At 38.4% G+C, this 144,179-nt stretch overlaps 2 long non-coding RNA genes and 1 other non-coding gene across 9 annotated transcripts; 1 reads left to right on the top strand and 2 right to left on the bottom strand.

The window, feature by feature from the left end:
- Positions 1-18,590: 18,590 nt before the first annotated feature.
- On the bottom strand, positions 18,591-36,048 carry LOC129644844 (uncharacterized). Its single transcript, XR_008711013.1, has 3 exons — positions 35,927-36,048; positions 19,958-20,085; positions 18,591-18,764 (listed from the first exon to the last, which is right to left on the bottom strand). It is a non-coding gene; the product is annotated as an uncharacterized LOC129644844 (long non-coding RNA).
- A 15,343-nt stretch (positions 36,049-51,391) lies between these two features.
- LOC129643556 (uncharacterized) lies at positions 51,392-131,110 on the top strand. 7 transcript variants are annotated; one of them, XR_008710374.1, is made up of 7 exons: positions 51,392-51,851; positions 78,066-78,165; positions 90,733-90,886; positions 99,077-99,206; positions 120,525-120,607; positions 123,481-123,605; positions 129,142-131,110. It is a non-coding gene; the product is annotated as an uncharacterized LOC129643556 (long non-coding RNA). The 7 variants fall into 7 exon arrangements; XR_008710373.1 differs by having other exon boundaries at positions 51,393-51,851; positions 123,489-123,595; XR_008710368.1 differs by having other exon boundaries at positions 51,393-51,851; positions 123,481-123,595.
- On the bottom strand, positions 76,665-76,736 carry TRNAW-CCA (transfer RNA tryptophan (anticodon CCA)). The gene has a single exon. It is a non-coding gene; the product is annotated as a tRNA-Trp (tRNA).
- Positions 131,111-144,179: the final 13,069 nt, after the last annotated feature.

The following is a 144,179-nucleotide window of genomic DNA, read 5'->3' as shown; positions in this document are numbered from 1 at the left end:
GGGAGCCCTGTAATCATAAAGCAACTGTTTGGAAGACTTCTTAACTGTCTTTCAGGCATTGAAGAGTGGCAAAAAGACCCATAAACTCTAGGATACACACGTTATAAAAATTGCTGACACTTTTAGAAGCCCTAATACAGGCCATACACTGGCTTATATTATTTTACTTAACTCTGAGGTAGCATCCTTATCATTCTCATTTTACAGATGAGGAAACTGAGGCTCTGAGATGTTACATAACCTGCTTAAAGGATTAGGGCTAGGAAGGGGCAGAGGTAGGATGGGAGCATAGACTTCTGAGTCTTTTGTATCTGGAGTGTGATTCTACAGATTGATTGTTACTTATATAATCCTGAGTTGGCCAAAAATTACATTTGGATTTTTTGTAAGATGGAATGACCCGAATGAGCTTTTTGGCCAACCCAATATATTTTATATATATATATAAATATATATATATATATATGTGTGTGTGTGTGTGTGTGTTTTATAATTACTAGAAAAGAGATATTTCTAATGTAGGTAGCAGTATAAATTACATAAATCTGAGACAATGCATAGCTCGAGTCATTCCTCCTTCCAAAGAAGATCTTGTTATTTGGGTAGTCCCATTCCTTTTAGTTGTGTGCCTAACCTGGAGGTCGGGCTCCCATTTCATCTGATTTTTAAGATGGCTGGGCAAAGAAAGTTAGAAGTCAGAGTGCAGGGAACTTCTCAATGCTGTTTGGTCCTGTTTCAGAGTTTTGTAGTAGGGAGGGCAAGGCTGGGAGGGATGTTTTTCCATACCTTTGGCAGGTTGAGGGAGGAAGGCTTGTGCACCTGTAACCCCATGAGGGAGAGGAGGGAAAGGAAGGAATCTGCAAACAATGACTCTAGTTAAGAGACCAGAGATAAGAAAATAGGGGAAAAGAAAAGTGGTTTAGTGCCCACAGTCTCAGTGTAGGGCCAAGTAATGTTCATCTGTAGGTAAGTGCTGCACTTTAAGATCGGAAAGAAAGTCACTCATAGGCAAAAGGGCTTCCCTGTTGGTTCAGGTGGTAAAGAATCTGCCTGCAAACAGACCAGGGTTCCATCCCTGAGTCAGGAAGATCCCCTGGAGGAGGGCATGGCAACCCACTCCAGTATTCTTGCCTGGAGAATCCCATGGAAGGACAAGCCTGACAGGCTACAGCCTGTGGGGTCACAAAGAGTTGGACCAGACAGAGCGACTACCACACACAGTGGGCAAGAGGACGAGAGCAGGTCTGCAGGGTGAGGCAGCACTGGAGCAACCCAGGCCTGAGGGCTCCAAGGACTGCTCAGGCCATTTTGATGTGAGAGCCTATCTCTAGAAGAGAAGCAGTGAACGGATAGTAGGTAAGCCTCCCATAACCATGGAGCTTTATCATGCTCCATGTCTGGTCGATCTCACTTGCAGTCACTATGCCATTCAATAACTAGGAATAAAAAGGAAAAAACCCAGTCAGAGCAGTATAGCATCCTCTGTGATACTTGACATATGCTCTAAGAATTGTGAGAGGTAAGCAAAATAAAATGAGGCATTGAAACTGGGAGGAGTGTTGATTATAGACAGCTCTCTGGAATTGAAGTCAGAAAGGGCATTTAACGGGACTGGGGGAAAGAACTCTTGTTAAAAGGGAAATCTAAAGAGGCAGTGGCTATAGAAGGAGGAGGGACCAGGTTGCTATCTTAGGGACAGCATCACTCCAAGTAGAAGTCATAATGAATGAGATTGTCAAGGAAAGAGACTCTAGCCCACCTTTCTTGTAAGCTCTAGGAGGGTCAAAAACTTAGCACTGCAGTTCCATACATAGTCATGAAGCAGCAATAGAGTCCTGGGTTTTGGAGTAAAATAAAAAATAAGGATGTTAGAGTTAAGCAGTTGGGGGAGGGTGAGATTTGAGTGTCCAAATGACCGTGTAGGCTCAGTGACTAAGTTACTAGGCTTGAAGATTCTCTTGAAGATTTACACTTGGGGATTTCTACATTTCCCATTGCCTTTTTGTGATAAATGGAAGATTTTGTGCTTAAAGAAAAAAACATCAAGACATGATAAAATTGAACTTAATACATCAGGCCTTCAAAATTCTATCACTAAAGAAAAATATTTTTAAAATTAAAATAATAAGCATAAGGCAAATATATTCTCCTGGTGTCAGTGACAATATTTCGTTAGATACAGTCTAGGATACAGTCTAGGATAGTGGTTAGAAGTGTGAATTCTAAAATTACAAAACCTGGGCTCACTTCAGATTTGCCATCTAATTAGCCAATGATTAGCAAGTTATTTTAAACCTACATATCTCATCTGTAACATGACGATAATAGTTGTGTACTTCCTTGTGTTATTGTGATGATTGTATAATTCATTTAAAAGAGTCTACCAGCACCACTTTGGCCCATAGTAAGAGCTCTAAAAGTAGAGATAAAAAGGACTTTTGTCATTAAGATTCTGATTTGGTACTGGCTTACCATACAGCTCTCATTAATTATTCCCTTGACTCTACATTTAGAAATTTAGTGGAAATACCTGGGGGAACATTTTATAAAATTTATCTTATAATAATACATGTAAATTTGTGTCCAGACTCACAACTTCTCAAACAGAAATTTTTCCCAAAACACATTTATAAATAATAAAAAATATATGTAAACACATGTACATTTTGTAATTCAAAGAGCAACCATAGGGAAATGCACAAAACATGTGTATTTTGTAATTCAGAGATCAACCATAGGGAAATCTGAACCCACTAGAAATTGAATATTAATGAAGACCAAACCCTCTACCCAACTTTTAAAGCCATGTTACCTAGTTAAAAAACTATATGCCTGAAATAACCTTATATACTTTTCAGAATAACCTTGAAAACATGAAATCTTGAACTGAATCTTTTTTTAATAACTGGACTCAAAGTTAGCTGTTGGCATTTTTCCACTCTGCTTTATGGATCAACACACCAGCCGATCGATTGATCCCTTACTTTCTCTTATTTCTGATCCTTCTGCCATTATTTAAATCTGGCCAGAGTTCCTCTCCAGTTCTAAATCCTTACTCTCAGCAGCAAATTGCCCTTTCAGTACTTGGTCAATTGTATTATTTGTGACTGCTTTGGGAATTTTAGGGATAAAGTTTTAATCCTAGTAGCATCACATGTTTGTTCTTTCAGAGAGATTTATTTTCTGCTAGAGTTTGTGGGTTTCCTGCTGATGTCAGGCTGAGCTTTCATACATATTCAGCATTTTTGCTCTATTCAAGTTGGTGGTGAGAGTCCTCCTTCATATTTGTACTTTTCATCATGATGGCCATTGTGATTGGGATCACTGACATCAGCACATCATCCACTGAGTTTCATGGTCATTGGTCATTCATTCAGAATCAGGCTTGTGCTTAATACAGTGTGGGAGATCCAAACACAGAGGCAATGGTTCTTGCCTTAAAAGACTCTATAGTATTTAGGAGATAACTCAAGATAGTTCAAGTTTATTCTGGGGCTGAGTAGGGAAGGCCTGTGTTATAAGGTAAGACTCTTCTTAGGCTCTAGGCTTCTTATTAGCGTGACTGACATGAGAAGGATAATAGTGTTTGCTATGTAAGCCAGATGACTGAGGTCAAATTAAGGGATTATGCTTTCTTGCCTTCTGGCTGAGAAACATGCATCTAGTCCTTTAGTTTTGTGCATAATATATTTCTGAGAATATGTTTGAAGGTCTAATGAGCTGGAGTTGAACAACAAACTTTTGTATTTCATGGTTGAGTTTGGTTCTCTGAGTTACAAAATATAAAATTGGTAATTTCATCTTGTCTTCCAGGCATGGTTTTCATGGAAATATTTTCAGTGTTTTATACATTGAAAAGTAAAAAGAAGCATATCTCATAATTTCTGTATTTGTGTCAGTATTATTAAGTTTATGAGAATAAAGTCTTGTCACCAATATTTACATTTTTATATTTCCGCTCATTTTTGTAAAGTGCCTGTCAAATTTTTGAAATCCCTTTTCAAGTTGCCTCTTATTAGGAAGCATGCTATATAGGATAGATCCAAAGTGGAGCTGCTGTGGCAGATGGGAGAGTGATGGAGCCAGGCTGGAACTCTGAAACTAGGATGCTTTTTCTGTTCTTCACCTCATCGTCCTCTGTGGTGGTTCTAAGGAGTTCCTTGGCCTATGTGAAATGCAATACGATTACTAGAATAAATCACTGCAGTTTTTTTTTCAAACTCTGATGTGTAGATATAGGTGCGACATTGCCAGAACAGGATTTTTGGTGGAAATCTTTTCCATTTTGATTCTTTAAAATGCTCATTCCTTATCTGATTAAAGTGAAGTCGCTCAGTTGTGTCCGACTCTTTACGACCCCATGAACTGCAGCACACCAGGCTCCTCTATTCATGGGATTCTTCAGGCAAGAATACTGGAGTGGGTTGCCATTTCCTTCTCCAGGGGATCTTCCCGACCCAGGGATCAAACCCAAGCCTCCCACATTGTAGGCAGACACTTTACCGTCTGAGCCACCAGGGAAGTCCAATCTTATTAAAGGAAATCCAAATAAACATGTGAAGAACTGACTCCTTAGAAGAGACCTTAATTCTGGGAAAGATTGAAGCCAGGAGGAAAAGTGGATGATAGAGGATGAGATGGTTGGATGGCATCACCTACTAGATGGATATGAGTTTGAGCAAGCTCCGGGAATTGGGGAAGGACAGGGAAGCCTGGCATGCTGCAGTCAATAGGGTCACAAAGAGTGCAACATGACTGAGCGACCGAACTGAACTAGACTTAAATAAAAAAAAATAATAAAAAAATTAAAAAATTAAAAAAAAGTGGATTAAAGGTGTCAACATAAATAAAAAGAAGTATCTCTAGCCAATACATGTCAGTAGGCACAGATCACCTGTATCTGCATATTATTTTTATAAAATAGGCTATGAGAATAACAGAAATGCCACTCTTAGGCACAACTAGTTGTCTTTACTCCAATTTCAGTTGCTCTTTATTTCTATTTTTGCTCTTTTCTTGAGTCTATTTTTTTAAACACAGCTGTGGATCTCTTCTTCTTGCGTGTTCTTGGACTTTGCTCATACTGCATCATATTAAGACAGGAAGTGTAAAATGTTACTATTTAGATCTATTGCAATGTAGGCTCGAATGACTCAAAGAATTTCTCTCACCATTCATCTTGGAGAAGGAAGGGATGAGTGAACACTTCATCTTCGTGTTCCTTTCATCAATATGACTCTGCTTCTTTTCAGGCTTGATTAGAAACAGTAACACCAGAAAACAAGCAGTGTAAGAATTGTGAAGAACTTCTTCACTGTTTTCTGCCTCGATGGATATTTCTTTTTTGGGTTTTATCTTTATTTTTCATTTGTTTTTAAATTGAGATGGAATTCAGATAACATAAAGTGAAAGTGAAAGTGAAGTCGCTCAGTCGTGTCTGACTCTTTGCGACCCCATGGACTGTAGCCTACCAGGCTCCTCTGTCCATGGTATTTTCCAGGCAATAGTACTGGAGTGGATTGCCATTTCCTTCTCCAAGGGATCTTCCTGACCTAGGGGTCGAACCCGGGTCTCCCGCATTGTAGACAGGTGCTTTACCGTCTGAGCCACCAGGGAAGATAACATAAAATTAACCATTAAATGGGCTTCCCTGGTGGCTCAGTGGTAAAGAATCCGCTTTCAATGCAGGGGATGTTGGAGTTTCAATCCCTCAGTCAGGAAGATCTCCTGGAGAAGGAAATGGCAACCAAATCCAGTATTCTTGCCTGGAAAATCCCATGGACAGAGGAGCCTCTTGTAGCTTAGTTAGTAAAGAATCTGCCTGTAATGCAGGAGACCCGGGTTCGAATCCTGGGTTGGGAAGACCCCCTGGAGAAGGAAATGACAACCTACTCCAGTGTTCTTTCCTGGAGAATCCCATGGGCAAAGGAGCCTGGCAGGCTACAGTCCACAGGGTTGCAAGAGTTGGATACAACTCAGCAACTAAACCACCACCAAGACATCTATTGGTGATACATCCTTTCTCAAATTCAGAGAACTTCTGTTACATTTAGGGCTTCCCTGATAGTTCAGTTGGTAAAGAATCCACCTGCAATGCAGGAGACCCTAGTTCAATTACTGGATCAGAAAGATCCACTGGAGAAGGGATAGGCTACCCACTCCAGTATTCTTGGGCTTCCCTTGTGGCTCAGCTGGTAAAGAATCTGCCTGTAAGGTGGGAGGCCTGGGTTTGAACCCTGGGTTGGGAAGATCCCCTGGAGAAGGGAAAGGCTACTCACTCCAGTATTCTGGCCTAGAGAATTCCATGGACTGTATAGTTCATGGGGTCGCAAAGAGTTGGACACGACTGAACAACTTTCACTTTCACACTTCAGAGGAGCCTGGCAGGCTACAGTCCATGGAGTCTCAATGAGTCAGACATGACTGGGCCCGTACACAAAGATAACCATTTTGAAATGGATGATTCAGTGGTGTTTAGTACATTCACAATGTTGTGGAACCACTACTTCCATCTAGTTCTGAAATATTTTTATCACTCAAAAGGGAATTCCTGTATCCATTAAGCAGTTGCTCTCTAGCCCCTGGCAACCAACAATCTGTGCTTTCTGTTTGTATGGATTTCCCATTTTTGGATATTTCATATAGATGAAATAATACAATATAATATTTGGTCTTTGGTGACTGGCTTCTTTCTTTAGCATGTTTTTGACATTCATGCACGTTGTAGCATTTATCAGTTATTTGTTCTTTGTTATGGCTAAATAGTATCCTGTTGCATGTGATACTGCTGTTTGTTATCCATTCATCTGTTGATGGACATTTGAGGTGTTTCTTTTTGCTTGTGTGAATAGTGCTGCTTTACATGGGTATACATGTATTTGCCTGAGTATCAACTTTCCATTCTTTTGAGTATATACCTATGGATAGAATGCTGAGTCATGGTAAATCTATATTCAAAATCTATATTTTTGAGGACCTCTACTCCCAAGCTGTTTTCCACAGTGGCTAAACCATTTTACCTTCCCACTAGCAATGTCCAAGTGTTCTAATTTCTCCACATTCTCACCAACACTTATTATTATTTTCTTTCTTTTAAAATTATAGCCATCCTAGTGTGGCAGAGAAGGCAATGGCACCCCACTCCAGTACTCTTTCCTGGAAAATCCCATGGATGGAGGAGCCTGGTGGGCTTCAGTCCATGGGGTCGCTAGAGTCGGACACGACTGAGCGACTTCCCTTTCACTTTTTCACTTTCATGCATTGGAGAAGGAAACGGCAACCCACTCCAGTGTTCTTGCCTGGAGAATCCCAGGGGCAGGAGAGCCTGGTGGGCTGACGTCTATGGGGTCACACAGAGTCGGACACGACTGAAGTGACTTAGCAGCAGTAGCAGCAGCAGCAGTGAGTGTGGAGTGGTATTCATTTTTGTATATCATCTCATTTTCTTTTGTCTTTCCTCAAAACGTTTTATATTGTTTTTAAACACAAATTTGTGTCCTCAAAATATGTGTCAATTAATGTTACACTCATGCCTGTGAGTGATCAGGCTACAGAACAGAGCTGATTAGAAAAAGCCCACACAAAGGAGTCCAGCAAAACATGAGTGGTGTGAACGACCCGGTAAGTTTAGGCAGGTAAGGACCCAAAGCAAACAATGTAGTAGAGAGCATGGTTGGCAGAACTCTGAGATGTCCTCTAAGATTCCCCCTCAGTCTTGCATGTGCCTTTTATGTTCCTCTCTCCTTTAGCATAGGTCTCTGAATGTGATAGAATAGTCAATCCTGTGATTATGTTACCTTGTATAAGACTGTATAGAAATTTTCTATATAGTTTTTCTCATAGAGGTAGAGCTAGAAATATATTTCTACTAGAGATCCTCCTGCTGTCTTTAAGGAAGTAAGCTCTGTGTTATGAGAGGGTCATGAGGTTGGGATCTGGAGGTGATCTCTGGGAGCTAGGAACATCCCCTGTCAGACAGCCAGTAAGAAAATGCAAACCACAGTCCTGTACTCCAAGAAGCTGAATTTTGCCAATAACCCAAATGAGGTTGGAAGACAATTCATAGCTTCAGATGAGAGCTGAGCCTGACTGAAACTTTTGATTTAAAACTTGTGAGACTCTGAGCAGAGAACTCATTTGAGCCCACCTTCTCATCTATAGAACCAGGACAGTTAACAAATGGCTATTGTTTTAAGATGTTAAGTTTGTGGTAATTTGTTACATAGCAATAGAAAAATTAATACAAGGGAATATTCAAAATGTGTAATAATTGCTTAAAAATCAGGGTATCTCAGACACTAGATAGTCATAGCAAATTCTGGCCATAGCACTGATGAAGCTCCCTGGACTGGGTGTCACCAGAGTGGAGGGCGTTGGCCAGGCTTTCATTTCACACGCTATGTCCACTTTGCTCGTGACGTCTGGCCTGGCTGTAGCCCTCTTTGTATGAGCATGTTCTGTCTCTTTTCTAGCAAAGTGAGGCAGGACACCTGGAGGTTTGGGGGGGATCATAAAGTCCCTCAGGGCTGGTGACTGAAATGAAAACAGCTCTCATGTCTGTCTATGGAAGGCCAGGAAGGCAGGGGGACAGCTGTATTTTCACAAAATTTTGCAACATCTACAAACAGAGTGGAAAAATGATTAGGCTATTTTGCATTTTTAAACCATGTCCTAGTTTTAGGGTCATGCAACACAAATGTAGGAAAACTGCCTCGTGGTAAAGAATAACAGAAACATATTTTGTACATGTAGCTAACTTCACCACTTATTCTTTGAGTCATGCTGTCTTCCACATTGGGTTCTTTATCTTTCTTTTTTCTATCCATTTCTTTCACTTTTATTATTATGGTGTATTTGGATAGTTTCCATCCAAATACATCATAATATTTCATTTTTCATAAAAATATTTTCATCTTGCTCATACTTAACATGGGAAGCTCTGTTTATAATTTGCATTTGTTCTAACACAATGTCCATCAATTCTAATAGATCATCTTTGGTGATAAAGAAATTGTCTTTAGACCTCAAGATCTGAAAAAAATGCAAGTTGTCTATGAGGAAAAAAAGGAAGAAAGGAATAAAGAGGAAAAAAAGAAGAATATCAGATTGTGGGGGTGGGGAGTGTGGTTTGTACATTTTAAACCATTCAAGGTTTTGTTTGAGTATAAAAGGATTAGGTAGACAAACTAAATATGCAAGAACTCAGGAATTGTATCATTTTTTAAAAAGTACTTGATGAAATATAGCCAACTAAAATTTTTTAAAAAGCTCAGAATAGAAATGTTGTGGTAAAGATACTGGTGTAAATACAGAGTTTGCATTAACAGAATGAAGAGGAAGCTGGTAATATATTTCAGAACAGAAGGCAAATGATATGTAACTTGATATATTAAAATAACATAATAAAAATCTGGAGAAGGGGCAGTGGAGGTGGGTGGGAATGCTAATTTTCTCATTTTTCAAAACAAGCAATCAATCAATATTGACTAAATTTGACACATCTAGTTCAGACAAACCATAATGACTCCAACTTCTTAATGTTTCTCCTGTTATTTCTTTCTGAAATTTGGTTTTACTTTTTGGAAAAATATATCTTATCTTAAATATTAGATATTTATGCAAATTTCTCATTCCTTCAGTTCTATCTTCTTATTTATTTTCATTTTTAAAATAAAAACTAAAAATAGCATATTTTAGTATGAATTATTTCTGCCTTTATTGACCTAACTCTCCATCTCTCACCCATCTTTCCATCTACTCATTTATCTGTATCAGGAATGATGCTTACCTAGTATTAAAGATGATTAGGCTGCTCTAGATATGACAAGATGCAAGAATTTGGGCTCATAAAATCTTCTCCTGGAAATATCTACTTGAAGGACAATTCTGCCAGTTCTTCCCAGAGCACTGAGTGCCTCCACCCTGGAACTCCTTGCAGGGGATGTTGAAGGCCAATGGCTGCAGTGGCTAATGACTAACAACTTTATCCTCTTACGGGCAGATGGCAGGCACCAATTTTTAGTTGGCAAAACCAAATTGAGTCCCTCATTCTTTTACCCAAATTCAAAAAATTCTATTAACTTTCCTGCTCCATATCACAGTTCAGTTCAGTTCACTTGCTCAGTCATGTCCAACTCTTTGCAACCCCATGGACTGCAGCATGCCAGGCCATGCTGTCCATCACCAACTCCCAGAGTTTACCCAAACTCATGTCCATTGAGTTGGTGATGCCATCAAACCATCTCATCCTCTGTCATCCCCTTCTCCTCCTGCCTTCAATCTTTCCCAGAATCGGGGTCTTTTCCAATGACTCAGCTCTTCACATCAGGTGGCCAAAATTTTGGAGTTTCAGGTTCAAAATCAGTCCTTCCAATGAATATTCATGGCTGATTTCCTTTAGGATTGACTGGTTCAATCTCCATGCAGTCCAAAGGACTCTCAAGAGTCTTCTCCAACACCATGGTTCAAAAGCATCAATTCTTCGGCGCTCAGCTTTCTTTATAGTCCAACTCTCACATCCATACATGACTACTGGAAAAACCATAGCCTTGACTAGATGGACCTTTGTTGGCAAACTAATGTCTCTGCTTTTTAATATGCTATGTAGTTTGGTCATAACTTTCCTTCCAAGGAGTAACTGTCTTTTAATTTCATGGCTGCAATCACCATTCAGTGATTTTGGAACTCCCCCAAAATAAAATCTGCCACTGTTTCTACTGTTTCCCCATCTATTTGCCATGAAGTGATAGGATGGGATGCCATGATCTTCGTTTTCTGAATGTTGAACTTTAAGCCAACTTTTTCACTCCCTCTTTCACTTTCATAAAGAGGCTCTTTAGTTCTTCTTCACTTTCTGTTATAAGGGTGGTGTCATCTTCATATCTGAGGTTATTGATATTTCTCCTGGCAATCTTGATTCCAGCTTGTGCTTCATCCAGCCCAGCATTTCTCATGATGTACTCTGCATATAAGTTAAATAAGCATGGTGACAATATACAGCCTTGACGTACTCCTTTTCCCATTTGGAACCAGTCTGTTGTTCCATGTCCAGTTCTAACTGTTGCTTCCTGACCTGCATACAAATTTCTCAAGAGGCAGGTCAGGTTGTCTGGTATTCCCATCTCCTTCAGAATTTTCCACAGTTTATTGTAATCTACACAGTCAAAGATGTTGGCATAGTCAATAAAGCAGAAATAGATGTTTTTCTGGAACTCTCTTGCTTTTTCCATGATCCAGCGGATGTTGGCAATTTGATCTCTGCTTCCTCTGCCTTTTCTAAAACCAGCTTGAACATCTGGAAGTTCATGGTTCATGAATTATTGAAGCCTGGCTTGGAGAATTTTGAGCATTACTTTACTAGGGTGTGAGATGATTGCAATTGTGCAGTAGTTTGAGCATTCTTTGGCATTGCCTTTCTTTGGGATTGGAATGAAAACGGACCTTTTCCAGTCCTGTGGCCACTGCTGAGTTTTCCAAATTTGCTGGCATATTGAGTGCAGCACTTTCACAGCATCATCTTTCAGGATTTGAAATAGCTCCACTGGAATTCCATCACCTCCACTAGCTTTTTTCATCTTGATGCTTTCTAAGGCTAGATAGTATATTCAAAAGCAGAGACATTACTTTGCCAACAAAGATCTGTCTAGTCAAGGCTATGGTTTTCCAGTTGTCATGTATGAATGTGAGAGTTGGCCTGAAGAAAGCTGAGTGCCGAAGATTTGATGCTTTTGTACTGTGGTGTTGGAGAAGACTCTTGAGAGTCCCTTGGACTGCAAGGAGATCCAACCAGTCCATCCTAAAGGAGATCAGTCCTGGGTGTTCATTGGAAGGACTGATGCTAAAGCTGAAACTCCAATACTTTGGCCACCTCATATGAAGAGTTGACTCATTGGAAAAGACCCTGATGCTGGGAAGGATTGGGGGCAGGAGGAGAAGGGGACAACAGAGGATGAGATGGCTGGATGGCATCACCGACTCGATGGACATGAGTTTGAGTAAACTCTGGGAGTTGGTGATGGACAGGGAGGCCTGGTGTGCTGCAATAATGGGGTCACAAAGAGTCGGACATGACTGAGCGACTGAACTGAACTGAACTGAAGGCCCACTTGAGTTCACATTCCAGGCTATTTGGCTCTAGGTGAGTGATCACACCATCGTGATTATGTGGGTCATGAACATCTTTTTTGTATCCATATCACAACTGAGATAATACCTTCAAAGTTTTTTTCCCCCTCTTTTTTCATATTAATAATGTCTTTTCATAAAATGATACTTGTATCCTTTAAAGAAATTAAGGAAAGAAAATTTAAGTATTCCCCATATCTTATTATCTAATAATAAAAAGTGAAAGTGTTAATCACTCAGTTGTGTCTGACTCTTTGCGACCCGTAGACTCTTTACCACCAGGCTCCTCTGTCCATGGAATTCTCCAGGCAAGAATAATGGAGTAGGTTGCCATTCCCTTCTCCAGGGGATCTTCCAGGTCTGCAGCATTGCAGGCAGTTTCTTTATCGTCTGAGCTGTGAGGGAAGCGCAAACTCTATATTTTATTTTTAAATTTTGCTTCTATTTACTCCCTTACTGGAATATAATCTTCTTTATTGACTGCTGTATCTTCAATGCTGGCTGCGACCGGGGCACTAAGCGCAGGCGGCTGCGACCGCGCTAGCGCGGCTGAGAGGAGCCACCCCACGTCCAAGGTCAGGGGCAGAAGCCGGGAGGACCCCATGCCCGAAGGGCAGCGGCCAAGAGGAGTTATCCCACGTCCGAGGTCGGGGGCGGCGGCCGAGAATACCAGACTGACTGCGCAGGAACGGCCGAGAGGAGCTACCCCTCGTCTGAGGTAAGGGGGGATGGGGGGTGCGGCCCAGAGGAGATACCCAGCGTCCGAGGTCAGGGGCAGCCATGAGAGGAGTTACCCCGCGTCTGAGGTCAGGGGCGGCGGGCGGGAGGAGCAACCCCACGCCCGAGGCCAGGGGCGGTGGCTGGGGGGACCAACCCCACGTCCAAAGAGCCGTGGCTGCGCGGGTGCAGAAGGGCCCAGAGGCGCTATCCCACATTCAGGGTCAGGAAGGGCAGCGGTGAGGAGATACCCCTCGTCCAAGGTAAGGAGCAATGGCTGCGCTTTGCTGGAGCAGCCTTGAAGAGATACCCCACGCCCAAGGTAAGAGAAACCCAAGTAAGATGGTAGGTGTTGCAAGAGGGCATCAGAGGGCAAACACACTGAAACCATACTCACAGAACAGTGTCTAGCATATGGTAAATACTCAATAAATATCTGTTGGATTAATTAATTAATTAATGTTACAGACATAGTAAGAGCTGCTTTTCAGTTGGTGGTGTTAGTAGCACCAAACTCCTTCCCATCTATTTGCACTAGGGCTTTTATGGGACAGGGTGGGAAAGGTATTGGTTTGGAAGGGGAAGGCTTCCACTTCCAGGAAGGAGTTACGCCTCCTCACATACATGTGTTGGATAAACAATAGAAGAGAGTAATGAAAAGATGAAAAAGGAGAGTAAGAGTAGCAGAAAATCAGGAAGAGAAACCACAGCTGGGTGCTTCCAAGAAAGAGTATATAGAATAAGGAGGGTGTGCAAAGTGATTTCTATTTCTATTCAGGCAGCACTCTCTCCTTGCTCATTGACAGATGCTAAACTGTCCAGATCACCTCAATTAAACTGGAGGTTCCATGATCTCCCTTGGAAGTGGCTACCCATAAATTACATTAAACCCCAATTCTCTAGAGCATAATGGAGCCTGAGCCTTGATGAAAATGCATTGCCTGACTGTATCCTGCCTGAGACAAGGGAGAAGTGAGCCAGCACTGGCAGGGCTTGATTTCCTCATAACAGAAGGGGAAAAATGGTGGAGGAAAGACCCTAAATCTCTCCTGTTTGTTGCATACTTATGAGAGTGATAAGCAGGCTTTCAGAAGTTTTACTTTGAGGATGACTCATGGCTCTGATTGAGACCAGGGAGAAGAATATCCAGGGAAGAAACAAATATGTAAATATATAGGCATGATTTTAAGGGAACTAGCCATTGAAAAATATCTGCTGGAAGTGTTAGAATCTATTTTCATTTCATTTTTTCCTTCCATGTGTCACAAAACCTCTATATTTCGATAATAAGAGATTCTTTCAAGTTAAGACTTTAGGAAAGTAATAGATCATCCAAAGTCTGAATTCTTATATATTTATTAAAAGCTATGTAAAAGTTTCCAAAATTATCATCAAACTTGACTACAAGTTAATATGAGTAAGAAACGAACTATTGTGTTTTAGTCAAAATATCTGTCTGTTCACGTATTTCTGGTCTGTCGCTGTCAGTCTGCTTCCTTGTAGCAAATCTAACCCACGCTCATCTCCTACATGATGCACGGTCCCTCCTCATCCCTTCCTCCTCAACACCCTTATCACAGGTCGGAGTTGGACCAGTCCACTAGCGTTTAATCATGTGCAGGTATAGAGGAAAATCATGTTTTCTGGAGAGAGACAGATCTCTACAGTGCACAGCTGTGTGGCTTTTGAGCAAGTCTGCCCCTTTCAATATTCCATCTACAAAATTTGGATAATAATATTGCTTACCTTACAGTAATTTTGGGGAGGTAGTAGTAGTATGGGATGATGAGGTTTAAATGGTAAAATGTGCTTAGCATCATAATTTATGGAATCACTACTGTTTCTGAATGTCTAAGATAAAACAGCATCAACACAATAACTGAGTAGGGTGCTTAGGCCAGAGTAAGTATTTAATATTTTTTATCACGAGGAAAGGTATCATCACCAGTCCAATTTTACAGACCATGAGGCTGGTCTTTGATGTTTCCTTTTCTTTCTCCCTCTCCCTTTTAGCTAGGCCATCACCAAGCTCAGCTGACTTTGCCTTCTCAGTGTCTGCAACCTGTTGTTACCCTCCTTCCCCCCAGCACATCCATCCTTCTTATCCCATGGCTACCATCTTACCTGCACTCCATAGCACATATTCTCAGGACTCTGACATCCAATCTGGCTCTCCTTTTGTCCTGTCTCCATGCTGAAGCAGCATACATCTTTTAATGCTCAATCTGAACACATTGTTTTGATGAAAACTATCCAGTTACCTCACCTCTTCCATTGCTCTTAGAATAACAGGCATGTTCCTTCACACAGTCTAGTAGGCCCTGTGTGAATTTATGACTAGCCCCATCTACTTCCTGCTGCACGCTGGGTACCAGTCTCTTTGTCTTTCTAAACCTAACTTGCTTCCCCTGCCTTAGGGTGTCTGCATAGTGGTCCACTGCTTAGAACATCCATCCTTTCCATTACCCCAAGTAATTCCTACTCTTGGCACAAATAATTTTTCCCCCAGAAGGACTTCTCTGCCCTGCCAGACTAAGTCCTGGCCCCCTTTTTACAGGATCACACTGTTCTTTCATTGTATCTTAGTTTGTAATCATACATTTGAATGTGTGGTTATTGATTGATGTCTTATTCTTCCAGTCATCTGTAAGCTCCATGAGGGTAATATATCTCCTTCTCAGTTCAGTTCAGTTCAGTCACTCAGTCGTGTCTGAATCTTTGCCACCCCATGAACCTCAGCATGCCAGGCCTTCCTATCCATCACCATCTGCTAGAATCTACCCAAACCCATGTCCATTGAGTCGGTGATGCCATCCAACCATCTCATCCTCTGTTGTCCCCTTCTCTTCTTGCCCTCAATCTTTCCCAGAATCGGGGTCTTTTCCAATGACTCAGCTCTTCACATCAGGTGGCCAAAGTATTGGAGTTTCAGCTTCAACATCAGTCCTTCCAATGGACACCCAGGTTGATCTCCTTTAGGATGGATTGGTTGGATCTCCTTGCAGTCCAAGGGACTCTCAAGAGTCTTCTCCAATACCACAGTTCAAAAGCATCATTCTTTGGCGCTCAGCTTTCTTTATAGTCCAACTCTTACATCCATACATGACTACTGGAAAAACCATAGCCTTGACTAGACAGACCCTTGTTGACAAAGTAATGTCTCTGCTTTTTAATAATCCAAGTAGTAAGCATCCTTTAATTTCATGGCTGCAGTCACCATCTGCAGTGATTTTGGAGCCCCCAAAATAAATTCAGCCACTGTTTCCATTGTTTCCCCATCTATTTGCCACTTAGTGATGGGACCAGATGCCATGATCTTAGTTTTCTGAATGTTAAGCTTTAAGTCAACTTTTTCATGCTCCTCTTTCATGTTCATCAAGGGCCTCTTGAGTTCTTCTTTGCTTTCTGCCATAAGGGTGGCGTCATCTGCTTATCTGAGTTTATTGATATTTCTCCCAGCAATCTTGATTCCAGCTTGTGCTTCCTCCAGCCCAGCGTTTCTCATGATGTACTCTGCATATAAGTTAAATAAGCAGGGTGACAATATAAGACTTGACTTACTCCTTTCCCAGTTTGGAACCAGTCTGTTGTTCCATATCCAGTTCTAACTGTTGCTTCCTGACCTGCCAACAGGTTTCTCAAGAGGCAGGTCAGGTGGTCTGGTATTCCCATCTCCTTCAGAATTTTCCACAGTTTATTGTGATCCACACAGTCAAAGATGTTGGCATAGTCAATAAAGCAGAAATAGATGTTTTTCTGAAACTCTCTTGCTTTTTTGATGATCCAGAGGATGTTGGGAATTTGATCTCTGGTTCCTTTGCCTTTCCTAAAACCAGCTTGAACATCTGGAAGTTCATGGTTTATGTATTATTTTAGCCTGGCTTGGAGAATTTTGAGCATTACTTTAATAGCCTGTGAGATGAGGGCAATTGTGCAGTAGTTTGAGCATTCTTTAGCATTACCTTTCTTTGGGATTGGAATGAAAACTGACCTTTTCCAGTCCTGTGGCCACTGCTGAGTTTTCCAAATTTGCTGACGTTTTGAGTGCAGTGCTTTCACAGCATCATCTTTTAGGATTTGAAATAGCTCAACTGGAATTTCATCACCTCCACTAGCTTTGTTGACAGTAATGCTTCCTAAGGCCCACTTGACTTCACATTCTAGGATGTCTGGCTCTAGGTGAGTGTGAGTGATCACACTGTCATGATTATCTTGGTCATGAAGATCTTTTTTGTACAGTTCTTCTGTGTATTCTTGGCACCTCTTCTTAATTATCTTCTGCTTCTGTTACGTCCATACCATTTTTGTCCTTTTTTGAGCCCACCTTTGCATGAAATGTTCCTTTTGTATCTCTAATTTTCTTGAAGAGGTATCTAGTCTTTCCCATTGTATTGTTTTCCTCTATTTTTTTGCATTGATTGCTGAGGAAGGCTTTCTTTTTTCTCCTTGCTATTGTTTGGAACTCTGCATTTAAATGGGTATATCTTTCCTTTTCTCCTTTGCTTTTTGCTTCTCTTATTTTCACAGCTATTTGTAAGGCCTCCTCAGACAGCCATTTTGCTTTTTTGCATTTCTTTTTCTTGGGGATTGTCTTGATTCCTATCTCCTGTACAATGTCATGAACCTCCATCCATAGTTCATCAGGCACTCTGTCTATCAGATCTAGTCCCTTAAATCTATTTCTCACTTCCACTGTATGGCCATAAGGGATTTGATTTAGGTCATACCTGAATGGTCTAGTGGTTTTCCCTGCTTTCTTCAATTTAAGTCTGAATTTAGCAATAAGGAGTTCATGATCTGAGCCACAGTCAGCTCCTGGTCTTGTTTTTGCTGACTGTATAGAGCTTCTCCATCTTTGGCTGCAAAGAATATAATCAGTCTGAGTTTGGTGTTGACCATCTGGTGATGTCCATGTGTAGAGTCTTCACTTGGGTTGTTGGAAGAGGGTGTTTGCTAAGACCAGTGTGTTCTCTTGGCACTGGTCATATATCTCTTTATAGTTGCTGTTAAAATCTCAACTCTTGGAAGTGGGTCTGGTCAATGATAAATGCTTAATAAATAGTTGCTCAATAAAAGAATGTATGAATGAGCTGGTATCTTCAGAGTCTATTCTGTTTTTATTTTTGTATGTCATGTGTAATCATATAAATATATATAAACATAATCATATTTATTTTTATTTTTCTATGATAGAGTTAATACCGACTGTCATTGTTAGTATCAGTGCAATTGAAAAGACTTTATTTTTAAACCTCCTCTGTGTTTCATTTATTTGTAGCTGTTTAGGGATTATTTGGCAGCTCTTCTTTCTCTTGTGCTCATAAATGCTGCTTGAGATCTCAGTACTACTCTTTTATCTTCCTAAGAGACTTTGTTTCCTCTCTTCTGGTCTAAATGATTGCATGATATGAATGACATTATATAACATGGTGATTAAAAACTCAGGGTGTGGAACTAAGAATCTTGGGTTTGGATACTGCTTTTTTCAGTCATTATCTGTATAGACTATTACAAATTATTTTAACTCATCAAGACTCAGTGTCCTTTTCTAAAGTGTAGGTAGTAAAAGCTACCTTCTAGTATCATTGGGAAGATGTCACTAGTTACAACATGTAAAATAACACTTAATCTGTAACATAATAATATCACTCAAAATGATAGCCATAGGATAATACTAGGGGATATTTTTATACTATAACTATTATTATTTTATTTTCTTATTCTTAATTTCATGCCTCCGTCCACTCCTACCAGTGCTTGCTAACCTTCTTCGGGCAGTTCAGTGTGGAATTACATGTAAATTCTCACAGCCTAATAAATCGGAAAAGTTCTTCATGGAGCCTTCCCTGATGGCCCAGTGGTTAAGACTCTACACTATAATTGCAGGGGACATTGGTTTGATCTCTGGACAGGGAGCTGAGATCCTGCATGCCACGTTGTATGGTAAAAAAAAAGAAAAAAAAAAATTCTTGATTTTGTCCCCGTTAAGCTTTTACCTTTTCCCAGTTTTCTTCTTCATTGTTATTTAACACTTGGGAGCAAATTTTAAATTTTATCTCTTCCATGTTCCATGTGTTTAGGAAACTGGTTGTATTGGACAGAATTTCTTGAATTTGTGTTTGAGAAGTTGTTTTGCACTGACATTTCATACTCCAGAAACCCAAAGAAGAATGTCCTGTGTTTAAGGGTTGGGGGGACATAATATGCTGTCCAGACATCTTCATAAATACTTTCATAATGGTCAGATGAATATCTCATTTATGGATAAGCAGTGTATTTTTCTTTTTTTTATTATTTTATTTTTTAACTTTACAATATTGTATTGGTTTTGCTATATATCAACATGAATCCACCACAGGTATACACGTGTTCTCCATCCTGAACCCTCCTCCCTCCTCCCTCGCCGTACCATCCCTTTGGGTCATAGAACCATGTCTAAATGGAAGCATTTCAAAAAAGCAGGAGTCTTTGACCTGTTTCTTTTTACTTATTTCTTTGGCCAGGACTTGACTAGCCTCCTGAAAAGTCCTCCTGCCTGGATCTCTAAGCCTTTTCATGAATTCCTCCCAGAGTAATTTAAAACTGCACAATGTTAGTTCTTACACATCTTGCTCAAAATTTTAAAGTGGCACACCATTTATCACCATTCATAGATGCCACTCCTGGCCACATTCATAACCATGCATGCAATGCTTCATCTCTGTGCGTCTAGGGAAGTGGGTATGCCAGGTTCTCGGCTCAGAGTGCCATCCCCATCCTCTTAACTCAGCCACGTCAAATCGTGGACTTTTTTCTTCCCACTCATGCCTGCTCCTTTATTAAAGAATGCCCTCAAACCATCCTCGAAAAAATTATCAAGACACTTCTCCCTAAATAAATGTGGCCATTTTAAAAACAAGCAAATACAAAATAGACATGCTATGGCAACCCTAATTAATAATGATAACAAAAATAAAATATAAACTATACATAAAAAAGGACATTTAAGAAAGACCAAAAAATATTAACTTTAGCAAATATTACTGTAGGTAATACAGTGTGTTTTGGTTCACTCAGGCTATGGTGACAGAATGTCATAGACTGGGTGGCTTATAAAAAACAGAAATTTATTTCTTACAGTTCTGGAGGCTGGAAGTCCAAGATCAGACTGCCAACATGGGTGGGTTCTGCTGAAAACCACTTTCTGGGTTGCAGACTGCCAGCTTCTCATTGTGGCCTCACATGGTGGAAGGGTGAGGGATTCCTCTGGAGTCAATTTTATAAAGATATTAATTCAATGCATGAGTGCCTTACTCTCATGACCTCATCACATCCCAAAGGCCCCATCTCCTAATACTATCGCCTTGGGCATTATAGTTTCAACATGTGAATTTGGGAGGTACATATTCAGCCCATAGCAAAATGCTAATAAACACAAAAATATAAATGAAATAAAAAGTTTTCCCCCAAAATATTACCACAATTGCCTAGGAGAAAGCCTGGACCCATTAAAATTTAGGAAATTTGAGAAATTTTCATGAAAATGTATTTTTTAAATTATAGCTTTCAATGTTTATATACATAGTATTTTTTAATAGAATTTTCAAAAAAGATATAAAATTACTCATTTCACGTAATAAAACAATCAAATTTGAATAGCAAACCCTGGCAGTAATAGGATAAAACAAAGAAAAACAAAAACCACCTAAGCCACATATTTACCTGTATTTTTACTGTAAAATAAAATCTCATTTATATAGGGAAAGAAAGTGTTAGTCACTCAGTCGTGTCTGACTGTTTTTGACCCAATGGACTGTAGTCCATTGGACTCCATGTCTATGGAAATAACCTATGAAAAAATTGAATCTAACTATATCTTAAATACAATCCATACATACAATTTAAGATTTGTATTTAGAATGTAGTGGTAACTTAATAGGAAGAGATCAGTCAATTAGATCAAGATCTGAACAAAGAGGAAAAATGATTGTCTCAGGAGCTATTGAGTAGGCTTCTGATTACATTCAACACCCATTCCATCACAGCTCAACATTTAAACAAGATCCAACTTTATACTTGAATGCAAAACAGTAGAAATAATCCCATTTTAATCAAGGACAAGATAAAGTTGCGTGCTCTAAAAGTTCTTTCCAGTAAAACAAGATGGAAAACCAGGAACAAGAGGCCAAACTATTGAAACAGGAATGATAATTAGTATTTTTTCATAGTATTTTATTTTACTTTAAGGAAAAATGTCAACTTTAAATTATGATGGTTAAAAAGAGTTTTATAAAGTGACCAGACACAAGATAACTTTATGAAATCCAGTAGCTCCTCTGTAAACCAGGAATAGTTCATTAGAAAATATTAGAGAAAAATAATTCTGTTTACTATATCAATTAAGAGAAATACAATGTCTGGGGATGAGCATAATAAAATGAGTAGGGGCTTAAGAAAGAAATTATGAGGTATATCACTTTTTAAAGAAGTGAATCCTTCTCAGTACATTGATTTAGAGCAAGCTGTAAAGATATAGTTGATTGCCATTATTCATGGTAGTTAGGTACTCCAGAGTTTCTCTGAACACTGAATTAGAGAATTCTGAATTTGCTGCTCCCCTTTTGTCTGCAAATAATCATAAATTTTCCTGAAAATTGATTTGGGATTACAAATAAGTTTTAGTGAGTAGTTGAATTTGCAAATATGGAATCTGTGGGTAATGAGGATTAACTCTACATATTAATGTTTCTTTTTCATAGCTAGTCTTTAAAAATAATTTTAAAATTCATCTGGAACACCAACTGATAGGAATACAGCTGAGAAAAATTGAAAAGTGAAAAGGTGATTTGTCTTACTGGACCTTAAAATTGATTATACAGCTAAAGGAATTTTAAATTATTTGATGTAAATATCTACAGACTGATCAAGAATTTGTAATCCTGGAATAAACTCTAATATATTTAAATACTTGATATGTGACAAATAATACATCATAAAATAAGGAAGAAGCTATGTATGATTCAGGAATTATTTAACTTTAATTTATGTTTATGTGGAAAACAGATATAATTTTTGTTCTCTCATTTACATCAAATACATTTCAGAAGAGTTTAAAACATTAAATATAGCACATCTAATAACTATAAAAACATAGAGGACTGTTTAACAAATATTCAGGCAAAAACCTTTTTCTCAACATAAAGCCATGGAAGAAAAACACAAGAAGATCAGTAGATAAATTAAGGTTTGTTTAAAAGATAGACTATCCAGTCATTCAAAAGGTTTTCAAAGAATATTTGGTGACATAAGAGCATGCCCAGAACTTTGATAGTTAAGTGAATGAGGCTGAATGCAAAATCACAAGTATAATATCCTGAATTCTCAGACTTTCTCAAGTTATTTCTCTATTGTGCTCTGACACCTGTTGCTTCCTCCAAGACAACACAAACTGAAGGCAATTGATTTGTTTATTGTCTGTTTCTGCCAGTAAAAGATAAACTGAGGCATATAAAAAATGTGAAGGGTTTATTTGAGCAAAAATCAATTTGAATTGAGGAGCATCCAATCTAGTAGATAGAAAGGGGCTCTTAAGGCACAGGGAGGGAGAACAGGCAGAAAAGTGAGTTGGTGATTGCAAAGAGAGTTTTCTTTAGGAGAAGGCAAGGATCTTTCTGATAGAAAGCTTAACTAGTACTGATCAGGTGATTCCTGACTGGTTTTAAGTTTCTGTTTCTGGGAGAGCTAAAACTGTAATTAGGTCTCAGTTCAGTAACACAGGGCTTAGTGACTCCATTTTGGGCCTGTTGTCTTGTGTCTAACACGGCCAATAGGATGTAAATTCCAGGAGGGTATTCACCAGATATATTTTGTTCCCTATATGTCTTCATATTGAGCAAACCGGTCCTCATTGCATAATAATTATTTAGTGAATGAATGAATGAATGAATGAATGATTTTGTCAAAACAGAATCATAAAAAAGGTTGAAATAATTGAAATAATGAGTAAAGTGCTTTCTTACATTTACATGAAATTGTACAATTTTCTCTAGCAAGTTCAAATTATATCTGTTAATACAAGGAGAAAAAGATCATTAAACACACATACATAATTATCTCTCTTTAACACGTCTCTTCCCCAGCCCCAGGTGGTTTAAAATTCTCTGTATTTTCTGTGCATGTTGCTGTCTTTCGCATTGCTCTTTCTGTTTTAGGCTACACTGGAGAAAAGTTAGACTGACCATATATACTATTTATTTTAGTTACTGAACCTTCCTTCTTTGGTTAAATAAGGGGCACTTCTGACTGACTACATTTGTTTTAACTGAACAAAGTTAAGAACTGTTGGAAGCACCAGCCCACCAATGCCATCTACATCCTCATCTTTCTGTTTCATTGTTCTCCACACCTGCAAACTACCAATTGGCAAAAGCATAGATCATCAGCAGGCAGTGACTGCTCATTTTTGCCACTTCCTCTTTTTAAAGGAACTAATTAGACCAAGAAAAAATATCTATGGATGCTTTTCCCACTATTTGAGAAAAGAAAAAGGGGGAAATTAGCATTAGCTATATTCCATTGTTAGTGATGAACAGAGTCCTGGTTTGGAAGCGTCTGTTTGTGTTGCAGGGGGGAGCCACTTTTCCACTCACAATTGGAAACATCCATAACAAGGCCATTTAGTCAATACATATTTTCCTCTTTAGTACATAAGGGTAACCTGAATAAAAGGTTTGAATTACAAAGCAGCCTAATCCTGCACATTCTGTGAGCAGTGACTGCTATTTGTGTCAAGAAAATAAAGAGCCTGAGAAAATGAACGAGAAAGACTGGGAGGGAGAGAGAATACAGAGAAGAGTTATCCTCTCACATGAAATGGGGAAACTCACTAGAAATTAGATTTTTTTTTATTATTGAAAAGTTAGTGTTTTATATCTCTAGTGTGACCATTATTCACAGAAAAAAAAAAAAACCCACTCATTTCTAAGGTTTTAATAGGACTTATTGCCTCTTCTTAAATGCAGAGAACAGGCTCCAGTAACCATCATACCTGTAACCCCTTCCTCCCTCTGGCCTCCTCCTCACTCTGGCCACGTGGTGTTGCTAATGGGTAGTAATGGTGCAGCTGGAAATGCATTTATGTTCCATTTTCCCCCAGTATTATTAAAACTGCTCCATCACCGCCTGTAATGGGGGTGTCCGTATTTTCTCTCGCCTGTATCTCTGACATGACATAACGCTTGCCCTCACCAGCATGCTATAAAACAGTGGTAATTGAAACATAACTCACCCTAAATTACAGTCTCTGTGCATGCAGGGCCCCACTGAGCTTCCCAAGGCTCATTACAAGTATAAGCTAAATATTTCCTTAAAGGGGTCTGGGGGGGACCCAGAAAGGAGGGAAGGGTGTTGTGGGGGTTGGGGTGGGGGGAATGGAGGAGTCTCCTAAAAGCAAATGAGGTGAGGCAGGTTGCTAAAAAGGGAGATTTACCCCCAACAGTTTTAGGTGAGCCCCCTGTTTGGCAGGATCAGTAGTAACCTGTCATCATTATTAGCTGAACGGCTATTTCCTGGACTACTTGAAATTACAGGTTTCCATTCATTTCCTAGGAGACACAAGTCCATCTAATTGTATTTCCTGGCCCAGAGACTCCTGGGCTAGCAGTATTTACTCTTGGAAGAGGCCATGAAAAATGGTGTAATGGCTGACTTCCGAAGACTGAAAGGCCCCTTGTGAAAGACAGTGTATTCTCTGTAACTCTTTAGTTATCAAGGCCTGACCTCTCGGCCATTGTCCTGAGATTGTTTGGAGTGAGGAAGTCAAAGTTGAAACACTCCTCACTTGAGTGGGCCACCTTATTATAAGTGCAGACCTCCCTAATATCATTAGAAAACCAGGAATAATTGTTTTAAATGCAAAATTCATGGCTTTATGGTTGGATGGCTGTCATATGACTGAGTTCATTTTCCCTTTCTCATTTGGGTCAGCCTCTGTAAATCATACCTTCTCCTCTGTTCTCCTTGAATTTGCCTCTCCATCACTACTTTTAGGAGGCTATTTGATTCCACTCATTTGAGTTGTCCTACCAACGAAGGCCTAAACGCTCACATGGAATACCACGCTCTTTTCCAACCCCTGGGAAATGGCTTCTCCCTGTGGGTCTGAGCCCCAGGGCACCCCCGTGAAGGAATGAGCAAAGCAGACAGGTGAGGAGCAGAGAACAGGGAGAGTTGCCCATCAAGATCTGTGCTTCTGGAGATTGGTCAACAGATTCTACTTTCTGCACTTTCATACTGGTTTATAAACACATCCTGGGTGAATTGTCTTAAGGAACAAAGCCAGGGTATTCCTCTTCCCTCCTCCCACTACTATCCAGACACCAAACACTGCAGGCAGAGCAGCTGAAAGTTGTGTCTGACTCTTTGAGACCCCATGGACCTGCAGCACACCTGGATTCCCTGTCCTTTACCATCTCCCGGAGTTTGCTCAAACTCATGTCCATTGAGTCAGTGATGCCATCCAACCATCTCATCCTCTGTCTCCCCTTTCTTCTCCTGCCCTCAATCTTTCCCACCATCAGAGTCTTTTCCATTGAGTTGACTCTTCACATAGGTGGCCAAAGTATTGGAGCTTCAGCTTCAGCATCAGTCCTTCCAATGAATATTCAGGGTTGATTTCCTTTAGGATTAACTGGTTTGATCTTGCAGTCCAAGGGACTCTCAAGAGTCTTCTCTAGCACCACAGTTCAAAAGCATCAGTTCTTGGGCACTCAGTCTTTTTTATGGTCCAGCTCTCACATCCATACATGATTACTGGAAAAATGATAGCAGAGCAGACAGAAATAATGTAATAACCCCTGCTCTCACCTAAGGGCTCAAAGTCAAAGTGTTAGTCACTCAGTTGTGTCCCTCTCTTTGTGACCCCATGGACTGCCTGTCAGGCTCCTCTGTCCATGGAATTCTCCAGACAAGAATACTGGGGTAGGTTTCCATGCCCTGTTCCAGGAGATCTTCCCAACCCAGGGATGGAACCCAGGTCTCCTGAACTGTAGGCAGTTTCCTTACCTTTTGAGCTATCTGGGAAGACAGCTCAAACTGTCTTCCAGGGTTAAGGACTCAAACTGGCCCTTAAAAAACCTGGTCTCAGTGTTTTTATTGGCCTCCTGTTACCATCCTTAGTTTTCATGTCTCTCTCTTGCTCAAAGGGACAGGAAACTACAGCCTTCATTCAGAACTCAGGATTCCCTTTCAGCCTCCCAACTTTAGGAACTAAGAAGAGTCATAGAATCCTCATGACACTTCAGTTCAGTTCAGTTAGGGACTGTCTGTTGCATTCCTCACATTTTACTGATGGACAGTCTGTGATCTAAAGAACCTATTTGAAGATACAGTTAATTAATGTTATAGATGTGAGTAGAAAGCAGATTCCTGTTTCTCAGTTCTGTGTCCTTTCCATATATAGCAAAATGCCTTTAATTCTACACCCTGTTCTTACAAGGTCAATTTTTTAGATAACTATCAAATTGAAAATGGTCTATTGTCATATCCATAGTGAAATGTTAATGACTGATAATAACTTAATTGGCTGCCATATTTTAAGAATTTACCACTCTACCAGCACCTAAACATAATATAGAAGATTGAATTTCCTAAGATTGTACGTAAAATATACTTAAAGTGAAAGAGCTTCGGGGCAGCCATAATTGAAATTATATCATGTTATTCAATCACCTACTTCCCTTTAGGTTTCAGTACTGGTTTTATTTGTGTACATTGGCCAATAGGTATGCATCTGTGTCATAGGATTTACAGAATTTTTGTGGGAAGGGACCTGAGGGCTCATCTAGTCCAGAACCTTTTTTTTTTCATAGTTGCATTATCCAAGGATACTTAGCTCATTATTTGCAGTGCCAGAACTTGTACCCATGAGGGCTGACTCTTCACACAATGCTTGAGTTATCTGAGTCTAGGAATAAAGTGATTTGTAAACAAGAACATGTATCAAAATCACCTGGATAACATGGGAAACTTTTCAAAAGTATATACACTTACATACTTTCTCTCCCTCAGTCCTACTTCTGATACTATAGGCCTTAGAGGAAAGATCCAGGAAATATAATTATTTTTTAAAGATGGCGATACAGTTTACAAATGAATTAAGTGTCTAAATCTTGTATTAAAGCAGTAATTCTTTATATACACATGTGTGTGTGTGTGTTCAGGTGAGTCCCACTCTTTGCGACCCCATGGACTATAGCCTATCAGGCTCCTCTGTCCATGGAACTTTCTAGGCAAGAATATTGGAGTGGGTTGCCATTTTCTACTTCAGGGGATCCTCCTGAACTAAGTATCAAACCCATGTATCCTACATGGCAGGTGGATTCTTTACCGCTACACCACTTGGGAAGCCGCATATACACATGCAAGTATATATAAGTATACACATACACACCCCTATATAACCACTGCTAAAATTAAGATAAAATCTAGATTTCCAGATCCCTGAGAACTCATTTTTGATTCTTCTCAGTCAGTAAGCCACCCACCTTCAAGGAATGAACCTTTTTCATCATAGTTTATTTTACATGTGTTCGAACTTCATATAAATGTACTCATAATGAGTACTCTTTTGTGTCTGGATTCCTTTACTCAACAACATATATGTGAGATTCATTTGCATATAATATATCAATAGTCTGTTCTTTTACATTTCTGTGTAGTATTCCATTAAATGAATATATCATATCCACTCTACTATTATGTACACTTGGGTTATTTATGGCTTCCCTGGTGGCTCAGAGGGTAACGTGTCTGCCTGCAATGCAGGAGACCCGGGTTTGATTCCTGGGTCAAGAAGATCCTCTGGAGAAGGAAATGGCAATGGGTTATTTATGGTTTTTAGTTATTATGAGTAAAGGTTCTGTGAGCATTCTTGTATGTGTTTTTGGTGAACAAAACTTATATCTGATGGCTATATCTCCAAAAGGGTCATTGTAAGTGCTACATCATGTTTAACCTTAAAAAATAATGAAAAAGAGTCTTTCAAAGTTATTCCAGCACTTAATACTCCCACAAGCAATGTAAAAGAGTCCTTGCTTTTTATAGTATCACCAACCCCCTTGGTACTTGTTAGATTTTTCATTTTAGATATTCGAATAGGTGTGTGGTGGCTTTATTTTTCTTTTCTGTGATGATTAAAGATGAGCACCTTTCAAATGCTTATTGTCTGTTTCTAGCTTTTTTTTTTTCTGGGTATATGTATTAGAGATATCTTTTTCCAGTTTGCAGCTTACCTTTTCACTCTCTTCATAGTGCCTTTGATGAGCAGAAGATCTTAATTTTAATGAAGTTTAACTTGTTAATCTTTTCCTCTTGGTCAGTAAATTTTGAATTTTATTTATGAAATCTGCCTATACAATGGTCATGATTATTTCTTCTGTATTTTCTTTTAGAAACTCAATTATTTTTAACTTTCATGATCCATCTCAAAATATTGTTGTGTGTTATGATAGCACCTGTAACTGTTAAAAGTTTTCTATTTCATTTTCATGACCAGTACTGATTGAGAATCACTGGAAGTAAAATGATTTAGAATTAAGTTTGGGTTTAGATCCCATTTGTATCACATATATTTCAGGAATATTTTCTGAATCCCTTTTCTCATATTAAAAACATGAACAGAAATATCCATGTTTCAGGGTTTTTAGAGATATTAAATGTGATAATTATTTAGAGAGTGATATGGAGGAAAAGCTCATCAAATTATTACTGTTTTTATTTAAATCCGTTGCAAGCATGGAACATGTTAGTTTCATTTGCCATGAAATGCAACTATTTCAGTTATTTAGATTTTGGTTTGTTTGCTTTGTCTCCATTAACCAATATGCACCCACAGGTCATTCATAGTAAGATTTAGGTAAGGTTTCCAGAAGTAAGGTGGCTATTAGTTTGTAGAATTCAAATCAAGAAAATAGACATTTATGACAACACAAAGGGTGATGAAAAAAATCCATAGCATTTTGCCTGAAAACATATCTATCATTTTAAAATTCAAATAAGAAGAACTCAAGGTAAAGAGAAATATATTCTGGACCCAACAGATTATAAGTCCTACTTATTTTCTTTTGGGAGACTTCACATAAATTGCCCGTATTGGATCTGTGCTCAGTAATTGTAGGCACTTTACTCTGCCTCCAGAGGAGCATCACAGCCCTGTGCTGTGAGATACACACACACTCTTCTCTTGCTAAGGCATTTACATGTCTCCACATTCTGCATCAAACTTAATTTTGCTCACAGGGTTGAGACAGAACAGTGGATTTGTGTGTGTACTTTTGCCTTATCTAGTTGTCTGTATTTCTCATCTTTGGGTCAAATTTGATTTGAAAGAATACACTCCACTGATGATATACTGTGTGTAGAGGAAGTCTATGTATTTTTCAAACAAGAGCTGTCTATGTCCAACCTTTCACAAGCCTCCCCCAGTAACTGCTAATTCTGGCTGGTCAGAGTTTTAGGCAGTTGATTGGGTTCCTCTGATCTTGAGACAAAGATGAGCTTTCTTAGTTTATTTGGGGGGTGATGCATGGAAGAAATATGGGAGGGGAAAAGAGAGACAGGGAAAAGGGAAATGCTGAGAAAGCATATACTTAGTTACTGGGGTGTTATGGGCTGCATTGTGCCCCCCACCCTCAAACTGCTATGTTGAAGTCCTAACTTTCAGTACCTCAGGAATGATACTGTAATTGAAGACAGCACGTTTGAAAAGGTAATTAAGATAAAATGAGATCCTATGCGTGGACTCTAATCTGATGTCTACTGTCCTAATACGCAGAGAATACTGGGAGGCTGATGTGTACACGTGTTGTGCATGTGTGATCCACAGAGGAAAGACCCAAGAGGACACAGTGAGAAGGTGGTCATCTCCAAGCCAAGGAGAGAGGCCTCAGAGGAAACCAAGCTTGCAGACACCTTGATCTTGGACTTCTCAGCCTCTAGAATGGCGAGCAAGAAAATTTCTGTTGTTTAGGCCTCCCAGGCTTTGGTACTGTTGTGGCAGTCCTGGCACTCTAAATATGTGGGTACAACAGCTCAGTCCTGATCTATTACTGGGAGAGTGTAGAACTTGCCTCGGAATTGTCCAACCAAAGGTTGGAGAGGCTAGACCATCTACCTGCCAACTCTCCTCCTTGACCCAGGCGGGTTGCTATTGGTAACATTAAGCTCGCCTGTGCTTCTGAGTGGCAACTGCTTGTGGCTGATGATTTTTACCTGATATGAGTCACTGGCTCTGTACCTGGGACTCACCAGGGCTGGCCTGAAGTCAGGAGGGCCCAGGAGGTGTGGTGTATCCTAAGCATCTGGACCACTCGTAGCACTTCTGTGTGGTGGTGCAGCCCATTAGTTAACGTGGAGAGCTAAGCTACTGTGTGCAAACTTGGCCTCTCAGAGAAGCCTGGGCAGCTTACCTTTTTCCTCCCATTTATTTTTGTCATTTGCATTTCTGTTTTCCTTACTGCAGGGTGGGTGGGTTATCTGGAGAGTAGACACCAGAATGTCATTTAGAATGCCAGAATTTTATTTAAAAAGTGCTCTTGAGATTAACACTTACAGGAAAAGAAAGGAACCTCTCCTGAGCAGAGCAAACATTGAGTTGTAATCTGTTCCAACAAAAGCCCTTGTCAATGTCATAAGAAACTCTGAGGCTGAGAGGCATTCAGAGTTGTCTTGAGTTGAGATGAGAGGGTAAAACTTTGTATTCTCATGTTGTTGTTTAGTCACTAAGTCATGTCTGACTCTTTGTGACCCCATGGACTTCAGCATGCCAGGCTTCCCTATCCTTCATCATCTCCTTTGCTCAAACTCGTGTCCATTAGGTCATGATGGTCATTATGCCATCCAACCATCTCATCTTCTGTTGCCCGCTTATCCTGCCCTCAATCTTTCCCAGCATCAGGGTTTTCCCCAATGAGTTCACTTTTTGCCCAATACTTCATGCAAAGATGGGCTCAATAAATGACAGAAATGGTAGGGACCTAACAGAAGCAGAAGATATTAAGAAGAGGTGGCAAGAATACACAGAAGAACTGTACAAAAAATGTCATGACCCAGATAATCACGATGGTGTGATCACTGACCTAGAGCCAGACATCCTGGAATGTGAAGTCAAGTGGGCCTTAGGAAGCATCACTGCAAACAAAGCTAGTTGAGGTGATGGAATTCCAGTTGAGCTATTTCAAATCCTGAAAGATGATGCTGTGATAGTGCTGCACTCAATATGCCAGCAAATATAGAAAACTCAGCAGTGACCACAGGACTGGAAAATGTCAGTTTTCAGTCCAATCCCAAAGAAAGGCAATGCCAAAGAATGCTCAAACTACCGCACAATTGCACTCATCTCACACGCTAGTAAAGTAATGCTTGAAATTCTCCAAGCCAGGCTTCAGCAACACGTGAACCGTGAACTACCAGATGTTCAAGCTGGTTTTAGAAAAGGCAGAGGAACCAGAGATCAAATTGCCAACATCTGCTGGATCATCAAAAAAGCAAGAGAGTTCCAGAAAAACATCTACTTCTGCTTTATTGACTATGCCAAAGCCTTTGACTGTGTGGATCACAATAAACTGTGGAAAATTCTGAAAGAGATGGGAATACCAGGCCACCTGACCTACCTCTTGAGAAACCTGTATGCAGGTCAGGAAGCAACAGTTAGAATTGGACATGGAACAACAGACTGGTTCCAAAAAGGAAAAGGAGTACGTCAAGGCTGTATATTATCACCCTGCTTATTTAACTTTAATGCAGAGTACATCATGAGAAATGCTGGGCTGGAAGAAGCACAAAGCTGGAATTAAGATTGCTGGGAGAAATGTCAATAACCTCAGATATGCAGATAACCCCACCCTTATGGCAGAAAGTGAAGAAGAACTAAAGACCCTCTTGATGAAAGTGAAAGAGGAGAGTGAAAAAGTTGGCTTAAAGCTCAACATTCCGAAAACTAAGATCATGGCATCCAGTCCCATCACTTCATGCAGATAGATGGGGAAACATTTGAAACAGTGGCTGACTTTATTTTTCTGGGCTCCAAAATCACTGCAGATGGCGATTGCAGCCATGAAATTAAAAGACGCTTACTCCTTGGAAGTAAAATTTTGACCAACCTAGATAGCATGTTAAAATGCAGAGACATTACTTTGCCAACAAAGGTCTGTCTAGTCAAGGCTATGGTTTTTCCAGTGGTCATGTATGGATGTGAGAGTTGGACTATAAAGAAAGCTGAGCACCAAAGAATTTATGCTTTTAAACTGTGGTGTTGGAGAAGACTCTTGCGAGTCCCTTGGACTGCAAGGAGTTCCAACCAATCCATCCTAAAAGATATCAACCTGGGTGTTCATTGGAAGGGCTGATGTTGAAGCTGAAACTCCAATACTTTGGCCACCTGATGCGAAGAGCTGACTCATTGGAAAAGACCCTAATGCTGGGAAAGATTGAGGGCAGAAGGAGAAGTGAGTGAGAGAGGATGAGATGGTTAGATGGCATCACTGACTTGATGGACATGGGTTTGGGTGAACTCTGAGAGTTGGTGATGGACAGGGAGGCCTGGCGTGCTGCAGTTCATGGGTCACAAAGAGTCGGACATGACTGAGAGACTGAACTGAACTTTGTGGCCAAATTATTCAGTTCAGTTCAGTCGCTCAGTTGTGCCAAGTTATTGGTATTCTCCTAAGAACCTGCCATTTGTGGCAGGCTTCACCTGCATGATCATTAACAAACAGCACTCATCATCTGCAGAGGGCTGGGCACTAAGGGATGCCCATTGGTAGCACGCTCTGGTAGTGGGAAGAATAGGTCCTTCAGTCTCTAAAGGGGTTCTGGGCAGCACAGCATGTGTCATCTACACACACTGACTACATAGGTATAGAGAACTGGAGTCTATTCTGTTGATTAATCCTGTAGAGTCTATCCCCTCTATTTTTCTGTCTGTCTTTCTTCATGCAATAAATCAAAGTCTGCTTTGGTAAAAAAAAATATCTAGATTAATATTGAGAATGATGTTAGACATTGAGGCCTCATTCTCCTTATGCAGCTGGTAAAAGAGCAACACTATGATTTCCTCTTGGCTGCTCCCTTATTAAATTTATGATGGTGATAGTGTGAGTGTGCTGATCAGCAGAATAGAATTAGATCATTTCAGGGTCTTGGATATAATAATCAAAATACTTCCAAAGCCCACAACTAAATTGATGCTTATTTATTCCATAATTTCTGACTCGTCCTTTTCCAGCCTAAAGCAGAGGCTGAAGATGGACTCTGTTCATTCAGGTTGATATGTGAAATAAGCATATTAAAATCAACCTCAGGTGTCTACCCTGTCTCTCTATTTTATCCAGACAAACTTGCCATCCTGATATACAGCCTCTCTCTTAACTTGGGAAGCCATCTTTTGGGGTAGCTTAGTTTTAATGACTCATTCTGGACATGCTTCTCTTGCTTATTTAACCTCAGCAGTCTGCCTTAGCCACAATCTGGCATTTGCCTTCCAGGCTTGTAAATAAAGACCTTAAATAAATGAATGTCTAATTCCAGCTTTCATCCAGAAGGATGTTTGTGAACTAGCTCACTCCTTGCCTTCCTGGTGTTCTGATTGAATGCAGGAGGATATTTACATTGTCAAGCCAAGTTTTCCTATTTGGGTGCAGAAGATCTAATCTCTACAATAAGCCCAAGATTCATGGGATTATTCATTTTTTTAAAATTGATTAAGATATTTGCCTTACTGGTCTTACTTGAGTGGGGCCACAAAGAGAGATCTCTAGGTCCAGATGCAGAGAAAATTGTCTCAAAACCCAAATTTACTCACTTTACAATTTGGGGACAATTCTGTTTTTTTGTAGTAGAAATGCCCTGCTTTTCTCCCATGAGTCTTCTGAGGCTGCCTGTCCCCACCACGCTGTCCTCTACATTGCTTATACCCCAGTCCATTAGGTCCTCTGCAAAGAACTGGCTTTAAGGCAAATCAACTCCCAGAAATATATCTAGGTCCCACCAAAGGAGGCCAGATTGCTGAGCAATGAATCAGAGAGATAGTAAGGGGATGAGGGGCTTGATAATGAAAAAGCAGAGAACGTGCTTTGGTACAAAGACAATAAACTTTGATTACATCGTGTGAAACTATCCCAGGCAATAGCAAGGAGAAGCTGCTGCCTCAGTAGTTCCTGAAATAGATAGATCAAATTTAGCAGACAACGGGGAGAGAGAAGCAGATTGAAGGAAGCAAAGATGAAGACCATATAATGAGTGTGTCATCTAAACTCTACAGTATAGATATTTGGAATGCACATTATGTTTTGCTTTCCCTCCGGTGCAAGACTTAGCTCAATGGCACGACAGGCTACATTGTCTAAAGCCAAACCATCTGTGTCACAGAAGTAGGAAAAGCTAGTTTAACCCTGGGGTCAAGGTAGGCCACTCTTCCCTGGCTATTTGAGAGCTGATGAGACAAAAGCAACAAGATTGGATGACTTGGAAACAGATCATTCTCTCATGGGCTTTATAATATCATAGACACCATGCTGTTTAGTTTGGAATAAAAATTAAAAGTGTAACATTTGAAGCACACAACAAGGGACAGAGAAGCATAAACAATTACTAATACTATACTGCTGTCCTGACACAGGGTCACTGAAAAACTCCTTCAAGCTGAGAACCTTCAACAGTGTCTCTCATGATAATCTGAGAAAACAGATTACTCAGTCTTGGCTCCTGAACTGGTCCAGTCTATAGAGAGAAAATTCAACAAGCAAAGTGTGTGCGTACTCAGTCGTGTCCGACTCCTGGCAATCCTATAGACCTTAGCCTGCCAGGTTCCTCTGTCAATGGGATTTTCCAGGCAAGAATACTGGAGTGGGTTGCCGTTTCCTTCTCCAGGAGATCTTCCTGACCCAGGAATCAAACCAATGTCTCCTGCGTCTCCTGTATGGGTGGATGGATTCTTTACCACTAAGCCATCTGGGAAGCCCAAACAAGCAAAGTAGACAGACTTATGAGTGAAGAAATGTAGAGATGAGATAAGCAGAGGAATGGGGTCTATCATATATACTAATGCTCAGCCACAGAATAAAATCTCTCAGCAAGAAGGGCATTTTAGCATGATCTAGTCAAACTCTCTCGTTTTACTGATGAGGAGAAAGGTGAATTTCTAAGGATCAAATAGCCAGTTACCTGCAGAGATAAGATTAGAGTGAAAAGGGGATAAATGTAGGTCTGTACATTGTTATACCAGATCCAGTAGACAGTAAAGAATTTGGATGACTGAATGCAAGGCAAAAAAATAGAGCAATATTAAAAAGTTAACTAATAGGAAACTGCTCCCATTTCTCATAGAAGTACAGTTTAGCTAGAGGAAAAGTAAATCCACATTAAAAGATATCTGCTTATAAATGAAGTAGGAAATACAATTTAGTGTCAATTAAAATGGTGAACTCATTTTTAAATCTTTAATCTTGAGAGGAAAACTAAAGCCTATAAGTCTAAACTGTAAGAAGTAATAAAGCAACTATTGACCTAAAGAATGCAAATGAGAGTGGAAAAAAATGTGAACATTTGCACATCACCAAGTCAAGGCATTATTTATCTGCAACTATTGTAATTAGCAAATATGTATTAGCAAAGCAGCTATTTTTAAAAAACAATCGAATACATTGAGTAAATACTTCAAGGTTGAAAAGGACAACATTAAATTCTGCTCGGACATAAAATCTCCGAATTAAATATTATGTACCAACTTCCATGTGTCTTATACAGCATAAACAAGAAGAAAACTTTGAGACATAGAAAAATGAAAGAAAAAAGCTAGTACTTTCTGAATAAAAATATATGTGTTTAGTATGGTATATATGCCTCTATAATGTGGCATCTGCCCAGGTGTTATAACAGGGACCTGTTATAAACACTGGAGAGCTCACTGCAGTGCATGAGATTCAGGCAGCTTTTAATAACATTGTTATATGGTATTCATTATTCTTCCAGTGGTATTGGTGACCCTTCAGAGCTGAAAATGAACAAGGTAAAACAAAAAATAAAGCTGAGAGAAAACCGGAAGTACACTTACTTATTCAGAAGCAGCAGATACATGTTTGCTTGACTGGGGCCACAAGTCACATCTAAAGGTGGGCAGCAAAAATCTGGGGGCAAAGCCCATCGGAATCCATCGAAGCAGGATCTAGAACCCTTAACCGAAGCAATAAAACCAGAAAAGGAGGAAAGTACAATACCATAACTGTCCAACCAGAAGCTTACACAATAGTGCTCCATAGAGAAGGAACAAGGCTCAGTCTTTCTATGTAAAACCTGAATCATTTGTCATAAACTCAAAATCATCATAGGATTTGAAATGTCCTTAATAACTTTATTGTATATGGACACTAATAAGCAAAAATGTGCCCTACTGACAAACTTCAGCATTTGAATTATTACCCAGGTGTTTGTTAATTAGCTGTGTATCTTACTTTGTATATTTGGCATTTTCCTATGTTTAGTGTTTTTCTCAGTGATTTGAATAAATTCTTTAGACTAATTACATCATTGCTTAAAACTTTCCATTTGAGAAAATTAAATATGTATCAAAAGAACAAATTTTAAAAATAATTTATTTATGTAAGAATCATTAATTGATCACCAAATCATGTGCTGGGCACTATTCTAGGCCAGTTGGGAATGTATTAGAAAATGAAAGACCAAATCCCTTTCCTTGTAAAATTTATATTCCAGAGTATTGTGTTTGTATTTGTATTGGCATGAATGTGTGTGTGTGTTTGTGTGTATCAGGAAGTGTGCATCAAATAACAAACAAAATAACATGTATATGATGTGTGTGCTGTAATGAAAAAGAAAAACAGAGTGGAGTTCTAGGTTAGAGGTTCAGATGGCATCATTAAATAGAGTGGCTGGGGTAGCTTTTATTTATGGATGACATTTGAACAAAGGCCTGAAGAAAATAGGAGAGATAGCCAAGTGAGGGTTTGGAGACAAGATAGTCTAGGTAGAGAAAGCTACCTGTGTAGGAAACCTATGGCAGGCGTATCCCTTGTGACCTTGAGGAATACCAAGGAGGTCAGTATGACTGGAACAGAATCAGGGAAGAATTTTTAAGAGATGAGGTCGGAGAGAAAATAGATCAATTACTTTGTAGATAATTGTTAGGACTTTGGTTTTTCTTCTGAGTGAAATGGAAAGGCAGTGGAGTAACATGACTTAGGTTTTAGCAAGGTCACTCTGGCTGTTATATTGAGAACAGACTGCAGAGAAACATGGATGAGAACAAGGAAATCTATTAGGATGCTGATATTAGTTTTCTGTTCCTGCCGTAACAAGTTACCACAAACAGGGTGACTTAAAACAGCATAAATACATGATCTTACAGTCCAAGAGGTCGGAAATCTGAAATGGGTCTCACTGGACTGGGGTTAAGGAGTCAGTAGGACCAAGTATCCGGAGGCTGCAGAGGAGAATTTGTTCCCTTACATTTTACAGCTTCTAGGAGCTGCCTGCACATTTTGACTTGTGGCCTCCTTCCAGAAATTGTGTCATTCTGACCTTTGCTTTCTTGGTTGTATGTCCTGTGACACTGGTGCTATGACAGGATAATCTCTCCCTCTCAAGGTCCTTATCATCTCTGCAAAGGCCCTTTAGCCATAGATGGTAAGTTGTCAGTTTCTGGGAATCAGGATGTGACGTCTTTTGGGGGATGGGGGAGGGCGGCATTATTTTCTCCATCATAAGGCTGTTACAGTCACCCAGGCAGAAGACAATGGTGGCTTGGACGAGGACGTTACAGTGAGGATAGTGGGGAATGACTGCCTTTTGGATGTCATTTTAAAATTAAAGTCAAACGGTATTTCCTAATGGATTAGCTTTGGGGTGTAAGGAAAGAGACAGAGATGAGTCCAGAATGACTCCAGGTATCTAAAGCTTGATGCTCCTGTACCACATATGTCTTCTTTACCTTTTTGTTTCTGAGGTTTAACTCGAACATAGTGAAGGCTCGATGGATATTCACTATCTTTAAAGTTTCCTATTTTAGAAAATAATCATGATCGAGGAAAACTAGAAAATAAAGGGGAAAATTCAACAACAAAAAAACAAACAAAAAACACCCACAAAATACCCATCCTCAAACCTGCAAAATTACTTTAATATGTTTTATTATTTGCTTCAAAATATTATATTAGCAGATTTTTTTCTTTTTACAATTTTGTGGTAGCACTAAACCTGCCATTCCGTGTCCTTAAATAATATTTTAACTTGACATTTTGCCATGTTTATAGTCTTCATTGACAAGAATTTTGATAACTTTTATATTGTTTCTTCAGTGGCTGTTTTATAATTTAAATAATCATCACCTCATTGTTGGACATTCAGGTAGTTTTAGCATTTGACAAATTATAAAGAGGACAGAGGGCATCATAGATGCAATGGGACAAGATACTGCTTCGACTTTTCTTTTTTCAACTCTTCAACTAATATCTGCAAGAGTAAGTAGCATATTAATATATCTTGAAATGGTGCTATATTAGGCAGTGTTGTAAACATGGATAATGACTTAGAAACTACTTATCTGGAACTTGAAAAGGTTACAAATATGGACTCAAATCAAAATGAGATTAAACTGGGAAAATGTAAACTAGTACATCTGGGAAGAAATTGAGTCAGATTCACAGTCCTCCTAAGAGATCTGGTGAGTGGTAGGTAATGTTAGAAGATACAGAGCAAGTGGATAACTAAATAAAAATAAAGTTATAATAAAATATTGGGATCTAAAAAAGGTCAATGTGATTTGAACTGCCTAAAAATTTTTTTTGAAAAAGCAAAGAAGAAAATGAAATGGGAAACAGTAATCAACTCTATTAAATTTTAGGGGGTAGCTTTAGTCCATGAACATAAACAATCAAGCCAACTAGTTAGATAATGGGGAAGTTTATTTGGGAAGAAGAGGCTTTAATAAACAAGTAGGTTTAGGTAATGACCTGAAGTACTCCACAGACATCATTGCCAAGGAAGCTGTTCTCTGCACCACGCCCTATTTTCCTGTTGTTTGTTTGAACCCTGAAGCTGTGCCTCCCTCCTCCTTTCCCATTCTCATTGCTGGTTGTCATTGTCCTTATCTTGGCTCTTGTGCTTTCTTGCCTGGATTATCACCACTTAGTTGCTTTACCAGCCTTTGATCATGTTATTGCTTTAGATTAGAAATATCTTGTTATCATCTCCTCCTTAAAAACCTTGCTCATTCTTCAACCTTAGTTCAGATGCCCTCTCCTGGCTAGTCTTTTTGGATTGCTCACCCTGCCCCCAACAAAATTAGATTTAATTGCTTTTCATTTGTAGCTTTACTGCTTGTATTTATTATGTCAGTTAATTAATTGCATCCCTATTTCTTGAATAAATTTGAAGCTTCTTCAGAATAGGAAGCAGTTTCTGTTCATTTTATTTCTTTCCTCTGTTTTCTATAACTACTAGACATAGAAATTTGTATACAGAAGGAGCTTAATGTTCACTGAATTGAATCGAATGTCAAAAGCTACATCATTATTTCTAGAAATGAGATTCAGCTTCACAAACAAGTGACTTGAGAATGAGCTGGTCTGTAGGGCAGACCAACAGGCTAGGGACTCCCACCTGGGATAGGGGAGAAGAAACTAATTTTTATGGTGAGTGATCGCTATTTTCTAAGACTCTAAAGTAGTTCTTTTATATGTAATAACCCACTGTATCCTCATTGCTACCTTGCATTATAGAGACTATCCATCCCATCTTGCAGATAACACTAGATAAGAAAAGTAGCTAGAAAGAAAGGGGGAAAAAATAACTAGAAGGTAGTGGGCAGGATTTGTATCTTAATTTACCTGATTCCAATACTCATGTTTTAATTTTAGCTTATATACTTACTTTTTTTTTCCTCTCTACTGTACAACATCATCTCTCTTGTATCCTTACTTTTAAACATAGATATTACTACAGAGTATGTAATGTAGCTAGTTCAGGTAATCTGGCATCACAGTATTTATGAACTATTGATATGAAGCTTTCCTCTGGTATCTTACATTTCTCCTGGTGCTGAATTTCCACCAGTTTTCTGTACAGTGTGTCTTTGCCTGGGGGAGGATGGGAAAGGAAGGGAGGGACTGGAAACTCATCAAATAGTGACAAAGTAAAAACTTGCATTGCTTTCATTAGCAGTATTTCTCCAAGTTTGCTTGCTAGATACAGTCCCCAGTGAAACTAAAAGATTGAACCTAGCTACACTGACTGGTAAATTTTAAAATATGTAAAAAAAAAATCTATGTGAATAGGAATTCTAATCATTCTAGTCATCTTAAGGGAAGTGTGCAATTATAGATAACAGGGAATGTCTACAATGCCAAATGTGATGAAGTCTATAGAAATAAAAAGTCCAATTAAGGATAACAACAAGATTTATGACAAGAATTTCCCACTCTTCTAAGAAAATCATGATCTAGGTAAGATTTTTTAGATGCAGTAATATCACTGAGACTCAATTCTGTTGGGATAAGCCTCTAGAAAATCTTTATGTTTTAATGATTTTTGGCATTTTCCCTAAGAATCTCATCCAACAATGAGTAGGACTGATTCTTTCACAGCTTCACACATCAACACCAGAGAAGGACAATAGACTCTCTTTACTTTGTTAAATGCTGGTAAAATGAGAACTCAGTTATCCAGTTTATCCATTATCCAAGTATAAATGAGCACCTATTATGGGCCATGTTTTATTCCAAGTCAGGGATACAACATTAAACAAGTGTAGATACAATGGAGTTTTCCAGTCTATGTAGTATTGTTAAATCTGTGTGTTGGGGCCTCATAGTGGATGTAAAATTCATTAGATGAATTTTAACCTTTTTTAGAAAAAAATGAAATAGACTGGATGAGTAGTATTAGAGATCAATATAAATAAAATGGTAACTATTGCCTTGCAAATCTCTTTCAGTTTTATGAATATACGTATGTATTTGTGTTTCTTTCTGTGAGTTGCATGAAAACCTACAAAAGTCATTCTTTTCCAGGTGAAATTGACAGCTTAAAATGTTAATTAATTTTCTGGCACTTATGTTGCACTTTCAATGAGATAAAAACACTTCTATGTCTGTTCTATGGGGGAAAAAAGTGTAATTCTCATGACAATTCTGTGAGGTAGGTACTTTGATTATTCCAAATGTAAAGTTGAGGAAACTTACAAGAGAAGTTTAAGTCCCAAGGTCCCATAGCTCAATAGTGGGAGAAATGGGATCTCAGTTCAGGCAATCTGACCTGAGAGTCAGAATTTTAATTACTTCATTGCATCCACATGCTTATGATATGAAATATGTGGATGCAGTGTTAAGAAGCAAAGCCTATCTCAAAAGAAGTATTTTTTGCATTGCAGGTGGAGTGGATGATGAGATGATCTGAGCTATTCTGGATTCCTGTATGTGTAGGCTGGAGATGTTGGGCGATGAGGATGGATATGGACTGGTGTGCTGAGTGAGAGTAGAGCAGGTAGGAGTATCCCTGCTTGAAGCTAAGCCACGGCACCTATGGGATTCAAAGAAAATAGAGTATGAACAAAACTTATGGGGAGCTCTTGGATTCAGGAGTAAAGACTCACATACAGAGATGAATTAACAGAGACAAAAAGAGTCTGGTCCAGTTATAATACAACTTCTTTAGAGAGTAGTTGTGAGTGGAGCTTGGTATCTTTTGATGCAGGTTGACTCTCCTGCCCTGCACTTTGACCTAAAAGTGGTTCTAATCACTGCATTGCCAATACTAACTATGTAACTTCATGCAGTATACCTGATCTCTGTGCCTTAGTATTGTATTCTGTCATTGTCATCAGCATCATCGTTAGATCTCTGTCCGAAAGCTCTCTTTCATACAGCTTTCAGTCCTAAATAAAGGACCTAATAAATTTCTTTCAGTCCTAAATAAAGATGGTGAAATGACTTTATTAAAAATTATGTGAGGTGTTGGGAGCATGTGTTCTCAAACTTTAACATGCACAAGGATCATCTGGGAAGCACAAGAAAATGCCAAGTCGTTGATAGTGTTCTCATAGACTTCGGAGTCAGTTGGTGTAGCAAGAGGCAGAAGTATAGTCCATTTGAGAAAAAAACTAGCATAGTATAATGGAAAACAAGTTTTTTTCCAGTAGTAATGTACAGATGTGAGAGCTGGACCATAAAGAAGGCTGAGTGCCAAAGAATTGATATTTTCAAATTGTGGTGCTGGAGAAGACTCCTGAGAGGCCCTTTGACTGCAAGAAGATGAAACCAGTCAATCGTAAAGGAAATCAACCTTGAATACTCATTGGAAGGACTGATGCTGAAGCTGAAGCTCCAATACCTTGGCCCCCTGTTGCAAAGAGCTGACTCATTGGAAAAGACCCTGATGCTGGGAAAGACTGAGGGCAGGAGGAGAAGGGGATGACAGAGAGAATGAGATGGTTGGATAGCAGTCATATAATATGATTTGTAGGCAAGATATATTTATTATTACAGGTTAAAAAATTAAAAAAAAACTTAAGAATAGGTGAAAGAAGAGGAAAATGCATATGTAAGGGCAAATCTTATATAACGCTGTCATCATTTTAGGTTCTCCACTTAAGTATCTCACACTGCATTCAAGGTGATTTTAACTTCATAAAACTTGGTCAATAATGCCCATATCAAACAGGCTATCTTCTTCCCTGTACTTTGAATGGTCACAGTTACCTCAGAATATCCTCAGATATCCACACTGCAAAGCATTCTGAATAATATCTCAGGTAGGTTGTCTGTGGTCTTATAGGTTAGTTGGGGGAGGGAGGTGAAGGCAGGAAATGGGGAAAACATCAGAAAACATCAAGGGTGAGTGCTTCAGAACAAAAAATCACACCAGTCAATGGAAATCTAAAAATGTAAAATGTTTATCATCCACTGGCTTCCATCCTTTTTAACCATAATATACTTGAAAGCATCCATCTTTTATCTAATGACGCCTTTGATTAGAGCAGATCATTGTTTGCTGGCATGACCTGAGATAGGCCAATAGTATACTGTGCTGCTTTTCACGCCTGTGTAGCATTATAACAAGATATCTTAAATTCAGCACTGTTGAGATTTTGGGTCAAATACTGCTTTATTATGGGGACTGCATTATAGGATGTTTAGCAGTATTCCTGGCCACTACTCATTACCTGTAATTAGCAACTTTCCCCCAATTGTGGCCACAAAAAATGTCTCCAGACATTGTCAAAAGATCCTCTGGGGGCAGAATTGTCCCCAGTGAAGAACCGCTGTGTTATGGGGTCATATGTGCTCCAGCTGTCCTCCCCACCTTCCCATTGTGCCATGCCTATCACCACTGAGAAGCCTGCTGCTGCTGCTGCTAAGTCACTTCAGTCGTGTCCGACTCTGTGTGACCCCATAGACGGCAGCCCACCAGGCTCCCCCATCCCTGGGATTCTCCAGGCAAGAACACTGGAGTGGGTTGCCATTTCCTTCTCCAATGCGTGAAAGTGAAAAGTGAAAGTGAAGGCGCTCAGTCATGTCCGACTCTTCGCAACCCCATGGACTGCAGCCTACCAGGCTCCTCCGTCCATGGGATTTTTTCCAGGCAAGAGTACTGGAGTGGGGTGCCATCACCTTCTCCGGAGAAGCCTGCTCCCTTGCAAATATTTCCATGATGCCTCACAGCTGAGGTTTAGGGCTCTCAGTGCTATGATACTTGGCATTATTAGTTTATCTTTGGTGACTGGCAAAGTTCCTAAGCAATTCAAAAGTAACTATTTCAATGTGACTGCAAACATTGCCTCCAGATCTGTGAGTCATTGACTGTCCTACCAAGGCCAGAGTTTTCCTGATAGTTTCTCATTTCTTACGTATGCACTTACCTGGTTTGGGAGCAGCTTGATGGTCCAATGAAATCATGAAGTCTAAAATCAAACAGATGAAGAAGCTGCTTCTCACCAGCAACCAGTGTTGCTATTCTCCGGGTCAAGGCTCCCTCATTTTTCCTGAAATGTCCCTTTGTTCTGACTGGCCCTCTGCTTTTCAGAAGTCTTAATGTTGCTAAATCTGAATCAGATACATGAGTTCCTTCTTCCTCTTACAGATTGTAATAGTTTGCATTAACAGATTGTAATTGCCTGCTTCCCTGGTGTCTCAGATGATTAATAAGAGTCTGCCTGAAATGCAGGAGACCCGGTTTGATCCCTGGGTTGGGAATATCCCCTGGAGAAAGGAATGGGTACCCACTCCAGTATTCTTGCCTAGAGAATTCCATGGACAGAAGAGTCTGGTGGACTACAGTCCATGCGATCACAAAGAGTGGGACCCAACTGAGCGACTAACTTTTTCTTTTTTTTTCTTCTTTGTATTAACTGAAGAACTTTTGTGATTGATAATAGGTGTTACTAGACTTTCTTGATTTGATTTCTGCTAAGTTAGTGAAGCTTCAGAATGAAACAATAATTGACTTATGTGTGGGTTCTAGCAAAAGTTTTTTTTTTTTTAATAGATGTAATCTGTAGCTTGCCTCAAAGGAAATATACGTGGCTAAGGCTGTGCTTAGGAGGAGATTAATTATTCATGAGGTGTGTGTGTGTGTGTGTATGTGTTCATGTAGTGCGCTCAGTTGTGTCTGACTTCTTGCAGTCCCTTGGACTGTAGCCTCCAGGCTCCTCTGTTCATGGAATTTTCCAGGCAAGAATACTGGAGTGGTTTGCCATTTTTTACTCCAGGGGATAGACCCAGGTATCAAACTCAAGTCTCCTCCATCACCTGCATTGCAGATAGATTCTTTACCACTGAGCTACTGGGGAAGCCCACTCATGAGGATTAACTATGACAAAGATTCTCTCCATGATCAATTTTAAAAAGGACCCTTTGAGTCCTTTTTCAGCTAGGCTACATCCTTAGGCCTTGTCCTTTGGAGCTTAGTTATAAGAGTCCTCCTGAGTAACTTAAAGAGAATCCCTCACCTTCAATATCTGAGTAAATTTCCTCATTTAGCTCACCCCCCAGGTAATAGCTGATCACTCTGGCCTACCTTCAACAAGAATCCTTTTAGATTATCTATGTTTCCTCTTAGTAATTTTCCATCCTCTGATCTTTCTTGCCTTCCCCCAACTTCTTCTTGGCTATAAATCCCCACTTGTTCTTGTTGTACTTGGAATTGAGCCCAGTTCTACACAGAGGTCTCTTTCCTCCTTTTGCAATAATTTCTGAGGAAAAAAACATCTCTTTTTACTGCTTTAAGTACTATCCCACTCTGATTTTCTCTAATATCTATTCAAGTCCCCAAAACATCCTACAGTTGCCAGTTAGAGTTCTATATTTGTGTCTAACAATGCCTTGAGGAGTTCTTTCACTCAGGCCTTTATAAAGAGTACAAAATGTTGATGGAGAAGAGTGAGTTTCCATAGTCTGAGCTAAATGTGTGAAAATATGTCATGCTTACTGATGTTCATGGATGAAAGAGGGAAGGAAAGTCCACCAAAAGATTCTGTATGATTTAGAGACCAAGTAGCTTCAAGGGGAGAAATTTACTCTGGAGTGAGTCAAGAAAGTTGAGGCTGGCCAACCCTGTGTGAAGCTAATGAGCCCTCACAGATGGGTGAGAAAGGGAAGTTGGAGGAGATTGTTTTCAGTCCCACCAGTCTCCCTTGAGAACTGTATCAGCTGATATAAAAAACATATTACTCTGATCTCTGTGAGATGCTAAGATATCAAGGTAGAACTGCTTCATACCTAATAAATATTTGGAACGAAAGGAATTGGTTGAAGCTGGATGTGACATATCTTATGGAGGGGAGTTATTGAAGAGAAGCAACCCAAATAGGTCCATGGCCTTGAAAGAGATGGTGTAAATGAGGGGAGCTACAACTCAAGCATCATCAGCTTCATAGTACATTGTTGTTGTTTTTCAGTCGCTCAGTCGTGTTGGACTCTTGGACCCCATGGACTGTAGTACACCAGGCTTCCCTGTCCTTCACCATCTCCTGGAGCTTGCTCAAATTCATGTCTATCGAGTCCACCCATTTCATCCTTTGTTGTCCCCTTCTCCTGCCTTCAATATTTACCTGCATCAGGACCTTTTCTAATGAGTCGGCTGTCTGCATCAGGTGGCCAAAGTATTGGAGCTTCAACTTCAGCATCAGTCCTTCCAGTGATTCAGGATTGATTTCCTTTAGGACTGACTAGTTTGATATCCTTGCAAGTGACTCTCAAGAGTCTTCTTCAACACCACAATTCAAAGGCATCGATTCTTCGGTGCTCAGCATTCCTGATGGTCCAACTCTCACATCTATACATGACAACTGGAAAAACCGCAGCTTTGAAGTTTGACTATATGGATCTTTGTTGGCAAAGTAATGTCTCTGCTTTTTAATACGCTGTCTGGGTTTGTCGTAGCTTTTCTTCCAAGAAGCAAGCGTCTTTTATTTTCATGGCTCGAGTCACTATCTGCAGTGATTTTGGAGCCCAAGAAAGGAAAGTCTGTCACTGTTTCCCCATCTGTTTGCCATGAAGTGATAGGACCGGATGCCATGATCTTCATTTTTTGAATGTTGAATTTTAAGCCTGCTTTTTCACTCTTCTCTTTCACCTTCATCAAGAGGCTATTTGGTTCCTCCCACTTTCTGCCATAAGGGTGGTGTCATATGCATAACTGAGGTTTTTTATATTTCTCCCTGCAATCTTGATTCCTGTTTGTGCTTCATCCAGCCTGGCATTTCACATGATGTACTCTGCATAGAAGTTAAATAAGCCAGGTGACATTATACAGCCTTGACGTAATTTTGAACCAGTCTGTTTTTTATGTCATTTCTAATTGTTGCTTCTTGACCTGCATACAGGTTTCTCAGGAGGCAGGCAAGGTGGTCTATTATTTCCATCTGTTTGAGATTTTCCGCAGTTTGTTGTGATCTACACAAAGGCTATAATGTAGTCAATGAAACAGAAGTAGATGTTTATCTGGAATTCTCTTGCTTTTTCTATGATCCAGCGGATGTTTGCAATTTGATCTCTGGTTCCTCTGCCTTTTCTAAGTCCAGCTTGAACATCTGGAAGTTCTTGGTTCATGTACTGTGAAGGCTTGCTTTTGAGCATTACTTTGCTAGCATGTGAGATGAGTGCAATTGTGCAGTTGTGTAAACATTCTTTGGCATTGGTTTTCTTTGGGACTGGAATGAAAAGTGAATTTTTCCAGTCCTGTGGCCACTGCTGAGTTTTCCAAATTTGCTGGCATATTGAGGGCAGTATTTTCACAGAATCATCTTTTAGGATTTGAAATAGCTCAGCTGGAATAGCTCACCTCCACTAGGTTTATTCATAGTGATGCTTCCTAAGGCCCACTTGACTTCTGACTCCAGGATGTCTGGGAAGACCTGGTAGCTCAGTTGGTAAAGAATCCACCTGCAATGCAGGAGACCCCAGTTCAATTCTTGGTTCAGGAAGATCTGCTGGAGAAGGGATAGGCTACCCACTCCAGTATTCTTGGGCTTCCCTTGTGGCTCAGCTGATAAAGAATCCACCTGTGATATGGGAGACCTGGGTTTGATCTCTGGGTTGGGAAGATCCCCTGGAGAAGGGAAAAGCTACTCACTCTAGAATTCTGGCCTGGAGAATTCCATGGACAGTATTGTCCATAGAGTCACAAAGAGTTGGACATGACTGAGCGACTTTTACTTTCACCTGGAATTTTATTACCTCCACTAGCTTTATTCATAGTGATGCTTCCTAAGGCCCACTTGGCTTCTCACTCCAGGATGTCTGGCTCTAGACGAGTGATCACACCATTGTGTTTATCTGAAGGGTACTGGCTTTTTCTTCCTTCTTCAAGTTGACTGTTGAAGGATCTGAAATCAGGTATAATGCAGAGTGGAGAGTCTCACTAGCATGGTGATCAGTGTCAGGAACAGGAGATGGCTCATCCTGAGTAGAATAGGAGGGTAGAGTGGCCAGGGTTCCACACTACCTCCTCCAGTGGTCCTTGTCCCTCCCGCCTGTCACTGGCAGCAATAGAAGAGAAGGATCACATATGGGATCCAGGAAGGCTGCAATTATGGGTGAGATATTCTGGTAACCTTCTGGGATTTCCAGAGTCAAGAGGAATAAAATGGGGCTTTACCATCCAAAACTTCAGTTGATAAGGCTGATCCAGAGTAACTCCATTCTGTTACTTGTATTGTGTTCCGTTTGGAGGTAGTGTGGCCCAGGAGAACATGGGTTATGTGAATAGGGCTGAAACATCATCAATATACACAGAAAGATTTAAACTCTTCACTATGAAGTTAGATGAAGAAAATTTTATGCCAAACATAATAGATACCAACCTGTACTCAATCAGCTCCAAATTAACTGAAATTCTCTATTCTTTCTGTAAAACACACTGAATAGTGCCTGTAGCAAGCTTGATACTGACAGCTGGTGCGTCCTGCCTGGTATGTGCAGAGTCTTAAGCACACTTTTTCCACCCATCAATTTGCGTCAGAATCAATTGTGTTTATTCCTAAACTTGTTAGTTGTTTTGCTTTCATTAACTTGAAGTAATTAAATTAAATAACACTTAAACAGATGAAGTATAAGTGTGAAAAGAGACTGTTGTTCATTCTATAAAAGCTAAGTTAAATGCTTAGCTAAGACTTGATAAAGGAGATGAGAGAAAAAGAAAAGAGGTGTAAACTCTGGGAGGATTTTGCATTCAGGTTGCTTTACAAGTAGTAAACTTAATTAAGTTCTTGTTTCACTTTAAAGCACTGAAATGGGAAAAAATAGACAATGCCTATGGCTGTGGTTAATGAAAGAATTGTGACCCATAATGTCATCAGTTCCGGTCCAATGTAAAAATATTACATTTATATGTGACTTTATATGTTTTAAATGAAAAAATGTGTATAAAATACATATGCATCATTAGTTTAATGCTTGCTTTAAATTTTTTTTTTTTTCAAATATCTGACCAGTAATGGCTCCAAACACACACACAAAAAAATAAAGAAAAATTCTGGCATTAATTCCCAATTTCTTCTTGTTAGGGCTTGATACAATCAGCTAGCTGTTGTGTTGCCAAGGGAATCCATCCTATTTGGGATATTTTGAATTTCTTCTCTTGCCCTCAAGCTTGGCTAAGCCTCTTCTGCTCCATTAATATTCTGTATGGAAATGACCACTTCTTTGTATCAAGCACTTTCCTATAAACTATCAGAATGTCTATTATGGCCTGAGTTTGCATATGAAATAGCAGTGTTCTTGCTAATGATTTCTAATGAACTTTTGCTTTCTGTTAATATGGTCTGCAAAATAACTGCCACACATTCATTCATTTCCAGTAGTAATTTTTGTCCCTGTTTGCTGGTCCCTCAGGCCGCCTCTCTCTGGGTACTTTTGCCTTCTGGCTCTGTGTGGTGCTCATTGCCTCTTTGTTCTATCTCTACTTTAACAGGGAGAAGGAAGATTTAAACTTTTGAGGGAAGAAAAGTTAAGCTAAAAATAAGCTTGCTTTTCAAAATGGACTCCTCCCTGGTTAGTATGATATATGATTAAACAAAGTGAAACAAACAAAAAGGTAATTTTGAAAAATCTATTTTGTACCCTGAAAAACTGGAAATTCAGGAAATATTTGTCTTTTCTTTGAAAGTGATGTCCTGAGTATGATATGGTATCCGTATAGCCATACTTGAGAACCATGGAGAAGGACACTTCAGAAATATTCAAGGACTGTTGGAAAGAAACTGTAGAAAAATACAAAAACAAAGAAGAATCTGCTTTAGAGAAAGTAGGCAGAGAAATACATGAAACAATGAGAGAAGAAACAGGATGACTGACATAGAGATCTGCTTTGGACCACCAGGCAGAATATTCATTTATTGATCAGAGGGACACAACCATGACAGACTGATTAAAGGAGAATTTCACAGGTGCCACCTTGAGAGTTGTATGTAGGGAAAAAAAGAAAGGCTAGTTGATTGGATCATTACTATTAGGGTGGAATCTACAAATGTCGTTGATTTTAAGTAGAAGATGTTATGGTAAAATATTTTACCTGGAATTGAGCTCAGACAAAAACACTTTTTATCCTTAGTCATCTCTAGAGAAAGTAAGCTATAAATGTAGACTTTTACTAGGATTTTGTGGACTTCTTTCACTCCTCTAAGTTATGGAAGATTCTAATTACTGAGAACATTTTCTTAGTATAGTTATTTTCCAAAGGCTTTATTTTTAAAAGAAGCTTTAGGTTTGTAACAAAATTGAAAGAGATTTTTCATAAGTCCCTGTCCCCACAGATGCACAAAATGCCCTATTATTACCATCGCTTTCCAGAATGGGCATATTTTGTCAAGGATGAACCTACATTTACACACCAAAATCACCTATTGTCTATTGTTTCACCTTAGGTTTTACTTGTGTTGTTGTACGTCCCATGGGTTTGGGCAAATGTATATGACATATGCTCAGTTGCTCAGTTGTGTTCTATTGTGACCCTGTGGACTGTTGCCTGCCAGGCTCCTCTGTCCATGGGATTCTCCAGACAAGAATACTGGAGTGTGTTGTCATTCCCTTCTCTAGGGGATCTTCCTGACCCAGGGATTGAACTCAGGTCTCCTGCATTGCCGGTGGATTCTTTACTCTCTGAATTATGAAGGAAGCCCTGTGATGACATATATCCTTCACTATATTATACAGAGTATTTTAGCTCCCCTTAAAGTCCTCTGTACTCTGCCTGTTCATCTCCCCACTCCTCACCCTGACAATCACTGATCTTTTCACTTTCTCCAGTTTTGCCTTTTCCAGGATCTCAAACAGTTGAAAACATAAATATGTAGCCTTTCTAGACTGACTTAGTTCACTTAGTAACATGCATTTAAGTCTCCTCCATTTATTTTTATGAGCTCATTTCTTTTAGTATTCCATTGTCTAGGTGTACCAAGTTTATCCGTTTATCCATTTTACTTACTAAGGGACATATCAACTGATTCCAAGTTTTGGCAATTATCATAAAAGCTGCTATAAACATATGTGTGCTGGTTTTTGTGTGTCCATAAGGATCTAACTCCCTTGGGTAAATACCAGAGTGTGAGGGCAGGATCATATGGTAAAAACATGTTCAGTTTTTCAAGAAATCTACACGTGCCCTCCAAGGTGGTTGTACCATTTTGCATTCCTACCAGCAATTTGTGGAGTTCCTATTGCTCCACATCCTTGCCAACATTTAGTGTTGTCAGTGTTCCAGATTATGGTCATGCTAGTAAGCATATAGTGATATTTCATCATTGTTTTCATTTGCATTTCTCTGATGGTATATGAGGTGGATCATCTTTTCATATGCTTGTTTGGCATGTGAATATTTTCCTGGTCAGGTGTCTGAAGGTCTTTGGCTCATGTTTTAATTGGATTGTTTGTTTTCTTACTGTTTGGAAGTTCTTTTTATATTCTGATCTTTTCCCCTTCAAATTCTGTATATAATTTTTTATTGATAGTCATACATATGTACTGAATAAAAGGAACTGCTGTAGACAGTTCTTTAACAATGTGGTTGTGAGGTGTGGGGGAGGGGATGTATCCTACAGTCCTGTAATAAGGTCTCGGTCATTTAACAGGCATGTTCTTCTGGCCAGAGAACTTCACAGGTCTTTGTCAATTTTTTTTCTTCCCCAGTAGGTGGGACAGGAGTTGGATATTTCCCTTCCCCAACAGGTGAGGCACTGTTAACTAGTTTATCCTGAAAGCAGCTTTGTTAAGAACAGATGATTCCTTTTTCCCTTTCCCTGCAAAGAAGGATGGGATTTTTCTCTGACATTTACTGAGGGAAGCTGGTAGTGCTCCTGGGGGTAAACTTCACAGCCTGTGTCCTTCCCTCACTCCATGACTGGGTCCCTTGGAGTTTTTAACTCTCAAAGTTGTCAGCACTGAGCCTGCAGCAGTTTGTCCATTACAGTCAAGACTCTCCTTCCTGGCACTGGTTCCTGTGGTGGATTCAGCTACTGAGTCTCTGCTCTGGTAAGCTGTGCCTCCCTGTATTCACCTGTCTGTCTCTCTAATTTGGGGGATAGCAATTTGCCCTGGGTCCTTCTCTTCCTTAAGGATCCAGGAATACTTGTTAATTTTTCACTCAGTTTTTATCTGTTGTCAGGACAGAATGACATCTTCTAAGCTTCTTGTATGTGAAACCAGAAACCAGAAGCCTTAGTGTACTTTTTAGTTAACGTTTAGTTAAGGTTTGCTAAACCAGTGTCATTATCCACACTGACCTGGAGTCCACCCAACATCACTAGGGACTCTAAATTCAGCAGGATTGTTCTTTTTTAATTGTCATTAGTGCAAAAAGATAAGCTGAGGCATATTAAAACATGTATGAGTTTATTTAATCAAAAATTGATGTCAATCCAGCAGCATCCAGTCTAGCATATAGAAAGGAGCTCTGAGGACCTGTACAAAAGGAATAACTTTTATAGGCATAAACTAGCAGGAACAAGGAAGTTGTACTAGGCAAAAAGCAGATTGGTTATTGGACAGTTACTTTTCTTTAGAAGATGGCAGGAGTCTGTCATGCTGCTGCTGCTAAGTCACTTCAGTCGTGTCCATCTCTGTGTGACCCCATAGATGGCAGCCCACCAGGCTCCCCCCGTCCCTGGGATTCTCCAGGCAAGAACACTGGAGTGGGCTGCCATTTCCTTCTCCAATGCATGAAAGTGAAAAGTGAAAATGAAGTAGCTCAGTCATGTCCGACCCTCAGCGACCCCATGGACTGCAGCCTTCCAGGCTCCTCCATCTATGGGATTTTCCAGGCAAGAGTACTGGGGTGGGGTGCCATTGCCTTCGCCGCCAGGATGTCTGGCTCTAGCCATTAGGGTATCCTATATAGAGTGTCATGTATCAGCAAATAGTGACAGTTTAACTTCTTCCCATTCAGTTTGTACCTTTTATTTCTTTTTCTTGTCTGTTGCTATGGCTAGGACATCTGATACTGTGTTAAATAGAAATGGTGAGAGGGACATCATTGACTTGTATCTGATTGCAGGAGAAAAACTTCCAGCTTTCCCCTGTTGAGTATGATGTTACTTGTAGGTTTGTCATAAAAGGCTTTTGTTATGTTGAGATACATTCCCTCTATACTCACTTTGAGAGTTTTTATCATGAGTGCATGTTGAATTTTGTCAAATGCTTTTATCTTTCTATTGAGATAATCATGTGTAAAATCATTTTTATACTTTTCCTAATGTGGTGTATCACACTTACTGATTTACAAATATCGAACCATAGCTGCATCCCTAGAATAAATCACACTTGATCATGGTGTATGTATGGTCCCTTATATATTTTTTAATTTGATTGGCTAATTTTTGTTGAGGATTTTGGCCTCTATATTCATCAGGGATTGATTTGTATTTTTTTTGTGTGTATGTGTATTTGTCTAATTTGGTATCAGGATATTGGTGGGCTTACAGGATGATTTTTGGGGGTGTTTCATTCTCCTCAATTTTTTGGAATAGTTTGATAAATATAGGTATTATACAATATTTTTTACCTACTTGTTTTTTTAGATGTTATAGATTTCTGTTCTTATAAGGCTTAAATCTCTTTAAGTAGTAAGGTAGGGAATAAATGGATCATTGATAAATACCTTCATATGAACATTGTTGATTAAAAAAAAAAATGCACAACCTAAAAGTTGAGAGTTAGGTTTTATTTGAGACCCAACTGAGGAAGGACTATAGTCCAGAAAATAGCCTCTCAGATAGCTCTGAGGAACTATTCCAAAGAAATAAAGCAGGAGCCAGGATGTATAGGAGTTTTTCCTAAGGGGGGAAATAAAAGTAATCAAACATCAAATTACAAAAAAATAGACATCTTAAGTTAATGATTTTCATGCTTTTCCATGTATAGGAAGATGCAAGAGTCTGGGTTCATTGAAAGTATTCCCTTGATATACATCTTAGCTATTCATGGCAGGGCGGTATTCTCTTTTTCTCCATCCTGAATTCCCCTGGGGTGTCCCAATGAGGGGCAGCTGCAGCAATGGATGGTTTGATGGGCAACATTTGTTGCTTACTGAAATGGCAAGTGCCATTATTTTGTCCACAGTACCTTCATAAACAAACAACTGAGCAAGCTTGTCCTTCCTTAAACACATGGTTGTTTTCCCACATTTAGTAGAATAAGGTCCCAATACTTTAGATTGATTTCTAGAAGCTGAGTTGAGTTTTCCTTCAGTTTCTTAGGAATTTGCTCACACCAGGCTGGCTTACTCCCTCCAAAGGTCAACCTAATTTTTCAAATAGTTTTGTTCATGCCACCAGCCTTTTTCTGGCTGCTTGGGCTCCTCCACTCCATCATTAAACCATATTCACTTTCTGTGTCCACCTCAAGAGCCTAATTCAGAGAAGGCAATGGCAACCCACTCCAGTACTCTTGCCTGGAAACTCCCATGGACAGAGGAGCCTGGTAGGCTGCAGTCCATGGGGTTGCTAAGAGTTGGACACTACTGAGTGACTTCACTTTCACTTTTCACTTTCATGCATTGAAGAAGGAAATGACAATGCACTCCAGTGTTCTTGCCTGGAGAATCCCAGAGAGAGGGGAGTCTGGTGGGCTGCCATCTATGGGGTTGCACAGAGTTGGACACAACTGAAGTGACTTAGCAACAGCAGCAGCAGCAGCAGCAGCAAGAGCCTAACTACCAGGCCCTCAGTTCTTTGCCCTTTGAACTCAGAGCCTACTCATCTGTACTGTAATTCAACATACCCCAGTTGGTGTCTAACACTTTTTATTCCTTTAATGTTTATGCGCTATATCCTCAACAGTGATGTAAGTTCCTTGGTATCAGGGAGAGTATCTTGTCTGTCTTTGTGTTCCTAGCCTCTCATGGTTTCTGGAGCACAGTAGGGTCTGAATTTGCATTTATTGCCCCCTTTGATTGATCAGAGTGCATAAACTGGTAAAAGAAACTCCTAACGAATTAGAATAGCTTTGGAAAAAAAGGGAAATGGCAGGAGGGCTAGAATTCTTTAGTTTTAACTTCAAGGTTTACTGCTAGCTATAGATAAGCTGCTATTACAGATAAGCCTCTTCAGTCCCAGAACTCTCCTTCTGTGCTGCTCCACTGATGATAACATTGGGAGGGGAGGGGGAAGAGTAAGGGGAAACAGCGAAAGGGGAACTGGGACTTAGCATCTGCCTCCTCCTAGAAGAAGCTTGGCAGAGACTCCTGTAATCCAGCACTGAGTTAAAATGTGAGCCCCTCTGAATGTTTCCCTGACCCCATCATCAGATATGCATCACTGTGGTGGTTCACTCTGGGGACTATTGTTTTCATAGTCTCTCCATTACTGGAACCACTCACACACACATTTTCTTGTTTCCTTTTCTGTTTAGACTTTCCAACTTCTGTGCCACTCCACCCCGCCCCAGTTCTTTTGCTGAATTCCACAAATGAGATCCACTTAGTTCTGCTGGTGGTGTAATTTATTTGAAAAGCAACTTGGCTTAGTTATCTGATGAGGTCTTAAGGAATTATATAATGCAATTTTACAGTAGAATATTGTGTTGTACTAAGAGAGGTCAAGTTTGTACAGATTTGGACATTACCTTGTGAAACTGGGCTGTACAGAGTACAAAACCAGATTATTCAGGCCACAAGTCCCCCCACCCTTTCTTTCTCTTATTAATTATATACTGTCTACACAGCCCAAATTTATCAGTTATTAGCTGCTTCCTGGGATTGGGCTGATTTAATATAGTACCTACTCCAATTGGGTCCTTGGCCTGAACAAGACTTCTGGGCACCCTGGAGTTAAGCTACCAAGGGCTTAATTGCTTCAGCTATCTCTGCTTGTTTGTAATTTGGATTTTGTTTGCTCCTGATCCCTCGGGAGTGTTCTATGCTGTTCAGTTAATTGAAAGTGGCTAAAGCTGAATGAGGCAGCAGCTTTGCAGGTGGCATCTTTGGGATCATTTTGAGAAGACTATTGAAATTCTCTTGCTTAGTATAATAATTATCTCTGATTGAGGCAGGATTTCAGTCTTGAGACTAATAGGAGATTCCAAAGTTTCCCATTGGCTTTAGGGATTAGCAATTCCCAAAGCAATTAGCTTTTCCTACAGGGTGATGCTATGAAACAGTGCATAGGAAAATGTTAAAAAGTGGAGTTGGAATGGCGTGGGAGATTGAGGGCATTACATGACCCAGGGGAGGGGAAGGGTGGAAAAGCAGATATGAAGTAGTTGGAGTGAAAGATAAAGACTGTATAAGATATTGCAATATGGAGAAGAACTAAAAGTGTATATAGGAGAAATTAAAACACAATTCAGAATTTTAAAAATTAAAATGGTAACAGTGTAGAAGAAAATAACAGGTAAAAATGGTACAAGTGTTTTAAAAGAATAATAAAGGGAATATTAGAACTTCTATGGAGAGAGACAGAAAGGGGAAAACTTAAAAAATGAAAAAAAGCAAGATGGTGAATAATTAATTGGACACTGATTGCATCTTTATTTATTTTGATCACTCTATTCAAGTGTGTATGGCTATTATGTGTGTGTTCCTTCTTACCTTCCTAGAAAGCTTTGAGGTTGTACTTCTTATTCTAGTATTCTATATTTGCCTTTTCTAGCCTACAAGCTCTGGACCATATGCACATTATTGGGTACCTTAGAGGTAAAAAATACAAAAAGCCACATAGTCCTTATTGTTTATTGGTTGTTATTGTAATTCAGTGAAGCTACTGGGTTCTACAGCAGATAAGTGAGTTTTTAAAAGTGGTAAAGAAAGGAAGAAGGTAAGTCTTTGACCCTGTTCTATGTCAAGCACCCTGCTGGTTTCTTTTAAATAACACTTAGTGCCAAGACTTGTTGAGAAGCCCTTGTGTGATAGGCATCACACTAATGGATAAGTGTGTGCCTAGATAAAATCTTGACAACCTTGCCATGACCCCATGCTGTGGGTCCCAGTATGTACAATTTATGTCCCTCTTAAAAAAAATATGACTAGACCAAAATGTGTGAAAATGAATATGTGTTTAGAAAATGAAAAAAACACAAACCCTGCAGATTTTAAAAAACTGACAAATATCACAAGTATCTCACATACACAAAATAGCACAAAATCTTAATTAATTACCTGCCTCCCACACCTCTGCAGTAGTTTTAGTTTGGTACAATCAATAAGTATAAAAATGTAAAATTAGTCTGAAATCAAGGAATACACAAATATAAATCAAAGGCATTTAAAAATTATGCCTCCATTATGTATTGAACTACATAATTGTGTAATCAAGTTACTCTTAAACTGAATTCATTGACTTACTGATCAACAGGTATGAGGGTTTTGGTCACTGGAACACTTGTTTCTTCAGGCTATTTTGTGGCCTTACTGGCAATCTTTGCTCACTGATTTGTCTGGACATGCCAGACTACATCAGGGCATGATGCATCGGATGTGCTAAGATACAGCCCAATACCTTGAGATGCATCAACACATAGCTTCACATTCTGGTGTCCTGGCTTCTGGAAGAACAGGTGTGTTCCCTATAAGCAAAATAATTCCGGTAATTCAATTTTATGCACAGTTTTCCTTTAAAAAATTGTGATATGTTGGTAACGGTGTTTGCTGTCTTACTGAGTATATGCCTGACAGGTGGCATTGTTTTGACTAGACTCCATGAAAACTGAATGCACAGCTTTTAATTGTATACCACTGGTGACTGGAAGAAATATCCACAGGCTGCCTCCTGGCTGCACACACTTCAAACCTTCTTTCCCCGTTATCCTGATACTTTGTGTACTGAAACCTGTAGGGCATGTTCATACTATAAACAGGCCCTCTGATACTCACTGCGTGCACCACGCTAAGTGGGTTCATGCATCGAAAGGTACAAGTATTTTGGAATCTGTTCCTAAACCAGAACTTACTGTGAGCCACGTAGTTTGTATCCCACCAAACCCAAATGAGGTAGATTCTCCATTGGAATTCTCTTTTGTAGAGGTCCCCAAATGCTCACAGTCACTCCAGCGCCATCTGCCACAAAAGTCAGACTTTAAATCGTTTTTAAAACACCTTACTTTTCCAAATTTTATATAAACGTAACCACCTGAACATACTTGTAGAACATCTCATAGGGCTTGGTAGGAGCCCCATGTAAATAAAGGTCCCTGAATTCTAAAGTTGCATTCATTTCATGGCAAATCCATCCCTGGTATTAAAAGATTTATTTAAATAATTCAGGAATGGTTTCAATAGAAATCTTGTGACTCAGTTTTTCAATTATATTTCAGCAATCCAATATTACCTTTAACTGTCTTTTCTGTTTTCCCTATGAAATGTTACTTAAATCTTTTATGATACATAGTTTTAACCATATTATGTTATTATTCCACATAGGCTCCTAGAAGACAGTCCCTATTATAAATCTTTCTATCCTCTAATATGCCTAACCTAGCGTTCTGTATAGTCAATAGATATCTAGTGAACTGCTTAGAAACAAATTGAATGGACAGAAAGTTGACACTATGCTTTTCCCCCATTGCTGTTACTTAAATGTGTAACTGTGGATAAGAGAAAATTAAGCACCAAATAGAACCAGGTGAGATGGTCTGAGTATTTAAAATTTCACAGTACAAATGACAGTTAATCTCATGACACTGCTTAGAGTTTCTACCATAGGATTGGTTGAAAATAGACATAACTGCTGGTTTTTGGACTTTGTGGGAACTGTAATAAAAACTAATACATACTGAATGATGATTTTGTGGCTGACACTGCCCTCAGAGCTTTTATAGGCATTAAGTCATTTAGCCATCAAAAGAGCCTTGTCAGGTAGATACTATTATTATATCTATTTTTATTCCAAGGCAACTTAGGCTCTGAGCTTACATAGTAAGTTGGAGAGTCGCTGCTCTGAAACACTTAACTCTGTTGTTTCACAACCAGAACATTTCATGTGAAAATCAAGAAACCAATGGAATTCCCTTGGCTTAGAATCTCTTCTGTTGGCCACCTGGTTGAAGTATTCTCACTGCCTCAGAGGCCCCCAAATATAATCATAGCTTAGTAATCATTCCATAATTTATTTCAAATCCTCACACTGTATACTTTAAATATATGCAACTATATTTTTCAATTATTCCTATATAAAGTTGGGGAAAAATACATAAGAAATTCAGGTTTATCTCCACTCCAACCAAAGCTCCAATAAAGTCATGGTTTAGGAATAAGAAAAGTGGAAACATAAACAACAAGTATAGAAGAAAACATAGAGATATATTTCAGATGCTAGGAAGTAGATGGGCATGAAAAACAAAGGCACAAAAACAATATAAGTGCTATTTAGACTCCCAGACAAATTTTGGAATAGGGGCACCAAATACATTTGAAAATGAGACAGCAGGTGTGATAAAAACAGGAGAAGCACATAGAAATTGACATAAGAATCAGCTGAACAGATCCTTTGCCCTATATTGTACCTGACAATGATAAGTAATGAAGATCAGCTCTTCCAATGAGGTAAATACCTCTGTTGGTAAAGAATCCACCTGCAATGCAGGTGACCCCGTTTCGATTCCTGGGTTGGGAAGATACTCTGGAGAAGGAATAGGCTATCCACTCCAGCATTCTTGGGCTTCTCTGGTGGCTCAGCTGGTAAAGAATCTGCCTGCAATGCAGGAGACCTGGGTTGGGAAGATCCCCTGGAGAAGGGAAAGGCTACCCACTCCAGAATTCTTGCTGGGAGAATTCCATGGGTTATATATTTCATGGGGTTGCAAAGAGTCAGACACAACTGAGTGACTTTCACACACACACACAAAAGGATAAAATGCAAAATTCATCTTCTTAGAGGCATCATTACTACCTCATTCCATATGAGTTACCTATCTTTTCACATGTTTAAGTGACACTTTGTATCCTTTGTGAATTGTTTTTTTGTCTTTTCCCCATTTTCCATCAGATTTGTTTTTTTGGCCCCCAATTTTGTAGAGTTCCTTATGTATTCCTTATAGAGTTTTAATATCCATTTATGATAGATATTGCAAAGCTTTTCTTTCCGACATTGTCACTTGTCTTTAATTTTGCTTATGGTCTTTTGTTATTCAAATACGTTAAACATTTTTTTAAGGTCAAGTTTATCTTTTAAAAACTGCCTCTGGATTTTGAATCCTAAATTATGAAGTCTTTACCTTGTTATTGTTGTTCAGTTGCTAAGTTGTGTCTGACTGTTTGCAACTCTGTGGATTACAGCACATCAGGGTTCCGTGTCCTTCATTATCTTCTGAAGTTTGCTCAAATTCATGTCCATTGAGTTGGTGATGATAACCATTCATCCTCTGCTGCACTCTTCTCATTTTACTTTCAGTCTTGCCCAGCATCAAGGTATTTACCAATGAGTTGGCTCTTCACATCAGGTCACCAAAATATTGGAGCTTCAACTTCATTATCCTTCCAGTGAATATTTAGGGTTGATTCCCTTTGGGATTGACTGGTTGGATCTCCTTGCTGTCCAAGGAACTCTCAAGAGTCTTCTCCAGCACCACAATTTGAAAGCATCAATTCTTTGGCACTGTACCTTCTTTATTTATTGTCCAACTCTCACATCCACACATGATTACTGGAAAAACCATAGCTTTGATTATATGGATCTTTTTTGGTAAAGTGATGCCTCTGCTTTTTAATACGCTATCTAGTTTTGTCATAGCTTTACTTCCAAGGAGCAAGTATCTTTTAATTTCATTGTTGCAGTCTCCGTCAGCAGTGATTTTGGAACCCAAGATTTTGAATCCTAATTATAAAGTCCTTGCCTACACAAACGTTAAATGGAATTCAGCTGTGATGTCTTTTAGTATGCTGCTGCTAAGTCACTTCAGTCATGTCCAACTCTGTGCGACCCCATAGACGGCAGCCTACCAGGCTCCTCTGTCCCTGGGATTCTCCAGGCAAGAACACTGGAGTGGGTTGCCATTTCCTTCTCCAATGCATGAAAGTGAAAAGTGAAAGTGAAGTCGCTCAGTCGTGTCCGACTCTTAGCGACCCCAGGGACTGTAGCCTACAAGGCTCCTCTGTCCATGGGATTTTCCAGGCAAGAGTACTCGAGTGGGGTGCCATTTGCTTCTCTGCCTTTAGTATGACATAGTTTAATTTATTTCATGTAGGTCCTGTCCAGTTGGAGTTTATTCTAATGTATGGTATGAAGTATAGGTATCATTTTGTCTTCTTTCAAACAGTTTGCCATTTGTTCCAGAGCAACTTATTAAGTAATCTACTTTTGTTCTGATGGTTTTAGATGCTATCTTTATGATATCCTAAGTTTTTATATATACTTGAGTTATTTCTGAACTTTCTATACTGTTCCATGTGTATTTATTCATGCATCAGAAACGCATTGTTTTGACTGTACAGATTTTATACTATTTCTCTTAATATCTGATAGGGTAGGTCAGCTCTTGTAGCTTTCTTTTTTATTTTTTTCTATTCTCCCCTGTTTATTGTACCTTGTGATCTTTATCACCAATATAGATTTGACATAACTTGATTAGTGCAGTGAATATAAACAATATAAATATAAAGAATGTCCACTCATAATACATTAGTTTTATCTTCCCTATGGAGAAAGAGACAGAGAATCCCAAAGGCAAGTAATTAGGAACTAATTATTTTTAGGCATGTGAAAAACTAGGGAATGGCCCAGTATGTTCGCCTAGTTTCTACTTTGCCTACCAAGTTACACCTTTTCCCTACCATTTAAGAGTCTGTTTTTTTAATAGAAAAATTGATAGTATGTTACTGTTAAGACAAAAATCATGAAATCTACAAAGAAAAAAAGACAATAAAAACATTTTTGCATCAGAGGATGGAGCAAAATTCCAGCTGATTTGATTGCTGTTACCTGTCAGTTATTTATTTCATCATCATCATTTTCCTCTCTCTGTTGATGTTCCAGTAAAAACTTACTTCTGTCGGCAAGATAGTGACTAAACTTAAAGTCACTATGACTTTAACTAATTTACTTCTGAACTCAGAAGTAACTGAGCTCAAAGTCAAACACTCAATTGTAATGATCACTATTTGCCTCCTAGTTCCTTACCTGCCAGGGTTTGGAAAACATATAAGCCAGTAATTGGGGGATATTATGGCCTCACTTTTCCTGCTTATTCAGACTGAAATTTATATGGAATGCATTCCACTTTAAGGAAAAATGTTTAATTTATTATATCTCATTTTATATGTGTAAAATAATCTAACATTGTTGTAGCTTTCTTCTGGATTGTACAAACTCCAAGCTGGGAATTCTAAGGAAAGTCAAGTTGACAATGATGAAGAAAATGATCTGAAAAAAAAAAATTAAAAATTATTATTTTCCTCTGCTTTCATTCTTCTTTCTTACATCTTTAGATGTTTCAAATATATGGGCAGTGCTGATAAGATTGGGTAGGAAAAGAGAGAGCTCTTTGAAACTAACCTAAGAGACATTGCTCTTTTCTTTTTCAAATCAAAAAACACCACAGCATTTATTTGTTAGGTTATGTGAAAGGAAATGGAGATATTTTTACTAAGTTCCAGTTCCAAGTATTAATACATATTGATGACAGGCCAGTCTATTGTTATCAATGTCAGAACCTAATTGTGTATTTTCAGTGTGATTTTAATTTCAGAAAGAATAGGCTATTAATAATAAACTTCCATGAAAAATTAAAGAGGCAAAGGCTATGAACTTGAAACAAATGGAAAACCTGAAATAACCCTCCAAAATTCTACAGTTCCCTTTCACTTTTCTGACAATTTATTAAATAGTCACACCAGATTTTTTCTTTCCAGCTTAAATTATGAATGAAAAATAAGAACCAGTGAGAACCAGTGGCACTGAGTTGCAAATTCAGCTTAATTTTTTTTTTACCTTTTAAAAATATTCTTTTCTCCTCCTTATGTGGTCCTCTTCTATTTACTTTTTTGATAAACAATGTGGTTTTTATATAATTAGATCAGATCAGATCAGTCACTCAGTCGTGTCCGACTCTTTGCGACCCCATGAATCGCAGCATGCCAGGCCTCCCTGTCCATCACCAACTCCTGGAGTTCACTGAGACTCACGTCCATCAAGTCATTGATGCCATCCAGCCATCTCATCCTCTGTCGTCCCCTTCTCCTCCTGCCCCCAATCCCTCCCAGCATCAGAGTCTTTTCCAATGAGTCAACTCTTCATAGTTTTATTAAAATATTCTTTACAAGTTATAATATTTACCATTTTAAAATGTACTGTTTGGTGGTTTAAGTATATTCACAGAGTTCTAGAATTATTCAGTTCAGTTCAGTTCAGTTTAGTCACTCAGTCGTGTCTGACTCTTTGCGACCCCATGAATCGCAGCATGCCAGGCCTCCCTGTCCATCACCAACTCCCGGAGTTGACTCAAACTCACGTCCATTGAGTCGGTGATGCCATCCAGCCATCTCATCCTCTGTCGTCCCCTTCTCCTCCTGCCCCCAATCCCTCCCAGCATCAGGGTTTTTTTTCAATGAGTCAACTCTTCGCATGAGGTCGCCAAAGTTTCAGCTTTAGCATCAGTCCTTCCAAAGAACACCCAGTCCTTTAGAATGGACAGGTTGGATCTCCTTGCAGTCCAAGGGACTCTCAAGAGTCTTCTCCAACCCCACAGTTCAAAAGCATCAACTCTTCAGCATTCAGCTTTCTTCACAGTCCAACTCTCACATCCATACATGACCACTGGAAAAACCATGGCCTTGACTAGACGGACCTTTGTTGGCAAAGTAATGTCTCTGCTTTCGAATATGCTCTCTAGGTTGGTCATAATTTTCCTTCCAAGGAGTAAACATCTTTTAATTTCATGACTGCAATCACCATCTGCAGTGATTTTGGAGCCCAAGAAAATAAAGTGTGACACTGTTTTCACTGTTTCCCCATCTATTTCCCATGAAGTGATGGGACCAGATGCCATGATCTTCGTTTTCTGAATGTTGAGCTTTAAGCCAACTTTTTCACTCTCCTCTTTAGAATCATTACCCCAACTAAATGTTCTAAAACTGTTTTAGAATATTTTCATCACTCCAGAAAGAAACCCTGCATCCATTAGCAGTCACTCCCTAATTCTCCTTCCCTCTCTTCTGTGGAAACCACTAATTTACTCTCTGTCACTATAAATTTGGCTGTTCTCTACTCTTCATATAAATGTATTTTTACAGTATGCAGTTTTCATGATTGACTTCTCTGATTTCATATGATGTTTTCAAAGTTTGTCTGTGCTGTAGCAGGAGTCAGGACTTCATTCCTCTTTATTGCCAAATCATATTCCATTGTATAGGTAAATCACATTTTGTTTATTCAATATTCAGTTAATGGACATTTGGGCTGAATATACTTTTTTATTATTATAACTCATGATTTTATGAACATCAGTGCATAATGTTTCTGTAGATGTATATTTTTATTTCTCTTCGGTATGAACCTAGGAATATAATTGCTGAGTCACGTGGTAACTCTATGTTTAACTTTTTGTGGAACTGTTTTCCAAATCAGTTGTACCATTTTACATTCCTGCCAGCATCATAAAGTGTTTAATTTCTTCACATTCTCATCAATGGTTGTTATTGTCCATATTTTTTATTTTAGCTACCTTAGTGTATGTGGGTTCTTTGATTTTTATTTGCATTTCCATAAACACTAATGTTGGACATCTTCGCGTGTACCAATTGGCTGTTTATATATCTTATTTGGAGGAAATGTTTATTCAATACTTGACCCTGTCTGTCAGCTCTATTGTCTCCTTATCATTGAGTTGTAAGACTTCTTATTACATTTTTTAAATACCAATCACTTAACAGATATATGGTTTACAAATATTTTCTCCCATTCTCTGTGCTATTTTTTCTTTCTTTATGGTCTCCTTTGAGAAAAAACTTTTTAGATTATGAAGATATCCAGTTCTTTCTTTACTTTTTCCTTTTGTTGTTTGTGCTTTTGATATTTTAAGAAACTATTGTCCAACCCATGGTCACAAAGTTTTTTTTTTTTTTTCCCCCCTAAGATTTTTAGTTTTAGTTCTTTGCATTTGTGTTTATTATCTATTTTCAGTTAATTTTTGTACATCTTGTGTGATAGGAGTCCAGCATTATTCTTTTGCATGTGTATATCAAGATGTCTCATCACTGTTTGTTGAGAATAGTATTGGTTTCTATGGTATTATCTTTGTACCAGTGTTAAAGATCAGTCGACTGTAAATGTAAGAGTTTATTTCTGAACTCCAATTTTTTCCCATTCATCTGCATGTCTGGGTTTATATCGGTTTCACTTAGCCTTAATTATTTTGACTTTGTGCTAAGAGTTGAAATGTGAACTTTGAGTCCTTTGTTCTTTTCAAAATTGTTTTTGCATATTCTAGATCACTTGCATTTTCATATGAATTTTAGGATAAGTGTAATAATTTCCACACAAAAAAAGCAGCTTAGATTGTTGACAGGGCCTACATGGAATTTGTAGATCAATTTGAGGTACACATTTTCATCCTTATATTTTAAATTTTCTCATTCATGAATGTAGGCTATTGTTTCATTTATTTAGATCTTTAATTTCTTTCAAGAGATTTATTCCTAAGTATTTTTTAAAATTTTCTTTTGAAATTTATATTTTGGTTGTGCTGGGTCTTCATTGCTGCATGCAGACTTTGTCTAGTTGCGATGAGCAGGAACTACTCTTCGCTGCAGTGCATGGGCATTTCATTGTGGTGACTTCTCTTGTTACAGAGCACAGGCTCTAGGTGTATGGGCTTCCGTAACTGTGGTTCATGGGCTCAGTTGTTGCGGTGCATAAACTTAGTTGCTCTGAGGCATGTGGGATCTTCCTGGACCAGGGATCAAGCTTGTGTCCCCTGCATTGGCAGGCAGATTCTCATCCACTGGGCCATAAGACAAGTCCTTAAGTATTTCATTATGTTCTTTCTTGTAAATGGAGTTGTTTTTAGTTTCATTTTTGTATTGTTCAGTGCTAATTCCAGTGATTTCTGATACCAGCTACTCAGAGTTGGGCCAGATTTTGCAGGTTAAGGCACAGTTCTGTGAGAATTCTCTCAAGACCTGGGCCACAGTTTGGTGGTCCACAGGCTACCCTCACTTTTGAGCAGCTAGCTAAAAACTGCAGGATTTCTACTTTTGCCTCAGGTTTGCTAATTTGCTAGAATGACTCAGAATTCAGAGAAAAGCTATTCTTCTTATGATAACTCTTATAGTCAAAGGATGAAAATCAGAACCCAGCAAAAGAAGGGATGCATAGAGCAAGGTTCAGGAGAGTCCCACATGCAAAGCTTCATTGTGCTCTCAACATGTAGTCAGGACATATCAATTTTCCAGCATGTCAATGTGTGACAATAATGCAGAGTATTGCAGCCAGGGAGCTCACCTAAGATTGGTGTCCAGAGTTTTTTTTTGTGTGTGTGTGTGTGTGTGGCGAGGGGCTGGGTTCATTACCTGGATATCATTGAATCAATTATCGTGGTTGAAGTAAATGACTAATCTCTTGCTATTTCCTGAGGGTGGGTTGATATCACATGACTCAAAGCCTCAACCCTCTAATTGTGTGGTTAGTCTTTATGTCACAGCCAGTCCTCATCTTGAGTCATGTTGTTGGCTAGACTATTTAGGAGCCCACTGTGAGTCACTTCATGAGCATTAACTATCAGGGAGCAGGATAGTCTCCTATCACTCGGGGAAAGGGATTAGAGTTTACCTCTCAGAAACTGGGGATAAAGCCAGACATATTCTTTTAAGCACAGGACTAGTGTATGGAAATAGAACTGATTTTTATATATTCATCTTAAATTCTTCAACCATACTGAATATATTTATTCATTGTAATGAATTGTGTGTGTGTGTGTTGGGGGGGTTCCTTAGGATCTTTTTTTGTATACAAGATCATACCATTTTTAAAGAGAGGATTTTAATTCTTTTGTTTTAATCTGGATTTAGTTTATTTCTTCTTCTTGCCTAATTGCCTTCTATTTGAGATTGTACTAGAGAGTATAATCTCAAATAGAAATGATGAAAATGGATATCTTTGTTTTGTTCTTGGTCATAGGGTGAAGTTTTCATTTTTTTCACCATAGTATGGTTGTCAGCAGTGGGTTTTTCACAGACACTCTTATCACATTAAATAAGTTTCCTTATACTCTTATTTTTTTCAGTGTTTTTAATCATGAAAGGATATTGGGTTTTGTCAAATGCTTTTTTCTGAATGCATTGATATGATCATGTGTTTGTTCTTTATTAATTTGATGTATTAAATTCACTGATTTCAGGATATTGAACCAACAGTCCATTTTTAGAATAAATAACACTTTGTCATAGTGTTTAATTCTTTAATTTTTCTTATCATTTATAATTTAATTTGACACTTGAAGCCTGATGAGTTTTTTGCTTGTTTCACTTTTCATTACCCTTGGGTATGCATAAAAAGAAAAAATAAGGGAAATAAATCAAATAAAGTATTCTCCAACCCTTTTCACATTTAAACTCTTCCTCTATATATCCTTTCACTCAGAATCACTAATGTTTGTGTTTTCCCATTCATTAAATCCTGTATCCAGCTAAAGTATTAATGGTGCAGAATTTCCAAAATGAACTTATAATAGAAGTCATTGGCATTGGGCTCTTAAGCTGTTTTTGTAGCTAGGTATAGCTAATCTACTTTCGACTCCTGCTATTGGAACACTGTTAAACATTTCTAGTGATAAATCTCCTTCGACTTATCCTTACAACCATGATTTCTGAGGGTAAAACTTATGCTGCACTATGCTGTACAAAATTTTCTTCAGATACCTAGCCTGTAAATTTGTTCCTGGTACTTAAAAGAAATCGTAACTATTTTTAAGCATATAGTACAGTAATGTTAGCTATATGCATTTTGTTGTGAAACAGATTTCTGGAGCTTTTTCATCTTGCAAAACTGAATATCTGTATCCATTGAACAATAATTATCCTTTTCTTCCTCTTCCCAGACCCTCACAATCACATTCTACTTTCTGTTTCCAAGAGTCTAACTTGGATACCTCATATGAGTGGATTCGTATAGTATTTGTCTTTTGGTGACTGGTATTTCACTGGTGTTCTCCCTATTCATCCATGCTGCAGCATGTAACAGCACAGGATTTACTTCTTTTTTTTTTAAATTTAAATTTATTTATTTTAATTGGAGGCTAATTACTTTACAATATTGTATTGGTTTTGCCATACATCAACATGAATCTGCCACGGGTATATACACATTCCCCATCCTGAACCCCCCTCCCACCTCCCTCCCCATACCATCCCTCTGGGTCATCCCAGTGCACCAGCCCAAGCATCCTGTATCCTTCATCAAACCTGGACTGGCAATTCATTTCTTATATGATATTAGACATGTTTCAATGCCATTCTCCCAAATCATCCCACCCTCTCCCTCTCCCACAGGGTCCAAAAGACTGTTCTATACATCTGTGTCTCTTTTCCTGTCTCACATACAGGGTTATTGCTACCATCTTTCTAAATTCCATATATATGCATTAGTATGCTGTATTGATGTTTTTCTTTCTGGCTTACTTCACTCTGTATAATAGGCTCCAGTTTCATCCACCTCACTTAAGGCTGAATACTATTCTGTTATATGTACATGCTACAATTGTCTTTAATCCATTTATTTGTTGAGGGACATTTGTGTTGGTTTTACCTCTTGGCTTTTGCAAATAATGTTGCAATGGGCATGGGTGACTAAACTTCTCTTTAAGATCCAGTTTTCAGTTCTTTTGGATATGTACCCAAAAGTGGAATCATAGGGTAATTCTATTTAACTTTATGAGCAACTTCTATAAAATTTTCCCTGATAGCTTCACCATTTTACAATCCCTCAAATAGCATGCAAGCATTCCAATTGTTCCAGTTTCTCCACATCCTTGTCAAGGCTTACATTTTTTTTGGGTGGGGGAGGTGGGTGTGGATAGTACCTGCGCTAACAGCTGTAAAGTGATATTTCACTGTGGTTTTGATTTGTGTTTCCTTGATGATTGTTGATGCTGTGCATCTTTTCATATGTTTGTTGTCTATTTGTGTATCTCCTTTGGAGAGTTATCTATTCAAGTCCTTTATCCATTTTTAAATTGTTTTTTGCTGTTGTTGTTGAGTGGCATTATTTATGCACTCTGGATATTAACCCCTTATCAGAGATATAGTATGCTAATATTTTCTTCCATCCTATATGTTACCTCTTCACTCTGATTACTGTGCAGATGTTTTTGAGTTTGATATAGTTCCACTTGGCTATTACTGCTTTTTGTGCATGTGCTTTCAGTATCATATTCAACAAAACATTGCCAAATCCAGTGCCACAAAGATTTTTCCCTGTTTTTTATTGTAGAAGTTGTATAATTTCACATTCTATGTTAGTTCCTTATTTATTTTGACTTAACTTTTATATTTGGTATAAGGAAAAACTCTAACTTCTTTTTTGCATGTGGATATTCTGTTTTCCCAGCATTGTTTGTTGAAGAGATTTTTTTTTTTCCCATTGTAGCCTTGGCACTCTCTTCAAAGATCATATGATCATATACATGGGAGTTTTTTTTCTGAGCTTTCTCTTATTTTCCATTGGCGTCTATATATATGTCTTTATATGAATATACACCATGTTGATTACTGAAGCTATGTTTTGAATTAGAAAGTATGAGACTGTCAACTTTGTTTTCCTTTTTCAGGAAAATCTTGGCTATTTTATGTCCATATGAATTTTAGGATGAGTTTTTCTATTTCTGCAAAAAATGTTGTTGGGGTTTTGGTAAGGATTACACTGGATCTGTGGATTACTTTGAGTAGTATGGACATTTTGACAATATTAAGTCTTCTGATCCATGAATACTACATATCTTTCTATTTGTATCATCTTTAATTTCTTTCACTAGTGTTTTCTGAAAACCAGAAATATATATCTTTTGCCTTCTTTGTTAAGTTTGTTCCTAAATATTTTATTCTATTTGACATTATTATATATTTCTTTTTTGGATTATTAATTGTTAATTTATAGAAACAAAATTGATTTTGAGGTGTTCACTTTGTATCCTGCAACTTTACTGAATTTGTTCATTAGTTCTAGCAGTATTTTTATGGAATTTTCTTGGTTTTCTATGTGTAAGATCATGTCATCTGCAAGTAATTTTACTTATTCCTTTCCTATTTGGAAACGTTTTATTTCTTTTTCTTACTTGAGTACTCTGGCTAGGACTTTTAGTATTGTGTTGAATAGAAATGGCAAGAGTACCTATCTTTGCCTTGTACTTAATAGTAGAGGGAAAGTTTCAGTTTTTCACAACTGAGTATGAAATTAGCTGTGACTTCTTCATGTTGCTGCTGCTGCTAAGTCGCTTCAGTAGTGTCCGACTCTGTGCGACCCCATAAACGGCAGCCCACCAGGCTCTCCCGTCCCTGGGATTCTCCAGGCAAGAACACTGGAGTGGGTTGCCATTTCCTTCTCCAATGCAGGAAAGTGAAAAGTGAAAGTGAAGTCGCTCAGTCGTTCCCGACTCTTAGCGACCCCATGGACTGCAGCCTACCAGGCTCCTCTGTTCATGGATTTTCCAGGCAAGAGTACTGGAGTGGGGTGCCATTGCCTTCTCTGGTGACCTCTTCATACATTGCCTTTATTATCTTGAGGTATATTTTGCTTCTCTTCCTAGTTTATTGAATGTTTTTAATAACAAAAGTGTTATTGGATTTTGTGAAATGCTTTCTCTGCATCAATTGAGATGATCATGGTGTTTTTGTCCTTTATTCTCTTAAAGTGGTATATTGCATTGACTGATTTTATATGGAACCATCCTTATATTCCAGAAATAAATCCTACTTTGTCATGATGTCTAATTACTGTGTTGTTGAATTGGCTTGATAGTATTTTCTTGATGGATTTTGTATCAATATTTATCAAGGATATTGATTTATAGTTTTCTCATTGTATTAGGTTGGCCAAAAAGTTTGTTCTGGTTTTTCTGTAAAATGTTATAGAAAAGCCTGACCAAACTTTTTGGCCAACCAGATTTTTTTTTTTTCTGTTTTTTGTATCGGGGTAAGGCTGGCTTTATAGAATGAGTTTGGAAGTACTCCCTCCTCTTCTTCTTCTTCTTCTTTTTTTTTTTGGAAAAATTTGAGAAGAATTGGTGTTAACTCTTCTTTAAATATTTAGTATATTTTCCAGTGAGGTCATCTGATCCTGGGACTTTCTTTTGTTAAGAGTTTTTTTTTTTTCCTTCTTTTTTTAAGATTACTGATTTAATCTCATTACTAGTTATATCTGTTCAGATTTTTTAATTTGTTTATGATTCAGTTTTGGTCTCTATTACATTATTGAACTTGTTAGCATGTAATTTTTCACAGCAGTCAGTTGTGATTAGTTTATATATTTCTGTTTAAATGTTAGATTCTGTTTGCTAGCATTTTGTTGAGAAACTTGCATCTTTATTAATAATGATACTGTTCTATCATTTCTTTTCTTGTAATTTCTTTGTCCGGTTTTGCTATAAATTCAATGCTCACTTCCTAAAATAAGTAAGAAGTGTCCCTTTCTCTTCTGTTTTTTTTTTTGGAAGAGTTTGTGAAAAATTGATATTAACTAAAAATATGTTTGGAAGTTTTCACCTTAAAGCCATCTAAAGGGGGCTTTCCTTGGTGGGATTTTTAAAGTAACTAAATGCGTCTCACTAAATGCATCTCTTTACTTATTATAGATCTAATTAGATTTTCCATTTCCTCTTAAGTCAGTTTTAGTAGATTTTATCTTTTTAGAAGAATTTTAATTTCATCTAATTTATTGTTGCATAGATGTTTATGCCCTTATTCTTTTTATTTCTATCATGTCAGTAGCTATGTATTTTTTCATTCCTAATTTTAATAATTCAAGTCTTCTCTTTTTTCTTGGATTCTAGACATAGGCATATCACTTTTGTTGATCTTTTCAAGAATCAACCTCTATTTTTATTGATTTTTCTATTTTTTAATCTCTGTTTCACTGATGTCTGCTTTAATCATAACTATTTCATTCCTTCCATTTTCTTTAGGTTTGGTTTGCACCTTTTCCCCTAGTTTCTTATGATGTGAGATGAAGTTATTGATTTGATATCTTTTTCTTTTTTAGAGATATTTGTAGCCATCATTTTCCTTTAAAGAACAACTTTTGCAGCATCCCATAAAATTTTATATGCCAAATTTTTATGCTTTTTTCTCCTCCCCTCCTCTCATTTTCTTTTCATTTTAATCCTGACTTCAGCTCTTCTCTAGGCAAGCATTGATTAATACATTGGATGATTTTTGATTAACTTTGTTTTAGGAGACTAATATTATAGTCCCTAAAACTGCTACAGTATTCATGCGACAAGACACTTGGACTATGATGGGACAGATACCTAATATTATCCATAAACTAAGGCAAATAATATCTTGTTTTGGGCTTTGCATTTTTTAAGGTTCCACATATTGCAAACACATAACACACACATTTATTTAAAACAATCACTTTGGCAGACTCACAGCTCTTCCACAATACAGTCTATTCACTGAACATCTGTTCTTGTAATTAACAGTGTCCAGTCTCTGGGAAAACACTTCTATTTCTCTTGGCTTTAAAACGAAAGACAGCTACAGGTACATGCTATGAAAGTTTGTGGGTTGTGCTATTGCTTCTGTTTGGGAGAGAAAATATGAATTTGTTGTCTAGTTTTCCTCTCAGATACCACGTACTACAGATTTTTGTTTCTCAGGGGTGCTGAGCATCTATATTTGTGTTTTTCTTGATATGGTCTATATCTCCAGAAGCGCTAAGAAACTAGTCTAGAATTTTCAAAATGGCACATGGAAACTTAAGTATTCTTTTCCATATTGAATGTTAAACAATTTAAATTGCTATAGGCTAATATAGGTGATGACTTTTTCAGGCCAACTTTGGGCAAATTTTTCTTCCTTGTCTCTATTCAAGGGCATGGTGCTACCATGTAGTGGCCCCTTGGGCACAGACTTTGAGAAAGGGAAATAAGGCTTGTGTCATCAGATGTGTCATTTTTAAGCAATCAACCCTGGTACTAACTCTTATGTGTCTGAGTTAGTTTTTAGCAAATTTGTATTTTGGTCATTAAGTTTAATGTTCCTTTAATATGTATTGGGCACCTTCAATGTAACAATTACAATGTTAGTCAGTGAGGACATGAAGAAGAATAAGTCATTGCTGATGTTCTCAAGGAGCTTTTGACCAAAGATGTAAAAAACTAATGATTGTTGTTTGGTCACACAGCCGTGTCCGACTCTTTGTGGCCACGTGGACTGCAGCTTGCCATGTCTCCATGTCACTCACTATCTCCTAGAGTTTGCCCAAGTTTATGTCCATTGCATTGGTGATGCAATCCATCCATCTCATCCTCTGATGACCTCTTCTCTTGCCCTCAATCTTTCCCAGCATCAAGGACTTTTCCAATGGGTTGACTGTTCGCATCAGGTGACCAAACCCAGGAGCTTCAGCTTCAGCATCAGTGAAGTATTACACTTCACTGTGGAATTCATTCCACTTCACTGCAGTGAATATTCAGAGTTGATTTCTCTCAAGAATGACTATGATACTAATAAAAATAATAACTAAGCTTTGATTACTGGGGACTGCCCTGGTACTCTAGTGGCTAAGACTTTGTGCTCACAATGCAGGGGGGTTAGGTTTGATCCCTGGCCAGGGAACTGTATCCCACATGCCTCAGCTAAAAATCCTGCATGCCACAACTTAGGCCTAATGCAGCCAAATAAGTGAATAGGAATAAAATGTTTAGGACTTTCTTGGCGGTCCAGTGTTTAAGACTTCGAGCTTCCTATGCTGGGGGCTCAGGTTCAATATTTGAGCACTTGAGAAGAGACATGAATGGAAACCTGAGGTTTAAAGAAGGTAAATAAACTTTCCCAGATTTGAATAAAAGATAAAATAGCACTAGAAATAAACAATTATGATTTTTATATGAAGAAGAGTCCCAGAAGGTGCTATCAAATTGATTTAGAAAAAGGAAGAAAGGAAGAAAGAAGAGGCATATTTACATAACTTGGAACTTAAAGCTCAAGTCTGTTTTTTCCACCTTCTAATCACTTTTCATAGGCACTCACTCTTTTTTTCTTGAAAGTTTAATTCTGACGCATCATCACACACAGTAGCATTAATGCATTGTCTTTCATGAACAATGTGGGCTGGGATTATGATCAATAGCAGGGTCAATTAGCTTCTTAGGCTCAGAGCCTCCAGACACATGATTTCTAGATCATCTTAGTTCACACCAAGGTACTTAGAGCTAGAGTGCTTATATCCTGGTTCTGCCTCTACCCTTGTAAATAATCTTGTGACAGTTAGAGAGCCACTCTTTCTCATTTTTTTCATCTATAAAATAGGAATAATACCCCATAGGATTGAGTTTTGAGGATTCAATGAAATGATATTATGTTGCCAAAAAGTTCATTTGGGTTTTTCCATTACATCAGTATATGTGAAGTATTCAGAACTATGTCTTGCACAGAATAACTTCCTATAAATGTTAGCTTTTACTAAGATTATTATTAAGGCTTTGATATATTTATCTTCTCAGAGTGTCGTAAAGTAAAAATAGGAAATTCACATTATATGGCGGGATAAAGAGAATTATATTCAATGAAAAGGCATGGCTGACATAGAGGAAGTGGTGTTGTGGGTCAGAGGTATGAGAGGGAAGGAAGCAGGAAGTGCCCCGTGCTTTTCTCTCAGTGGATGTGGCAGCTCTGTTGAAAGAGATAAAGTCTGGATAGTTAGCAAAGTTTTCTCTTAGATCCAGATATCTTTTGAACTGTCATTCTGTTCAATGTTTTCATGGTTTTCACCTTTTATGGTTTTCATAGGAGTTTTTAGGGAGAGAAGCCACCTCAGGGACTGTTATCAAGATTTTGAACCAGAAGTCACAAAATGGTTGTTGGTGGTTTTTGGTTTTGTGTTTTAACTCAAACCTCATTGAAAACTGTAGGATAGCACAAAGGATTTCATGAGTTGACCAAGCCTCTTCACCTCCCACCCCATCTGCTCAAACTCATTAGATAATGTCATATTCAAAGAAAGGAAAGATGACTTTTACTGATGACATCAAATGACAAAGATAATTTTAAAATAATAAGGCTACTTTATCATCTCAAAATGCATCTGTGAAAATTATAAATGTTTGCTTGGCAGTAGTGGAAAGCCTTGGAGACTTCTCAGCTTTATAAGAACTGGAATTCCCTCTTTCTTGGTGACTGCCAGGTCTCCCTGTGCCTGGCAGAGTGCTGATACATAGTTAACTGCTCAGTTAGTTGCTCTTGGATGAACATGTGGCTTCTGGGATAAAAATCTGGCAACAGTAAGATGATCAAAAGGATCAGAGAAGGAGACAACGTTTCTGTAAAGCTTGACCAGCAAACTTCACGCAGCAGAGTAACAAAAATGTAAAAGAAACACACCATGCACCTCCAATGAGAGAGAAACTGGAATTGGACAATCAAATTAGATAGAATGATTTCAAATGTCCACCCAATAGATGCCAAATCAGGATGAAATCTTAATTAGAAATGAACTTATGTGAATGAATTCTACTTCCTAAAATAGGCTATCTTAAAATTCACAAAGAAAATCTCTATATTGGCTTGGTTCTTTGTAGGGAACAAAAAATTGTGCCTTATTTATCTGTAGGGAAAATAAGAAGCAGCCCCCAAATTTAGATACAGTGATCTTAGGGGGAAAGGAAAGTGAGCAAGAAAAAAGACATTCATCATGAGTTGGAATTTAGAGATTGAAAAATTGACAAAATAAGTTGCTAAGTATACCACGAAAGGGAAACAAATTGATAACACATAAATCACAGTAAGCACAAGAGTCAAATTTTCACAAAAGAGCCCTGAAATGAGGAAAATTATCTTTTCAGGAAGGGGAAAATAAGAGATGAGCATGAGACCAGGGTAGCTCACATTTGTGGCAGGTCAAACATTATGCAATCCAGAAAAATAATTAAGGAAAACCTGCAAGATTCTCTAACGCCAATAATAATTTCTGTAGGCACACCAAAGGCAGAAAGCCAGAGAGAAAAAATTTGGCAATGGTTGTGTAAGGCTACACTTGGGAATGAAAGAGAGAGAGACCAAGAAGTAGAAATGAATTCTTTGCTTGGGGGTTTTCTGAGGAAGACCTTAAAGGAATCTCTGATCCCAAATTTTCTCTTAACAAAGACAGATCAAATATACTAGATCAAACGTCAAGAAATGCTAGGCATATTCTGTACATAATTGAAAAACTGGATGAAGACAAATAACCTGGACTAAGATCATCCATCCTAGGTTTTTTCCTCAGTAAAATGCGTTTGCTCCACCTACTCTTAGGCCCTTTGTCTAACATAGCAGCTATTTGCAAGTGTCTGCCCTGGACCTGGTTCCACCCAGGTGAGAAGAACATGATGGCAGCTGGTCATCTGCTGAGCCACCCCAGTGAGACCCTGCTTGCATCCCAGGAGAGACTCTGCTGTGTGTTCTGTTCTGTCTCCTCCATGGCATCCATGCTGCAAGGTGCATGCTCTCTTTCCATGCGCACAGTCCCTGACCCTTCAGACCTTAGAATCCTCTCTCACTCTGCTCTATATAAATGTGTGTAAGAAAGTGAAAGAAAGAAAGTGAAGTTGCTCAGTCATGTCCGACTCTTTGCAACCCTGTAGACTGCAGCCTACCAGGTTCCTCCATCCATGGGATTCTCCAGGCAAGAGTACTGGAGTGGGTTTCATTTCCTTTTCCAGGGGATCTTCCCAACCCAGGGATTGAACCCAGGTCTCCTGCATTGGAGGCAGATGCTTTAACCTCTGAGCCACCAGGGAAACCCAATGATACTCGAGACCTACTGAATATCTGGCTCCTGACTTTGTTTGCCTAGGTCCTGGCACTTGGCAAGGGTTATGTTTCTCTTTCGCTGTGCTGTGGTCACAGCATCTCTCACATACCCTGGCCCCTCTGTTGCTAATGACCTGTCAAGAGAGTTTTAACGATAACCCTGTAAGCGAGACATCAAAAAAGACACAGATGTATAGAACAGTCTTTTGGACTTTGTGGGAGAGGGAGAGGGTGGGATGATGTGGGAGAATGGCATTGAAACATGTATAATATCATATATGAAATGAATCGCCAGTCCAAGTTCGATGCATGATACTGGATGCTTGGGGCTGGTGCACTGGGACGACCCAGAGGGATGGTTCGGGGAGGGTGGAGGGAGAGGGGTTCAGGATGGGGAACACGTGTATACCTGTGGCAGATTCATGTTAATGTATGGCAAAACCAATACAATATTGTAAAGTAATTAACCTCCAATTAAAATAAATTTATATTAAAAAAAATAAAGGAACTCAGGGTGAAACTATGGAGTCATTGGCATAAATATGCAAGATGCCATACATGGGCCACTCTGCTATTTTATTGCTAAGAAAACTCCCAACCATGAGTGAAAAGAGTTCCCTGGAGACCAGAGAGTTGCAGACCAATGAATCCCATTCTCTGTTGGGCACACGGGTGGGATTTGTAACAAAGGATTCTTCCACTGATCGCTGCAACCTGCATTTCTGAGACTTTATCAAAGATGACTTAAAATGGCATAGCAGATCAAACAGGTGCACCCTGGGAATCCAAGAATGTACACGTTGGTCATAATTTGAAAAAAACCTTCTGCAAGAACAAAACTTATTTTATCTTATTATTATTACTTTTTTGGCCATGCCATGCTGCTTATGGGATCTTAGTGTCCTGATCAGGGATTGAACCAGTGCCCTCTGCAGTGGAAGGGCAGAGTCCTAGCCACTGGACAGCCAGGAAACTCCCCAAAATGCACTTTAATTTTTGTGTTTTTTTATTATACACTCACATACGTGGACCTTGAATTCTATCCCACAATAATTTTCTGTTTGGAGATAAACCATGTTTTGGATTCTGGTTCCTGGGGGAAAAAAAAAAATGATGGAGCCTGAGCCATAAGATACTTCTCTAAAATCAACTGTAAAGAGGTTAGAGGGCAGCTCATCTGAGAAATGAACACACACAAAAATAAGAAACCTTGAAATTGGGTGTCTCAATAGCTGAGAGTAGAGGTCAGCCAGACACAGCAGTGGAAGGTCACTAAGAGTGGTTTTTAAATTCTGCTCTTGTTTGTTCCTCTGCAGTGGGTTAGGCAATCACTGCTGATTTCATCATCTCAACAACAGCTCAGACCACCTGGTGTTGGAAGGCAGTATCTATCTAGCCATAGAAAGGACTGCTGGGGTAAGTAGCTGATGCCCAGTGATTGGTGGCTGTGAGGCATTTATTCCTCCATCCCATTCTCTTCCAAACTCCCAGGGCAAATGGATAATTACTAAAGAGGCTAGCCCTTCCCAATGTTGCTTTATTCTAGTGGTTAAAAAATGGATCCCTAATTGGTACAATGTAACAACAAATGGAAGTAGGAAATGCTGCCTGCAATGGACTGTTCCCCAGGGTTCATCCCTTCACTTTTTATGCAGCTCACCAAGGAGGACACAAACTCCTAGGGACTGGGGATTGGTCCTTCTTCTGTGCACATTACCTGATAGGGTAGCTGATATACTCAGGGGAGCATGAGTCCACTGACCAAAATAACCAGGCAGTTGAGAAGTTGAACTCAAAGAGAGACAATAGACCACACAATATGGGAATTACTGGAATTGATGAATTAAACAATAAGCAAAACATGCTCAGTGAGCTATAAGAGGCTATGGAGCAGAAAAATTCATACTAAGAACCAAGTAGAAATATTAGGTTTGAAAAAACCAGTTACAAAAATTAAGAATACAAAAGCTGAGATGAACAATAAGATGGATACAACTGAAAATCAATCAGTGAGTGAGAAATCTCTTCATATTGAAGAAATCTGTTTGTGGGTGACAGGCATGAGTAAATACATAGAAAAATTAATAGAAAAGTTAGAGAGAGAGTGGAAGTAGTAGAAAAGGATAAGTCCCAGGAAGAGATAAGAGAAATGTTTAAAAATTCCAACTACTTATCTGAAAAAAATTTTCCTCCAAATTTCCTAGTAAAGACGGAAAATTCTCTTTATTATTTACTCTCAGGCAGGTGCACTGCATTTATCCACAGGTTCATACACTGCCTTTACTACTGAACTATCAGGGGAAAGATATATTAATTCCACAGTATGTGCATCTGTGTATGCCTTGGTGGGGGAGAGGAAGTGATGTGCTAGGGGCCATGATGTGTAAATAAACACTTTAACAAGGAGAAATCAGAAAATATGCTGTATTTTGACTTAAAAATTTTGCTAAAAATTTATTTGAAATGAATGTACACAAGTGCACACACCCGCACATACACATACCCAGAAGTTACCATTCTGGTGGTGGTTGTGTTGCTCATGCTTGGGAGATTCATATAGGAGAAGAAATGAGGACGTCGAATCACCAAAATAGAACAAAAATCTGGTCATTTCTTTGGCTCCAGAGTTGTTAGAGTTCCTGTAGGTATTTGGAATGATTGGACATCATGAAAACTTTTAATAAATTTCTTGGGAGTTTTCAATAAATCCTCCAATTTTCTGATACACTGAGGACTTTGCAATACTCAGATTCCTAACAGATGTGCTAAGTTGAGCAGATCGGTAGTGTCATGTAGCTTGGTTTCTTTGTCATGTTAGACTCATCTTGACCAGGACACACATCCAAGTTAATGCATCCAATGCATTTTTCTTTATTTTTAATATTTATGCTCTTCTAAATAATCCAGGTGCTTATGGTTGTTTGAGGAAAGAAAGTGAAAGTAAAAGTCATTCAGTCGTGTCCGACTCCTTGCGACTCCATGGACTATACAGTCCATGGAATTCTTTAGGCCAGAATACTGGGGTGGGTAGCCTTTCCCTTCTCCAGGGGATCCTCCCAATTCAGGATTTGAACCCAGGTCTTCCTCATTGCAGGTGGATTCTTTACCAGCTGAGGTATCAGGGAAGCCCTAATAGCTTGTTTGAGGAATGGGATAAGTATTACAGAGGGCCAGGCATGAGAAAGTTCAAAACAAAGTATAATTTTTAATCGAAGCACCCACACTCATGTGTCTGCCCCTTATAATCCCTTGAAGGTCTTAAGAGCAAAATCAGAGGTTTTCCTGAGAAGAAGAAATTCTGCCCGGAAACTCACATAGGACTCTGCCTGAATTTTCAGCCCTGTGGCCTGTCCTACACTTTTCAGACTTGTTAGCCTCTACAGTTGTGTGAGCCAGTTCCTTAAAACAAATCTTTCTTTGTGTATCCAATTGGTTCCATTTCTTTGGAGAACACTGACTAATGTATAATAGCTCACAAATTCAGGGAACACTCTGGATAAAGAGGCACTAGACAACTCAGTTTATTTAAATGTAAGTAATAGGCAAAATAGAGTTAGGTTTCATTTCAGTTCAGTTGCTCAGTCATGTCCGACTCTGCGACCCCACGAATTGCGGCACGCCAGGCCTCCCTGTCCATCACCAACTCCGGGAGTTCACTCAAACTCATGTCCATCGAGTCAGTGATGCCATTCAGCCATCCCATCCTCTGATGTCCCCTTCTCCTCCTGCCCCCAATCCCTCCCAGCATCAGTCTTTTCCAATGAGTCAACTTTTCGCATGAGGTGGCCAAAGTACTGGAGTTTCAGCTTTAGCATCATTCCTTCCAAAGAACACCCAGGACCGGTCTCCTTTAGAATGGACTGGTTGGATCTCCTTGCAGTCCAAGGGACTCTCAAGAGTCTTCTCCAACACCACAGTTCAAAAGCATCAGTTCTTCGGCGCTCAGCTTTCTTCACAGTCCAACTCTCACATCCATACATGACCACTGGAAAAACCATAGCCTTGACTAGATGGACCTTTGTTGGCAAAGTAATATCTCTGCTTTTCAATATGCTATCTAAGTTGGTCATAACTTTCCTTCCAAGGAGTAAACGTCTTTTAATTTCATGGCTGTAATCACCATCTGCAGTGATTTTGGAGCCCAAATATATAAAGTCTGACACTGTTTCCACTGTTTCCCCATTTATTTCCCATGAAGTGATGGGACCAGATGCCATGATCTTAGTTTTCTGAATGTTGAGCTTTAAGCCAACTTTTTCACTCTCCTCTTTCACTTTCATCAAGAGGCTTTATTCAAATGATATCCCATTTAACTTCTAGATATCTCCTACTGGTGGTGGATTAGTCACTAAGTTGTGTCCGAGTCTTGCGACCCCATGGATTGTAGCCTGCCAGGCTCCTCTATCCATGGGAATTCCCAGACAAGAATACTGGAGTGGGTTACCATTTCCTTCTCCAGGGGATCTTCCCAACCCAGGGATCAAACCTGGGTGTCCTGGATTGTAGGTGGTCTCCTACATTGCAAATGAATTCTTTACTGACTGAGCCACCAGGGAAACCCTGAATGTAATCAGTTTCATTCCTTGCATAGTTAATCCAGTCCAAGCAACCCTTCTCTCAAATGGACAAGTAAAATAGCCTCATAAGTAGTTTACTGGCTTCCAGTCAGCATCGTCATATCTCTCCCCTCTTACCACATGATCAAGGACAATGTGAAATGCTATCCAATCCCAATCATATTTACCACCCACCCCTTTGAAGGATATTTGTGGTCTAGTTTGTCTTCTCTGGGATCTTTTTATATTGTTGGTTCCCTTCTTGTTCTGACCACACAGACCTCTTCAAGTCTTTTCTACTTGAAATATTTCATTCCTCTGGAAAACATTTAGTGGTGTTCCTTGGTGGCTCAGATGGTAAAGAATCTGCCTGCAATGCAGGAAACCCAGGTTCGATCCCTGGGTTGGAAAGATGCCCTGGAGAAGGGAATGGCAACCCACTCCTGTATTCTTGCCTAGGAAATCTCATGGACAGAGGAGGCTGGTGGGCTACAGTCCATGGGGTTGCAAAGAGTTGGATAGGACTGGACGATGAACACTTTCACTTTTACTTTTTCAAGCATAAAGTGGCTCTCCACGTCTGGGAGAACTTTGCATCATTCTTCAGAGAAGCTCTCCTGGCACTAGTTTAGGGGAGATATTCCTAACCTTGACCAGACCTAATCCCATTATTCATATGCTTTCACAGCATCTTGTAGCTCTCCTTTGTAGCAGTTACCACAACTCAGGTTTTATGTTTGACATCAATGTGGTAATACGATTAGTGTCTATTCTACTAGATTTTAAGCTTCATGAAGACAGGGATCATGACTGTTTTGTTTACCTTGTATTCTCAGGAAATAGGAGAAGGTGCAACAAATAGCCACTCAATAAATATTTCGGAATAATTTGATTTATGGATTCACATGTCATCCATTTACAATGATACACACTAGAGATATTGGGGTTACATCCTAAACACCTGAGTCTGGCAAAATATCAGTTCAGTTCTGTTCAGTCACTCAGTCATGTCTGACTCTTTGCGACCCCATGAATAGCAGCACGCCAGGCCTCCCTGTCCATCACCAACTCCCGGAGTTCACTCAAACTCATGTCCATCAAGTCGGTCATGCCATCCAGCCATCTCATCCTCTGTCGTCCCCTTTTCCTCTTGCCCCCAATCCCTTCCAGCATCAGGGTATTTTCCAGTGAGTCAACTCTTTGCATGAGGTGGCCAAAGTACTGGAGTTTCAGCTTTAGCATCATTCCTTCCAAAGAAATCCCAGGGCTGATCTCCTTCAGAATGGACTGGTTGGATCTCCTTGCAGTCCAAGGGACCCTCAAGAGTCTTCTCCAACACCACAGTTCAAAAGCATCAATTCTTCAGTGCTCAGCTTTCTTCACAGTCCAACTCTCACATCCATACATGACCATTGGAAAAACCATAGCCTTGACTAGACGGACCTTTGTTGGCAAAGTAATGTCTCTGCTTTTCAATATGCTATCTAGGTTGGTCATAACTTTCCTTCCAAGGAGTAAGCATCTTTTAATTTCATGGCTGCAGTCACCATCTGCAGTGATTCTGGAGCCCCAAAAAATGAAGTCTGACACTGTTTCCACTGTTTCCCCACCTATTTCCCATGAAGTGATACTCTGATGCAATTTATAAGTTAATATTTAAATTAAAAGAAGCAAAGAGAAATACTTTTTTTATTCAATTTTATGCAATAAATCACAAATGTAAGTTTCATGCATATAAAATGCCATGAATCTCAGTAAGTTTTCACTTGTTTTTTTCTGTGAAATGTCATGTGGTTTTAGATTATGCTCAGCAGAATATATTCATATAGCTGTTATAAACTTTTGCCTGGCAATCAGTAGAGAAAGGAAGAAGCAATGTAAATCAATTAGAGAGTTGCTGATTCACAAAATGTAAGAGTTTAATGGAAACTTTGGCCAGTACATTAGATGTTATTAAGTGCATGGAGTGGCATGCTTGGTGGATTAGCTGAGTTGGTTAGATTGAAAGATATGGTGGGGAAAACTCGGAGTCAAGCAGAAGCAAATACATGCAAGAAGCTGAGAGTTTTTCTTTTTGTTCTTAAAGCTCAATATTTTAAAGAAATGGTTAATAGCAATTATAAAACAATAGCATCCTGTTATTATAGATAAGGTGTATGGAATGCCTGATAATAAATCTGATTTATTTATTAGTATAGCTAATTTAATAATGTGGTATGAAGTTGTAAAATGCTTATAAAGTTCATTTAGCTCCAATCCCCAACTCCCTTTAATGGGGAGGTACCTACTCAACCAAACGGATGATGGTGGTGGTGGTTTAATTGATAAGTCATGTCTGACTCTTTGCAACCCCATGGACTGCAGCCCACCTGGCTTCTTTGTCCGTGGGATTTCCCAGGCAACAATACTGGAGTGGGTTGCCATTTCCTTCTCTATGGGATCTTCTTGACCCAGGGATCGAGGGTCTCCTGCATTGCAGGCAGTCTCCTGCATTTCAGGCAGATTCTTTACTGCCTGAGCTACCAGGGAGTGGGTGATGGTTGGGTTTATTTCCAGATGATCAGTGAGTTTATTGCTTCCATAAGGAAACTTCTAATTTCAGACAGCTCTGATTTGTAGAAAATATTTTCTCTTTTTAACTTAAACCTACACCTTGGTAATTTCATCCTTGTGTCCCAGTTTTAGCTCTACATAGAATAAATCAAATACCTTTCCTGCACATTTTCACCTCTTTCATTAAATGAGAAAGTTGCCATGCAGTCTGATTTTCCTTAGGCTAAACAGTCTTAGATCATTAACCATTATAAGCTTTCTTGATAAGCATCCTTTCTCCTTCTAAATAATCTTTCACTTTTGAAAACTGTTTCCTTAAACATGTTAGTAAGAACTGAATACTCTGGCAAGAGCAAAACACAAAATGCAGTTGGGACTATTACTTCAGTGGATTTAGAGATATTACTCCTATTAAAATTTATGTTATCTATATATGTTTTTGTTTTGGTACAATTATACACAGATGAGCTTGCATCCAATTGAAACCCCAGGCCTTTACCCATGACTTCCTTTTAGACTATTTCTTCTTTCTCTGTGATTTTTAAATTAACTTTAAGTTTCATGTAAAACTGTTCATTTATCCATATAAAACAGGATCTCATCAATTGCAACTCATATTCCAAGATACTATGATATCCCTAAATCTTCATTTAACTTTATATGATTTATTGATGACTCCTAGATTCGTGCATGTAAAAATTGATACGCATGCCTTCTGTATCTTAATCCAAAATTATGATAAAATGCTGATTAGTACAGACTAAGAGTATTGAGTATACTCGCCTCAGGTCTGTAGCTATCATTTATCCACATTCTACGTGTAACTGTTCAAGTTGTTAGGAATCTATGTAACTGTACCATCTTCCAGTTCTTATTTCTCCAGGATTCCTCCAACAATGCTAAGAGAGAGTTTACCAAAATCTATTGACATTTAATAATAAATATTCTTTTAAAGATTATTTTGAGTACAGAGAACCTTGTCTAATTATTACTTGATGGTCTCAGAAGAAGGTTATGACATTATAAGGACCTAGTCTTTCTCTCTGTTGTGGATCTGCTTTCTTCTGGGATGCACTAATTCTGATGCAACTTGTCTCTATGTGGGAGTCTTGGGGATCTAGGATTCACAAACCTCCATGTCTGCTTCACATATGGCAGATAAAGGGGGCACTCACTCGGTTGCCAAAATTCTCATTTTGTTTCTCTCTGTTTGATCTCTGTTCATTTTTGAACCATTCTTTGTGCCTGAAAGATAAGATATTCTCTGATGTGATAAAGCCTATAAAAAAATAAATTCTCCATAGTGAAGGTCAGAAGATTATTTGCTAATTGTATATGAAACTAAATATATTTTTATTTCCTTATTATAGCCAATTATTACAAGTTTCTTTTCTAGCAGTTCTCATAAATAATGATTCTTTTTGTCATCACTTGTCCCCTTCCTTTTCTCAATTTAAAAAAAAATTTTATCATGGAAAATTTGAAACATATACCAAAGTAGGTGGAATAGTATAATGAACCCCTATTATCACCCATATTTAACATTGATCAGTTATAACCCCAATCTAGTTCCATTCCCACCTCTTACTCCCTTAATATTATTTTGAAGCTGCCCTCAGACATCTTATTCCTTAATTTATACATATATTATTGTATATCTCTAAAACCAAAGGACTCCTTTTAAAAATAACCATAAAATTATCTTAAGTAAAAAATTCTCAGTGATTTCTTAGTATCATTTTTTAAAATTTTATTTTATTTTTTAACTTTACAATATTGTTAATCGCCATCAGTTTTCAAATTTTGTTAGAATTTTTATTTATATGTATTATATATATATATAACATTTCAGAATCCAGTTAAAATTACAATGCTCTGACTAGATGATATCTCTTAAATCTTTTACTCTTCTGGCTTCCTTCTCTTCCACTCTTACTATTTTATTCTTATGTCTATTATTTATTTATTATTTGTTTAATTTTGTAATTTCTGTGTTGAAGAACTTGGGTCATTTGTTCTAGAGAATTAGCTGCACTCTAAATTTTGCTGATAGCATGTCCTTGGTGGAATTTAACACTACTTATTTTGTATAAATTGGTAGTCTGACCTAGGGCTTGGTCAAATTGAGTGTCAAGGGTTGTCAGCAGGACTGTTTACTACTGACGTCACACAGTGCCTGGTTATTAGCAGTCCCTGATATTCGCTGTCTAGATCAATTATTGATCCACTTACTTATGGTGATATTTTACTTCACTCATTTCTTCTCTATTTATTACCCAGAGTATTTCTATAAAAAGACACTTCCCTTTATCTTGATTTAGTTACTCTGTCTTCATATGATATGAGAAAGTTAGCATGAATATCTGATTATTTCCTTTTATTCTTCAAATAAAAGATTTCAAAGAATACATTGAACCATTAAATAATGACCAATTAAGATAAAGGTTTCTTTTTTTTACTATTATTTGAATTAATAGTTTGAAATATGTTTGCTGCTGCTGCTGCTAAGTTGCTTCAGTCGTGTCCAACTCTGTGCAACCCCATAGATGGTAGCCCACCAGGCTCCCCTGTCCCTGGAATTCTCCAGACAAGAACACTGGAGTGGGTTGCTATTTCCTTCTCCAATGCAGGAAAGTGAAAAGTGAAAGTGAAGTCGCTTAGTCGTGTCCGACCTTTAGCGACCCCATGGACTGCAGCCTACCAGGCTCCTCTGTCCATGGGATTTTCCAGGCAAGAGTACTGGAGTGGGGTGCCATTGCCTTCTCCATGAAATACGTTTAGTATGTTTTAATTCATTACAGTTTTAATTCTAATTCTTGCACAAATTTTCCCATTTTTGATAGTGGGAACCTTTTGAAATTGGCTCCTGAGTTATTCTGACCCCAAACTTAATAGTCTTTGATAATTTCTCTAGTATGTCAAAATATTCTGGACTCATACAGAAATGAATCAGCCATTTCTCTAAGTCCTATTTCCTTTAAATGCAAAATGGTATATAGAGACTACAGTGTTTACAATAGGAGTGTGTATTGCTACTGGTTTAGACAATGTTTCTAAGTCTTTTCAGTGAATAAAGATAGGATTGCTTTTTAAAGATAAAATATATCATGAGTTTATTTTGATATTTCTATGAGTTTGAAAGTAAGAATAGTAAGGATTTTTAAAAAAAATTATTGGAGCATGGTTGAGGTACAATATTATATAAATTATAGGTGGACAGTAGTGAGTCACAGTTTTAAAAGTCTGGGAAAACTAGACAGCTGGGAAACTGACAGCTGGGAAAACTAGACAGCTACATGTAAAAGAATGAAATTAGAGCACTCCCTAATACCACCCACAAGAATAACAGGTTATTAACTTGGCTTCTTCTTTCAATTATATTACTTTTATTACATGGGAAGAAATGCCGTTCTCAGTGGTGGTGCTGGAAATGGTAAAATGTCCCATAATTTCTTATTTGCTTTATCATCTAACACACAGATGCAAAAATCCACTATTGTACTACTAGAAACAATTTTGATTACTAAAAACATTTGAAAACCCTGTTTGCACTTTTTTTTCTATAATATATTCTACTAGTCATGTAACATTGAATTATTGTGTTTTAAAATCTCTTGGAATGGGTCATTTAACTGAATACATATTTAGCTTTATTTTTGGCTTTCTTGTGGCTCAGCTGTTAAAGAATCTGCCTGCAATGCAGGAGACCTGGGTTCAATCCTTGTGTTGGGAAGATCCCCTGGAGAAGGGAAAGGCTACCCACTCCGGTATTCTGGCCTGGAGAATTCCATGAACAGTATTGTCCATAGGGTCGCAAAGAGTTGGACATGACTGAGTGACTTTCGCTTTCACTTTTATGTTTAGTTGATATTGATTAATTTTAATATTTTTAAAATTAGGAGGATATTGCTATAGTTTCTAACTCAAATATTTTAAAGATACGTTCAAGGAATTCACGCTTCTTTCCCTGTTCACTCTATTTTGTCTCTTCTCCTATATGCTTACTGAAAAATTTATGATCTATTCCATTATTTGTTTTTAAGATATTTCTTGAATATATAAAACCTTTAAACTGGTTTTAACATGCTTTTGCCATAAATTTAAACACTTTCTTAGTTCCCCTCACAACAAGATATCCCTGGTTTTTTTTTGTACTGTCCCTACTCCAATCTTAAAATCAGTCATTTCTCCAAATATCCTTGGTTTCTTGGGGTGGAGAATGGAATTTATAAATCAAGATAGGAGGGCTAGGTATGCTGACTCATTAGTTTTTGAGGTGTCCCTGTCTCTAGGCTGTCTTGGTGAACAGAGCTGGGGTATACATATATACATATTTATATCTGTATTTATTTCTATAGTTATCTATCTATATTGAGTTCCACAGATGTTCAATAGTACTTTCCATTTCAATCCAAATACCACGGGATTCACTTTCATTTTCTCCCTTTGAATGTTTGCAATTATTTTCTCTGACAGTGAGAAGCCAGCCTTTCCATATTGTGAATAGGTTTACTCTGTTTTTTGTGTGTCTGTAACCAACACCACAGTACTGCTGTTGCCTCTGCTACCTATGTGACTGTCTTCTTTATCCCTCCTGTCTCTACGTGGGGCCATCTTGTTGTGAGGAAGCTATTCTTATTCTGCCTGTGTTGGGATTCCCCATGCTGAGCCACTTGCCAAAACCTTCCTGTACATGCTACTCAGCACACTCGGGTTCTGAAACTCCATGCTGGTCGCTCCTCTCCCCTCTCGTGTGTGTATCATCGTCACTATCATCAGGCTGATGTTTGTGTCCAGTCGCCGATTTTCCCCTTTCTTGCCACCGTGCCGACGCCTACACCGCTTGGTTCCATCTAATGCCTTCTGGAGCGAGTTGTTCGGGTAGGGAAGAGAAGTGAAGAAATAAAACGGGAAAGAGGAGGGGAAAGTCGAGAACTGACATTAGGCTATTTTTAAAAGAAATGTTTCTTGTAGTGCTGTCATGCAGATCCTCCGTGTTGACATTCAACATGTGCCAATTTTATGTGGAATGTAACTTGAGGATTTTCTGCGCATTATTTTGTTAGATATGATACACTGAATTTTTGAGCTGTAAATATAGTTACCTATGGAAACATCAGCTGAAAAACATTATACAGAAAGTTATGTATGTTTCATAAAGTTTGAGTATTAAAAACCAAGTGGCATTCTACTAGGAAAATATTAACTAGGGAGATGGCCAAACTTCACAGCAAAAAAATAGTACTCCTTGATCAAATGGAATATTATTTAAGATATATTAGGATGGTCAATGATAGGCAGTCTATTAAGTAATCACCTCATTAATAGATTTTAAGAGAAATCTCATGTCATCTTGGATGATGAAAAGACATTGGATAAAATCTGTTCTTGACAAAAAAAAAAACAATTTTAAAAATAGAAATATATTTATCTCATACCAAATACCAGCATCATGATTATTGGTAAAATACTATAAAAATTTCCACTAACATCAGGGATAAAGAAAGATGCCCACTAATTCCCAGATAATTAAACCTTTTTCTCAGGAAATACGAATAGAAACAGACAGTAAAAAGATGCAGAATATGTACAAATAAAAAGCATAAGAATATAATTATCTGCAGATGTTATAATTGTCTCCTTGAAAATCTAACATAATTAACCAAAAAGACTATAAATAAAAGTAATTCAATAAAGTGTCATAATATAAAATTAATATACCAAAATTTGTTGCCATTCTATAGATGAACAAAGTCAGTAAGAAAAATAATGATGGTTAAAAAGATCCTGTTTATAATAGCAACAACAAAAACAGTACAATTATAGTAATAAATTTAACAAGGAATGTTCAAGAAGAAAATTTATAAACTTATTGACAGTTGTGAAAGATATTTCAAACAAATGAGAAAGCTTTTTTACCTTCTGCTTACATAGGGCTACTCTCTCACAAAGTTTTTTTTCCTCTCAAATTAATATAAATAAAATATTAGCCCCCCCAAACATCAGCAGGTCACCTAACCAATGTGATTCTGAAACTCATGGAAAAATTAAGAAAAAGATATATCCAGGAAAAACTTGAAAAAGAGATGTCACAGGGGAAAATTTTGGTATGAATTACTAATATATGAATAAACTGATTAATGAAATAGAAAAATGAGTCCAGAAATAGATTCATATATTCTGGAATTTTAGTATATGTTAGAGATGAATTGCATTCAACAGTGGAGAAAACAAGTTATTTTGTAAATGGTTTTAGGACAACTGAATAAATTTGCAGAAAAACATTATTTTCTTCTTACTCTGAACAAAGTTCTCTTAGATCAAACATTAAAATTAAAAAAAAAGAAATATGAAAGTTATAGAAGACAATATAATATAAAAGAGTTATATTTATTAGAGTAGAAGACTTTCTTAAATGCTACACAAAGTCCTAGAGACATTCACATCAGAGAGATAAACTAGATTTCATAAAAATTTAAGAAGCAAACTCAACAACAAAAACTTAAATTAAGTCAAACTACAATTGATCACCTGAGATCCTTTACATATCAGGTGCAGAATGTGAATTTTCATAATGATTAAATTATACCTAGAAATGAATAGAGAATGACTGACAATGAGGCGCCATAGAGGCTGCAAAGATTATGTACTGCATAAATCCAGGGAGGTCATTCATATAGAAGTGAATCTTACACACAGTAAGACTGCCTACTTAAGACAGCCTTAGTCAGCTGCACAGTGGAAGTAGGGTTAAAGAAAAGCAACGAAAAGATACACCGGACATAGCTGTCTTGAAAAAATTTTAGGTTGTTCATTTAAAAACTGAAAATTGATTTTAAAATGGGTTACTGTTTTTTAAAATTTATTTTCTCAGTAAAATTGTACAGAAAACAGTTGACTAACAGACGTAGTTGGGACGTCTATGGCTGTCCAGTGTGTAACACTTCACCTTCCAAGGCAAGGAGTGTGGATTCCATCCTAACCAGGGAGATTGGATCTCACATGCCTTTTGGCCAGACAACCAAAAGGTAAAATGGAAAGTATATTGTAAATTCAATAAACATTTTAAAAACGGTTCACTTCAAAAAAAAAAAAAGAGAGAAATGGTTACTTTCATGTATTATTTGAGGAATGCAAATTGGCTCAAGTTCTATGAGTCAGTTTGTCAAATATTTATTAAAAATAATATGTGAATATTGAAATTTTCCCATTTAAATTAATTTTATTTATTGAAGTATAGTAGAATATGAAAAGGTAAAAAGATAGGACACTGAAAGATGAACTCCCCAGTTTGGTAGGTGCCCAATATGCTACTGGAGTAGAGTGGAGAAATAACTCCAAAAAGAATGAAAAGATGGAGCCAAAGAAATAACAGCACCCAGTTGTGGATATGACTGGTGATGGAAGTAAAGTCTCATGCTGTAAAGAGCAATATTGCATAGGAACCTGGAATGTTAGGTCCATGAATCAAGGCAAAATCACTTCAGTCCAGTTAGGTGGCTCAGTCATGTCCGACTCTTTGCAACCCCATGAACCACAGCAGACCAGGCCTCCCTGTCCATCACCAACTCCTGGAGTTTACGCAAACTCATGTCCATTGAATTGGTGATGCCATCCAACTATCTCATCCTCTGCCATGCCCTTCTCCTCCTGCCTTCAATCTTTCCCAGAATCAGTGTCTTTTCAAATGAGTCAACTCTTTGCATGAGGTGGCCGAAGTATTGGAGTTTCAGCTTCAACATCAGTCCTTCCAATTAACACCCAGGACTGATCTCCTTTAAGATGGACTGGTTGGATCTCCTTGCAGTCCAAGGGACTCTCAAGAGTCTTCTCCAACACCACAGTTCAAAAGCATCAATTCTTTGGCACTCAGCTTTCTTCACAGTCCAACTTTCACACCCATACATGACCACTGGAAAAACCATAGCCTTGACTAGATGGACCTTTGTTGGCAAAGTAATGTCTCTGCTTTTTAATATGCTGTCTAGTTTGGCCATAACTTTCTTTAATTTCGTGGCTGCAATCACCATCTGCAGTGATTTTGGAGCTCCAAAAAATAAAGCCACCCACTGTTTCCCCATCTATTTGCCATGAAATGATGGGACTGGATGCCATGATCTTAGTTTTCTGAATGTTGAGTTTTAAGCCAACTTTTTCACTCTCCTCTTTCACTTTCATCAAGAGGCTCTTTAGTTCCTCTTCACTTTCTGGCATAAGGGTGGTGTCATCTACGTATCTGAGGTTATTGATATTTCTTCCGCCAATCTTGATTCCAGCTTGTGCTTCCTCCAGCCCAGCATTTCTCATGGTGTACTTCACATATAAGTTAAAGAAGCAGGGTGACAATATACAGCCTTGACATACTCCTTTTCCTTTTTGGAACCAGTGTGTTGTTCCATGTCCAGTTCTAACTGTTGCTTCCTGACCTGCATACAAATTTCTCAAGAGGCAGATCAGGTGGTCTGGTATTCCCATCTCTTTCAGAATTTTCCACAGTTTATTGTGATCCACACAGTCACAGGCTTTGGCATAGTCAATTGAAAGTAGTCAAACAGGAGATGCCAAGAGTGGATATTGACATTTTAGGAATCAATGAAATAAAATGGACTGGAATGGGTGAATTTAAGTCAGATGATCATTATATCTGCTACTGTGGGCAAGAATCCCTTAGAACAAATGGAGTAGCCATCATAGTCAACAAAAGAGTCTGAAACGCAGTACTTGGATACAGTCTCAAAAATGACAGAATGATCTCTGTTCATTTCCAAGGCAAACCATTCAATATCACAGTAATCCAAGTCTATGCCCTGATCAGTAAAGCTGAAGAAGCTGAAGTTGAACAGTTCTATGAAGACCTACAAGACCTTCTAGAACTAACACCCACAAAAGATGTCCTATTCTTTATAGGGGATTTGAATGCAAAAGTAGAAAGTCAATAAATAATCTGGAGTAACAGGCAAATTTGACCTTGGAGTACAGAATGAAACAGGGCAAAGGCCAATAGAGTTTTCCAAGAGAATGCCCTGGTCACGGGAAACACTCTCTTCCAACAACACGAAAGAAGACTCTACATATGGACATCACCAGATGGTCAACACTGAAATCAGATTGATTATATTCTTTGCAGCCAAAGATGGAGAAACTCTATGCAGTCAGCAAAAACATGACTGGGAGCAAACTGTGGCTCAGATTATGAACTCCTTATTGCCAAATTCAGACTTAAATTGAAGAAAGTTGGGAAAAACACCAGACGATTCAGGTAAGACCTAAATCAAATCCCTTATGATTATACAGTGAAAATGACAAATAGATTCAAGGGATTAGATTTGACAGACAGAGCGCCTGAAGAACTATGGATGGGCTTTCGTGACATTGTACAGGAGGCAGTTATCAAGAACAATCCCAAGAAAAAGAAATATAAAAAGGCAAAATTGTTGTCTGAGGAGGCCTTTCAAATAGCTGTGAAAGGAAGTGAAAGGCAAAGGAGAAAAGGAAAGACATACCGTTTGAATGTAGAGTTCCAAAGAATAGCAAGGAGAGATAAGAAAGCCTTCCTCAGTGATCAATGCAAAGAAATAGAGGAAAACAAAGAATGGGAAAGACTAGAGATCTCTTCAATAAAATTAGAGATACCAAAAGAACATCTCATGCAAAGATGGGCTCGATAAAGGACAGAAATGGTATGGACCTAACAGAAGCAGAAGATACTAAGAAGAGGTGGCAAGAATACACAGAAGAACTATACAAGAAAAGATCTTCATGACCCGGATAACCACAATGTTATGATCACTTACCTAAAACCAGACATCCTGGGTTTCAAAGTCAAGTGGGCCTTAGGAAGCATCACTGCAAAGAAAGCTAGTGGAGGTGATGCAATTCCAGTTGAGCTATTTAAAATCCTAAAAGATAATGCTATTAAAGTGTTGCACTCAATATGCCAGTTAATTTGGAAAACTCAGCATTGGCCACAGGACTGGAAATGATCAGTTTTGATTCCAATACCAAAGAAAGGCAATGCCAAAGAATGCTCAAACTACTGCACAATTGGACTCATCTCACACACTAGCAAAGTAATGCTCAAAATTATCCAGCAGTCTTCAACAGTATGTGAACCATGAAATTCCAGATGTTCAAGCTGGTTTTAGAAAAGGCAGACAAACCAGAGATTATATTGCCAACATATGTTGGATCATCAAAAAAGCAAAGAGTTCCGGAAAAACATCTACTTCTGCTTTATTGACTATACCAAAGCCTTTGACTGTGTGGATAACAACAAACTGTGGACAATTCTTCAACAGTAAGAATACCAGACCACCTTACCTGCCTCCTGAGAAATCTGTAAGCAAGTAAAGAAGAAACAGTTAGAACTGGACATGGAACAACAGACTGGTTCCAAATTAGGAAAGGCGTACGTCAAGGCTGTATATTGTTACCCTGGTTATTCAACTTATATGCGGAGTACATCATGAGAAATGCTGGACTGTATGAAGCAAAAGCTGGAATCACAATTGCCGGGAGAAATATCAATAACCTCAAATATGCAGATGACACCACCCTTATGGCAGAAAGTGAAGAACTAAAGAGTCTCTTGATGAAAGTGAAAGAGGAGAGTCAAAAAATTGGCTTAAAACTCAACTTCAAAAAATGAAGATCACGGCATCTGGTCCTATCACTTCATGGCAAATAGATGGGGAAACAATGACAGACTTTATTTTTGGGGGCTCTAAAATCACTGCAGATGGTGATTGCAGCCATGAAATTAAAAGACACTTTCTCCTTGAAGAAAAGTTATGGCCAACCTAGACAACATATTAAAAAGCAGAGACGTTACTTTGTCAACAAAGATCTGTCTATTCACAGATATGGTTTTTCCTGTAGTCATGTATGGATGTGAGAGTTGGACTATAGAGAAATCTGAGAGCCAAAGAACTGATGGTTTTGAATTGTGGTGTTGGAGACTCTTGAGAGTCCTTTGGACTGCAAGGAGGTTAACCAGTCCATCCTAAAAGAAATCAGTCTTGAATATTCATTGGAAGAACTGATACTTAAGCTGAAACTCCCATACTTTGGCTACCTGATGCAAAGAGCTGACTCATTTGAAAAGACCCTGATGCTGGGAAAGATTGAAGGTGGAAGGAGATGGGGACAACAGAGAAAGATGGTTAGGTGGCATCACTGGCTCAGTAGACCTGAGTTTAAGTAAACTCTGAGAGTGGTGATGGACATGGAGGCCTGGCCTGCTGCAGTCCATGAGGTTGCAAAGAGTTGGACAGGACTGAGCAACTGAACTGAACTGATAGTTGACCTATATTAATTTCAAGTGTATGCCATAGTGATTTGATATCTTTATAGATTACACATATAACAAAGCTATTATAAAACATTGACTATTTTCCCTGTGTGCACGTTACATCCCTGTGACTTACGTATTTTATAACTGTGCATTTTTACCTCTAAGCCCCTTCACCTGTTTCACCCCTGCTCCCATCTCTCTCCCCTGTGGTAGTCACTAGTTTGTTTTCTGTTTTTGTTTTGTTCACAGTTCATTTGTTTTCTTTAGATTCTACATATAAGTGAAAATATTTGTTTTTCTCTAATTTATGAAGTATAATATCCTCCAGGTTCATCCATGTTGTTGCACATGGTAAGATTTCATTCTTTTTTATGTCTGAGTAATATTCTATTATATATATGTATATGCCACATCTTCTTCATGTGTTGATGGCCACTTAGCTTGCCTCCGTATCTTGGTTATTAAAAATAATTCCATTCCTAGGTATTCATTCAAAGAAAATAAAAACACTAATTTGAAAATATACATGCACCCCAGTGCTCATCACAACACTCTGTGTAAATATCTTTTGATTGGGCAATCCTGTTTTTCAGAATTTATCCCATGAGTATATTTATATATGTCCCAAATGACATCCATTCAAAGATGCATTACATTATGGTCTGTAATAGCACAGAATGAGAACAACTTAAACATTTTCAACAAGGATTGATAGATAAATTAATGAAAATACTATGACTATTAAATGGAATATTATATTGCACCAAAGAGTGAATTGTCCCTGTAGGTATTAATATGAAATAATTTTTTATTTATCTCTTCATGCACATATCTGTCTTTGTATCTATCAATCTGTTTACCTACCTATAATCAATCTATTGCCTATTATCTATTCCTATTTTTATATTTTCTATGTATATGTAAGTGACAAAAGATTTAGAATAGGAAAGTCATCATTCATATGTGTGTGTTTCTCTTTTTGTATCTATGCAGTGAGTATCTTCAGCAGGCTATACTAAACACTGGAAGCATCAGTTGCCTCCAGGAAAGATGACTAACTGGCTGAGACATATATATCTATTTCATGGTATACCTTTTTGTTCTCTTTGCTTTTTTACCCATGTGTGTATGATATGTATTTAAACTAGCTAAATAAAAATATAAACAAATTCTTGCTTATGATGTCATTTATGTCAATTGCATACCTTAGATGTAAAGATGCAGAATGAGAAGCTTTTGAGTGACAGAGGTAAAACATTCAGTAGGTGTGTTTATCAAGAATTATCAAATAAATGCAACAAAGTATTACAGAAAATCTATCTGAACCCCAAAGCAACACCTTATACACTATAGAGGATGTCATCTTAAATATTTGCAGCCCCTATTAGAAATTAGCATGTAGTGATTGTTGTCCTTCAGTTGCTCAGTCGTGTCTGACTCTTTGCAACCCCATGGACTGCAGCACATCAGGCTTCCCTGTCCTTCACCATCTCTTGAAGCTTGTTCAAACTCTTATCCATTGAGTCTGTGATACCACTCAACCATCTCTTCCTCTGTCATCCCCTTCTCCTCCTGCCTTCAATCTTTCCCAGCATCAGGGTCTTTTCTAATGATAGCATATAGTGATAGCTCTTTCTAAATAAAAAAGAGTAAAGTAACGATATTGATTTGAAATAAATTTAAACAAAAACAACCAAATGTGCCCATACAAATGGCAAGAGTCCCAGGGAGAAGATTGAGATTATGCTATTAACCTTGTTTCCTCCTTTGTGCTTTCAGAACATCTGTTAAAGAACATACTTTTCTTTTTATTTTATTATGTTATAGTTTGTTTTTACTGGAATTAATTTTTGTGGATTGAAACTCTGCTCTGCCAGTTACTAGGTACATGAACTTTCAGAGTTTTCTCAACCTCCTTAAGCCTCAGTTGCTTCATGTATAAAATGGTGAAAATAGTAGACCTTGCCTCTAGAGTAAATGTATATAAAATGTAGATTTATATAAAATATAATATGATAATAAACTATCAATATGTTTGCTTCCTTGCATTCTTTACTTCTTTTCCTGTCTTTGTTTCTTTTACCTATGTACTACTACTACTACTAAGTCACTTCAGTCGTGTCCGACTCTGTGTGACCCCATAGACGTCAGCCCATGAGGCTCCCCCATCCCTGGGATTCTCCAGGCAAGAACACTGGAGTGGGTTGCCATTTCCTCTCCAATGCAGGAAAGCGAAAAGTGGGAGTGAAGTCACTCAGTCGTGTCCGACTCTTAGCGACCCCATGGACTGCAGCCCACCAGGCTCCTTCGTCCATGGGATTTTCCAGGCAAGAGTACTGGAGTGGGGTGCCATTGCCTGTGTTGTTTCCTATATTCCTTGTTTCCTCCCGTCCTTCCTTCTTTTTTCCCTTTCTCTTCATGTATTTATTTACCTCTCTCCTACATTATCCAAGTATATTTTGGAATAGTCCACAAATCACAGGATACAGCCGTTGTAGCCTAGTTAGCTCATTCCCATCTCCTATGATAGGCTTTGTGTGGGTAGGATCAGGTCCGAAGCTCTTCTCTATTGTTCTGGGTTCCAGAGCCCTGTGTCTGCACTCCTCCACTCACTTGAGTCACCCTTCCTGACACACTGGGGCCCTCTGGCCACACTCTCCTGCCTTTTCACTCTAGCAGCAGCCAGTTGCCAGGCTACTTTGTCTCCCAGTGGTCATCAGTCTGACTGCAGTCCAACTTCTCACTGATATTTCACAGCTGGATATTCCTGCCTTGCCTCTGAGCAAATTCACATAAAAGGGGTCATTAGAGGCTGAGAAGGAGCACACTCTACAGAGAAGTTTGAATACTTAACAAAAGTAAGACATTATTTAATTCTTCCATTTATACTCCAGAAAATAATTCCTTTATAGCATAGTCATGGTCACTCATATCCAGCAACACTGTCACTACCTATCTTTTGACACAGTTCAAGCCCCAACAACTTAAGTCTTTTCTTATCCACAAAGATGACAAACTTCCTCCCATTCTGCTAAAGGCCAGTTTTTCTGCCTTCCCCAGGGCCAGTTACATAATTTGTGTTCACTTAAATATCAGAATTCACTCACATGGTACTATGGTGAACATGCCCAAACCACACAGTTCAGAAGTTAGGCATCTCTGCTGCTGCTACTGCTAAGTCACTTCAGTTGTGTCTGACTCTGTGCGACCCCATGGATGGCAGCCCACCAGTCTCCTCTGTCCCTGGGATTCTCCAGGCATGAATACTGGAGTGGGTTGCCATTTCCTTCTCCGATGCATGAATGCATGCTAAGTCGCTTCCATCATGTCCGACTCTGTGCGACCCTATGGACAGCAGCCCACCAGGCTCCTCCGTCCACAGGATTCTCTAGGCAAAAATAAGGAAGCTGCTTTCTCTAGAAGTGCCTGTCTGTGGAAGTGCCTGATCTGTATGATTTCTGCAGAGAGCCTCAGAGGATGCAGTCATGGAGGGCACAGCAAATGAAGAAGTGTTTAGGAGCAAGGACAAGCTGCTGAACCAGACCAGCCTGGGATGAAAGCAGACTCCTGCTTTCTGGAGGGGAGGAGAAGGAGGAGGGCCCTTTGACTGGAGGATGAACAAAGCCATGTAATGAGGAAATTACCAGTTCTCCAGTTCTGGTAATGGGACCCAGAGGATATTAAAAGCTGAAAATGACTACATTTTTAGACAGAGTATATTCAGCTGAACTTTTCTAAGTTAGGGAAACAGAAAACAGATAACATTTTGTGCATTATCTTTATCTCATTTATTTAAAACCAAGTCATATGGGACTAAAAATTAATTAGAAGAGTAAACTTATTGTGATGAAAACCATGTAATATATTTCTAGACCAAATATTAAAAATAAACTGAATTATATGGGCTAAATATTTTTTATTACAGAGAATAATGGGTTTTAAAGAAATGGTTCCTGTAAGAGTGGCAAGAATTCAAGGGTGTTGGACGCAACACCTGGTGATCTTTTTAATTTCCTTCCTAAGAGTTGTTCCTCAGTGCGTGACCCTACTATCAGGTGAGTGGCTGTATTATCACTCAAATTAGTGTCTTTAAATTAATTAGCTGGAGTCAGTGTTTTACAGCCCCATTAGAATTCTAACTAGTTTATCTTTAGTTGTATTTTTAATGTTTAGATAATGGATAAGCAACACTAGTAAATAATCTAGTAATATACTCTGAGTCAAAGATAAAAAAAAAAACACAGACTTCAAACAATTAAATCACATTTTTATTTACTTATTCTTATTTGCTATGTGTATGTCAGAGAATTCTCTGAGATAATGTCTGTTAGAAATATGTCAACTCTTGGGCCAAAGAACTAAATAGACATTTCTCCAAAGAAGACATACAGATGGCTAACAAACACATGAAAAGATGCTCAACATCACTCATTATCAGAGAAATGCAAATCAAAACCACTATGAGGTACCATTTCACACCAGTCAGAATGGCTGCGATCCAAAAGTCTACAAGTAATAAATGCTGGAGAGGGTGTGAAGAAAAGGGAACCCTCTTGCACTGTTGGTGGGAATGCAAACTAGTACAGCCACTATGGAGAACAGTGTGGAGATTCCTTAAAAAACTGGAAATAGACCTGCCTTATGATCCAGCAATTCCACTGCTGGGCATACACACTGAGGAAACCAGAAGGGAAAGAGACACGAGTACCCCAATGTTCATCGCAGCACTGTTTATAATAGCCAGGACATGGAAGCAACCTAGATGTCCATCAGCAGATGAATGGATAAGAAAGCTGTGGTACATATACACAATGGAGTCTTACTCAGCCATTAAAAAGAATACATTGGAATCAGTTCTAATGAGGTGGATGAAACTGGAGCCTATTATACAGAGTGAAGTAAGCCAGAAAGAAAAACACCAATACAGTATACTAACGCATATATATGGAATTTAGAAAGATGGTAACAATAACCCTGTGTACGAGACAGCAAAAGAGACACTGATGTATAGAACAGTCTTATGGACTCTGTGGGAGAGGGAGAGGGTAGGAAGATTTGGGAGAATGGCATTGAAACATGTAAAATATCATGTATGAAATGAGTTGCCAGTCCAGGTTCGATGCACGATACTGGATGCTTGGGGCTGGTGCACTGGGACGACCCAGAGGGAGGGAATGGGGAGGGAGGAGGGAGGAGGGTTCAGAATGGGGAACACGTGTATACCTGTGGTGGATTCATTTTGATATTTGGCAAAACTAATACAGTTATGTAAAGTCTAAAAATAAAATAAAATTAAAAAAAAAAAAAAAACAAAAACAAATATGTCAACTCTTGCATGGCCATGAGACCCTATTTAGATGGTTTCACTTGTCCTCAGGGCTATACTTTTTTTTCTTCGTCTCCAAAAAGGCTGTTCTTTGTCTAAGAACTGTATTCTCTCAGCCCACACTTACCCTGCCAGTTCCTTGTCTGACTCACTCCTGTCACACTCGTGATGTACTGACAGGCTACCTGCTGGCTCTCAAAAATGGGGAAGATTCTATCCTGTTTAAAATTTAAGTGATCCATGAGCATACTTTTCTTCTTCTTTATGTATTACAGTCGTGCCCAATGATTAGAAAGCATTCCTTTGATACGATAGTTAGGCATGCCCACTGTCACTCCCTTCTCTCATCAGTCTCAACAGTGGGCAGTTTCGTATCATATGACTTGTGCAGTGGAATGTGCTGCCAACGTATCTTCCCTGCCACCTTATTCCATGGACCTCACTAAATTATATGCCCAAGTAATAGTGCTCTTAAGTGTACTTGTACCACTTCTCAAACTGCTCTTTTGAAAATCCGTGTCCTGCTTTCACAGGAAACATCTGCTCCATCCTCCCCATCCTCTTCTTTTTTGTCTGTTTGTTTGGCCATGACATAGCTAGAAGGCTGTGTAGCACAGCAGAATAAACCCTGGTTTGGGATGAAAAAGACTTGATCTCTGAATTTTCCACTTTTTAGTAATTTAAGCCCCATAACCTTTGTTTTTCCCACCTGGAAATTGGAAATAATAATATCTATATCATGAGTTCATTTGGACAGCTTTATGCATTAATACAGATGAGTCTGACTGGTGTACAATATAGTAGTGGCAATTATTGAGGCAAGGAAATTCACCGATTTTTAAAGTAAATTTAGTGTAAAGGAAAGGATCACAGACACAAGTCAGGATGTGACTTCTGTTCATAAGAGAGAGAATGAGGACCTGTCTTAGTCTTGCTGGGGCTGTTATGAAACACCATAATTTGGGTGGCTTATAAATGACAGACAGTATTTCTCACAGTTTTGGAGGCTAGGAATTCTAAGATCAAGGTGCCCACATATTCCGTGTCTGGCTGAGGCCCACTTCTTGCTTTATAGACTGTGTCTTTTCTCTGTGTGCTCAACTGGTGGAAGGCAAGAGGGATCTTTCTGGGATTTCTTTTATAAGGGCACAAATCCCATTCATGAGTACTCCATCACCCTAGTGAGCACACCTAGTCACTCCCAGAGCCCTCACTTCTAAATACTTTCACACTGGGGATTAGGATTCAACATATGAATTGTGGGAGTATACAACCATTCGGACGATAGTTTCTTTACCGACTGAGCTTATATATATATATATATATATATATATATATATATACATACACATACATACATACATATACACACACCATATTTATATATATAAATATGGTGTTTCAGATGGCAAAGAGTCTCCCTGCCATGCGGGAGACCTGGGTTCAGTTCCTAGGTTGGGAAGATCCCCTGGAGAATGGAATGGTAAGCCATTCCAGTATTATTGCCTGGAGAAACCCATGGAGAGAGGAGCCTGGCAGGACACAGGCCATGGGGTCACAAAGAGTCGGACATGACTGAGTGACTTTCACTTTCATTCATATATAAATATATATAGCTGGTTTTAATGTGTTAAGTTTGATTTGTCTGTAGGACATAGTGGATTCATGAAGCATCTGACTAAGAATTGGATATATAACTCTGAATCTCAGGAGAGGTTTCTGGGCTGGAGAATCATGATTTGTCATTACTACCTAGTGGGAGGTGAAGGTACCAGGATTTGTGAGGCCACTAAGGGGACCGCATGGAATGAGACAAGCAAGGTTCTAATTGTTTAACTCAAGAAGTTTTCAGTTTCATGTTTCAAGTCCCAGTATCCAGGACTTTAAAAAATCACATTGCTCATTCAGTTTGTTTTTCTGTGATATGTGTGGAGTGTCCCCAGATACTAACATATGTAAAATGGTATCGCATTAGGTGCAGCACTTGCAGTATTACTGGATACCTGACTTTTAACAATTTACTGGGCTTTACTAATTCACTATAAATATTTCTTTGCCATTGACCAAAATAGAAACCATTACATTGATAACTGGAGAAGGAAATGTGAACCCACTCCAGTATTTTAACAGCTTTGCAGAAAAAAAATGTTTTTAAAATCAGGAAGCAGATTACAATTATAACATTGAAATGTGGAAAATATATGCACTTTGGCGTTGAATAAATACAATGTACTTGTATAACAGTGCCAGGAAATTTAACTTGTAACTTTATAAAGGACACCTTCATGAAATGAGAACTATGTATATTTCACTACACAGATAATTTAAGCAAATGTGAATACTTTATGGCAAAAATTCATTATCAAATTTTAGTGTTTCTTAACTAAAATAATAAACCTCTACAGGAAAATTTAAGAGAATAGTCCTTGATTCTGTAGACTTTTTTTTTTTTTCTTCTTCCAATGTTCTAAACTATGATTATTCATTTCCCTTAGAGGAAAGTCTATAAAACTTCATTTGTGGACTGTTTGTGTATGTCAATTATAGTATGTGACTACCCAGAATATTTTCACTGAATCTCTTACTGAGGGAAGTTTTTCCAGATGAAGTAAGCGGGAACAGAGTTCACAAGACCACCTTTACTTCTGTTACTAATTGTAAGATTCTGGGGTGTTCCACAAACCACACTCTAAGTAATTCATTAGACTCATGAAACAGTCCAAAAGCTGTTAAACTGACATTGATAGTTAATTACAGGGAAAGCATATAGATCAAAATCAGCTGATGGAAGAGATGGATAAGTTAGAGACCAAACACAGAGCTTCCGGGCCCCCTCTCCCTGTGCAGTCAGGACAGAGTTGTTTTCTGGCATTATGAAGCATCACCAGCCAGAGAAGCTCACCTGAGTCTTGGTGTCTGCTGCTACTGCTGCTGCTAAGTCGCTTCAGTCACAGACGGCAGCCCACCAGGCTCCCCCGTCCCTGGGATTCTCCAGGCAAGAACACTGGAGTGGGTTGCTATTTCCTTCTCCAATGCAGGAAAGTGAAAAGTGAAAGTGAAGTCGCTCCGTTGTGTCCCGTGTCTGACTTTTAGCAACCCCATGGACTGCAGCCTACCAGGCTTCTCTGTCCATGGGAGTTTCCAGGCAAGAGTACTGGAGTGGGATGCCATTGCCTTCTCTGTCTTGATGTCTAGTGACCTTATTAGAGCTCTATCTTGTGGGGGTGGTTGGCCATCCACATGGCTGATCTGTTTCCAGATCCTCAGTGGGTCAAGTTGTGTGACCCAAAGTACCCACCCCAAGTCACACTGTTGGTGTGGCTTCCATGCCCTACCCTGCATCATTATCGTTCCTATCTTATTGGCCCAGGGACCACAGCCAAACATAGATATTCTTGTCAGGCATGACATTTTAAGGATTTAGAGATTATCTCCCAAATGCTGAAGGCAAAAGACAGACCTCTCTTTAGTCAAGGTTAAATTCTTCATTGCACACAGTTCTCCTGTTTTCTCTGGTGGCTCCTCCCCTTCTCTTTGTGAAGGAGCTAGTATTTATGTCTCTTATACTTTGTCTGCTGGGGTGGGACATGTCACCCAGCTTGACCAGTCAGCAGTTTCCATGAGAATTTTGTTTTGGACATAGGGATGTAATCTACAGTGTGTTTCAATTACCACTCTGTTACGTGATTGGCTTTCCTGGTGGCTCAGACAATAAAGAATCCACCTGTAATGCAGGAGACCCAGATTTGATCCCTGGGTCGGGAAGGTCCCCCTGGAGAAGGAAATGGTTACCCACTCCAGTACAGTCCATGGTGTTGCAGAGTTGGACATGACTGAGCGACTTCACACTTTTTTATGTGAATTAAGTCTTAGTGCAACAGAAGAAATCAGAGAAAACTGGAGAGAAGTAGAGAGACAGAAAACAAAAGAGGGATACAGACATGGAGATGAAAATAGGAGTGAACTCAGACACCCCCCTGCCCCCCGCCTTGAGGCTTTGTGTCAATGTGAGTCTACATCTTGGTTGGTTGTGTATAGTATATATCAACTGTGCATGCTGCATCTCCAGCATCTTCTGGATCTCCTGCTTTGGCAGATAGGTTCTTTACTGCTAGCACCACCTGAGAAGCCCAGTACAGGGCATATATACAGTTAAATCTCCTTCTTTACCTCCAGTATTTTGGAGTAGAGTTTTTCACCTGTAACAGAAAGGCCTGTGACTAATACAAAGGTCCAAAGTATAAACATCAGTTATTGTTGGGAAGCAGTTGGAACTAGAGAGCTCACTGACAATTTAAACACTTAGGTCTAGGTGGAGTAATAAACAAGCCATTCTATTCTGTTAAGTTCTTATGACCTAATCCCTAGAGTATGAGTCCTTTTTCATAGTGAAACTCCCTGTCTCTGGCTTTACTTAGCTTGGTCCTACATCCTTAATAAGAGATACTACTTGTGTGTTTGCTGAGTTTCTAATAAGGCTTTAGAGGAAAGGCTGCATCAAAAGTTCCAGAACGTCTGTATGCATCTAATTTGCCATTAGACCCTCCTGTATCCACCCTTTCATTAAATGGTAACTCGTGAAAGAAGAAATTTGCTAAAACAGATTTTGGAAACAGAAGTGAAGCTTAAAATAACAATGTTTAATATAAAATGTGTTAAAAGTTAGCAGTGGTTCTGAAGTATATCCATGCCTCTCTGGTGTTTAGGTCTTGTAAAAAATAGATGTAACCTATGTTTCAAACTTTATTTACATATGTAGACCAGGAACACCTGTTCTAGGAGTAATACCATGGGCCTAGCTCTGACAGAACACCTTGGAGAATGTGCTCTTTCTAACATATGGTGTCTTATCTCACACATGTAATATACAACACAGCCTTGTAAAATTAGTGCACGTAGGCATACACTCCTCATACAGAGCTCTGACATGTAAGCCCTCATGGTTTTGATTCAGAAATATGTAACAGTGGTCTTGGACAGTTGGTGATGAATATGTAGCTTTATGTACTCCTGTTCACAAAACCGAAGGAATGCCCAGATGTCCATTAGGAATAGAATGAATTAACTGTATTATAGATATACAATAAATGTCATACTGCAATGAACATGATGAATTATAGATGCATATAACAAGAGTGAATCATAAGAGATAATATTGAATTAAAGAAGCAAAACATCATATAATAAATATTTTATTATTCTCCTTACATAAACTTCAAAAAACAGGTAAAATTAAACTATGTTGTTTAGGAGTATGCAATTTGGTTAGCAAACTATATGATACATATGTGGGAATTAAATTCCATGAAGTTCAGTTGTATTGGTACTCCGAGGGAGGAGGGAATGGATTTTGTTTGACAAGGAACATGCAGAGGGCATCTTGAATCCTGTTGATATTTATTCATTTTTTCTTGCCTTGGACAGAGGTTAAATAGGTGTCTAATTTACAGTTCATTAAATTGCACATTTATGCTTTATGTACTTTTCTGTACATTTGTAATATTCCAGATAAAAGAGGTTTTAAAAATGACAGCAAGATGGTCCCTGGTACAGAAGGAAAGAGACAAGAAGAGAAGTCTGCCACTCCTGGTCACCACACAGGACTGACTGAGCCCTGGGTTTTTCTTCCAGTGATGTGACCTTGGGGTGACTGAGATCTCAGAGAGGAAGATAAGAGAGAGTGGTTCTTGCCGAGAAGGGAACTGTTTTCTGGACACCCTTTTTAATCTCCAGGGTGAGCATACTGGGTGTCTGCCCAGTAACATTACCCCATAGCAGGGTGTGCCCACTATAGACTCTGTTTATAAGGGCTCTGGACTTCCCTGGTGGCTCAGATGGTAAAGAATCCACTTGAAATGAGGGAGACCTGGATTTAATCCCTGGGTTGGGAAGATACCCTGGAGAAAGGAATAACTACCCACTCCAGTATTCTGGCCTGAAGAATCCCATAGACAGAGGAGCCTGGCAGGCTACAGTTCATGGGATCACAAAGAATCAGATGCTGAATGAGCGACTTTGACTTTTTAAAAGTGTCCTGCTCAGTCTACTCACCCTCCCACCAACTCTCTTGGCACAAAACCCAGACAGAAAGGCACTCACTTAAAGCCCTAAGCTAGCACCTTGACCTCTCCCTGAAGCTTCCTCCTGTCAGATGGGCCCCAGCTTTCCCTTTTGCATCAGAGAAGCTATGCCCACCTCCCTTGGCCTGGTGGGAAGTAGGCACAAATCCTCTCACTTTGTATCACATGCTTGAGCCATTTTTCTTTTTCTCTACTCCGCAGTACGGCTCCCCAGGGACGGAGGAAAAAGAAAGTAACTCCTGCTGTGGCTATTGGAAGTCATCAGCAAGCTCCCCACACTGGGCCCTTCTGTTCTAAAATGTGTCTGGCAAATCCCCTAGCAACAGAATTAGTGACTCCCACTAGAATTCTCTGGGTATAGAACCAAGTTGACTGAAATGATAATGTGGACTTCCCTTGCTCAAAAATTATGATGGGAATTTGCTATATGGCTCAGGAAACTCAAACAAGGGGCTCTGTATCAACCTATAGGGGTGGAATGGGGAGGGAGATGGGTGGGAGTTTCAAAAGGGAGGGGATATATGTATACCTATGGCTGATTCATGTTGAGGTTTGACAGAAAACAGCAAAATTCTGTGAATCAATTATCCTTCAATAAAAAATAATTAAAAGAAATTATGATCAAGAAAATCTAAGACTGTTTTGGAGTGAGGGAATCTGTGGTAGAAAATTCATTACTTTGTAATTTTTTTCCAGTTTGAGTACAGTTTTGGATATTTCATAAAGTAATTCCACAATTACATTTGGAAGGAACCCTTACATGGTAGAAATAACATTGATCCCTCTGGGGAGGTCAAGATGTGTGGATAGGAGTCCCTTCCTCTCTAAAGAAAAGTATCTATTGTTAGGTAAGTGCCGGCAAGATAGAAGCAACAAGAACACAAGTTAGAACATGAAAGGAAAGAAACTGCTTAGAGTTCAAAGGAGGCAGAGATTGCATTAATTTAGAGAAAACAGTATAGACTTCAGAGAGCAGAGGGCATCTAGTGTGGACTTGTAGTACGAGTTGTTTCTCGATCATCACAGAAGTTTCAGTGTAGAGGGAACAATACAAGTAAGGACAAAAAGGCAAGATATTCAGGGCTCAGTCTAGGGTGCCTGGGGTACTGGGCATGGACAAGGAGGCCTTGGGTCATTATAGTGAAAGCACTGGGACCAGATGATGAAATGCTATGAATATACCACTGAAGAACTTGGTCTTAAGTTGGAATGCAACATAGGTTTACTGAAGTTTTAGGATAGGAGATGGTGAATACCAAATATATATATTGTTAGAATATGTCTTATTTCTCCCCATGTCTACTCTTATGGGATGAAACAGTAGTTAGTGGTTTACCTTTCTTCTTTTTTTAAAGTTATATATCTTGTTGTTATTCTCTTATATATTTTTTTTCCCAAATCTTTTTTAAGAAACAAGTAGATGTTGTCCTTTCTTGCTCTTGGTTGGCCACAAATAGAAAAACACCTACTATTTCTTCAGACTCTTGATTTGGGGAGCATATCCTCCAGGCTTATGGTTACTTTTGTGTTATGACACTAATATTGAAAACACATATTTCCTAGTTTTGTCTTCCAAGAGCAATATTACCCCAGTAGCAATCAGCATGCCCAGCATCCAGTTCTTGGTTTATCAATACCATTCTCCAATAAAAGGAACTAAGCTTCTTGAAAAGGTATTTGATTGCATAGTCAGGGCAGGAAAAATCCAGAATAGGTATGGAAAATTCAGTAGTTATAGAATTAATGAAATGCAGTTCCTACAACTCAAGGTTTAGGATTTAAGAACTCTTAGCTATTCTAGAAGGTTTTAGATTTTTGCTTATAATCATTTTTCTTCCTTACTGTACTTGGAATTCCAGTTCATATGATAAAATCTTTTATTTTGAAATAACTTAGACTTAAGAATTAATTACAAAAACAGTACAGAGAGTTCTTATTTATTCTTCACCTAGCTTTCCCTCAGGTTGATATCTTATATAACCATAGAACAATTATCAATACTGTTTTCTAAATTACATCCTTTATTTGATTTTCACCAGTTTTTCAAAGAATATCCCTTTTCATGTCTCGGGGTTCAATCTAGGATTCCTTATTGCACTTTATTTTCCTGGGCTCCAGAATCACTGCAGATGGTGACTGCAGCCATGAAATTAAAAAAAACAAAAAAACAAACAAAAAAAAAACACTTGCTCTTTGGAAGAAGAGCCATGACAAACCTAGACAGTGTATTAAAAAGCAGAGACATTACTTTTCTGACAAAGGTCTGTCTAGTCAAAGCTATGGTTTTTCCAGTAGTAATGTATGGATGTGGAGTTGGACCATAACGAAAACTGAGCACTACAGAATTGATTCTCTTGAACTGTGGTGCTGGAGAAGACTCCCAAGAGTCTCTTGGTCTGCAAGGAGATCAAACTAGTCAATCCTAAAGGAAATCAGTCCTGAATATTCATTGGAAGCACTGATGCTAAAGCTGAAGCTCCAATACTTTGGCCACCTGATGCAAAGAACTGACTCACTTGAAAAGACTCTGATGCTGGGCAAGATTGAAGGCAGGAGGAGAAGGGGACAAGTAAGGATGAGAAGATTGGATGGCATCACCAATTCAATGGATATGAGTTTGAGCAAGCTCTGGGAGTTGGTGATGAACAGGGAAGACTGGTGTGCTATAGTCTATGGGGTTGCAAAGAGTCAGGCATGACTAATTGACTGAACTGAACTGATTGCACTTAATAGTCATATCTCTTTGGTTCCTTAATACCTTAATACCTCAGTCTTTCCTTGACTTCGATGAACCTAAAAGTTTTGAAGAGTAGTGATCAGGTATAGAATGTTTCTCCGTTTGGATTTGCCTAATTTTTTTTTTTCATAGTTATATGTATGTTATGTGTATTTCACAAGCATTCCACAGATGTGATGAAGCTTTCTTAACGTAGTATATCAGGGGTTAATAGAACTTATCATTGGTTATGTTAACCGTAGTCACTTAGTTGGTGTCTTCCAGGACTTCTCCATTGTAAAATTACCAATTTTTCTTCACTATTTTTAAATATGTGGAGTAAATGCTTTGAGACTATCTGAACATCTTATTCTTAAATTCTCATAAATAGATCTTGTTCTAATAGCAATGTTTGAGTTCCCTAATTCCATCTACATTTAGTAATTGGAATGCTTCTGTAAGGAAGCATTTGCAAACAAAGGTCTGTCTAGTCAAGGCTATGGTTTTTCCAGTAGTCATGTATGGATGTGAGAGTTGGACTATAAAGAAAGCTGAGCGCCGAAGAATTGATGCTTTGGTGTTGGAGAAGACTCTTGAGAGCCCCTTCGACTGCAAGGAGATCCAACCAGTTCATCCTAAAGGAAATCAGTCATGAGTATTCATTGGAACAACTGATGCTAAAGCTGAAACTCCAATACTTTTGCCACCTGATGCGAAGAGCTGACTCATTGGAAAAGACCCTGATGCTGGGGAAGATTGAAGGTGGGAGGAGAAGGGGACAACAGAGGATGAGATGGTTGGATGGCATCACTGACTCAATGGACATGAGTTTGGGTAAACTCTGGGAGTTGGCAATGGACAGGGAGGCCTGGCATGCTGCAGTTCATGGGACAGCAAAGAATCGGACATAACTGAGCAACTGAACTGAACTGTAAGTAAGAATTTTTCCTCCTCCCCCCTTAATTTACCACATCAATGATTTATTTTTGTCATTATGGTGTCATAGGTATTTATTGTTTGATTGATTATGATCCAATACTATTGTTATTTATATTTTTGCTCAAAATTTTCCAGCTTTTGGTCCTCGAGTGTTGGTGGCCAGAGTGAGGCACTCCGCCCATGGCAAAGGTCATGAGGAAGAAGGCTCGACATACGCAAAGGCGGGATCGAGCCTTAGGAGTCCCCCTGGAAATCCTCGAGCATCTACCCCCATAACCAGAGCCTGCCTACTTTACTACTTTGTGTTCTCACCTACACCTCTGACTTTACGGGGGGCTGTCCCCCACCACCTCTTTCGGAGAAGGAGTTAACTTAGAGCTCCAGTTAATAGTAATTCCTGGGCGTGACAGGAGTGTTTCAACCTACAAACTCCTCTGAAGGTTCTCTAGCCTGCCTGACAGGCTTGTCCAGCCACATGTGATTGCTCACAGCCTCCCAACTGTGAGAGGCACGAGATGCTTTAAACCTTCTAAAAACCGGTTCCTTAGAAAAGTTAGAAAACTATTAGTATAAGTATAATGGGCTGATTAGAAATTGTATTGGTGAAGAGTTTTTCATTTGTTGAGCCAATGTTTGTTGCTAAGTCTCCATATCCCCTGCCCTTACACACATTAATGAATATATAGAAGAAATAAGTATTAACCTTTGATATTAATCACGTTAGACCTTAGGCTAAGTAAATTCTTTCCTTAACTAAAACCCACTACACCCTCACCCTATAGAAATGTAACTTTATTTGGGTGGCGTCTGTTTTAAGAATAATCACCCCTGGAGAAATAAGTGTCCTGGTTGACTGACTGCTGTCACAAGGAGAGGGTCATAAATTGTCAGCAGGCCCCCTGGCCAGAAGATGATGTAACACCCCTAAGACATCTGTATACATTTGTATGAAGCACTTGACTTTGATAAAAGTCAGGACTGCTGACCCCACGTGACTTTTGCATAACATCTCAGTGTATAAAAGTAGACCATGGAAAATAAAGAATTGGGATCAGTTTCTCTAAAGACTGGTCTCCCCATGTCGCTCTCTCTCTCACTCTGGCTGGGTCTCCATCTGGAGTGCGGAACCCGCCATGCTTACTAATTATGCCTGGGCTTCTAAGATCCGACCGGGGAGGCCTCAGTGTCTCCTCTCCTTCGGGAGAATGGAAGGACGCCTGCAGCCTACATAAGTGGTGCAAGCTTCTTGTCTTGAAGTTTTATTGGTCTCCCGCGTAAACCAAGCTACTCAGCCTCTTTTCTCCACTGAATTTTCCTACTGAGCTATCCTTATTCTATTACTCTTTATATCTTTAATTAATATCTAATTGAAGCTATTGTATCCTGACCCTCGCCAACACCATCCCCGCTTTGAATACCCTGGATCAGCTGGGGCTGGACCCCGGCACTCGAGTGTTCTTACAGGTTGACTGTGTGTCTTTTTCATATATTATTATACTCTTCTCCACTTTTTGAGTACTTCCTTATTCTCTAGATCACTGGATGGTGCAGGATTCTATTGGATTTTCCCCAGGTGTGGAATTAACTACTTCTCTAAAGAGCCTGATTCCTTTTACTGGAGGTAGTTATTTATAAACCAAAATCCAGGTGCTAAGTGGACATATTTCTATTGAGGTATCATTGTTCTCAGAAAACAGAGCTAAGAATTATCTTTTTGTCTACCAAACTGTGTACACATACCACATATATATTTATTAATATGTCAATATATCTGAATCAGATCAGATCAGATCAGTCGCTCAGTTGTGTCCGACTCTTTGCGACCCCATGAATTGCAGCACGCCAGGCCTCCCTGTCCCTCACCAACTCCCGGAGTTCACTCAGACTCACGTCCATCGAGTCAGTGATGCCATCCAGCCATCTCATCCTCTGTCATCCCCTTCTCCTCCTGCCCCCAATCCCTCCCAGCATCAGAGTCTTTTCCAATGAGTCAACTCTTCGCATGAGGTGGCCAAAGTACTGGAGTTTCAGCTTTAGCATCATTCCTTCCAAAGAAATCCCAGGGTTGATCTCCTTCAGAATGGACTGGTTGGATCTCTTTGCAGTCCAAGGGACTCTCAAGAGTCTTCTCCAACACCACAGTTCAAAAGCATCAATTCTTCCGTGCTCAGCCTTCTTCACAGTCCAATTCTCACATCCATACATGACCACAGGAAAAACCATAGCCTTGACTAGACGAACCTTTGTTGGCAAAGTCATGTCTCTGCTTTTGAATATGCTATCTAGGTTGGTCATAACTTTCCTTCCAAGGAGTCAGTGTCTTTTAATTTCATGGCTGCAGTCACCATCTGTAGTGATTTTGGAGCCCAGAAAAATAAAGTCTGACACTGTTCCCACTGTTTCCCCATCTATTTCCCATGAAGTGATGGGACCGGATGCCATGATCTTCGTTTTCTGAATGTTGAGCTTTAAGCCAACTTTTTCACTCTCCACTTTCACTTTCATCAAGAGGCTTTTGAGTTCCTCTTCACTTTCTGCCATAAGGGTGGTGTCATCTGCATATCTGAGGTTATTGATATTTCTCCAACCCCTCCAGACTCCATGAGTTCACATTGATACCTCTAATTCCAATCTAGCAACTCAGGATCCATTGTATTAATCTGCCTTTGCTTACCTGTAATTTCTTACTCCAACAGTGATAAACCTGGTTATTCAGTATCTATAATATATTTACCTATGCCTATTGTTTAACCTTGTATACATAGAAAGTGGCTTCAAAATTACTCATATGCATAGAGCTGTGAAAAACATTGCTACAGTGTTTGTGTACAGTCCTTGTTTTGTCTTTAATATTATAACATCCAGTCAGAACAATGATACTCTAAGTCAGTTAGGTTGACTCATTTCTCCCAACCACTTCAATGTGGTTATGTCATTCATTCAAATTACAGTTCAATGCATTTGCCACAATCTGCATTCCATCTGTAGTTCTCCTCACAGTCTGGTTGATATTTTAAAATTTGAATGCAACAAACTTCACTCTTTGTGTTACACAGTTCTGTGGTTTCTGTGAAATGCAGAGAATACTAAAGAGAACAATTCCATCACCCCAAAATTTTCTTTTGCTGCCCCTTTTTAGTCAATTTATTCTCCATAAAACCCCCAACAACAGTGATCTGAGTCTCAATAGTTTGGGCTTTTCTAAAATTTACACAAATAGGATCATATAGATTTGAGGCCCTGGTCACTTTTTTATGAGCAAAATTCATTTAATATTCATGAATCAGTTGTTCTCTTCCTTGCCATTTAGTGGTCCATTGTATGGAATCGTTTGCTTATTCACTCATTGAAGTATTAATATATCAGACTTGTTACCAGGATTTTGTGCTTAAAGATGAATTGTCTATAAATGTTAATATATAGGCTTTTGTATAAACATAATTTTCACAAAACTTTGCAACATAAGTTCATTTAATGAATAGGAGTAGGATTGCTGGATAGTAGGGCAAATGTGTACATAATTTGTTAAAACAAATGGAAAAAAAAAAACCTGTTTCTTAGAGTGGCTGTATCATTTTGTATGACCCCTAACAATGAATGAGGGAACCATTTATTTTCTATCCTGGCTGGCACTTATTTTGTTTTTAAATATGGCCATTGTCATAGGTGTATAGTTAATATCTCATTGGGATTTCAATTTGCATTTCCCTAGTGGCTAATGATGTTGAACCTCTTTTTTATATGCTTATTTCCCATCTGTATATCTTCTATGTTTAAATAGAACAGAACTTTTGCCTATTCTTATGAAGAGGTTTTCTTACTGTTGAGTTTTGAGAGTTCTTTCTATATTATTAATATACCTTTTATCAGGTATACAGCTTTCAAATATTTTCTGTCAGTCTACAGCTTGCTTTACTTTCTCTTAACAGTGCATTTCATTGAGAAAACAATTATAATATCTATGAAGTGCAATTTATCAATTTTCCTTTTATGGGCTCTGTTTTGGGTGTCATATCTAAACATTTTTACTAAATTAAAGTTCATAAAGATATTTTCCTCTTTGCTTCTAGAAGTTTTATGTTGTACTTCTTTTTTTTTTTTTCATTTAGGTCTATTTTGAGTTATTTTGTGTAAAGCGTTTTTGTGCATGTGGGTATGTAATTGTTATAGTACCATTTGTTGAAAAGATTATTTTTTATTCAATGAATTGCTTTTGCACCTTGGTCAAAATTCAGTTAACTGTGTGTATCTATTTCTGGGCCCTCTGTTTGGTTCCACTGACCTTTGTGCTAATTATTTTTCCAAACCATATTTTCCATATGTAGTTTTATGGTAAGTCTTGATATCAAATAGTATGACACATCCTACTTTGTTGTCCTTTGTACAAAATGTTTGGACTATTCTATTTCCTTTGCATTTCCGTGTACATTTTAGAATCAGCTAGTTGATACCTATTTTATCAAATTGGAAAGAATTGATAACTAATCAATATTTAGTTTGACAGCCCAGGAACACAATTTTTCTCTTCATTTAGTTAAGTTTCCTTTGATTTTTTTTTTTCCTTCAGTGTTTTGTAAGTTTTCATCTACGTAAATTTGATAGAATAAAATGGAAGTATTTCAATTTTGGTGGTATTTTAAGTGGCATTTTAAAATGTAAGATTCTAAGTATTCATTACTAGTATATAGAAATGTAGTGGATTTTGGCATATGGACCTTGTATCCTGTGCCCTTGCTAAATTCATGTAGGGTTAACTTCATTCAGGGTTTATTTGTAAGTTCTCTGGGATTTCATTGGTGGATAGGTACAGTTTAATTTTTTCCTTTCCAATCCATATGTTTTTTGTTTTCCCCACTATATTATATTGGCTAGGATTTACATTTTGGATAGGAGTACTGAGAGGGGACATTTTTTCTTTGTCTTCAGTCATATGGAAGAAGCCCTAAGTCTTTCACCATTGCATATGATATCAGTGACAGGTTTTATGTAGACATCTTTTTATCATTCATCAATTATTGCACTTTCATCATAAATGAATGTTGAATTTTGTCACATTCTTTTTCTCCCTCTATTGCAATGACCTTGTGACTACTCTGCTTTAGTCAGTTAATAGAGTAGACTTGACTGATTTTCAAATCTTTAAGTATAGAGAATTGATCACTTTACCTTTCTTAAATGTTTGGTAGAATTTGCTAGTAACACCATCTGGGTATGGAGTTTACTTTCTAGTTATCAAATTGTGAAATAAATTTCTTTAATAATACAGTGTTATTGAAGTTATTATTTTCTTCTTAAATGGGCTTTGTTTATCTTGCAATGAGTTGGCCCATTTTAGCTACTTTGTCAAACTTATTGGCATAGGTTCACTATAATATTTCCTTATTATTCCAAGTAATAATAAGTGCTGAAAAATAATAATGAGTGCTGAAGAATTAATGATATTGAACTATGGTGTTGGAGAACATGCTTGAGAGTCCTTTGGACTTCAAGGAGATCAAACCAGTTAATCCTGAAGGAAATTAGCCCTGAATATTCATTGGAAACACTGATCCTGAAGCTGAAACTCCAACACTTTGGCCACCTGATGCAAAGAACTGACTCACTGGAAAAGGCCCTGATGCTGGGTAAGATTGAAGGCAGGAGGAGAAGGAGATGACAGAGGATGAAGTGGCTGGATGGCATCACTGACTCGATGGACACAAGTTTGAGCAAGCTCTGGGAATTGGTGATGGACAGGGAAGCCTGGAGTGCTGCAGCCCATGTGGTAGCAAAGAATCGGACACGACTAAGTGACTGAACTGAACTATTCCAAGTATTGCTTTGCCTGGATTCTAATGACCTTTCACTGACATACTCCCAATTCTTGCAGCTCATCTATTTTGCTCCTTCATACCCCTCTGTCAGTGGCTACAGTACCTTTTCCAGTTCTGCACTACAAAGGAGACTTCCCCAGAATGTTCTTAATGTTTTCTGTGAATATATGTTGTATATATATATATATATATATATATATATATATATATATATATATACACTCAGATTTAAATCGAAGAAAGTAGGGAAAACTACTAGGCCATTCAAGTATGACCTAAATCAAATCTTTAAAGATTATACTGTAGAAATGAGAAATAGATTTAAGGGACTAGGTCTGATAGAGTGCCTGATGAACTATGGGCCAAGGTTCATGAGATTGTAAAGGAGATACGGAGCAAGACTATCCCCAAGAAAAAGAAATGAAAAAAGCAAAATGGTTGTCTGAGGAAGCCTTAAAAATAGCTTTGAAGAGAAGAGAAGCAAAAAGAAAAGGAAAGATACATCCATATGAATTCTTAGTTCCAAAGAATATCAAGGAGAGATGAGAAAGCCTTCCTCAGTGGTCAGTGCAAAGAAATAGAGGAAAACAATAGAATGAGAAAGACTAGAGATATCTTCAAGAAAATTAGAGATACCAAGGGAACATTTCATGCAAAGATGGGCTCAAAAAAGGACAGAAATGGTATGAACCTAACAGAAGCAGAAGATGTTAAGAAGAGGTGGAAGAATACACCGAAGAACTGTACAAAAAAGATCTTCATGGCTCAGAAAATCACGATGGTGTGATCACTGACTAGAGCCAGACATCCTGGAGTGTGAAGCCAAGTGGGCCTTAGAAAACATCACTATGAACAAAGCTAGTGGAGGTGATGGAATTCCAGTTGAGCTATTTCAAATCCTAAAAGATGATGCTGTGAATGTGCTGCACTCAATATGCCAGTTAATCTGGAAAACTCATCGGTTGGCCACAGGACTGGAAAAGGTCAGTTTTCATTCCAATCCTTAAGAATGGCAATGCCAAAGAATGCTCAAACTACTGCACAATTGCACTCATCTCACACTCTAGTAAAGTAATGCTCAGAATTCTCCAAGCCAGGCTTCAACAGTACTTGAACCATGAACTTCCAGATGTTCAAGCTGAATTTAGAAAAGGCAGAGGAACCAGAGATCAAATTGCTAACATCTGCTGAATCATGGGAAAAGCAAGAGAGTTCCGGAAAAATATCTATTTCTGCTTTATTGACTATTCCAAAGCCTTTGACTGTGTGGATCACAATAAACTGTGGACAATTTTGAAAGAGATGGGAATACCAGACCATCTGACCTGCCTCTTGAGAAACCTGTATGCAGGTCAGGAAGCAACAGTTAGAACTGGACATGGAACAGTTAGACTGGTTCCAAATAGGAAAAGGACTATGTCAAGGCTGTATATTGTCACCCTGTTTATTTAACTTATATGCAGAGTACATCATGAGAAATGCTGTGCTGGATGAAGCACAAGCTGGAATCAAGATTGCCGGAAGAAATACCAATAACCACAGATAGGCAGATGACACCACCCTTATGGCAGAAAGTGAAGAAGAAAGAGAGAGGCTCATGATGAAAGTGAAAGAGGGGAGTGAAAAAGTTGGTTTAAAGCTCAACATTCAGAAAACAAAGATCATGGCATCTGGTCCCGTTACTTCATGGCAAATAGATGGGGAAACAGTGGAAACAATGTCAGACTTTATTTTTCTGGGCTCCAAAATCACTGCAGATGGTGGCTGCAGCCGTGAAATTAAAAGACACTTACTCCTTGGGAGAAAAGTTATGACCAACCTAGATAGCATATTAAAAAGCAGAGATGTTACTTTGCCAACAAAGGTCCATGTAGTCGAGGCTATGGTTTTTCCAGTAGTCACATATGGATGTGAAAGTTGGACTGTGAAGAAAGTTGAGTGCTGAAGAATTGATGCTTTTGAACTGTGGTGTTGGAGAAGACTCTTGAGATTCCCTTGGACTGCAAGGAGATGCAACCAGTCCTTCCTAAAGGAAATCGGTCCTGAATAATCATTGGAAAGACTGATGTTGAAGCTGAAGCTCCAATACTTTTGCCACCTGATGTGAAGAGCTGACTCATTTGAAGAGACCCTGATGCTGGGAAAGATCGAAGGCGGGAGGAGAAGGGGACGACAGAGGATGAGATGGTTGTATGTCATCACTGACTCGATGGACATGAGTTTGAGTAAACTCTGGGAGTTGGTGATGGACAGGGAGGCCTGGCGTGCTGCAGTCCATGGGGTTGCAAAGAGTTGTACATGACTGTGTGACTGAACTGAACTGAATGTTACATATATTTCTAGATAATTTGTTGGGTGAATACATGTCAATATCTTAGAATTGGTGTATGATATTCTCCATTTTTACTGTTTAGTGGATAAGTCATATCCAATTCTTTTGTGGACTGTTGCCTATGGACTGTTGCCCACCAGGCTCCTCTGTCCATGGAATTTCCCTGGTTCCAAAATACTGGAATGGGTTGCCATTTCCTTCTCCAGGAGTCTTCCTGATCCAGAGATCAAATGTGTGTCTCCTGCCTGCACTGGTACATGGGTTCTTTACCACAGAGCCACCCACACATTCTTTAGGACCATGCTTCTTCTTTTTTTTTTTTTTTCAGAGTAAGACAAAAGAAATCTAGAAACTAAAGAATGTGTGATCCTGGTATGAATGAGAAATCTCTGTGATTCCTGTGGAACTATGGAATTCCTATTTCATAATATTTAGTATGATTATATTTTGTCATCTTGCTTTGAAACAACTTTTATGTGTTTTCTAACACCAATGATATTTTTCAATTTTCTTGCTATTTTCAGTTGTTTGTTGTTCAAAATTCCTTAAAAGTACATGTATTCTATCTTTTATATATGCCAGGTGTTATATATTTCATTTGGCTAGCTTTCATGTTTTATTTGTGTAAAATACATTGATGCATTTTAATTTCTTTAGAAAATAAGTTATTTGATCTGAATTAAATTTGTGTTAAGTCATTTCTAGCAATATAGTTAAATGCAGCATAATGATAAGAATTTTTTAATTTTAGTGTATGTATTTTCTTCCTATAACACCTGAGAATATATATAAAGCAAAAGACCTTTCTGCAATAGGATGGGAATCAGTAGGGGATAGGATTCCATTTTCACAAGAAAAGGAAGAAGAATTCTATCCATGTGTATTCTCATTTAATGTTTCCTAATCGGGAGATTGGTTGATTGATACCTGTCTTTAGATAAGGTCTTTAGACCTTTAGATAAGGTCTCAGTGGTCTTAGAATATGATTGGACCCTGATCATTTATTTCAAATGTGAAATTCAAGTTTATTCTTCTGTTTTCTCATATGACAAAAGACAAAGAAAAATAAGAGCAAATGTAATAGTCTGGAATCAGAAGGGAGTTAGAACTTTGATTCATTTTAGGAATGTGAACTTGAGAGATTCACAGAGGGTCTGAAAGATAGCCTTACATTTTTCTAAATTATATGTTCATATTTTTTCACATTGACATATGTAATAATATGTCAGTGGAGTTTTACAATCAGAGAAAACAGGTGGGAACAAAATAGTCAAATAAAGACCTTCTTTACTCTTCAGGGTTATTTAAACAAGTAACATTTTTTCCTGTGTATATAAATGAAGATATTGACTTTAGTAGCATGAGACCACAAAAATTATACCACAACACTTCTTGGTATAATAATACTATTAAAATATAATAATCCTTTAAAGTACTATAATAGCTAAATTCCTGTTAATTTCTAATTTTGTGGCAAAATTGTCTTCACAAAGTCAAAAGTTTGGTGCAGACTTGTACAATCAGAAATTTTCATGATTGGTCTTGAGAAGATACAACAACTAAATCAATACAAACTGCAACTTTATTTTTATATATAAACCAAATTGTACTTTTACGTACAAAAATTTTGTAAGACTCACTTTTAACATTTGGAAGACTGTACTTGCCACAAGTTATTTTGAAGTGATAAAAGGGTTTTGCAAATGCTGTCAAATGAAATATGCATTTCCAAATGCTGCTAGGATGACCAAATGTATTTTTGTGTGTAAGATGTGTCTTATAGTCACTTAAAATTGTTAATTGTCTTGGACATGATCTTAATGATACAAGTCAAATGGTAATTCTTCTTGAACTTGGCTTTTGCAAAACTTCAGCTGCTGTTATATTGCTTTAGTACAGAAAGCACCAACTATTATAGCTTACCCACTCATCATATTGTACATTATACGAGTCACAAAAGCACTCTTGGTGGTATAATGCATGTCTAAAATGAGTTTTAAGATCATGAAAAATTTGGATATGTGCACCAGTCAGGACTTGACACAGTAAGAGAAAATGTTCAAGTATTTTAAGCATTTGTTGTTGTTTAGTCGCTCAGTTGTGTCTGACTCTTTGTGACCCTATGGACTGTAGCCCATCAGGCTCCTCTGTCTATTGGTTTTCCCAGGCAAGAATACTGAAGCGGGTTGCCATTTTCTTCTCCAGCGGGTCTTCCTGACCCAGGAATCAAACTCACTTCTGCATTGGCAGGTGGGTACTTTACCACCGAGCCACCAGGGAAGCCCAAGCATAAAGCTTTTTAAGCATAAATGTATTTAATACAAGTAGTTACATATATATAAAAATTAAGTAAACATGAGCTAGATCTAGACTGTGCCTACAGAAATGATTACTAGAATGCTATATAACCTACTTGCTATAAGAGTGATTCCCTTTGAGACTGCAACTGAATTTTTTTTTTTTAACCCTCACCTATAGTTATGATCCCAGGATGTGGAAGCCACTGCTGCAGCTTCCTCTCAACACTAACAAACTGGCTGGGTATAGAGAGATGATAGAAGAACCTTATTTGGTAGCTAAAACCAGCCAAAACCATCAGGAAGAGGGGTTCAATTTTATCTACCGCCCGCCCCCCCCAACAATGAAATAAGTTGAAGGCCTAACCCCTAGGACATAAAACTGTGAGCTTAATTATAAATAGTCTTTACAGATATAGTGAAATTAAGATGAGGTCATTAGGGTGGACCCTAATCTAACAAAACTGTTGTCTTTATCAAAAAAGAATATTTAGACACATACATACACAGATATACATAGAAGGAAGACAGTGGTAGAAACACAGAGACAAAGCCATGTGAATGTGGAGACAGAGATTGGAATAATACTGCCACAACCAAGGGACATGTAGAATGACAGGCACCATTGGATGCTAGCAAGAATCAAGAAAGGATTCTTCCCTATAGATTTTGGAAGGAGCCAGTCTTGCTGACACCTTGATTTTTGGATGATACGTTTTTGTATGATACGATACATTTTTGTTACTTGAACACATTCAGTTCTTGGTACTGCTATGTGGATCACAATAAACTGTGGAAAATTCTGAAAGAGATGGGAATACCAGACCACCTGATCTGCCTCTTGAGAAATTTGTATGCAGGTCAGGAAGCAACAGTTAGAACTGGACATGGAACAACAGACTGGTTCCAAATAGGAAAAGGAGTTCGTCAAGGCTGTATATTGTCACCCTGCTTGTTTAAATTATATGCAGAGTACATCATGAGAAACGCGGGACTGGAAGAAACACAAGTTGGAATCAAGATTGCCGGGAGAAATACCAATAACCTCAGATATGCGGATGACACCACCCTTATGGCAGAAAGTGAAGAGGAACTCAAAAGCCTCTTGATGAAATGAAAGTGGAGAGTGAAAAAGTGGGCTTAAGCTCAACATTCAGAAAACGAAGATCATGGCATCCGGTCCCATCACTTCATGGGAAATAGATGGGGAAACAGTGTCAGACTTTATTTTTCTGGGCTCCCAAATCACTGCAGATGGTGACTGCAGCCATGAAATTAAAAGGCGCTTACTCCTTGGAAGGAAAGTTATGACCAACCTAGATAGCATATTCAAAAGCAGAGACATTACTTTTCCAACAAAGGTTCGTCTAGTCAAGGCTATGGTTTTTCCTGTGGTCATGTATGGATGTGAGAGTTGGACTGTGAAGAAGGCTGAGCGCCGAAGAATTGATGCTTTTGAACTGTGGTGTTGGAGAAGACTCTTGAGAGTCCCTTGGACTGCAAGGAGATCCAACCAGTCCATTCTGAAGGAGATCAGCCCTGGGATTTCTTTGGAACGAATGATGCTAAAGCTGAAACTCCAGTACTTTGGCCACCTCATGCGAAGAGTTGACTCATTGGCAAAACTCTGATGCTGGGAGAGATTGGGGGCAGGAGGAGAAGGGGATGACAGAGGATGAGATGGCTGGATGGCATCACTGACTCGATGGACGTGAGTCTGAGTGAACTCCCAGAGTTGGTGATGGACAGGGAGGCCTGGCGTGCTGGGATTCATGGGGTCGCAAAGAGTCAGACACGACTGAGTGACTGATCTGATCTGATCTGATGGCAGCCCTAGGAAACCAATTTCCTATGCACATCTTCTGCTTTCAGATATTGAAATGGCATTTGATTTATGGAGCCTTATTTGCTCCAGAGTCTTCACTGCAAGGGTGTCTGTAAAATGGAACGTTTAGCATTCCACCCTTGGCAGTATATTCAGACATTCTAGAACAAGGCTAGAAAGGAAGCTGATTTAATCCACACTGTCCACCTTGACCCATTTTTCCCCCCCAAAACTATCAGCAAATGAAGATATGGAGCAGTCAAACATTTTAATATTCCTAATTTTATCAAACATTTTTTCAATCATTTAATTTTTTTTTTGTTGTAACAGAGTTAGAATATCATTGATAGAAATGGTACAAGAAGGAATCAGGGATGAAAGCGTGGGAAACATAAATTTTGATTGTAGTTTCCTAAACTCTTATTTTGTAAATATAAGCATTGAATATAAATAAAGACTCAGACATATTTTCAGCCTGAATAGAGCTCATAGATGACTTATCTGTGAATTCAATCTAGGAAATGTGTTTCAGTAGAATTTGTGGCAGAGAGAAATTTCTTAATGAACAAAAAGAGAGAGAAATGTGGGTTATCTAACTGTAGAAATATGAAATCTAGAGAAGCCATGCTATTTATTTGCCACTTATGGAAAAGGTGACAAGAAAGAAAGCCTGGCAAGATCTGAAGAAGCAAAATTAGAGCAGCAGGCTCAAGAGGGCACTTAGTGAACCATGACTGTAATGAGAACACCAGGCAGTGAAAAGGTAAGAGAAGTAATAAATAAATGGTAATATCCACATAGTTATTAAAAATTGAGAAACGAATAAACAGATAAAGGTAAGACCCTTATGGAATGGAAAATACAGGGACCTGGGATGATAGGGGTTAATGTGAACTGGTGTGTGTGTAGTGGGTGGATAGGTCTCCTGGGGAATAGAGAGGCGCTGTGAGAGAATGGAGTAAGACAGTCAGTGCTAGAGTTCTTTATGTATTCTCTTCCAGTACCTTAGGATGAACAAAGCCTATCTCCCCAACCTGTGATGACCCAGACCTCTGGTACAGAAGTTCTCTGGAGTAAATTCAATAGTTACAGAAGCCCTGACTTTATGAAGTGCTGGTAAGAACTGGTGAGGACAAAGTAGTTAAGAGCAGCCACTCTCCCATTCCTCCAGCTCCAAAATCCAAGACCTATTAAATTACAATCCAGGAAATCTCTCCCCTGGTATTACTTGTGTTTAGGGAGAAAAGATGCAGCCTTTATGTGAGAAGTTGTTCTGTGGTGAGAAGTTGTAGTTCTGTAGTGAGAGAGTTGTGATTTTCTGGTGATTTGATTGTCTACCAGAAGGCTCAACCATTCTCTACACCACCACCTCTGGGGTCTTGGAAATAAATATGCATTGTCAGAATTATTGAGATTTATGAGGAGGGGAAGCTTAGGACTAAAATAACAAGACATTTAAGGACTTTTAAAAACAAAAAACAACACATTGGAATATGCAGTTTGACAGAATTAGAAATATTAGAACAGATGCACCAAAAATTTAAAATCACACTAATAAAGTTCAGCAATAAGAAAGGGAACATTTAAATCACCTAGACAAGAAAAAGAAAATAAAATGGTAGAAACATTAATTATGAAAAAACATGATTGAAATAAATATTCTAATTAACACTTCATTCAACTTTTTGTACAACTTTCAAAGATCATCATAAAAGTTCCATGGAAAAGAATCAGCTGGTACTTCTGTGATGTGTGGGCAAGAGACACTTATCATATCTAACACTCTCAAGTTGTTGTAATTAGCATAGTGTGGTATTAGTGGAAGAATATGTAAACTGACCAATGAAACATAATACAAAGAAACAGAATCACAGATGTATGGAGTTTGATATATTACTGAGGTAGCAGGTGAGGTAAGTGTGAGAAAAAGGGAGTGGTCTTTAATTGGAAGTAGGAAAAGGGGTATACATGAAAAGAGAAAATTGTACACTGACTTCAATAAAATACAATATTGTAATTAGCCTCCAATTAAAATAAATAAATTTAAATTAAAAAATCAACTGCAATTGGACTAGAGACTTAAAGCATGACTTTAAAAAACAAATAGAAAAGATTTAATTAAAAATAAACATGATTGGCTATAAAATAAAATATTAGTTAATTTGAATATATAAAAGTAAAATCAAGTCCCTTCACTGTTGTGCTTCTGCCCTACTTCTCTGGCCTCATTTTCTTCCTCTGTTTCTCACATTGCAGCATTCTCTTTTTGCATTATTTCATTATTCTTCTCTCCAGAGGCTAGTTTCTATATTTTCCAACCCAGAAAATTCCCAGTGCACTCAGAAAACTAATGTGTGTGTAGATGCATAATCTACCTTTGATGTCAATAGTAAATATTTTTCTACTGCAACTATCACAGTGTATTTCTAAAAATATAGAAAATTAGAGTATATTTCTAAAAGCATAGGAAATTAGTATACAGAATGCAATTTATAAGCATGGTCTTTTAAGAAGAAAGGAAGGCAAGCAATAAAAACACTGAAGTTCTATAGTAAAAACCAGTGAAGAAGAACCATAGTGTTATCTATGATACTACTAAATTGTATAGAATCTCATCAATAAATAATTGTAATAGCAGTTAAGGATTATAAAGTGGGAATAATAAAAAGTGGTTATATATAATAATATAAACTGGTCTTCACCTGGGAATGTGAAGACCATTCAGTTGAGGATGATTTCTGAATTCAAACACAGAACTTCAAATTTCTAAAGTCAGTTTTCCCAGGAGTCATCCAACAGTACATTTTTGTCAAACATTTTTTGTCAAATGGTCTGAAAAAAAAACCAAACCAACTGTCTTCAGAAGCAAAGTGTATCTTTTCTAACAAGGACACAAAAAGATTTATTAATAATGCAAGAAAATGTGCCAAACTAACCCAAACTGATAAAATATCTTGAATTTTAGGTTTAAGTGCTACCCTATACATCCCAATATCATTGTACTACATTTGACTAGATTTTAAAAAACAAGAAAAAAAAAACAGGCAATACTATAAGGGCTTGAAATTGAAAACTTGTTTTCAAATATTGGAGATTCAGAACATCACTGGGTGTTTGGACCAGACATGTAATATCAAGGAGAAATCATTCCCGAGGATTCAAAAACAATGACATGAGGAGTGCAGTAATCTCTTTATCCAGAAAAACAGTCATGTAACTAAAAAACATTTTTAAAAAATTTTAAGTTTCCAGAAATTATTCTTAGGGGCATACAGCAGATGAAGAAACATTCACTAAAGGAAATCTGCTCTACCTGGGTAGGAAGAATGAGACTATGGCATTTGAGCCACAGTCTTCTCCCTTACCCTTTATGCAAGCTCTGTTTTATGGGGACTCTACTTGGGGTGCTCTACTCTCAGGGGATGCAGTCAAGTGTATAGGGTTCTCATCCTTCCCAAACCCATGTTGCAGAAGTTCTGTTTTTCCTGAGTGTTGTTAGAAGACTGAGGTCCCTTAAATCACTCAGCTCTTTTGTGTATGAAGGGAAATGTTACTCCAGGAAGAGCAAGCTGAGAATACTGGGAACCTGATCATTCCTGAACCAACTTACTTATAGTTTCCACACCAGGAGGGGGAATCTGAAAAGACAGGGGGCTACCACCTTCCACAGTGCCCATTGTAGAGCAGAGATGTCACTCTGAGATAAGGAAACTGCTTACTGTTCCTGTCCCCAATTCTTGTGTAGTGGCAAAGAAGTGCTGCCTGGGAGAGAGGCAGCATATAGGATGAAGATGTGAGGAGGCTAACTTATTTGGATAGGACCATGAAAAATTCCATGACTGTGTTACTGTGAACAGTGGAAGCCTTAGTGAAGATTAGTCAGGAAGATTCTCCATAGCTCCATGTTACTAGCAGAGACTGGCAGAATGGCAGAGCAGTCAGCTAGAAGTTTAACAGAAAGAACAAATGAGAAAGACAACCAAAAAGAACCAGCTAGAGTTAGAGTCAACCCTGAGCACTGAGAATTCTGAGAGCATTCTTTAATCTATAAACATTCAGGAACAATCAGAATGGAATGTGGGACAGACTTGAGTGGAAAGGAAGAAGTAAATTGTGCTTGCTAGTAATATATTCTTATATGTAGAAAATCCTAGGAAATATGCTAACATTTTCAGAACAACAAAATACATTCAGCAAGGTTTCAGGGCATGGTATGAATATATAAAAATTGGTTATATTTTGATAAACTAGTAATGAAAAATTTGAAAATGAAATTAAGAAAACAGTTTCACTTACAGTGGCACCCAAAAACATAATACATAAAAGAACTCTCAGCACTGAATAAGAAAAAGACAAAGGACTCAATTTAAAAATGAGTAGAAATTTTGAACAGATACTTCTTTGAAAAAAATAAATGATTGGTTCATAAACACACTAAAGATATACATCACTAATCTTTAGGGAAATGCAAATCTAAGCTGCAGTGAGATACTACATCACACTCACTAGGCTGCCTATTCTCAAAAAGATGATAACAACTGCTGGTGAGAATATAGAGAAATTGGAAGTTTATACATTGCTGGTAGAAATGTGAAATCATGTAGCCACTTTGGAAAATCCTCAAAATATTAAACATAGAGTTGTGTGTGTGTGTGTGTGTGTGTTAGTGATTCAGTCATGTTCAACTCTTTGCAACCCCATGGGCTATAACTCTCTAGGCTTCTCTGTCCATGGAATTCTCCAGGTAAGAATTCTGGAGTGGGTCACTATTCCCTTCCCTAGGGGATCTTCCCAACTCAGGGATCAAACCCAGGTCTCATTGCGGGCAGATTCTTTACTATCTGAGCCACCAGGGAAGCCCAGAGTTATCATGTGCTGTGCTGTGCTTAGTCACTTAGTCTTTTCCAATTCTTTGCAACCCAATGACTGCAGCACGCCAGCCAACAGGGAAGCCCAAGAATACTGGAGTGGGTAGCCTATTCATTCTCCAGGGGATCTTCCCTTCAATCCTCCAGGGAATTGAACCAAGGGTTACTACATTGAAGGTAGATTCTTTATTAGATGAGCTACCAGTGAAGCACCGCCTCCCCTGAGTTATCTTATGTCCTAGCAATTATACTAAGTATGTAACCATGAGGAATAAAAACATGCTCACACACAAACACATATACAAGTTCATAGAAATGTTATCTATCAGTTCAGTTCAAGTCAGTCACTCAGCTGTGTCCAACTCTTTGCGACCCCGTGGACTGCAGCACGCCAGCCTTCCCTCTCCATCACCAACTCCCAGAGCTTGCTCAAATTCATGTCCATTGAGCCATCCAACCATCTCATCTTCTGTCATCCCCTTTTTCTGCCTTCAGTCTTGACCAGCATTGGGGTCTTTCCCAGTGAATCAGTTCTTTGCATTGGGTAGCCAAAGTATTGGAGTTTCAGCTTCAGCATCAGTCCTTTCAATGAATATTCAGGACTGATTTCCTTTAGGATGACTGGCTCAATCTCTTTGCAGTCCAAGGGACTCTCAAGAGTCTTCTCCAACACCACAGTTCAAAAGCATCAATTCTTCAGTGCTCAGCTTTCTTTATAGTCCAACTCTCACATCCATACTTGACTACTGGTAAGAATATAGCTTTGACTAGATGGACCTTTGTCGACAAAGTAATGTCTCAGCTTTTTAATACGCTGTCTAGGTTGGTCATAGATTTTCTTCCATGCAACAAGTGTCTTAATTTCATGGCTGCAATCACCATCTGCAGTGATTTTGGAGCCCAAGAAAATAGCCTGTCACTGTTTCCATTGTTATCTATAATAACTGAATTGGAAACAACCTAAATGTACGTCAACTGATGGACAGATAGAATGTGGTACAATGGAATATTGCTTAGCAATAAAAAGCAATGAAGTCCTGATACATGTTACAACTTAACATGAAAACATTATGCCAAGTGGAAGAAGTCAGTCCAGAAAAATGATATATTGTATAATTCCATTTATATGAAATAATCAGAATAAGCAAATCTGTAGACATAGAAAGTAAAATAGTGGTTTCCTGCATCTGAGATGGGGATTGGGGAATGAAAGCTAATATGAATGGATTTTTTTTTCTTTTTTGAGGGATAATGAAAATAAAAATGTTGACATTGTAATGATGGTTGCACAACTTTGAATGTTCATTGAGTTGTATACTTTAAATGGGTGAATCTTATGCCCTCTGAATAAAGATGCTAAAAGAAAGAAAGAAAAAGAAAAAGTCTGGGTTTTACTATGGTGGTTGTGAGGTGTTTAGCCAACTGAGAAGTTAGGCAGAACGCAATCCACACAAGATGACTCTCACTTCCAACACCAAGTATAATTTCCGGGGATCCCCAAACACCCTCAGGTTCAATAATTCACTAGACAGGGAGGATACACAGAATTCACTGACAGCTGTTATACTTGTTGTTACAGTCTACTACAGAAAAAGGATACAGGTTAAAATTTGTCAAGGGAAGAAGCACTTCAGTGTTGGTCTACAAATATGGCCTATCACCAACCATGAAGTTTGTCTGAAGTAGAGAGTTTTACTGGGGCTCTTTCACATATCACAATGCGACTGATTTATTGACCATGTCCTGAGTGTAACTCCATCTTAAGTCACATTTTTTTCTCTCTATACTTCCAAGGTCTCCAGGAAGACTCCTGTCAGAGATGACATTTAAGAGATCGCTTCACAGAGGAAGAGGACAAATGCCAAATTTCTTTTGGGGCACATAAGTTCAGTTCAGTTCAGTCACTCAGTTGTGTCCCACTCTTTGTGACCCCATGGACTGCAGCACACCAGGCTTCCCTGATCATCACCAATTCCTGGAGCTTGCACAAATTCATGTCCATCAAGTTGGTGATGCCATCCAACCATCTCATTTTCTGTCATCCCCTTGTCCTCCCGCCTTTAATCTTCCCCAGCATCAGGGTCTTTTCTGATGAGTCAGTTCTTTATGGGACACATAAAGGGCCCCTTTAATATACAGGGGCCCATTTTGCATCACATTGACAAGAATTAACTCCCTTGGAATCTCTGCTCTCCTGTCTCATCTATCTCAGATTCCTTCCTTTCTACACTTAGTGAATGAAATCACTCCCTTTGTAGAGATGTGCTCATTAAACAAAGATAAAGTGGAGCTTGTAATGGTGTGTAAACCTGGTGCTGCTCATAGCCACCACAGAGGGATCAGAATGAGACTCCTGTGATTGTCCAGGTTTATTTGATTTATATCTTTTTTGGAATTAGCTACCATTGCAGCAAAACAGGCATTAGTGTTTTAGACTAAGTATCATGAAAACATTCTGAAGAGTAATATTAACACATTTGTCTCCAATTAAAATACATAAATTTAAATAAAAAATTAAAAAATTAATAATTTATTTTAGAAGATATTAAATTTATTTAGGAAGATACCAAATCCCACTTTTATACCACTGATTTCTTCCTTTTTTTTTTGACTTGGGTTTTATTATTCTCATATCACACTATTCTAATTCTCCAGTTGTGATCCCATGGAGACATTCCATTGTACTCAGAGCCCCTCTAACTCTGAGGTATACAGATAACAAAGAGAAAGCCTACAACGTTCTCAAAAGAACTTTTGTTCTTTGCTCTGTGGTTACCATCTTTCTTTTACTCCCTCTCCTCCGGCTGCAACCTTGTTTCTCATGAGTCACTGTGGACTCCAGCTTCATGGAAGCTATTTCTGATCCACCTGGTCCAGCACCTTCCACTCCTCAACCCCACCTTTCCCACAGAGGTGCATGGGGCTGGTTGAGGCAGGCGTCTTTATGGTTCCACTCCACAGTTATTCATAATGCTGGAAAGAACTTGAGAGAGCTGTGTTATTCCCACAGAGGTGCATGGGGCTGGTTGAGGCAGGCGTCTTTATGGTTCCACTCCACAGTTATTCATAATGCTGGAAAGAACTTGAGAGAGCTGTGTTATTCCCACAGAAATGAAGTGACTTGTTCTAGGTCACACTGTTCTGAAACTCAGAGACTTGGCCCTAAGACCAGTTGTTTTTCTGCAAAGGGAGTGTCTTCAGTTTTCAAATCAAAGCATCAGATGATGCAAACACTGCTGAGAGATGCCTCAGAGACTGGTGATAATTAGATAAATTCTCATCTGGAAAAAATATTCAGTGTACATTTTTCTTTTATTCTTAAGTTCTTCTGAAAACCAGTGCTTTCTGTAAGTCTTGACATTGTATTGGAAGAGACTGATTAAAGAAAATGGAATAATTTCATTTTACTATATTATCAATGTTTTCTTCTATCCTCAAAATTTTGCCTATTTCTTATAAAGTTGTGGGATTGAGAATATATTTCTTAGAGTTTAGCATCTTGTGGTTTAATTTACTATGTTTTAAGGCATTCTCCTAGTAATGGTCTGAGTAAACTATACTTTAAAATTTAATATAGAAAACATGAACATTTTATGAACAAACCAATTATTATGCTTCTAAATTAACAAAATTGCTTTAGATATATAAAGAGATGCTAAAAAACAAGCACTGCATTTGTTTCTATCTTCCTTGAAATATATTTTAACTATAATAACAAAATAAATGGAAAGAATTTTGGTCACTCCAAAATCTTTGTAAATTAAATCTCTACTCCTCTGGGATTCTAGTTCCTATCTCAGACATTTGAAAACAACTAACCACATGCTTTTTCCTATGTACAAAAGATGGCATAGATAATGAAGGAAACTAGTATTTAAACTCTTGAAATATTCTTTTAGGGTCAAGTCCACATTTAATAATTATTTCTAAATATCATTTGGCCACTGCTTTCTGTTCTGTCCTTTTGAACTCCTTACTGCAGTCAAACTAGCACGACTTACTTTTCTAAACACAGTGGGCTTTATCTCATAGGCAGGCCTTTGTATGCAGTTTCCTCAGTCTGGAACACTCCTTCCTACCCTCCTAAATGGTTCAATTTAGATATCATTTCTTTCATGCCATAGGGCCTATTTAATAGTAAAAATATCATCAAATCTGTCAGAATGATGAACAAATAAATGAATGAATGATGCGTGATAGCTTTTGGTGGTGAGAGTAACCCATGTCCTGCTGTATCCTTGCAGTCCTTGCTTCATGAGTAGCAGAGGCCAGGGCTATGGAAGACAATGGCAGGAGGATTGTGGGAAGAGGCAGTGAGGGATTGGAAGTTTCATAGCAATGGATAAGGGATAAGGGGAAAAGATCAAAATTCCTGGAAGATGATACACAGTCTGGGACGTGCTGAACCTTTGCAATACCCTTAATATTCTTACAGTTCCCATCATATTACTATATACCAACATGTCTGGTATTTTTTTGGTACATCTTGCTTTCACTCCTCTATATATCTTGAAATAACTTAAATCCTTTGGGCAACACTAGCTTAAGCATTAATTTGTTAGGCTCATTTCTGAACCCTTCTTCCTCTCCAACCCTCACTTCAATGCCCTGCTATCTGGATTTGAACATGGCTAAGGACTCCAGTACTCTTGCCTGGAAAATCCCATGGGCGGAGGAGCCTGGTAGGCTGCAGTCCATGGGGTCGCGAAGAGTCAGACACGACTGAGCGACTTCACTTTCACTTTTCACTTTCACACATTGGAGAAGGAAATGGCAACCCACTCCAATGTTCTTGCCTGGAGAATCCCAGGGACGGGGGAGCCTGGTGGGCTGCCGTCTCTGGGGTCGCACAGAGTCGGACACGACTGAAGCGACTTAGCAGCAGCAGCAGCAAGCAGTGTGTTGGGCATCTGTTCACTATCATAGGTCACCTTGTTTTCATCAGTTCATCTCCAGTCTCACTTCTGGAAGATCCTTTAATCTTCAGAAAGATTCTCCCTTGTTTCTAGGCCCTATTTACCAAAATCACTAAAGGTGTATGATGCATTTAGTCTGTTTCCACAGATGTAATTTAGTTTTCCTTATGTAGGTTCCAGGATCCAGTCAGGCTCTTATATCTCTACTTGTTCTCTAGTGTGATTAGTTCCCTTGTTAAACCATATTTCTGTTAACTTGAAGTATTGCAGGCAGATTCCTTACCAGCTGAGCCATGAGGGAAGCCCAAGAATACTAGAATGGGTAGCCTATCCCTTATCCAGGGGATTTTTCTGATCCAGAAATTGAACTGGGGTCTCTTGCATTGCAGGTGGATTCTTTACCAACTGAGCTATCAGGGAAGCCCAGAACTTTAAGAATGGTCAATAGGGAATGTGAAGTAAAGGGCAGGGTGTGAGTTGGCTACAGTGCTTGGGTGAAGAGTGGTGGAGACTACTGAGGACCAAGCAGAGTGGGATGTCTGGGGGCAGCAGCATGTCTGGGTTCTTTATATGGTATATAGAACATGTTTGCTCTATGGACCCATGCCTTCCATTCAGAGCTCTCTCATGCAATCTGTTCTGCTTTTTCTAGTTTGAACTTGCTTTTCTGTGATCTCCTGAAAGACTAAAGACTATGCAACTTAAATTACAGTTTGCATTTTTGAATTCTTATTAATACGTATTTACCTAACTCTTCAGCTGGACTGTTTTTTTTCAAAATCATGCATTGTTTATGGTTGGGGTGATGTCTCAAATGTATTCTGTCCCTCTAACAATATCTAACACAATTTTAGATACAAATATAAAATGCCCAAATCTATAAAGTTGGAAAAAGACTTAAATGGGTTAAAATAAACACATGCGTATTAAGCACTTACTATATGCTGAGTACTTCTCTGGAATGCAGTAAGAACTCTGCTCTTAAGGAACTGAAAATTGTTTGTGGTAAAAGATTCAGCACATGAAAAAAAAAAAAAAAGATTCAGTACATGGTTTAAAGGTACAAATATGTGCTATGGCGATTTAGAGAATGAATTCCAAACTGGAAACAGATGCTATCCAGAGAGACTCACAGAGGAAGGAGGCCTTGAGAGGAATGAGAGAAGGCACACTTTATGCTGAGGATATACTTATATGCTGCTTTTTTTCCTATGAAGTATTTTCAAAAGAAATTTAGTGAATAGTACAGGTCACTTAAAGGTTTATATTTATAAATACACCTAGAGAGTACTGAGTTAAAAGAGAGATTTCTTTTTTTGTAAGATTTCACAGTATTTCTTATTTTGATAAGTAATATGAGTCTCTAAGATCAGCATAGAAAAAGTATTTTTATCATTTGTTTGATTTTGAAACCATTAATTCCCAAAGTATCTCCTGAGACTAGTGTTCCCTAGAACACATTTTGGGAAATGCGGAGCTAATTGAAAGATTCTGAGACGTGAACATCTGTAGCATGCTCTGTGGATACTCTAGCACCTTGTTATAACCAATTTATGGTAAACATCTGTGTTGATAGTAAGAAGTATTGATGCAGTTATAGGTTCAAACATAGGAAAAGGCCTGGTTTTAATCTTCCTTTCTAGTTTATGAAGAGGCACTAAAGGGATTTGAGGATCAGAGTGAAATCTTCCAAAGAGGAAGATAATTCTGGTTTAAATGTGAAGAATGCATTGCAAAAGCCAAATATCTTTGACAGAAAAACCAATTAGGAGGCTATTACAGTAGTGCAGGTGAAAGATAATGGGGATATGAACTAACACAGGGGCAAGTGGAGCATGGAAAGGACAGACAGGAGGCATCATAAAAACAGGATACTCATGAAATGTAAAGATTGTTCACCCTTGCAAAAACTATTAATTCACTGCATTCATAGATTGAGAAAAATTTTCAATCATCTTGACTACTTCAGCAAATGATTATGTAAAATTCAATTCTTATTCCTGTTTTTAAAACAAAAAAAGCAGCCTCATAGGAAAGGGGATAGAAGTAAACATTCTTAACTTGATAAAGAGAATTTACAAAAAGCCTGTAGCAAACAGACTATTTTATGGTTTTACATTCAGTTCAGTTCAGTTCAGTTCAGGTGCTCAGTCGTGTCTGACTCTTTGCGACCCAATGGATTGCAGCATGCCTGGCTTCCCTGTCCATCACCAAATCCCGATGCTTGCTCAGACTCATGTCCATTGAATTGGTGATGCCATCCAACCATCTCATCCTCTGTTCCCTTCTCCTCCTGCCTTCAATCTTGCCCAGCATCAGGGTCTTTTCTAATGAGTCAGTTCTTCACATCAGGTGGCCAAAATATTTACATTAGAGCCATTTTTATTATAGTCAGGATTTATTGGAGGTCTTAGCCTTTTAATAAGAAAAGAATTAAATAAGGAATAAGAAAGATATATTTATTTCTGAGTGGTATGATTTTGCATGTAGAATATCTCCCAGATATTTAGACAAGAGAGTTAAACATAATAAACATAATTTATACAGGATAGCAAATTGCAGCTTTCTAAATGCCATTCCAAACTTCATAGCATGATGTTATTGGATACAAAAACCTAGAAATGCTAATATATTTACCAGCCTCTCTTTCGGCTCAGTTTCCACATGTGATCTGGCTTCCTCAAGCAGACACTCACAGGGGATATTTACAACTAAAAATGAGGCAGAGAGCATGTGTCTGTTGTTCTTGCTGGCAGTGACAGTTGGAAGAGCATTTGGCGTTCTGGGGTGGCAGTAACGGTGTCCCAGTGTTTGGACCCTCCCTAGTTTGTAGGTGCTAAGAAGCCTCCATCTTGGGGGCTGAGGAAGTGTGGCCCTGGAGTCAATAGCTGTGGATAAGCTTCTTGCTGCCTCCTGGGTTGTGACTGAGCTTCTGGAGCCTTGGAGTCAGTCCCTGGACAGTGCTTGTTTTCCTTCTCCAACCTTCAGTTTTTGGCAGATATATTTTTGTTCCCCGCAGGTCAGTTCTAAGATTCTATTCTAGGTGTCCCTCCTGGAATCTTGGCTGAGAGTTTCCTAGTCTACCCCTTTCTACAATTTTGTAAGCACTTCATTCCCTGTATTAAATCCTTATCTTTGGGGGAGAGGACTAGAGTGATATCTGTTATCTGTAAGATCCTGACTGATATAGTTAGGTTGCCTGATATAAGATTAATACAATCCAGTTGTTATATCTGTAAAAAAATAGTTTATAAATACTTCAAAAATGCCCATTTACAATAGCAACAAAAAAGTTGCATGGCCTTTGCAAAGAAAATTACAATTGCCTACTTAAACACATTATGGAAAACAAAATATGAAAAAAATACCGTACTCATGGGTAGGAAGATCCAATATTATCAAAATGTCAGTTCTCTTCAAATTAAAATAAAGATTCAATGAAATTTCTCCCCAAAACCACAAGTTTTTTTTTTGTATGTGTAAAATTTGACAATCTTATTAAAGAAAATTGAAATTACAGTAGAGAGCCAAAATAGCTTGAGTCTGTCTATATTGATTTAATTACTGAATGGCAGAGACAACTGTATTGACTTTTTTGAAGTATAGTTGATGAACAATATTGCATTAGCTTCAGGTGTACAATAATGTGATTCAGTATTTTTAGAGATACATGGATATTATAAATGGTGTTGCTATGCTGCTGTGAATATTGGGATACATATATCTTTTTGAATTACTGTTTTCATTTTTTTTCTGGACGTATATCGAGAAGTGAAATTGCTGTACCATACGGTAGTTCTATTTCTAGTTTCCTGAAGAACTCCCATACTGTTTTCCATAGTGGCTATTCCAATTTACATTCCCACTCACAGTGTATACGTTTTCCCATTTTCTCTAAATCTTTACTGACATTTGTTATTTGTAGAATTTTTGATGATAGCAATTTGACAGATGTGAAGTGATATCTTATTTTTCATTGATATAATAATTAGCAGTATTGAGTATCTTTTCACATGCTTTTTAGTCATCTGCATGTCTTCTTTAGAAAAATGTCTATTCTAGTCTTCTGCCCATTTTTTTGGATTGGATTATTTGTTTTTTTGATATTGGGTTATATGAGCTATTTATATATTTTGTATATTAACCCCTTTTAGATCATATTATTTGCAAATATTTCCCCCCATTCCATAGGCTGTGTTTTAATTTTGTTGATGGTTCCTTTTGTTGTGCAAAAGCTTTAAAGTTTGATTAGGTCCATTTCTATATTTTTGCTTTTATTTCTATTGCCTTAGAAGAGAGATCCAAAAAATATTGCTACAATTTATGGTAAAGAGTATTCTGCCTATGTTCTCTTCTAGAACTGTTAAAGTTTCAGTTCTTAAATTTAGATCTTTAAACAATCCTGAGTTTATTTTTGTGTATGGTGTGAAATGTTTTATTCTCATTTTACATGTAGCTGCCTGGTTTTCCAAGGACCATTTATTCAAGAGACTCGCTTTTCTCCATTGTATCTTCTTGCCTACTTCCTCCTAGATCGATTGCCTGTAAGTGCAAGTGTTTACTTTGGGGCTCTCCATTCTGTTCCTGACTCTTTGCCACCCTGACTGCTGCAGTCCGGCAGGCTTCTATGTTCACTGGATTTCCCAGGCAGGAATCCTGGAGTGGGTTGCCATTTTCTCCCTCCAGGGGCTCTTTGCAACCCAGAGATTGAACCCGTGTCTCTGGCATCTCTTGTATTGACAGACAGATTCTTTCCCACTGTGCCACCTGGGAAGCCCTTGCAATGACTAATTCAGTCTTTTCTCTACTGTTGCTCCTGCTTTCTCACCACAAATACATTGCTTTTCTTAAAACATGTCTTTCATTATATGAGGGGCAATGGTTTTTAATATCACCACATAACTTACAGAACTGAGGTTAAACTGCTTTATTTGTCATTAAGCTTCTTTCATAGTCTCATTCCACCTTCTTTGTCAATCCTTATCCAGCTCCCCTACACGTGTTTTTTTTTTTTTTTTTTTCCTCCAGAAATAATTTCCACGTATGGTAACTCTGGTAGTAACTCGACTTCTTTCCTCTTTCCTTTGGGAGTTTTTTACTCCATTCTTCCCTCCATTGTTTCTATCATTCATCTATGTATCTCAGGCCCAAATATCACCCTTCTATGGTTCTAATTTTGAAAACTACTTATTTGAATCCTACCAAAACCAAACAAGTATTGTTAATTTCCTATGTGTTCATGTCTCTAAACTGCATGTGCCTTGAAAGTAGGGACTGGCTTAACTGTGTCTGCCCCATGATCCTACGTTCACTAGGGACAAATTGACCTATGTAATTTTCAAGGATATATCCGGTAAATGAAAATAATCATGGGGTTATTACTTGTGGACTCAGAAAAAGTTTTCAAATCACCAAAGGGTTTGGGCAGCAAAGCTATTTTATAACAAAAAATGATATTATATTGCTCACCTTTACCTAAAACAATCTTCTTGGAGAAGTGAACTTGATAATATTTCTAAGCAATATTACAATTTATTTGAGATTCTGTTGTTTTGCAATGCTTCTGATGTGTCGGGTTGTCCAGAAAGCTTATCCAGACAGAACTGTCGACTACTCCCACTCCTGCTTTCTCCCTCCTGACCCACCTGAATTACTGGGAAGGCTGATGCAGCTTTAAATTACTATTTCTGTCAAAAACAAACGAAGAGCTATCATCATATAATACATATCAATACCAGAGCAGATCAACTTGAGGCTTACCTGGGGCCTCAGATAACTAGTGGTTCCTGAATCATTTTCAGAGTGGACTGTTTTTGTATGTGTGTGAAATATACTGCTTTTTAGAGAGAAACATCCTTGAGGACTCTTTTATTTTTATGGTCACTGCTGTGTTTCACATTTGCCATATATTTTAAGGACATACCTGACTGGCCTGTGTTTTATCATGCACAGCCCGTTGCCTGACTGGTGGGCATCCTACTGAACCTCACCTCCTCTGCACAGCTTGTTAATTTCTGCTCTGCTTTTCCTCCATCCTCCACTGTAGTCAGGGAACATTTTCTGTTACTCCTATCCTAACTAGTGATTCCCTATTTAGATCCATGCTGCTGCTGCTGCTGCTAAGTTGCTTCAGTCGTGCCCGACTCTGTGCAACCCCATAGACGGCAGGCTCCCCTGTCCCTGGGATTCTCCAGGCAAGAACACTGGAGTGGGTTGCCATTTCCTTCTCCAATGCATGAAAATGAAAAGTGAAAGTGAAGTCCCTCAGTCGTGTCCGACTCTTCGCGGACCCCATGGACTGCGGCCTACCAGGCTCCTCTGTGCAGTTTACCCTTAAAAAAAAGTAGCATTGCCTCATATATGTGGAAATCCATTGTGTTTATTACCAGTATCAGTTTGAATTCTCATCTTAACCTGAATGTTGTGAAATATCTCTACCAACCTACATTTTTATCCCATTACCGAGGACACTGATGAACTTTAAAAAAAATTGGTCCCAGTATTCACCCTGGCAGAATACTGCTTGCTATGTCCCCTCCGGGTAACATTACTCTTATGGATAAAATTTATTCTGAATGACCCTCCAACTAGCAATTAGGCAGTCTGGGCCATAATTTCTCATTGAATTGGTAATGGGGTAATGAAGGAAAGAATGTAAAGCCTTGCTAAAGTCAAAAGGGGCTCCATTGTCTCTCTTCCATCTACCTATCCTGTCATTTCTCCATAGAAGATTAATCTTGTAATTTCATAAACTGCTGACACAAGCTTTATGGCTTCATCACCAAGTAGTTGATATCCTCATTATGGCCTTCTTGTGGCTAGAATAATTCTTCTTACAACCTATTTGAATTCAGATGAAAATGGGATTCCAGAAGGTTACTAGGAATATTCTTTCTTTATCATAATTTTATGATATTTCTCCACAATCAAGGGGAGTGCCTAACAATGATTTGGGGTTTTAAATTTGAATGATAAGCTTTCTGCCTATGAGAGAATAGAGCTCTGTTGTGGTCTGCAAGATTGTAGCATAGGTTCTGTTTCTGTTGTCTCATGATCATGCTCAAATGCGCCAGAGGAAGAGACAGCAAAGACAGAGGGTTTATGCTTTGAATGTCTTCTAAGCACTACTTTATATACTGTGAACATGAGTCATTCAGAAGGGGCAAAGGGCTGTTAATGGTAAATGTATGATAAGAAATGGTTATGGTGTCAGAAAATAACAACTGTTTTCTGATGCTGATCTTACTATGTGTTACCAATGCAGGCTGAGATTGTCAATCTTACTAAGGTTTAATTGCGCCTACTATTGGTATGAATTGCCCATGACACCCAGTCTATAAATTGGCATGTTTTTACTTCTCTGAACAGTGACTCATTAGACTGTTGAAATGAGCAGAGATTTGTGTGTGTGTGTGTGTCTACTGCACACAACTCCAGAGCTATCCCAAGTTTAATGTGCCTTCGTCAAATTACTATGATGCCCTTCAAAACTCCGGCGTAGAGTAGAGCTGCTTGAACATCTATTGCAGAACTTGTGGTTCCATGGAGGCTTTAAGAAGGAAGGGGTCACTTCTCCTTGAAGGGCAGGACATTGAATTTGGGTTTAGTTTGCATCTTACGGAATCCTTTACGTTGTCTAATCTTTCTCATCATACCCTCACTTAAAAAATATTTTTTTCTCACGCAGATCTCATATAGACTCTATGTTAATTTTTTTTTTTTTTTATGTTTGCCTATTTTATTATGTTTACCATTACTGTTCAGTTCAGTCCAGTTGCTCAGTTTTGTTCGACTCTTTGTGACCCCATGGACTACAGCATGCCAAGTTTCCCTGTCCATCACCAACTCCCAGTGCTTGTTCAAGCTCATGTCCATTTGAGTCAGTGATGCCATCCAACCATCTCATCCTCTGTTGTCCCCTTCTCCTCTGTTACTTCTCTGTTTTTCTAAATCATTAGTTTCCAACTTCATCTTTCCTTCTTTTAGCTATTCTCTTCATAGAATGTGCTTTTTTGGGGTATGACTTACTTGTGTTTGATATATAACATTTTCCTTTCTCTTTAATTGTTAGTAAAGAAATTTAACACTATGCAATTGCAACAAATAGTTTTAGCCACATGCCTTCTTAGTGAGGAGGCAGGTTAAGCTGCTGTAACAAACAGATCTGAAAAGACAGTGGCTCAAACAAAGTAGTAATGCATTTCTCTCCAATGTACTAGTCAAGATAATTAAGCCAAGTGGCTCTGCCTTATAGCATAATTCATGGGACCTGTGTTTCTTTCATTTACTTATTCTGCCATTCCTGCAATGTTGCCTTCATCTTCATCATTAGAACCAAGACAACACAACCCTCAGGTCTAGTCCACAGAATAGAAAGAAAAATCTCAGAATAATTAACTTTGTCTATAAGATGATGACCTGGAAGTTGTGCTGTTTATTTCTCTAAATCTCATTGGTGAGACCGTTGTTACATGACGAGTCTTAGTTACAAAGAAGGCTGGAAGATGTAGTCATTAGCTTTGTGACATTCTAAGTCAATAAAAAGAGAGGCAAAATCAATATTAGATCTCACCCTTGTTTTATGAAGCAATGATCTCATTTTTTTCCTATTTCCTAAATAGTTTATGATTTTATTTTCCTCTTTGATTCAATAGTAATTTTGAAGAATTTCAGAATTCTATTAATTTGTTTAAAAATTACAAATTTCAACTAATTTCTAAATTTCTTTTAATTTATAAATATTAATTCTCTTGTGGTTAAAGAAATAAATATGTTTTCTTTCTTCTTGTTAATAAGAGTTTAGGCCCTTGTCAGTTATTATAAATATTCTATGGATTCTTGGGAAAAAAAGGTCTAAAATCTATTTTTAGGGTTAAAAATCCAAGTGTACTTCATAATAACTTTCTTAATATTTTCAACTTTGTCAACATTTCTTCAGTATTTTTTCCTTTCATCTAGAAAAAGATTGCTGTATTAAGAGCTCCAACAATTATTGTATCTCTAACATTTTTACTTTATATATTTTATTCTGTTTTCAACACACAAATTTATGACTTTTATTTTGAAGGTGGTAACTTTTATTGATATAAAATAACTGATCTTTTCTAAATTTTTATTTGAATCTAATATTTCATACTATTAATGTTGACTTTTATGCTTTGTTTTTTATTGGCTTATTGAGTTTAGTAAGGAGAGAAAGTTATGACCAGCCTAGATAGCATATTGAAAAGCAGAGACATTACTTTGCCAACAAAGATCTGTCTACTCAAGGCTATGGTTTTTCCAGTGGTCATGTATGGATGTGAGAGTTGGACTGTGAAGAAAGCTGAGCACCAAAGAATTGATGCTTTTGAACTGTGGTGTTGGAGAAGACTCTTGAGAGTCCCTTGGACTGCAAGGAGATCCAACCAGTCCATTCTGAAGGAGATCAGCCCTGGGATTTCTTTGGAAGGAATGATGCTAAAGCTGGAACTCCAGTACTTTGGCCACCTCATGCAAAGAGTTGACTCATTGGAAAAGACTCTGATGCTGGGAGGGATTGGGGGCAGGAGGAGAAGGGGACAACAGAGGATGAGATGGCTGGATGGCATCACCGACTCAATGGACGTGAGTTTTAGTGTATTCCGGGAGATGGTAATGGACAGGGAGGCCTGGCATGTTGCCATTCATAGGGTTGCAAAGAGTCGGACACGACTGAGCGACTGAACTGAACTGAGCTGAAGGAGAGAGTTGAAGTATTTTGGAGTTTGAGAGTATATGTGTTCAGCATGAAGGGTGCTTATTGGTTGAGGAAGGGGGAAAGAATGTGTGGAACATTTTGAATTAAACAACAACAACAACAACAACAAAAAATGACCTAGGGACTCCGGTAAGGAAGGAATTGAGAAACTTTTTCCTTCCCCTAGGATTTATGTTACTTAAATCTGTCAATGTAGTTAAGAGTAATCTGTCAAGATTCTGGTGACTGGGAATAGATGAGCTTACTGAGATAACATCACCATGAGGGTTTAAATGGAATGGATCAGTGGACTTCTCTGAGTACTAGGTTGGTTGTTAAAGGTGAAATGGCCTTCTGGCTTCCTGAGCCAGTGGACATGGAACTTTCCAGCCCAGCCATCTTCTGGCTATGCGTTTGCCCAGAGGAACCAGGCCTGCAGGTGAATCCATATAGGAAAGGCAGGATGGATGCCTGAATCTTTCCCTTTACCAATTTTCAAAATAATTACCTTTAGTGTCCATAAATTATTTTAGTATGATTATGAACTCAAATTAATTTTTCTTTGGTTATTTGAGGCTTTTTGAATGTGACTCCTGTGTCTCTTTACAATGACCCCATTAGTCTTTGATAATTTCTTGCTTTTCAGGTGCAACATGTCCAAGTCTTGTACATTTACATTTTCTGTGCCCAAACATGGATTCAGCTATTTTCTTTAGAAACCCTGAATCCTCTTAAGTATAAATGGATTTAGGGATAATAATATAAGCACTAAGAGTACTAATTGCTACTGAGTTGTTGTTTCTTTTAGTCCTTTTTAATGCACAAAAACAGAAAATAGGTACTGTTTACAAAGGGAAAATAAATCAAGAGTTTATGCTCATCTCTCCAATTCAAATGAAAAGATTATAGCTATTAATAACCCTAACCCTATTTAAAGTATTACAATAGTTGTATATTTTTTTCTCTTATCCTGGAAATCTTGGATCCTATGGTGCTAATAATATTTCCTTACTCCTCATCTACCAATCGTCTTTGTTTCAATCCATCTATATCCATCTGTAGTACTTTCTTTCTTAGTGTAGACACTATATTGAGGTCCTGTTTAGAGGCCAGGCATTTGCCCTTCTTGAACAGCTGATTAAGTTCACACCCCAAACACTTCCCTTTTCTGGGATCCTATACACTTATCCTTATCATCCTAGGGTTAAATATGAAAAAACAAGGGGTCCCGCCTCTGTCCAGAAACTTATTCCATCCAGCTAATCCTCTGGAAACCTGTGAAACCTAGCTAACCTCATCTTGCTTTTCATATGTAAGCTTCTTCCTCCAGATCCAGCTTATTGTTACCTTGTCCATAGAGCAACCTCCTGTGTGGACCTCTGTGTTGACCTTTTCTTGTTTGGAGTGGTAAATAACAAAGAGTTCTGCCTTTCATGTATTTAAGTATCATTTGTGTGTGTGTGTGTCCCACCAACAAAAAATCTGTAAATCTTATCACACATGATGTCTCTCTCTGTTTCTAAATGAAACAGTATTGTTAGCAATGATCAAATGAGTGAATGCAGTTTAGGTGTCCTTGTGCATATTTTGTTTTTAGAACAGTTCCCCTTAGGAAAGTGCAGCCCAAATATATTGTGTTTCAAAATCCTTCTCTTCCTTGAAATAATATTCTATGTGACTCTGCCAACAATTTGACATACAGGTAGGCTCATTTGTTCCAGCTTGTTTTTGATTTTAGGTATTGCTTTGTTTTTGTAAATTTATTTTCATTTAAAATTATGCAAAATATTTACATAGCTACAAGGTTAAATGTACAAAACAAAATAGATGATGATAAGACTAACTTCCATAACTGCCTCCAAGCTGTCTCCCATTCTGCCCTTTCTCTGTAAGCTACCATTTTTAATATTTCCTGATTTCTTATCTCATTGTTTCTCTATGAAAAAGCGTATATGTTCTCTCTCTCCCTTTCTCTGTCTCTGTCTCTGTCTCTCTCTCTCTCTCTCACACACACACACAAATGTATGCATATGCATATATCATTGAACATTATGTCACTGAGTGTATGTATGTACAAGTTTATTTATGTGCCTTTTGAGGGTAATCTTGACTGCTTCCAGTTTTTGAGATTATGAATTGACTTCTAGAAACATCTGTGTTGATGTTCCTGTGTGGACCTAAGTTTTTGATTTGGTTGG

Source organism: Bubalus kerabau, chromosome 2 (assembly GCF_029407905.1).
Source record: "Bubalus kerabau isolate K-KA32 ecotype Philippines breed swamp buffalo chromosome 2, PCC_UOA_SB_1v2, whole genome shotgun sequence".
NCBI classification, from domain to species: Eukaryota; Metazoa; Chordata; class Mammalia; order Artiodactyla; family Bovidae; genus Bubalus; species Bubalus kerabau.
The sequence above is the reverse complement of the archived record's forward strand: the minus strand, read 5'-3'. Positions and strand labels throughout refer to the sequence as shown.